Source organism: Malaclemys terrapin, chromosome 18 (assembly GCF_027887155.1).
Source record: "Malaclemys terrapin pileata isolate rMalTer1 chromosome 18, rMalTer1.hap1, whole genome shotgun sequence".
In the NCBI taxonomy this organism is placed as follows: Eukaryota; Metazoa; Chordata; order Testudines; family Emydidae; genus Malaclemys; species Malaclemys terrapin.
Window position 1 is genome coordinate 5,962,982 of NC_071522.1, and position 119,275 is coordinate 6,082,256.

Sequence of the window (119,275 nt, forward strand, 5' to 3'; positions counted from 1 at the left end):
GATCAGATGTCCAATGACTCACCACAGCACATTTTATACTAATTATTGAAATGCACCCAGAGACAGTTTATAGTAATAAAATGGCTTTATGTTCTGATATGTAAAATAAAATGTCCATGCTATGTAACAAAACATTTAAAAATTCCACACCACCTGTATCTAATGTGGTTTCATCTGTGGTATATATGTCTTTTGTCTAACCAATTCTTAGTTTTTACAGCAAGTGTGTAATTAAAAAAATCTTAAATAATGTCTTTCAAAAAAAAAACCCTTTCAACATTCATTTTTATTAAGTATTTCATTTGTAAAAAGCAAAGCTGAATTGGACAGGTGGCCTGCATTTGTGATATATATTTTTATATATATAAATAGCTATTCAGCATGCAAAAATTGTAGTGATTTCCCAAATCTGATTACAAAATCCACACATACTGTCTGTTGAATACGGTATATATGAATGTCCTGGCTAAAAATAACCTTCACTTCAGTGCCCTCAGGCTTGTCTAGCTTAAACATCTTCATCAATCTCTCCTCATTGGAATGGATTCAGCAAAGAGCAGAAGTGACTTCAATTTTTTTTATTTCTTTAGCCCTCCACCTATTCATTGATTGCTTGGCAAACAGGACCAAATTGCGTACTTAATTGAACCAAACTCCCACTATTATTTTTATGTATCCTTCTATTTGTTCTACAGTAACAGCTGGTGGTCCTGCATAGGACTGGAGACCTAATGTGGTGTATATACATAGAAAAAGATGCAATTCCTTCCCAATAAAACTATTCAGTTGAAATCAGTGGGAGTTTTGTTTAATAAAGAATGCAGAATTTCCCCCCTAAGTGTCCATGTCTCGTAATGGCTGGGTTTTTTGTTTGTTTGGATGAATGAATTCTTGCAGGCCTTTGATAATTGAAGGAGGTATCCTTCCATTTGTCACCTGGAAATAATTCCACAGTAAAAATATTAGCAACAAATATATTGGTCACAGCTTTTCACACCTCCACTGATACTTGAATTAAAATGTGTGTGTGTGGGGGGGGGGGAATTGGTTCACTGTCTCCACTGTCCTGAAAACAACTCCCTTCAGTTCAGTGCAAATAAAATTAGTTGTTTTTTTAATAGAATATTAGGGTTGGAAGGGACCTCAGGAGGTCATCTAGTCCAACCCCATCCTCAAAGCAGGACCAATCCCCAGATCCCTCAAGGATTGAACTCCCAACCCTGGGTTTAGCAGGCCAATGCTCAAACCACTGAGCTATCCCTCCCCACCTATTTAGAGGCTATTACACTGTGAAATAGTGGGAATGGTGGAAACCCCATTTCTAAAGCCATTTAAAACTAGACTGGACAAATCTCAAGCCATTATGGTGCAGTGTCTGGGAGAAACAGAACCAAGAAGCCGATGACATGGGTTCTGTTCCTAGTTCTCCAATTGGCTTCTTACGTATGCAGCCTCAGGGCAAGTCACTTCACTGAGATTCTGCTTCCCCAGCTATAAGTGGGCTAATAATGCTTATCCACTGCTGAGGATAGAAACAGTCCTAGATGAAAAGAGCTATGACGTGCAGACATTGGATTACAATTGATGGTTTTGTCTTTAATTGTTATAAGCCCCATAAACTAAGGGTAATAATTTCCCCAAAAATCTGCTGTTTTAAACAAAGGAAAAGGACCAGCCATGTCACATTTTAGTAATTCGGACGGTCCTTAGAGGGCTAGTAGGACTGAATTAATTTAGAAGAGATTGATGAATCCAGGCCATTGAGCCAAGAGTTACTTTGTACAGAATTGTCTATGTGTAAAGATACAAACGCCTCATACACACACACCCCCTTTGGAAATGTACATGTGTGTAGGTTTCACTGAAGTGCAAGTTACCCACAGGAATTAACACTGAAGTAACATTGTTCAGGAGCAGTAACACTAGCTGTTTTGTTACTTAGATAGTAGAATCATCCATCAGTCCAGTTTTCCACAGTCCCCATTCCTGAATGGTACGGTAATGAAGATTCCCTCGAGAGTGAAAAGCTTTGTGAGTACAGAAATTCGTTTGCTGTGTTTAAGTGCGGAGATGGGGGCTTCCTCTCGCAAACAGATGGGTGCACTCTTTCCCTCGGGAAGGATGAAGGAGGAACTCGCTCCCGAACCTGAGACTGGGACAGTTGATTGTAGACACTGAAGGGGCTATTACCTGGTGGTTGTGAGCTTTGACTTGTGATAGAGGGGAGTCTTGGCATCATGGTGGTGGTTGTAAAATGAGCAGGGAAAGGCTGATAAGGCACAGTTTCCATTGTCTGAACGCTGTAGCTGGTGTAAGGTGCAACAGAAGTCCACATATTGCAGCTCAAAGGGGGAGGGGGAGGAGGCGGCAAGTCATCGACTGTTGAGACACCTGCGATTTCAGCCCCAGAACCTGAGTACATACAAGCTTCCCTAGGTGTCACCTCACTGCAATAGGAAGGACTTAACATCTGCTGGTCATATGGAGGTGGCGAACGAAAATAATGATCTTCTCCTACAGCTGAGGAGGCTTCCAGATAGGAGCGTTTGCAGGGCAGGTCTAAATGCCGAGCACTTTCTGTAAACAAAGAAATAAGCATTTAGGGAAAGGTTTCCAGTGTAACACATTACATTGTCAAGCCCTCAAAAAGCTTATGGATTCACCTTAAAAGCATGTGAATCTTACAGTCATTTTACTAGGTTACTGGCATTGTTATTCCGGCGAATCCAGTTAAGCTACTTAATTTTGAAAAACAATATTTAATATTAAAAAGGCATTACACTGTTCATGTTAGTCTAATCCAATCGGCCTTAAAGCATTTTTCGGCTACGTTTATCAGCTTAAATAAGTGATCTGGGTTACTACTTTTACAGCCAGAGATTACTTTTCATTCATCCAGATAACTGAGGACCACGACGCTTTTGACAAATTCAAGAAGTCTTTTTAAATGTCTTATCGCAACCTTTCTTCCTGTCCTCACAAAAATGACTATACATTTACCAGGTATTCACGTCAAAGGCTGCAGAAATATTTCAAGATAAAGCCAAGGGAAAGTGCTCTGGTAAGGATTTCTGCTATGTGCTAGAGACGCTGTCTCTTTCAATTGACTTTGTATGTTGTTTACAGGCATTCTATCATTAGGAACTATTTACTGTAGGAGAAGCAGCAACTCTACCAGCTATTATTATAGTTTTGCATTGCAGTTCTTATTACCTGTGTCTTCACCAAGGCTGAGATTAATTAGCAGCAAAGGAGACATGGTAGTATAAGGATTTTTCTCACCAAAGCCCTTCCATTTAATTTAAAAACAAAAGAATCTGACATGATCTCATCTGATACTGGTCTGAAGGGAGCAGTTAAAAGCTGGTTACATTTAAAAACTGGCTCAGCGGGCAAAGAAAATGTCTACAGCTAGCTTCTGTAGTCAAAAATAGACAGACGTTAAACTTACTAAAGGCTTGATTCTGAAAAGTGCTGAGCATGTACAACTCCCCATAATCTCACTGGCAGTTGGAGGAGCTCAGCACATTTCAGGATCAGGCCTCAGTTGCATAAACTTTCTGATTACATAGACATATGTAACAGTTTGTAATTGAATGTATAATTTACCAACATAATCTCACTCCTTTAGACACACGCCATGATGCTCTGCTTTGCTTGTTTGCTCTAGTTTAGGGCCTAAGTCGGTCTTTTTTTGGGGGGGGGGCGCTATAGGGTAATAAGCACTACTCTCAATAGTGTTTGCAGGATCAGGACTTAGATCTAATCCCCAGCCCACCGGAATCCGCGGAAAGACTTGCACTGAGCTTTGCATCAGGCTCTTTAGGGTGGCAAATGAGACTAACCACTGTGGCACTATAGAAGTGATATATAATAATCACTTATGGCACTATCCTGTCACCTTTCTGATGACATGAATTTTATTCCATGAGTAGTACTGTATTTCTTTCAATGAGACTCTTCACCCGTACTACTCGGTGTGAGTCAAGGTGGTAGCTGAGTCCCTAGTGTGTCATAATAGTTGTTTCTAGATTCTCCTTTGGTGCACTTCACTGAACACGTTTAAAGTGCAGAGACAAATGGCAACTTTACGCACAGATTTAGAGTACAAATGAATTTGCTTGTCGGCTATATTTTGAGCTCAGATAATTTAGAACTTGAATTTCCTACATTTAAAATATTGTATCATGAATATTGACATCCAAAATATCACTTCCCTTAGCACCTTAGCATTGTTCTCAGGGCCTGATCCTACAAGGGCCTGTATACTCGGGCAAACCACTGAGCAATCATAACTTGCAATGAAGACAGCAGAGCACCTTGACAGATTGTACTCAAAATACTATCCAAATCAGAAGTTCCACCAGTGCTTTGCACAGCACAGCTCTCCTCGCCCTGGAGAGACAGGAAAAGGTGCCAAAGAATCTACTAGGGTGTTTTGTTTTGTATATGGAGGAAGATCTATAAAGGTCTGTTACCTCTTCTTTTCAGGCAGTGATAAAAGAGCCCTGAATCTCTCTGTGCTGTGAAGGTGTTGAGTGGTAGATCTTGAGTATCGGAAGCAGCAAACGGCATATGAGCACCATTCTCATACTGATAATGCTGAAGGGTCTGGTGATTCCCATGGAGTGGGTTGACATCTGTTTTTGTTGAAAGCTGGCCATGAGTGGAAACCAACCTCTGCCTCATGATGCTTTTGGAAATCACTGGATATTCTTTGCTGCAGGCGAGAAAAGTTATTTACTAGTTAGATAGCGGGCAGCCCTTGCAGGACAAAATACTACTACTTTAGCATTCCTATAGCACCTTGCAGCCAAGGATTTCAAGGCATTTTACTAAACAAAAATAAATTAACCAAGTTTCACAACCACTGTGTGGCAGTAGCTGAGTATTATAACTACTATCATAGCTTGAGCCACAGAGTGGTGCAAATTGGTGGCCGAGCCAGGCTTAGAACGCTGGAGCCCCTTGCTCCTACTCATTAGCCTACATTTGCTCTCCCAAAGCCCTGTTCCCATAGTGTATTGGATTGGAACAAAAACCCCACTGAGTGCATTTCATACATCCATACCCACACATTGCATCAGTGCCCTCTGATGGCAGAGGTTAGAACTAGATACTGTACTCTAAACAGCTGCCATCTCATTGCTCTTTTTATCCATACCTTTGTAGCCGTGCCACACGCAAATCGCTGTCATCGCTTCCCCTGAATCCCTTGGCAAATGGGTTGTTTTCAATTTTCAGCTGGGTTATCTTTAAAAGAATGAAACAAAACAGGAATCAGTCACTAGTGTCTCAGAACCACACGTAGGGTTGGGGGACTAGGTTTGTAGATCTGAAAAGATGCATGTAAAAAAGCATCATCCAGTGGCAGTCAGCGTCTACTTCCTGCACCGCTTCAGTCACCTAAAGATGCTACAGCGGAAGGGGCTGGATCAGTTGAAAATCAGAGAGGCCTGAGCTGCAAAGTTTGGGTCTAGAGCTGAACTTTCCCAAAAGGCCTTTTTTTATCTTATTTTCCAGGGTTGAAGGCAGGAGGTTTGGGCTTGAGATAAGGGCACAGTGAGGACTGACCGTTTTTATTCAGTGCTATCATTAGGGAAAATGTACCTTTTGTGGCCTAAAGTAAAGGTCTTCAGAACAGAGACCTGGGTGGATAGCCGCCACCTACCCCTTTTAAACCATCTTCCCTGACCCCAGGCAGTGTCTTCTAGCCCCTTCCCTTATGGCTGAGAAGAATTACTACTGCTTTATAGTCACTATTGCTCAGAAATACACTAGCCTTTCCAGAGACTAAGTCCACCACAGTGATCCAAACCCCTCCCCCTGAGATCAATTTCTATAACTTCATGAAAATTTTGCAAAAAAAAAAAAAAAAATCACACACACTAGGGGAAGTTATAGGGCCGTGGGTAAAGTTTCATTTAAAAATATTCATTAGTTTCACCCCTCAAAAAACACAAGTAAACAAGCCTCTTCTCTCATTCCCCCCTCTCCCTCCGCAAACACACACATGAAATTAAAACCGCACACAAAAGTCACAGGAAAGAGTGGTGGGTTGCAGGGTATTCTCTAAACTATGTTCTCTTTTAACAAATGATTTTTGTGGAGAATATGGGAAGGGTTTCAGAAGCTGGGAAATTTCGCATTAACACTCAGCTAAGTAGAAAAAGCAGAGCAGATCCACCAAATCCCCTTAAGACCTTAGTAATAACTTCAGTCTCTTTTATAAACTATATGTACACAGAAATCACTTCACCCACCCTATAATGCAGATATGCAGAAACATACCCTGCAATCTAACACGTGCACAGCACCACTACCCAACTGATTAGTGAAGAGGAGCTACAGGAAGATTTTATGGAGACAGACTATAGTTACCAAAGGTGATCACTCTTTCCCCCCTACCCTTGAGAATAGTGCTATGGAATCGTTAAGGCTCAGAAATGATCAGGACCTCAGTTTTATTTCTCAAGAAAAAGGGCATCTCCCATAGCACAATGCTGGGCCAAGCCCACCTCTGGGGAAAAGAACACAGAAATCCAAAGATGAAAGTCAAACGGGACCATTATGGTCATCTACACTGCTGTAACACAGGCCTTAAACTTTCACTTGGTAATTTCTTCAGTAAGCAGACTGTGGTTGTGCTAGAACATCTCTTTAAGACCGACAGCTGAGTGAAAGGCTTCAAGTGATTGCAATTCCACCAGCATTATTTTCCCATTGTTCTAATTGTGTTTCAATAGCTATGGAGTCACCTAATCTACGTCTTACAGCACCTGGCATTTTCCTTGGTGACCCCACGCAGGCTTACTTTCTAAACTCACACTTGATGATGAAACTCCAGGTGATACACCCAAGCAATTGCACCTTTAGATCTGGAGTCTTGTCACTGATGTTAGTTGTTTGTCTCAGCACCTCTGTGACTCACCGTAATCACTTGGACTTTTAGAAAAATACCACAATCCATAGAGTTCAACTTTTTCAGGCAGGAGCACTAAAAGTGCTACACAAGCTGTGTGGTTGTTTTCACATTTTTTTTTGCTCTGGTTGCTAAAACCATAACCACCAGCAAGTAGATTGAGGCTTTTCAGTTTACAAAGGCATGCTTCTGCCCCCTTGTAGTTCAACGGCAGCAAAGCCACAATTTTAACTTAATTAAAAATGAGCATAACCTGGATTTGCCAAAAATATTTGTGAAAACAGGGCTTTGATGAAAAAAAAATGGGCCAGACTTGGAGCTGTTAAACCCAGAATAACGCTATTGCCTTCCCGGGGTTTACACCATTGTAACTTAGGGGGGGGAAAGGAGGGGACACACACACACACACACAAAAAAAAAAAACACCACTCATGGCCTCAGAGCCCATCTCAACTGATTTGGGCTCACGCTGCAGAGCTAAAAATAGTAGTGTAGATTTTTGGACTTGGACTGGTTTCTGAGACATCGCAAGCGTGAATCACTTAACCTGCCCCTGGAGGTGGGTTTTTTTGAAAATTTTACCCATAGTCTGAGCAGAGAGGGTGTGACGTTGTGCAGTCTATATGGTTTTATAAAAAACTTGATAATAAGTCAATATAATGTAACTGAGATAGTTTTAGAGAAAATACGGTAATAAGTGAATGTAAGTAACTGGGATATGCCTCATGCAAAAGGTCTCTTGTAAGGTATCATTCCAAAGCTTATAATCTACTGAATGTGATCATCTGATTTGTATAAATGTACCACTCTTGTATCTAAAACTAGAAATATAAAATGTAACTCTGAGGGCCTATTGTAATTGGGTAAAGTGTGGACCATTAATGATGGTTTGGAATCTTGATGACTCCCATTGTCTGCAGATGGCTGTATTTACCTGTGAGTCTTCCTGTATATGTGTGTGCTGGCAAGTGAGTAATGAAGTCTTGCAGTGACATGTGATCATGTCACCTGAACTGGAATCCATCTTTAACTTGGTGCTTTTCCAGTGAGGGGGGGTGGAAACCCAGAGAGACAAAGAGTTCCCGCCTTATGAAAAGATATATAAAGGGGGGAAGAGAACAGGGAGGGAGAGGAGCCATCATGAAGAATCCCCTAGCTATCACCTGAGCTGCAACAAGAGCTGCACCAGGGGAAAGAATTGTGCCCAGGCCTGGAAGGTGTCCAGTCTGAGAAAAACTTACTGAAGCATCTCTGAGGGTGAGATTATCTGTATTCAGTTTGATTAGGCATAGATTTGCGCATTTTATTTTATTTTGCTTGTGACTTACTTTGTTCTGTCTGTTACTACTTTGAACCACTTAAATCCTACTGTCTGTATTTAATAAAATCACTTTCTATTTAGTAATTCACTCAGAGTATGTATTAATACCTGGGGGAGCAAACAACTGTGCATATCTCTCTATCAGTGTTATAGAGGGCGAACAATTTATGAGTTTGCCCTGCATAAACTTTATGCAGGGCAAAACGGATTTATCTGGGTTTAGACCCCGTTGGGAGTTGGGCATCTGAGTGCTAAAGACAAGCACGCTACTGCGAGCTGCTTTCAGGTAAACTTGCAGCTTTGGGACAAGTGATTCAGACCCTGGGTCTGTGTCTGGAGCCAGACGGGAGTGTCTGGCTCAGCAAGACAGGGTGCTGGAGTCCTGAGCTGGCAGGGAAAACAGAAGCAGGGGTAGTCTTTGCACATCGGGTGGCAGCTCCCAAGGGGGTTTCTGTGATCCAACCCGTCACAGAGGGGTTTACCCCAAAGTCATCTGGCAGTAACTTTCATGCCAATACCTTAAATATTTCCTCAAGGAACAATAAAACTCCTTATACAACACACGGCGAGCAGCTTTGTGGGTGCATGCATACATCCAGCACGTCATGCAAAGAAGGCTGCCTTGCATGGGAAAGAGCTTTTAATAACTTTCCTACTGATTTGAAGCAGCCCCTGGAGCACTGACACTCAAACCACTTTGGTTAATACCAACTTTAAGGGACTCTGAAGATGTGGGGGCAGCAAACATGTCAAAGTAGTTGTGGGGCGGGGGGGGGGGGAGGGGCCTGGGCCTGCTGCTGCTTAGTCAATGGCACAACTCCCAATGATTTCAGTAGGAGTAAGGTAGAGCTCACAATGTCATCTCCGAGTTTATTGCCCCATCCCAGGCCTCAGGAGCTCCTCTCTTGTGATTCACATGTAACAAGATACCAAGGAAATAAAAATATCTAAGAAATATTGACTGAATGCTAAACAACTGTGAATTACAAGGCAATAAAGCTTTCATCCGTGATGTCCTCACTTGCATTAGGGCTTGCAGTTCACACTTCCTAGTTGGTCTTTCTATATTTCCTCCTCTTCCCTGCCCCCACAAACAACACTTGAATCTTATCAGGGTTTTTCCCACAGTCTTTTCATTTTTCTGCTTCCCCTCATCTATGTTCTTGGATTCTCCGGCTGTCTCCTGAGTTTCCCCTCTGGTAATAAAGTTCAGTTGCCTCATCAAGTTTCCCCACAATCCTCTCAATCTCTGCATTTATTTACTCTCCCTGCCCCTGCTGTAATCTTCTCTCAATTCTCTTGCTTTTGTGCACCCTTTGTTTCTTCCTGCTGTTCACCCTGAAGCTCATAGTGGTAGCCTTCCAAGGTGACCTCTTCCAAGTCCCTCTTTAAAAGTAATTTCTTAAGCCACACCATTTTTGTGCCTGATCCTTCAGTTTTTGCCTTCTACTGGTGAACATTAGCAGCTCCTTGGGGAAGAGCCCCTGTTTACGGCTGTGTTTGTCAACCCCACCGTACATCTCTAATGTTACGACAACGATGGGCCACGGTGGTGGAATCTTCATGATGCGCTCAGGTGAAAGGCACCAACGTTTGGAAAGTAACTGTTGTCAAGGGTTGCTTTCTCTGATGCAGCATGCCTAGCCTCATCTCTTCCAGGCCCCTTCCCCTCCAAACACAGAGTAACAATTCTGTGCTCCTCCTCTGCTTCCCACCCACTGAAAACTGATCTTTAAAATAATTACCACCAAATTATTTTCTATCAGAATACTGACCCAGGAGCTCTGGAAGTGGGCATAAGGCATCTCTTCCCAAAGGGTGTGTACATTCATACCAACTTTATACAAGTCTAAGAAATACCATAGACAAACAGCCCTGCATTACTATGCTGTTATGGTAACACAAGAGCAACACTCAACCTCGTCTCCTCATGCATTTGATTGCAAATGAAAATATGAATAATTTCCATGCGGAGGGAGTGGTAATGTGCAAAGGTTATTGATAGTTTGAAGGGAGTATACACACATACTATGGCCCTGAACTCCAGTCACTCCTACAATGTATTCTGTCTCTGACATGGGGCAGAATCCAGATAGCCACCTTAGCAGGCAGGGGCGAGTGGGAGCTGGCTAAGGGTTTTCTGGCAAGTACCTGTACCATCCACCATTTGGCTCTTATTTCCAAAAATGCTGCTGTAATTAGCATCTGTACTTTCAATAACGCTTTAACAATATCCCTTACCCAACAGAATGAAAATTATAAAAGAGCTTCTCCCCCCTGTCATAATGGATCTGCTGGTATTTGTAATCAAAGAAGGGATGCGTCAATACGTGAACGTAGCCAACATTGGATGCCACTTTCAACAGCTGTCAGGAGCTGCTCTGTGCAGACTGTAAACTGAGCCTGGCGTTGATGTTGTTGGCTCCATGTTGGATGGAGTCCGTGCTCTCTTTTCCCCCCGCTTTGATTCACTAGTGGATTCTGTGGTAGCCTAACAATCATCTGAGGAACCACAAGAAGCTTAAGGCCTTGCCTGCCTCCCCACCCACAGACCAACATGAAGCCACGTAAGCCTTAATTTAATTTCTTTGATGCTGTAACATGCAGCCTGACTTGATTCTGCTGCAGTCACAACACATTTTTAAACAAGCCCCTTTTGGCAGCAGAAATAATAATTTCCATTGTGTTCCTGCTATTCTTTTTCTTCAAAGAAATTTGAGATGACTGTTAGGTAGAGATATATGAGAGCTCAAATATTAATGCTTTGGGGTTGAAATTTCTCCCCCACTTCAATGCAAAATCTTTGGCACGTAAGGTGAAACCCTAGCCCCACTGAAGTGGATACGAGAATTGCCACTGACTTCAACAGAACCAGGATTCCATCCTGCCTGCATCTACCCCAAAAGGGAAGTTTGGGGTAAATATACCCGGAAAGATCTACTGCCTAGACCGGTGTGCATGCAGGGTGGAGCTGGGGATTTTACCCAGTAGCATTATGCTCATTTCAACTTCATATTCAACTGTGAAATCAAGCTCTCGATTCTCTTTCAGAGAAGCTGCCGTTATTAATAAGTGCACCTCTGGCTGGCTGAAGGTTTCTTGAGCCAAGGAGTTTGGCAATTGGCTGAAATCTGGAAAACAGACCTTTTAAAGATGATGTGCAATTCCTGTGGTTCTGGGGGTTTCATTATCGATGCCAGAAAGGATGGTTTTCTAATGAAGAACTTATTATGTATTTAGCACTGTGAGATGATGATTTGCTCCAGGCCACACACTGAGTCCATGGCAGCGCGGAGATTAGATCACAGGAGTCACTGGCTCCTCGTCCTCTAGCTCATGTGCTCCACTAGCGGTGCAGCAGGTCTGCACTACCTCGGCTCTGGGGGTCATCAGGTTCAAATCCAGGCAGTGCGAGGGAGCCCTTTAGCCTTGGAGGTAGGCACATGGAGTTCCACTTGTTTTGCTCGGTCGTGACATTTCAGAGGTGACATTAACAAAGCTCGTCACATGGACGGTGAAGGTTAGATTTTCAAAAGAGCTCCGCTCCCATTTAGACACCAACATGAAGGGCTCAGCTCTCTGCAGCTGCGATAGTTCTCCATAGAACTGCTATAAGCGGAGTTCTTTTGAAAATCTGGCCCTAAAGATCCCTAACAGTAGTGGTTTGTCCTGGTAACTTTACCCCCAGCCACATCACCATGTTGTGTGCTGTACCTCTGTTAGCTACCAGCCTCCCCACAAGAAGTGGCTGCATGTCAGTTGTAGTGCAAGTATAAAGTTTATGAAGCACATAAGGCTTCTTCAGGATGAAAGGCGCTATTGACGTAAAATATTATGAGTAGCTAGTAAACGAGCTCTTCAGTGCCTTTCTGGTTAACCATGTTTGGGCTATTGGTCATTTTACATTTACAGGCACAAGTTTGTAACTAGGATCCATCTTAGCGTTCAGCTAAGGCTCTTTTGCCTGTTTTACTTTGACACACAGAGCCCTGTTTCCATTGTGATTCTTCGCCCTGCCTCAGTAACTGCACAGGATTCCGGCCTTCAAATGGCAAAATAAACCTGACTCCTACTCATATGAGGAAAAAAGAGTTAAACAGACCAAAGATGGGCAGGAATTTCACATGTGTTTGGGACAATCTACTTTTGTATGAGGAGTCTCGATCTTGACATACAGTGCAGATATTAAAGGCCTGCCTATGTCACTGAATGTAACAAAACTCAGTTAAGCCTAATACATCCCTAGAGGTAGACAAGTGGCCTCACCTCTATTTTACAGATAGGGAAATTATAGTATAGAAGCAGCAAATCACAAGCAGAGCTACGAATAGAACCTAAGAGCCCGAATTCCCCATCCCCTGCTCTTGCTCCTACATGCACGGGACTACTCCTGAGAGCCATGGGAAGCTGACCGGCTGCACTGTTGTCTATCCGGCCTGGGGATTACAATGCTCCTTAAGTCTCACAATCTGTTGCCTCCTCCCCCTTTCTTTTGTTGGCCTCGTTGGGAGAGGAGACGGCCTCAGATAACCACTCACGCATCTTCCCCTGTGTTCTTCCCCGATAAGCACCGCCTCCGCCCAAGTTACAAAAGCAACAAGCCCCATTAGATGCGCATTCCTGGCGCTGCAGGAAAACCTGTTTGAACTAACATGCTGGGAATGACAGGGTCTTTCGTGTAAGAATATGATCCCCCTGCTCTGGACATCTCTGGACAGCTTCAGCTTACACTGACATCTTCTCTAAGGGCTAAATAAGGGGGGAGGGAAGAGGAGGAGACAGAAGAAAAGAATGTGTATTAAGTAATTGGTCACATTCCTCTCTCTTTTCTCCAATCAGCTCACTTCTCTTCTCTTCCTATGTTGTTTAGCACCTTCCACCTCTCCCCGTTTCAGATGGGACCACACCAAATTTTGTCACTCCCCTCCTGCTCTAGCCCCTCCCAATCTATGATAATCCATTACGTGCAGCTGAACTGAGCCCTTAGAATTTTATATTCCCCCAAAAACAAAAACACGCACACACACAAACCCACCTTCCCTCATGTCCTAACCACAAGTCAGGCTCTGAGCTGCACTTTTATGGTCACATTCCTTGTACGTCTCACTAAATATATATACTGTAATTACTTTTCACTGTAGATTTATGAGCCAGCTTTACTAGTCATTATTAGATTTGCTTGCTGTTGTGAGTGACATTTGAGAGTTTATGGGCTCTCAGCTTCATTAGTTCTATACTAGTGGAGATTGCCAAGATATTTTTTGCACAGTACATTTTTCATGCATCTCCTTAGCTGCCTCTCCAGTCTTGCTAACCAATCGCTATGCTTGGACATTTCCTGCTGCACGATTGCATCATTAAACACTGTTCCTCAAAAGCACAGTGCCTATAACGGTAATCCTGTGCCTGTTCCTATCAGTTCATTTCAGTCATCAGTGCAGGGCTGCAAAAATTACACTCACCTAACAAAGCTAAAGGCCCTTTTGCTGCAAAGCACCATACCTTGTGATTCTGATAGGAGGTCACCGATATAAAGGATGTCTCTGGAAACACATGTGTGCAGAACGCTGTGTTCTTGGACCCAAAGGCGTTGTTTTCATCTGCTTTCACAATGTGCAGTCTCGGCTGGTATTTATGCATTGAATTAAGAATAATCTGAACAGCAAATAAAAACATGGCAAGTTTGTTAAAAGTAGTCAGAACCGTTCAAGTGGCGTCAATAATGCAATAAAATATTACTCAACAGCTCCAGCTGTGCGCTTTGATTTCCGAGAAAATCAAATATAACAGGTTGGTGTGCAGTCCCGAAACAGGCTTTAGGAATACATGACTGTACTTAACAACGTCCAGGACTGTGGCGTATCAGTGAAACTGCCTGTGGAGCTAAGGACCAGGGAAACATGGGGGCCACAGACCAGGACCGAGGTGTATTAACAGAGCTGTATGGGGAATCCCTGGCATGTCAAGGTTTGAGCTGTCTTGACAAACGTGCCTGGGGAAGCTAGCTCAGCAGCTTGCCTCAGCCCAGCGTTATCAGCCCTTCGCAAGCACTAGATTTACTCACGTTACAAATAAAGGTCTAGATTAGTGCCAAAACATCCCGCCTCTGTTTTCTCCTTTATTACCCCTCCCCTCCCCCCCCCACCCTTGCCTGTCTTCTTGGTGCAAGGCTTATTCCCCCTAACTATTCCTTCCCCCATTACATTCTCTATCATTGTCCCATGGGGCCCATTCATCTCTAATGGGAGAGAGAGTCCCCACCCCCACCCCGTCTTTTCAAAATCCGTATTCCTTGCCACAAACACTGGTGCCCAAAGCTGCCTGTGAATGGCAAGGATCTGGCCTGTTTGATATGGAGAGGCAAAAGATGCTGGTTCCACTCCCTTTGGAATCGGCTGGTTTGGTTAGCAAAACTTTCAGATTTTGTGCCCTTCAGTACTGACGCATGCAGGGAAAAAAAAAAAAAAAAACCCACCAGAAGCATATTCTGCATTTCAGACAAAGGAGCAGGTACCGTATGGGACTTTAAAGTCTCCTCATCTGGCTGCACATAACTCTGCCCACAGTAGCTGGCTGCATCATATACCATTTAAATGTAATTTTTATTGTTGACATTTTCCAGACAACCTTCCCTCTCCCCCTCGCAGAAGAATGAGGAATTTTTGGCATTTTATCAGCTTTGCATCGTTTCTCTTAACTGTTTTGCTGCTATGTTGCAGGGCTCAGAATGTGAGAGGGTCAGCTTCGTGTTTGGTTTGTAGGTTTTGCTGTCCCTTCAGGAATCAACCAGTGGAAGCACAAATCCCTAGAGAAGCATGGGCAGAGAGCTGAGGCGTTCCTGAAGAGGAGGTTTTCAGTTATTAGTCATCAGAGAGGAGCCCACGCTGCAAAATCCAGTTTAGATCTGAACTTTCCCCAAATCAAGAGTGTTCAGTTCAGTTCAAGCTTCATCATCCTCATTTTACAGCTCCATAGAGCCCAAGGCCCGAAGGGACCATTATGATTATCTAGTCCAACCTTCAGGCTAACACTGGCCATAGAACGACACTGAAACAATTCCTGTTTCTAACAGCACAAAGGGGCAAAGTGACTTGCCCATATCACACAGTGGGTCAGTGGCAGAACCAGAAATAGAACTTGAAACTGGGATTTTTCAAAGGGGGAAAAAACGAGGGACCCATTACATTTGGGGCTCCTTTGAAAAGCCAACCCTAAAGCTCCTCACTCCCACTCCAGTGCCTTATCCTCTAGGCCATGCTACCTCTCCTATAATGCATGTTTCAAGACCCTGCTTGAACCTAACTGGAACAGAGCCAAGGCAACAACTAAAGGCAGTATTACTCGGTTGTAGACCCTGATGGAGCATTCAGAGTTTGACCAGACAAGGATATTTTACAGAGACTCTGAAGGATATTGTTGTGACCATAAACACATCCAGAAGTTCATTTCGGAACTCAAACTCCATTATTGCTTAAGCTGCCCCACCTCACTTACGAGGTTTTGTATTTTTGTCCCTTGCTGCACCAATCTGAAAATTCACCACTGCTCAGAGACCTTACAGCGCACAGACCAGGAAAGGAAACAGCCCCAGATTTGCCAGATCAAAGGTGATCCCTTTACATGAAGTGTGATGAATATACATGAGAAATGCAGAGGGTGGAGGTTAACGTGATTTAGTCAGTGGCCATGGACATGAATGAGGAACAGCTTTCAGCAGAGAGCAGAAAAGCACAAAAATCCAACAGCACAGAAGGGAAATGTGCCATTTTCTTGATAATAACATTAAAAAAGCAGTTTTTCCCATGGCCAAAGGACAAATTACACCTGCAAAAACTGCCATTTGTGTTTGCCAAAAAGCTGAAGCTAAAAAGAAATGCCTTTTCATTCTCTTCTTTCTCTTGCTCTCTCTTTTTTTATTATGGTTCCACTGAAAAATACATTCACTCATAACTCTCGCTGTAAGCACATTTATTAAATACCATCTCCCATGTTATGCAGCAAGTTATCCTGTGTGATTACAGAGGTGCTTCACATTGAATTATAAGGTACTGGTAGAGAAGCAGGAGTTTAAGTGAATGATTGTCTCACCAGAATGTGAATTCAGTTAACCCTCCCCCTTGAAAGCAGACATATTTTAAACCAGTCTATTACATCTTTACCAGTCCCCAGTATCTACATGACGCTAGAATCCAACAAGAATTTACAAGGTGCTGAATGCTCAGTCAGTTGAGAGGTCTGATTTGGCCTTATGCCCCATATTCCTTTATAACACTCATGGTATCCATGCAGGGCCGGTGGAAGGAAGTTTTGCACCCTAGGTGAAACTTCCACCTTGCAGGCCCCCGCTCCCAGCCCTGTGGCAGCTCCCCCACCCCACCCGCCCTGAGGTACCCCCTCTCCCTCCCGGCAGCTCTCCCCTCCCTCAGGAGCTGTGCGGCAGCTCCCCAACCCAGCTCACCTCTGCTCCGCCTCCTCCCCAGCGTGCTGCCCCCGCTCTAATTCTCCTCCCCTCCCAGGTTTGCGGCGCCAAACAGCTGATTGGCACCACAAGCCTGGGAGGCGGGAGAAGTGGAGCAGCGACGGCGTGCTCAGGGAGGGGGCGTAGCAGAGGTGAGCTGGGGAGGGGAGCCCTGCGGCAGCTCCCCCTCACCGTGAGGCACCCCCCGCCATGGCAGCTCCCCACCCCCCCGGCAACTGTGCGGCAGCTCCCCACCCCAGCTCACCTCTACTCCGCCTCCTCCCCAAGCACGCCGCCCCCACTCTAATTCTCCTCCCCTCCCAGGCTTGCGGCGCCAAACAGCTGATTGGCGCTGCAAGCCTGGGAGGTGGGAGAAGTGGAGCAGCAGCTGCGCTCAGAGAGGGAGTCTGAGCCGCACGTGTCAGCGTGCCACCAGCAGCCCAGCCCAGGAACACTGTAAAAAAAAAAATTGGGGGCACCGCTTTTTGGCCCCCCCCAAATCTTGGCGCCCTAGGCAACCGACTAATTTGCCTTAATGGTAGCACTGGCCCTGTATTCATGTCAGTCAAATGTTTTAAAGCCTGAGATTTTGTTCTGACATGCCAAATTACCAACTGATACCTCTTGTGGTTACACGAAGACAACCATAAACAAGATATGACACAGTGAGGTAGAACAGTCAGCAGTTCCAATTAGAGAAGAAAAAAAAAAAAAGGAAAATCCATTATTACCCTTCTGACATTGCCAACATTTCCAGAGCCTCAGCCCCTTTTCTGAAGCTGTGCATGCGTGAGTTTTTGGATGCATCATTTTTTTCCTCGTCAAAAAGTTTTGCATGTACAAAAGCATGGAGCTGTGCATGCAGGTTGTATTTGCACACACAAATATTCCTTACTTATATTTGATTTAGGTTTTATGTGAACCACCCCCCAAAAAAACTTAAGCATGAAAAACTGTGCACGTGAAAATTTAGGGCCTGTCTCTATAAGCAGTTATCACGTGGCAAGCTGGGTGCAAATCTATCTTGCACTAGCCTGCTGTGCACCTACTGTCTGTGTGGACTCGGCTACGATGCCCTAAAAATACTGTAATGTGATTTGATCTGTTCCTGTTTCAAAGCGGGGTAGATCGAAGTGCACTACGGCACTTTTAGTGCATCGTAGCAGAGTCCACAAAGACCGCTGGTGCACAGCAGGCTAGTGCGAGATCGTTCATGATATGCTAGGATGGAAATCTAACTGTTTGTATGGACACTCCCTTAGGTACCTACAACTCAGACCGTGATATTAGCAGCTGATGTTGAAAATACAGTCTTGTGTCATTGTCTAAAAATGCTCAAAACAAATGTAAAAAAATGCTACTTCTATGACCAATATCAGTGGAAATACTAACCTAAAGAATAAGAAATAATTGAATTGATAAGATAGAGCATATGACATATTATGCAGGATGCATATCAGAAGCATTGATAGAGTCAGGACTTTTACAGGCGGAATCCTTGGGCAATTCACTTAAGAGCTCTGTACCTTAATTTTCCCAATAGGGGATGATAATACTGAAATGATCTTTTTATATTTTCCTTCTCTTAAGTAGGTTGTGAAATTAATGTTTGTAAAATATAAAACATTATAATGTAGATTTTTGAAAATTATCTTTGCAGATCATTACTCAGTATATCATTAACTGAAATATTAGTTCCCAACAACAACAGGAAAAGTGTGTTTACATTATTGTCTGGAATGGTTAAAAATACACTGGTGAGAGACAAATATTTATAAGTCTATATGAATAAAACATTAGTATAGCAAGTTGAAAAACAGCACTTCTTAACTTGCATTCCAACATGCTATGCTACTAACTGTAAAGGTCTCACTATACAAATATTGGATTTTACTCTTATCTCGATTAGATTGGTTGCTATCACTCTGAATTAAACGTGCAGTTGATCTTGTTGGCCATTTGTCCACGAGGAAGCACAATCCAGCTTCCATGGTATAGTCTCACCTAGAAGGTTCAGAGCTATGCTCTATTTATTGTACTATTATCTTATTTTTAAAAAATTCAAAATCAGGTTAACTAAAGTGAGATAACTAAAGCCATATTTGGATATCTGATATTAGCCTGATTATGTAGCCACAGTTCTCAGTGAGGTTAACGGGTGCCTCATTTGCTCAGCATCTGTGAAAAATCAAGTCATTTTTATTTAGGTGCCTAAAATCTAGAAGATTTTGGGTGGGATTTTCAAAGAGCTCTACGTAAGTGAATAGGTGCTTTTCTAGACCTATTAAGAGAGGGTCACTTAGGTGGATCTTGAAAATCCTACTTACAGTTGCCGAACTAGGCACTTAAATTCTAAACATTGAGCTGTCAATTCTTATAGATCATTTTAGTCACTAATATAATATACTGTCTATTTATATAGGGACTTGTTTGGTCCCCATCACTGCAACATCCATGGTTGCTTGGAAAACCAGTAAAAGGCAGATTGAGGCACAGTCTCAGATACACCATTCTTTCAGAAAACAAAATGGCTGACTCAGCATGCATATGCTGGGCCTTTAGTGAGACCAGGGTCAGGCCCTCTTATTAAGAGAGTTTTACAGGTACGTATATCACATTCATATCTTTTAATAAAGCATATAGGGTCAATTACCTCCCTGGTATAAGTCCATTGCCATGAGGGGTGAACATGGTATACAGTGACTTGTGTTCTTCTGAGAAATATTACTGTTGGCAACAGAAAAACTTTCCTGAATTGTGGAATCATGCTCAAAGTTGATCACAATCCCAATAACTTTTCTATCATTTGGGGAATATTTTACAGCCATTTTCTTCAAAGACAGTCATTTTTTACACACACACACACACACACACACACACACACACCCCTGTTGAGTCGCACTCCCTTTGTGCCAGTGCTTAAGCTGTGTGCTAAAGTGGACATTTTACACACACGTATCAAGAGTCATATCAATTTTATAGTCTCCCAGCCTAGCATTCCATGAGCCTTTCATGACAAAGCCTTATTTCGACTCCTAAAAACAATAGGAGCTTAAGCAATGTCTTTTTCCCCCCATCCCATTCACTGATCACATGGTTGGCAGCTGGAATTTAAACTTTAATGTGGCTCAATTAAATAATCCTTTTTCTTGTATTCTCTAATCAAAAGCAACAATTGGCAAAAAACAAATGGCATCATTTGCTCCATTCATTTTCTTTTCTCTAGGAAAACATTGCTTTGCGGCCTAACCCTGCAAGATGCTGAGTAGCATCAGCACCACGGCTTGAAGGTGTTTGGCACTTTGTAGGATTGGGCCCTTCGAGTGAGAGCTTAGGTATACACGGGGCCTGCTCACGGTAATGCAAACTCTCCCTCTACTCATTGTAACATGTATTAACTTTCACATGACATTTTGGGAGTTGATTTAACAGAGCTTGCTGTTTCTCCAAGGTATCATGTATCATGTGATGCAGGGGTTGTCATGGCAATTGCCCTTTTTATATTGAATAGTAAATAACTGCGTAAAAGCTGCATAATTTTATGGTTGGTCCCTCGGGATCATGCAATTAATGTCAAATCTTTCATTTTAATGTATTTTCTATTTCTTTCTTCCTTCTATTCTCTTTGAGTATTAGAACAAAGGAGGGACATGTTCTTCAATGGTTCTGTCCGTTAAGTTGGGCCTCAAACAGGTATGTAATAAAAATGACCCTTTTAATTTGTGCATAAAGAAAAACGGTGTCTAAACAAATCAGAGCACAAAGCATATAGGGACAAAATCAGAAAGCTAAGGCACAAACTGAGGTACACCTAGCAAGGGACATAAAAAGCAATAAAGACGAAGAGGTTCTTTAAATATATTAGGAGCAAGAAGATGATGAAGGAAAGTAAGTCCTCTATTTAGGTCGGAAGGAGAGCTAATAACTGATGACATCAAATGCCTACGTTGCTTCAGTCTTCACTAAAAAAAGATAGTGGAGACAGATACTCAGCACTATTAATATTAACCACAACGGGGAAGGAATGCACGCTAAAGTAGGGGAAGAACAGGTTAAAGAATATTTAGAGACGTTAGATGTAGTTAAGTTGGCAGGGACTGATGAAATTCATCCTGGGGTACCTCAGGAACCAGCTGAAACAATCTTGGAAGTGTTAGCAATGTTCTTTGAGAACTCATGAAGGATGGGTGTGGTCCCAGAGGACTGCAGAAGGGCAAACATAGTATCCATCTTTTAAAAGGGGAACAAAGAGGACCCTAGGAATTATGCACCACTCAGCCTCATTTTGATACCAGGAAAGATACTGGAACAAATTAACAATCAGTTTGTAACACCTAGAGGATTATGGGGCTATAAGGAATAGCCAGTATATATTTGTCAAGAAGATCTCATGCCGTACCAACCTAATTTTCTTCTTTGATAAAGTTTCGGGTCTAATGGACCTGGAGTGGAGAATACACTTATAAAATTTGCAGGTGACACCAAGCTGAGAGGGGTTGCAAACACTTTGGAGGACAGGATTAGAATTCAAAAAGACCTTGAGAAATTGGAGAATTGGTCTGAAATCAACAAGATGAAATTCAATAAAAATAAGTGCAAAGTACTTCATTTAGGAAGGGGAAAAAATCAAATGCACAAATACTAAATGGAGAATAACTGGCTAGGCAGTAGTACTGCTGAAAAGGATCTGGGGATTATAGCAGATCACAAATTGAATACGAGTCAACAATGATACAGTTGCAAAAAAGGCTAATATGATTCTGGGGTGTATTAGCAGGAGTGTTGTATGTAAGACACAGGAGGTCATTGTTCCACTCTACTTGGCACTGATGAGGCCTCAGCTGAAGTACTTTGTCCAATTGCATGCACCACACTTTAGGAAAGATGTGGACAAATTGGAGAGAGTCCAGAGGAGAGCAACAAAAAAATCTTGGGAAAAGATGACTGAGGGAGGACCTGATAACAGTCTTCAAATATGTTAAAGGCTGTTATAAAAAGGACTGTAATCAATTGTTCACCATGTCCACTGAAGGTAGGACAAGAAGTAATGGGCTTAATTTGCAACAAGGGAGATTTAGGTTAGTTATCAGGCAAAGCTTTCTAACTCTAAGGGTAGTTAAGCTCTGCAATAGTTTTTCAAGGGAGGTTGTGGAATCCCTGTCATTGGAGGTTTTTAAGAACAGGTGGGACAAATGCCCATCAGGGATGAGGTAGGTTTACTTGGTCCTGCCTTCTGCACAAGGGGCTGGACGGAATGACCTCTCGAGGTCCCTTTCAGCCCTACATTTCTATGAGTCTATGATTTTTGTGAAGGTTTTCGTTTCAGTGAATTGACTCTGACCTGAACCCTCATGCCCCAAACAACAGCACAGGGCATTGTTGCCAGTGCACATAAACCACACATTGCCACTCGAGGTTTTTATAGTCCATATTTAAGTGCTACAAAAAAAGCATCACCTGTTGCCTGCTTCACTTCTTAAACATGTGTGCCCCCAACAACCCTTTTTCTTTTGTTCAGATCTTTCAAAGGCCTCTTTGCTTCCCTGGCCTGCTGTAGACCTCACAGTTATTTTTAAGTGTCCCTGAAAGGTGAGTTGGGATAAAATATGCTCCAGCATAAAAAGCAAGTGTCTTATGGGCGCCATATGCTCAGAGAGTAGAGCCCTAATGCCAGGGCTAAATCATGAGTGTTCTGTCTATTCCACATGGCCCAAGCCCTGAATCCTTCCATGCTGTTTCCTTTCACACTAACACTGGAGCAAGCAGAAAAGATGGAGTCCGCCCCAAGTGATATATGTGACCTGACAATTTACAGAGCGAGAAACAGAAAGTGGAGAACCTTGGGAAAAGATTCAACAGGAAAGCAAACAAATTGTTCCTTCTAGAGGGCCAAAGCCAGAGGTCCTCATTCAGTCCTTATTCCATCTAACTTCCATTGCAGTCCATGGGAATTTTGACTGAGTAAAAACTGAGTAAAGGCCACAAGATGTGGCCTTGGTGGCAGCGTTTGTGGGGGGAGATGAGTCTTCAACAACGCAAATCTTTTTTTTTTTTTTCAGAATGGTAACAAACAGAGCAAATGCTGAGATCCATATGCAGGCAAAATTCCCATTAAAGAATATGACTAGAATTTGGCCTTATGTCACCAATAGGAGCAAAGGCACTATGCAAATCTTGACATCTTTCACTGATTGCTTATTTAGGCAAACTTCCCATTGAAGAGTGAATGAAGGCTTCAGGATCTGATTATATATTAAGAAAAAAACCTGAACTTCCTTAGATTGATTTAAAACAACAGTGTTACCACAAAAAACACCTAATACATCAAATATAAATTCTCATCCCAAGCCATATAGTTTAAACTCAACCAGGAATCACACCAGCCATTTCTTATCTATGTAAATAAATGTCACGTTATCATCTACTCATCCCGATCGGTCCCATACAATATAGCAGCACAAGGCTCAGTTCTTTTTCATAGGCACAAAGCAGACAATATAAAAGTTCAACTTGGCCTTTATAATTCAATATCTCTGCATCCCTGGGATCAGGTCAGTTTCAATACAAAAAATGAGACTCAAAATAAAATCCCTCACACAGATATTTCTACTGGCAGAACCAACCTAATAAGCAACCCAAAAGACTGAACTGGGCAGCCAAACACAGTGCTAGACAGAAATGTATTCACATCAGAAACAACAGATCATGGAAAAGTGAATCTAAGGGTACGTCTATACCCAGCCGCTAGTTCGGCGGCTGGCAATCGAACTTCTGGGTTCGACTTATCGCGTCTTGTCTGGACGCGATAAGTCGAACCCGGAAGTGCTCGCCATCGACTGCGGTACTCCAGCTCGGCGAGAGGAGTACCGCGGAGTCGACGGGGGAGCCTGCCTGCCGCTTGTGGACCAAGGTAAGATCGAACTAAGGTACTTCGAACTTCAGCTACGTTATTCACGTAGCTGAAGTTGCGTACCTTAGTTCGATTTGGGGGGTTAGTGTAGACCAAGCCTAACTGAAGTATAAACTACCAGAGAACAAGGACATCAGGTGAGTCTATTGCTAAGGATGTCAGGACACATTCAGCATTGGTGTAGGTGGGTACAACAAATATATGGAGCTGTGCCCTTTTATGCAAGCAGTGAACTTGGCCCAAAGTTTTCACAGTTTTATCACTAAGCCCAAAATAAATGCTGAATGATGCACGTGCAAAATTTCTCCAGAAAGGGGCATGTGAATGTTGTTGGTAAAATACGCACCTAAATTTACATATCAGGTCCCAGATAGGAAACATTTCCTGTCCCACAAGTCAACGTAGAACTGCAAAACTTAACTAACCATCTAACTTTATAAGATTCAGACTTTTAGAAGATGAATAGGCTGTTGACATGATTAAATGTGCTGAGTGCACCGGACAACGAGACAGAAAATGCAAAAATCAATTTAATAGATAAATGAGAGAGAAGCCCCAAAGGTAAGAAAAAGCAACGCCTTGCAGAAAGAGTCCAATAAAAACAGGTGGGGAGAAATTACAGACCTGATCAGAACCAAACAGCAAAGCAAGTTAAAGAGGTCCAAGAAGATGCAGATCAAGAAAACTGCAACTGATAGCTCATCTAAAATGTCCCATAACATCAAACTGCAGCAGTCCTCTTCTCACAAAACAAAATGCATTTAAAATAAGACAAAGACAAGGGAATTAAAGAGCAACAAACCACCAGCAAGGGAATGAACAACAGAGGTATGTACAAAGATCCTTGCAGTCAGAAGTCAGGTGAAAAAAAATACAGTAAAGAGACAAAATTCCAAACAGTGTTAAGAACAAATGCACCTCCGAAATGCTGAGCTTTCAAGGGGTTAAGATACATCTCCAATTATTATTTTTTATTTAAAAAACAACAAACAACTCTGTTGTGATGCATTTGTCCCCTTGCAGTTTTCAAATGTCACTACATGCCTATGAAAGAGAGTCTGCCATGGTACTGTTTGTTCAGAGCCGGTTTGAGGTTGGTGAAAAACTCTGAGACAGCCTGAACTATGCTGTGCCTTTGCAGCCAAGCTAACCTCAGTGTCTCTCTGTAGCAAAGCCTGTTTAATGTGGCAGTTCCCCCAGAACTGTCTGGTTTCAGTAGAAGTCTTATTATCACAACCACTTCTTAAAGGGCTCATCACTTTAGTTCCTGTGTGCTGAGAAGCACGGTCAGAAAACCCTCCACAATAAACCAGGATAATCACCTGAGTTCACACTGGCTTTTCCTGGAGATGGTTATTCCACTGAGATCAAGGGAAATTAACCCTTGGTAGGTCAAAAACCACCATGAAGAAATAGTTTAAAGGAGTAGGATGTCCCTTTAAGAATGTGAATATCTTAACTACGATTCTGCCCACTCCACCCCCATGTATCAAAAGGCTAATTGCACAGATTAAAATAATACTAATAATTGGTACATTGTGGTTGAATGAATACTCTCAGTGTCTTGTATGTAAACTGACCCTCACCCTAAGAAAAATGCTTAGCACTCCTCTGCAAAGTACTATCCAAACGTTAACACTTAGTCCTGCCAACACCCTGGAGGAGTACTATAGCATTACCATCCACCCATTTTACAGATGGTAAACTGAAGCTTGAGTTCAGGTGACCTTCCCAAGGCTTAGAGGAAGCCGGAGCTAGGATTAGAACTCAGGAGATCCAGGCTCCCAATGCTGTTATTGCCTCTCTCCATACATTAATAGCTTCAACGGAAGCCACTTTTAGAGGGTAGATCCAAGCCACACCTCTGCAGGTGTAAATGGACCTGCCTGCAGTGGAACTGGAGCAGTTCTATTTCCTGGACATGGGGATGATTTGGGGAGCCTACGCTTGGGTTGCACACAAGGTGAGCACTGCCGACTAGTTCAGCTGACATAGCTGTGCAGGGCAGTTATGGAGACATTACCACCTTCCTCCAGCCATTTCCATCACCCTGCCATAAAAGGATATGGGTGGAAATGGTGGCTCGGTAGCTGTTCAATAGCCTAGGAGAAGGATTGTTTTCCCCCTTGGGCCACATCCAAGGCCTGTTAAAGTAAATGAAGAGACTTGCATGGATTTCAGTGGCCTTTGGACTAGGGACCAGACTCAGTTTCACAGCCTGTATTCTGGGACTGGGCTTTGACTCGTGAGCTGGTATTATGTATTATTTGTACGTGGTAGCAGCTAGGATTCCCCAGTCACAGACCAGGACCCCTACTGTGTTAGGTGCTGTATAAACACAGACCAGACAGACAGTCCTGGGCCCAAAGAGCTCGCAATCGAAATATCATTGTGGACGGAGATGTGGGGAAACACCCAAATGGAATGAAAGTCAATGCCCTGCACATTTTAATTCTGGTTGGAGTGAATCCTCGGCTTAGACATAAACTGGTCTCTCAGGGAAAAAAATAATTCACTGTGGGCCTGATCCAAAACCTAGTGAAATCAATGAGAATGAGAACCTGTCAGAGAATTCCTTTGTAACAGTCTGTAAGCACTCTCTCACCCAGACCTGGACGAAGAGAACTCATAGACATTCTTCAAATCTTTAAAAGACAATGGAATTCCATTCATAAGGATCTAAACTAATAGAAATATTTGTTAGGTCTCCCTTAATGCTCTGTATTAACCTTCTGCAAGAATAATAATTATGTAGTCCTTTTTAATAAAGACATATTTTTGTAGAATTACCAGATTACAGATAATATTCCCTAAATGAATTAACAGATCGTGGTTAGTATTCTGAAGGAGTAATTCTAATTTTTCATCTGGAACCAGTAGCTGGATGGGTATTGTAGCCTGAATAAATCAGTAATTTTAGTAGATACCTTACTGTTGTGTCAGCGTTCTGACTCTCAAGTTTAGAAAATATTTTGTACTTTCAAAGAAAGTGTACGTTGCTACCAGTCATTTACATGGCATTAGGAAGGAAAGTCCCAAATCTGTCAAAATAATGAGCTTGTTAGATCACAAACCAGCCTCGGGACACACATAAATCAGAGGTTCTGTTGGGCTGATTATCTGTGCATATAAAGTTTTGAAATACATAAATAAAGGTCTCACTCTAGGAGGAGGGCTTTTACCTTTAAACATAAGTGGCTTAAAATGATTTCTTTAGGATCTGATCAACTCTATCGCTGAATATCACAGGCACTTGCTCACTTCTCATTAGGGTGACCATATGTCCCTTTTGAAAGGGACAGTCCCATTTTTGGGGCCTTTTTTCTTATATAGGTGTCTATTATCCCCCACCCCGTTTTTTCCACAGTTGCTATCTGGTCACCCTACTTCTCATAGACTCACAGACTTTAAGGTCAGAAGGGACCATCATGATCATCTAGTCTGACCTCCTGCACAATGCAGGCCCTGGAACCTGACCCACCCACCCCTATAATAGACCCCAAATCTCTGTCTGAGCTACCGAAGTCCTCTGAATCCATATTCAGCATGAGTATTTTTCAGTCGAAAAGCCTGATGTAAAACACAGGCCTTTCCTGATAAAAAATTGCTCCGACAGAAAAAAGGTGTAGCATTAAGGGCTTCCCTGCACTGGGGACTTGGGTACCAATACAGACTCCTAGTGTAGACACGTTGCACTGATGTACAAGGTCACTTGCACCGGTGCAGTTTAGCCTGTGCAAGTCACTTTTTGTACTTGTGCAGTGTGTATCAATACAAGGGGCTTCCACCGGTGCAGTTACATTGGTGTGGCTACACCAGCACAAAAGTCCCCGATACAGACAAGCTCCACAACTTGTGAATTGACTGAAGTATAAACTGAAGCACAGAGTGGGGAAGCAGTTCACCCAAGCAGTTCTGTTCCAAGAAATCTTGGAACAGAACGCAAGTCTCCAAACTCCTAGCCCTATGCCTCAGCCACAAGATCTTCCTTCCTACCTACACAGGTTCTTGACTAAATTAAAAAAAAAAAGTATGAATCTTCCTAATTGTTTACTCTAAACCAGCAAGGCTGAATCCACACGTCCTCAGTCACCTGCAATGAAGAGCTGCCGAGCAGCATATTTATTTGCCAACTGTTCGCCATCCAAAATAAACATTTGCAAATGCCCAAATGCAGCAAACTCCTTCCTCACCCATCTGCAAAGCTCCCAAACAAGTGCATCAGCAGCACCTTTTGACAAGCACCTCAACCCGAGACCTCCCCTGGTTGTTGAATAAATATTTCAGTGTCCAAAGAGGCAAAACACAGGTTGGAGGCTAATGGGAATAGTTAAAACATATTTAATTAACTCACTCTCTCCTTCCCCACAGACGTCTCGGGGCTCATCCACATGAGAGAGGCACACTGATTTAACTAAAGGTGCAATTTTAAATTGATTTGAACTGATGCAAACTCCTGTGCGGATACAGATTTCAGCTCAAACCAGGCTTCTTGTTTTTGGTTTAGATTAGGAGTCAGTTTAAACTAAACTGAAATAAAGCACTCAAAATTAAACAAGTCTCCCCACACAGGGGTTTTCATCAGTCTAAGTTAGATAGCGCAACTTTCTCATGCGGACAAGCCCTTAGAATGTGAATTCTTTCAGACAGGAACTGCCCCTTGTTATGCCTGGACAGCACCTAGTATACTGCGGCCGCTATTCATAATCCAAAGAATTGACAACAGCTGATAATTTACCGACTTGATTAGGAGTCTTCACCAAAAGACAGCAGTGAATGTTTTAGGGGGTCAGTTGTTCAGTCTGTTAATAGCTCATAGTCAGAATCTGACCATTTTCAGAGCATAGTCTAAGGGCCTGATCCCACAATCCCTTACTAACGCAAGTAATCGTCAGTCCTACCTCACTGAGTTCAGAGAGCGAGCTCAAGTCTGCAAAGCTTCAAAGTCTTTTTATTACAATGAATCAGTTTAACTAATTTACCTAATTAGGCCTCAGGCCTGCACACGCTTAGCTTTATGAACTCAGTGGGCCTACACCTGGATAAAGGTAAATATATGCATAAGTTATTTGCAAGATCAAGGCCTTAATCAGGTACTGAAGTGCAGAGAATCCGGGCCTGGATTTACTTACTAAGGCATTCAGTGAGGGGACTGTAAATGATTTGCCTACTCATTTAATTATTTTTAAAGAAGATACCAGATGTGTAACTGCCAAGGTAGAGCCATGTTCAAAGTAAATGAGCAGATATATACTGCACACTGAACCCCCAAAGATGGAAGTCTCCTAAACAATTATAAATGGAGGCTGGGGATGGGAGCAGGGCGGGAGCCTAACAATTTCTTTTGCTTCACAAGTGTCTGCGGTCAGCACTCCTAGACTGTGCTTGTAGGGATGCCAATTGTGGTTGGACGTATTCCTGGAGGTTTCATCACATGACATAATCTTTAATGAAAGATTAATCTGTAATTCCTGGAGTCTCCAGGACAATCCTGGAGGGTTGGCAATGCTGTGTGCTTGTGAGAGAAGTCCGTGAGCTAAGCCTGAAAAAAATCAACCCCCCAAAACTTCGCTGGGAAGTGAATAGACGGGGAGATGTAAGGACATTTTTTCAAATGATGCGTTTGCCAAAAAATGTGAATGCAGAAATGGAGTAGTTCAAAGCAGAGCTATTTTGCAGGAAGACGGCAGACGTCTGCAAGGAGGCTATGAGAGCTCTGCATGTCACAGCACGTTATAAAGGGATTACTTACACACACACACACACACACACACACACACACACACACACAAAAGCTGCAGATTAGGGCAGGGCACACTAGCCTTGTGACAGAGATTCTGCAGCAAACCGGGCCGTGCATTTAGGATCACTCACTTAACAGTTCAGTCTCCATGTGCGGAGATTGGGTGGGCTGGTATCAAACCCTGCGTTTACATACCGGGTTGGCACGAGCCGTTTCCCTTGAACTAACAGGGCCAGAGCGGGCTGCTGTTGAGGCCTCTTTCTGGGTCACTCTGTGCACCACAAAAGAAAGTGACTGCAGCGTGAGGAAACAGACCCGCAGTGGTTTTGAGGTTTTAGGAAAATCAAAGTCAAAAGAAAATGGCAGGCTCGCCTTAGGGAGCAGGAATAGAAGGCAAACAAGCAGCGTGGGTTTGATGACCTGTTTTTAGGGAGCATTACGAGATAGTTTGCGAATACTTTGAGAGCAAAGTCCTAGAAATTAAAAGCGATTATTATTAAGTTAGTAATATCTGCATAGCAGTAGTATCCCTTGACCCCAGTCAAAACTAGCACCTATGTTGTGCTAGGGACTGTACAAACACATACAAAGTCACTGCCTCTGGCCCAAAGAGCTTTTGTTCTAAAGGTTGGTCTATAACTGTACCAATTAATCTGGAATAAAGTAGGGTGTGAATTCAAAGTAGATTAACCTGATTAAGTTAATTTGGAATAAAGCACTTTTATTCTGGAATAAGAGCGCTCACACATGGAGTTAATCAGGAAGGGTTAAATCAGGAATCACTATTTTTCCTCCCTTGGTATCCTGCTGTCAATTGAATTGTCTCGTTAGACTGACCTCACACTTGGTAAGGCAACTCCCATCCTTTCATGTATTTATACCGGCTCCTGTATTTTCCACTCCATGCATCTGATGAAGTGGACTCTAGCCCACGAAAGCTTATGCCCAAATAAATTTGTTAGTCTCTAAGGTGCCACAAGAACTCCTCGTTGTTATTTCAGAATAGCTCCTGGTGTAGACAAGCCCTATGAAGTGTCAGTGAAGGTGTAATAGACGCAATGAAATATCCTGCATTGCTAGGAAAAGTCTGACTAGCCCAGTACATGGTCCTGCCTTCCTTCATATGCATATAAAAAAAATTAAAAATTTCTAAAGTACCTAAATCCTATTTTCAAAAGTGATTTAAGTTCTTAAGTGCCTAAGTCCCACTTGGATTTAGAGGCTTTTGAAAATGGGACCTAGGCACCTTTGAAAATTTTACTCCAGGCATTTTTCTTTAGCATACACTGTACTAAAATCGTAGATAAAAGGGCAGTCTTAGAGGACAGATTACATGAGGAGAGAGAGCCAAATCCTGATTGGTGTTGATCGTGATTATAGTCAATGGCACTACAACGACATACGCTAGCCGAGGATCTGACCCAGAGAATCTAAATAGAGTCCCCGTCATATTCTGAATGTGTTCTCGGAATGACAAACAAAATGTTTAATAAATGGGGAAAAAAGCAAAAAACTACCACTCAGTCTGTTAAATACAGTGTTAAAATTGCACAGTTAAAATTACAAAAAAGGGCCAGGAAAAGCAGATGCTGAATGTTCCAACAGTAACACTAGATATCCTGGGTTTTTTTATGACCGCATTGAATGTCCTGTAAGTTTTACAGTATACATTTTACAACATAAACAGTAATATATTAAGATGCACAGTTACCCGGGGGTTGGGAGAAAAAAATGGGATGTGTGCAAAGCAGTCAAGTTACTGCTGCCGCTGAGACCTTAATGTTGACATTTTCCGAAGATGAAAATTTTCGCCATGCAATCTTTAGCGTAGTTGCTTGCATTTAATTTCCATGGTGTTTTTTCCCTAAAGAAGAGAGTGTGGGGGGGGGTGTGGGGGAGGAAGCCTGCGCTTAATAATGTAAGCATTTAAATGGTTCTGATTAGTCTTTGAAGTTCACACACATTTCATTGGGGTCAGTAGGTTGGAGAAGGGGGTCAAGTTCCCAACTTTGCTTGACTGTTTTCTGTAAAGCTGGGTTATCAAGGCATCACATTGTGATGACTGGGAGCTTTGCAACATTGACATTTAGAAATGGGAAGATAGTTTAGAATTTGCATAAAGTCATCAAAGGCATCAAAAATTTTGGACAGACCCTCAAATGACCGGATCTGCACTATTTTGGGGACTTACAGCATTCTGCTTTCCCTATGTTATTGCAAAGTGGATTTGCTTATTCAGGGTTTTGTTTGTTTTAGAATTTTATTGTGTTTCTGTTGGACTTATACAATCTCCCTGTGCAGAGTGTCCCATCAGCAGCCCTTATTTCTGCTCAAGCCAGTCAGGGAGAATGTGCAAAATTTGATTTTGCAAAGAGCTTTGTTAGGTTCTGTTGAAGCCTTGTGTGCCATAGAACTGATCCAGATGCACGGTAGTCATTGGAAAGGCTGCTATTGACTTCATCGGGCTTTGGGAAAGACCCCCCAGATCAGTATGTTTAAAAATAATTTCTCTCTCCAAATGAGTTATAACTTTTGTATATTTCAGGACAAGAGCACTTGATTTTTGGGGTGGGGGCTGTCTGTTTGTTCTTTACTCACTATAGGATGCTCTGAAATGCAAAGCATTAGTATTAGCCTCTGCTCCCATTGACATTAATGGCAAAACCCTTATGGACTTAAATGGGATCAGAGTTCTGCCATGGGGCCAGGATTGAACCCTTCAGGGCAGATCCTTGTGTGATGTAGTTTGGACAATTAACACTGTGCATAGCTCATGATGGTGGAGCGATGGCATCTTACCCCAGCTGAAGATCTGACTATTAGCATATGGCTACATGCTTAGTTTGAGCAAGTCAGGCCCACTTCCCCTTCACTTTGCAATCCTATCAGCATCCCCCACACTGCCCCTCCCAACACCAGGGGTATTTCACGGAGCAGCCGGTAAAAATCATATGTTGTTATGCAAAGCCAATGCGCTGACCTGTGTTACTAAGTGCTTGAGACCACTAAAATTAGAAGAATTCTACAAATCCTAAACATCTAACCTTACTTTTTCTAGTCACTGTTGTTTATTTGTACATGTCCTTCAACTTGCAAAGTGAAAACTAGACTGGTCAGGATGCTGTATTTACTGACGCGGGCGCACACACAGCTGGCAGTCTGGAAAGGCCAGTGTTCTAAGCTATTAAACGTATTGTGGTGATAACGGTGAACTTCCCAGTCCTACATCTGCAATACACAGGAATTAAGAGTTTCCAAATAAAATACTCCATCTTTTATAGGAGTGCCCAAGCCAACTGGGAAAACAACAAGCTTATGTAACCTGTTTCTGAGTGCTCTGCATGCCCTGTGCATCAAAGGCTTTGGCTAAAACATCTGAAAACACTGACTTGAAATTTCCATAGAGAGAGTAGAAGCTGAATAGCACCACGCAGATGAATAACTGAACAAGTCACGCATGGCACTTCCAGAGGCCAATGCAACAGCACTAAAGCAGTTAGCGGGGAGTGCTGGATCTGGTATCGTTAAAACGTCTTCATTCTCAATTACATAACAGAAAAAAAGAAATGCTACTAATAATTATAAAAAAGTTAATTAATTAGAGGCCACTCCTAAGTGGAGCCCCAGAGCCAAGCCGGCTTGAAATCTGAGGAAGTTCAGACTCAGATGCAATAACGTTTCCAGAAACTTACGTGTCCGAACGGATCGAGGTGATTGTTAGTGAGCTTTAGCTTCTGAAACGACACCAGCTGCCGCATCCAGTGAGCTCCGGTGGCGGGCGAGTCCGGATGAACATATAACCGCCCAGGCATTGCGGGCTCCGCTTTCCCAGCCACCATCCTGTGAACAAGGCACTTATGGATTACATCTTCCTGGCCAATTAGTACTTCAGAACAATTCATTGCCTAACTGAACATGGTAACCATCTTACAAATCGTGAGCTACTATCTGTATTCTAAGATGGATTTGGCCCGGACAGATTGGCCTGGTGGAGAAACACAAGAAGTCTAGGATGATGCTGCTGCTTCATGGATCTGGGAAGGATGAAGCAAAAAGAGGGGCAAGGAACACAGGCCTCTTTTCTCGTTTTTGCAGTTCTCATTGCCTGGGCAGGGTTTTCCCTGGACACATAATATTGTATGAGTGAGTACATGGCAGCTGTATGAGAACTGGCTATGGGCAAGTCCTGTCTTTGCCACTCAGAGGTCCCTGAGCATGGGGGAAACCGTATGGCTCCACTGTGCAGAGGCAGGATCCAACATCACTCTGGGGGGACTCCCTTCAGCCTTGGGAGAAGGAAGGCATTTGGGGAAAGTGCAGGGGGCAAGCCCAGGGCTGGATCCAGGTAGCAGGGCTGCAAGAAGACCAGAGGCTACTGTAGCTCCTAAGGCTGCAATGCCAGGTTGGTAGAAGCTCTTGGGAAGTGACTCCTTCCCCACCAGCTCCTGTGGAAGCCCAGTTCTCAGGCTGCAGCTGGGACACGGATTTGTCCTCACATTCCCCCCGCCAGCCACCTTTGTTCACACGTCAAAAGCTTGGTTAGTTTTCATGGATTTAATGCTCTAATACAGCATGTGACAGTAACTCTCCCCTTACTGTGTATTGTTCTTATGCTATAAAACATCAGTAAAAGCAGTATTACCAAAAACAGCAGAGCCTTTCCAACAGCAGTAAAACATGGAAAGGGAAAACAGTTCTAGTGATTGGCCAAAGTTAAATTAAAAGAGTTAACATCATCTAGGACTTAATGGCTAAAGCAAAGAATTTGCCCTGGGTTGCGTAAGGTTCCCAGTGAATACGACTCCCATCCTACAAGGACTCCAGAAACAAGCATTAGCTCAAAAGACAATTAAAAAATGAGAACAATGCCCTAAAATGTGCGTGTAGATTACATTTGTATGGGATCTCACTCCCTTCAAAGTCAATGGGAGTTTTGCCATTGACTTAGAAACAACGTCGACAATTAGTGGAACAGATGAAGCTCCAGACAAAGAAAGCAGGAGGATTCTGGGAAAGGCACGGCATATTTTCAGCAAGGAGAGATTTTCAGGTGACAAGATGCATGAGACTCCCATGGGCAGGAAAGTAAATATTAAACCTGGCTTCATGCTGAGTGATCTTGCTGTCATTGAGAGAGGGCGAGAGGAGAGACAAAGGGGAAAAAATCTGGAGAATAAAGTGGGGGTGGGGTGGGGAGGAGAATAAAAATGGCTCCAGAACTGGGCTACATTGGACTGACCAATTCCACTTGTCCTCCCTCTTTCTGAGACCACAAAGAAGTCCCATATTTTAGCTATCCAACCTCTAGGGGCTGTGACTTTCAATCTGGGATAGGCCTCAATTCCTACGGGTCCCTACTACCACAAGAACTGCAAGATCCCTACCGCTCCTGTGTTTCCAAAATGGCAACAGGAAAGGAGAGTGGGCACTTCAAAAACTCTCTGGTGGTGCTGGGTTTATTATTAATTTTTTTATTTTAAAGCACATATATTTCATTTCCAACAGACACTGACATCTCGGGAGGGACAACAAGTATTTTTGCTCAAAGACGTAAATCCAAGATGGCCACCATCAACAGCTCTTCTGAGACTATATGCAGGTGAGGCCAAGAAAAGGCGCACCCGTTTGGATAAATGAGGAAGATTCATCTGGTCTGCCCACAGATCTTCACCTGGTGGCTTTGTGGCTCTTTCCCACAGAACAAATATAATTAGAGAAGAAATAGTCAACACTCAACCCACTGCAAATCTAAGGCCTCATAGATACATATTTTTTTAAGGCCAGAAGGGACAATTACATCGTCTAGTCTAAACTGTATATCACAGGCCATAGAATTTCATGCAGTTACCCCTGGATTGGCCCCAAACTTGTGTCTGACTAAAGCATGTCCTCTAGAAAGGCATCCAGGCTTAATTTGAAAACATCAAGTGATGGAGACTCCCCTATTTCCCTTAGTAGTTTGTTCGCTGGTTAATTGCCCGCGCTATTAAAAAAACTTGTAGTTTGTTTCTAATTTGAATTTGTCTGGCTTTAACTTCCAGCCATTGATTCTTGTTCTGCCTTTCATGGCTAGATTAAAGAGCACTTTGGTATCTGGTATTTTCTCCCCATGAAGGTCCTTATTGACCATCTCCTCAGTGCTTATTGCAAACAGTGGACACAGATATGAATACCTCTCTTTTGATAACCCAAGGAAAAAAAACCAAATAGTCTCTTACCATTTGTTGTCACAAAATTTGTATCGGTGATCATCAGCTGGGACAATGTCAATCAACAAGATGTACTTGGTCTTGGGGTTCATCCCGGTTACCTTAATTTTGTAGCTCGGAAACATCCTCCTTATGAAAAGCAAAGGGTTAATACATTAGCACATAACTTAACACATAGTACAAACTAACAGAACAGCAGAGAGGAGCCCCAAAAGGAGGTTCCACTGAAAGTCTAAAGTGAAATTCACCCAAAGACTATGTACCACTTAAGTGTCACTTAAGGCATTTGAATTACATTCATCCCTGTGGAGAGCTAACACAAGGTCTGTGCGCCACTTAAGTTCCCCTTCCGCATAACAGAGCAAAAGTGGGACTTACATGGGGTGCAGGCCTTGCATTGACCATTTTCAGAATTTAATCCCCAACGCATGCTCAGAGAAGTGAGCAGGCCCTTATTAATTGGTGCACTGGGCCTTGTACAGGCTCTCTGCCTGAAGGTGATTTTCACCCTAAAAATCTGGGGTACTAGCTGATTTGATTTTAAAAGCTACTCAAGTTCATCAGGGAATGACTCTGGTTGGCTTAGTGCCTTCCAGAGGGCACACAAAGCACGACTGCTGACAACGACTATGGGTCTGAAAGAGGCAAAGGAACTATCTAAGGATATGTCTATACTACCCGGCGGATAGCGATCGAGCCAGCTGGGATCAATTTATCGTGTCTCGTCTAGACATGATAAATGGACCCCCAAGCACCCTCCCGTCGACTCCTGTACTCTACCGGCACGAGAGGCACAGGCGGAGTCGACGGGGGAGTGGCAGCAGTCGACTCACCGCAGTGAAGACATCGTGGTGAGTAGATCCAAGTACATCGACTTCAGCTACTTTACACACACAGTTCCCCCGGCAGTGAATTTTTATCAGAAATTATGAACATCCAATCTTTAGACAGCGAGATTGTGTTTGTGCAGCACCTAGCACAGTGGGGGCATGTTCCACGACAGGGGCTCCTAGGTGCTAGGGTAATACAAATAATAAACAACAATACTATGGTGAAAAACCCTTACACGACATGGCAGGGGGAAAAAAGCGTTACTAATCGATATTGACCCAACATGGAGCCCTGCCTCAGAGACCCCTCAGAGAGTTTTCTCTCTCCAACGGAGGGGGCAGATTAAGGGTCAAAGTCTATGCTGATGTAAACAGACGCTGCTCGATTGACTTTCCTGTGCATTAATCGAATGCTGCAAATACTGGTTAAGAATGGAGTGTCTGACTCAAATTCTCTGCGAGGGTCAGTTGGCGCTGTGCTGTTGTAGCCAGTGGAGTTGTGCCAATTTACACAAGCAGAAAAATCTCACCCTAAGATGTTACATTACTGAGCAGTAGTTGCAGCGTGAAACCAAGCAACAGCTAGATGTGACAGGGAAATTAATTCATACAGTCACAGCGTAGGAGCTTGCAACCCTTGCTGGTGAGGGTAACTTTGATCCACGTGATTACTTCCATTGGTTTCCATGGGACTAAATACCAAGTAAGCAGTAAGGGGTTGCAGGACCATGCATCTTCAATCTTATGAGTAACTTTTCGGTTGGCTCCATATTACCAAGCCTCTCCTCATCCAATAAAAACAAGTTGCTTGCGCAAACTGGCTCATCACGGTCTTTAAGCAAGAAGATGGAACAATGCAATACATCAACATGCCGGGACGGCTCATTTGCACTAGCAAAAAAACTGGGCAGAGTGGATGAAAATGTCTATATCCTGAGGCAGCATCGTCACAACCAGTGTTAGCAACAACGGGCCAAATCCTGACGTCATTACTCTGTCAAAATACCTAGCAATTTAAATGAGAGTTTAGTCTGGATTAATAGCTTGGCCCAGCATAGAGAACCCTCCCCTACCCTCGGATAGACCCAGTATTTTAAATTCTCTTTTCTCCCCCTTTTCTCTTTTTAATGAGCAAGTTTCTTCAGGCCAATAAAAGGGATCGCTGTATTTGTGGCTAAGGAAAGTGCTAGGGACAGCTGAACAATCTGGGCCTGTGAGATGAGCGGTAGTTGCTGTCTGCGCCACCATTTTGTAAGTGCTCCGGGAGAAGGCAACAAAATGGGCCCTGTTAGGATTCATTTGAATTGACTCTTTTAACACCATGCATAAATTCCAGATATTTATTATGTATTTAGCTGGGACTAACCAGGGGTGGTTTACCAATGTCCATATTTGATTTTCATTCATAAACGGTGCACTCCTCTTAACCTTGTCCTCACACAGGTAAGCACCAGTATAAATACAGTAGGACATTTCAGGTTGTGAATACACAGCCCAATTCACACGGTAAAAAAATTACACAAGGAATCCAAACCGAAGGCCAAGATTTTTTTTTTTTTAAATTAGGTCTTAAAATTGCACTTAAAAATGAAATGAAAGAGAAAGTAGACTTTAAGAAGAAATTAGAAAATAGGATTTTGGATAGTTATTGAGATATACCAGTAAAGGATTCTATAGACATCGGGGTTGTTTTTTTAATAACCTGTAGCTTCTGAAGTTTCCCCCCCCCCAATCATTTCACATAGTGAACTACATCCAAGCTGCTAAAGTAGCCAGACTAATCTACTGTAAATGTTAAGTGCTTTTTTAATGGCATTTAAAATTAAGCTTCAGCATATGGAGTTCATATAGCGTAGACATGCTTGAGTTTATAATGTTCTTTAGTATAGCCCTCTAAAATAAATACAAAGAGGCGAAGTACTACTATAATATACACAGCTGAAATTCCTGAAGGATAACAAATGAGAACTCACATCTGATTGAAGGTGTTGCTTAACTTGCAAACCGTTCAGTATCTAGCAGTGGTAGCATTACACTTAGCAAGTCAACAGATTGAGAGACAGTGGCATCTGCCAACTCTCGGCATTTGTTTCCAGGAAAGCCTTGAGTATCAGTTTTTAATTCTGGCCCTGCATGGACATTTCATCATTATTATTAGCTGCTGCATTTTGGCATTAAAAAAAATATGCGACTAACATACTATCCAGGGACGTGTCACTTTAATTTTCTTAATGAAAACATATTTCTCAACCCCTTGGCAAAGTCTAGTTTAGTAAATATCTCTGTGCAATAGGCTACAAACATGGGTCATGTGTTTCTGGTGACGATGCACAACAAATTGGGGAGCTGGGCCCAAAAATGCAATCAGTGTTTTGATTCAAGAGTTAAAGAGAGAGTGTATTAGTGCTGTGTAGTGTTGCCCAGGCTCTTATCTGGATGGTCAAACAGAGAAAACGAAGGGGAAGCACATCTCCAGGGCTGTGTGTGGAGCACGCACTCTTACAGTGAGGCTATGTAGTCCACTAGCAAGTCCTGGTAAGCGTCCAAAAGTCTGCATGCATAGCCTGCCCTCAGGAGAATTTCTGTCCAGCGAGATTTGGCTGAGGGCTTGATCCTGCAAACAGTTTCTGCTGAACGCCGAGCTTATTACTGACCTGTAGCAAGTCTGGCTCTCTCGAGAGATTCTTTTTTGGAACTCTTTCATTTTGCCTGGGCCTGGAATCCCTCTCTGTACATTACTTTCAGTTCCTGTCCCATCTGAAACCAGGAGCTGCTCAACGGGTACATGGAGTACATAGATACACACATTGTGTGTACACACACACACACACACACACACACTCCTGATCACACTTTTCCCAACTGCTGAAAAAGGCTCAGGCTGGAGTTGGTTTGAGATCTGGATGAAGATCCAGACCGATTATTATTTTAACCCATACTGGCCCCCTCAGTCACGCTGTATTTCAAACTCAGGAAGTGCTTCATAGTTTGAAAATCATTTACAAACAGGAGCCCAATGTGGCAGTGCATATACAGGATCCTTGACTTCATTGGGAACTCTGCCTAGCTCAGACTGCAGATGAGATGCAGCACTTAATCCTCAAGAACACCTTCGTTGAAGGTGGAGGTAAAAGTAGTTCTATTCCTGCTTATTATGCTAGGTGCCCTAGCTCTGGGCCATGAACGCATTGTTGATGCACTGAAAATACCTCATTTACTACCCCCACAGATGACTACGAGGACCCCATTGTCACTTAAAAATCTACTGTCCCTTTTCCACGCAACCACCGAATGCCCCTCTGCACAATGTCCACGAAGACAACAAGGTGGGGCCAGCCATGAAGATGTGTCAGAGATCAGCCATGACAAATAGCATGTACCACCATGGAAACCACGGAGCCCAGGCAGGAAACATAGCAGAAAGTTAGTGCTGCTTTAAGCAGCTTTCCCCTGCCCGTGAACTCCCTGACCACCCTGGGAGGAGTCAGAGTCTAACCGTAGTCTGGGAAGCCTGTAGTGGGGCTACAGGAATGAAGTAGGAGACTCCTTTCATGCATCTAGCTCTCTAGGGATGGGTTCTGGCTTTCTCACGGGTCTCTCAGCCCTGCTCCCTTCCCACACTGCATCCCCTCCTGTCCGGTGGGTAGGCGAAGGAAGAGCAGTAGAGAAAGCCAATCCCCTACACCAAGACCTTGTGCTATAGGAGTCATGGGTTTCTTGGCCTAATTTGTTCCCCTTTATACTTTTTAAAGAAAGCAAAAACACACAATGTGTGTAACCCACTAGTCAATGTTTGCTATGCATCTCCCTTTGTTTAGGCTCCACAGAGGACACGGATCTGTTACAGCCCCTAACTACAAAACATGGCTTTTTAGCTCAAGCTATAAAGACTCATATGTTTAGCTCTGGATGTCCCCAGTTCAAGTTCTGCTGTGGCCGCCAGAATGACAGCCAACACAAAAGCACATACTGGCCTCTCCATCCCTCCAAAACTCCCCTGGTCTATGAATGGATTTTAAAGGCACATCCCTATTTTCTTCCCCAAATTTTGCAGTTTTGACAGATGTGCAGAAGCTCCTGCTTTGTAAGGACTGTTGCTCTCACTAGAGCTTAGTGGTGAAGAATTAAAGTTATTTTTATGTTTACATAACATGGGCACCCTCCATGGAAAAGATCAAGAAAGAGGAACGGTCATAATGTTCTTCCTTATCCCTGGGGGAGTCCAGCACCTTATGTTAAAATACTGTCTTTTTTATCTCAATTGCCATCAAGTCATCTGCAGATCGATGTTCTTTGGGGAGGCCTGCGGATAGCAAAAAATAGAATGTGCATTGCTTTGGGGAGTTGAATATGGGGGGGGGGCACAAAACCCACATGAAAAGGTTGGCAGGGCAATAGTACGGCCCCAGCTAAATTCTTCCCTGTGCCGTTCTACAGATGAAATGTAACAAAAACAGTCAGAGCAAGAAAAATAAGCAAGCAGCACAATTCTGTAGCCCTCGCAAGCTTCAGAGCTGACGTGCTAGTGAATTATGTGCTCTGATAATGAAGCAGCCTTTGCTTAGCTAGTTTGTGCTATGCACGTTTTATCTCTACATGATATTCACAAATTGTTTTCAAATGAGCTGTTAGAATAAGCGTCCTTTGTTTATTTATTTATTCTTTTACAGTCCAATTCCTTTTACTAGGCAGCAGTTACTGACGTGGAGCCAAAACTTCTGATGTTCATACAAACTTTAATTGGTGTTTAATTGTGTGGTTGGTTGGTTATGCAGCAGAATGATGAGAGAGAGACAGACAGACAGATTCATTCCTCTAAGGCAGGACGTTCCACCCTTTAAGGCAGCTGTACAAGTTTAAAAGTTTGGTGGTACAAAATTTTATACTTTGTCTTTATTGTCCAGGTATCTAAAAGGGTGTCATAAGGAGGAGGGAGAAAACTTGTTCACCTTAGCCTCTAAGGATAGAACAAGAAGCAATGGGCTTAAACTGCAGCAAGGGAGGTCCAGGTTGGACATTAGGAAAAAGTTCCTAACTGTCGGGGTGGTTAAACACTGGAATAAATTGCCTAGGGAGGTTGTGGAATCTCCATCTCTGGAGATATTTAAGAGTAGGTTAGATAAATGTCTATCAGGGATGGTCTAGACAGTATTTGGTCCTGCCATACGGGCAGGGGACTGGACTCGATGACCTCTCGAGGTCCCTTCCAGTCCTAGAATCTATGATCCCGGCATCTACTCAGCTGTGCGTGGCCTAACCCAAAAGGATACTTGTTTGGAAGATGGGGGTTTGGGGCAGTGCAAATTCCTTTTTGAGACTGGAAAGTACGGACGTTAAAAATGGGAGGTGCACCGTTGCAACACCCCAGCATCCAGTAGTATCTTATTGGCGAGGTAGAAAAGAGGAACCTTGCGTGCCAGTCGCAAAAGCCTAAAGCACCAGTATTGGTACAAGAACTAGTAGTTTGGAAACACTGATGTGAGGCTTGGCTGTCCTTTGCCTACTTGCTCCTGATGCTAGACATGTCAAGAAGCTGCATGTGTCTCTCTGCCAGGGACTCCAGATGATGGTTTGGTCTGGACCAGATCACAAAGCGGCTTCTATACCTCCCTCCATTCTTAATGACCTTTTTACCCACTAAGAGGCTTGATCTAGCCTTCCTTTTCAGGGCAGTGTGTGCCACCTCAGTGAAGCTGCTAATCTGCTCTTGAACAAAGATGTCCTACTTTTCTAACCCCCTGCGGTGGCATGGTGAACAGGAAGGTATAGTACACTTAGGGAGTGCCGTTACCTCTCACCCCCTTTGAGAAGATTGAATGGAAGCAAAAGACCTTAATCCTGCAGCTGAAGTCTAACCCTAACTGCGTGATGTTCTGGTAGCACCACATTCTTCTTTGCAGTTTTGGAAGGAACTAATTTATTCACCAAGGGCCTGATCCAAAGCCCACTGAAATTAATGGGAGTCTTACACCATTGACTCCACTGGGGTTTGGATTAGGCCCTACCAACATTAGAGGTTGGTTCACAAGACAGCCCAGTTGCCATTAAACATTTAAATCAGTCTTTGCATTTGGATAAAATGTTCAAAAGCACCTAAGTGATTTAGAGGCCTAAGTGCCATTTTCAAAAGGATTCTCACTAAGATTTAGGAGCCTAAAGTGCCAGATTTTCAAATGTATTTAAGCCAGATGGGTACCTAATGGGGTCTTCAAAAGCACCTATGCAGGAAAAGCACCCAACTCCCATTGATGGGAAAATCTGGCCCCACATGCCTTTTGAAAAATAGGACTTAGGCGCTTGTGAAAATTTTATACTTTGTCTTTATTGTCCAGAAGACAAACTAATGGTGAGTAGATACTTGAAGAACCAAATTCTTCTTTAAAACGATCTTTCCTTATTCTTCTATTCCCCCCCCCTTGTGACAAATATTTCTCATATCAACATAAAACATCTTTAAAAATGTTTTCCAGGGGTAAATTAATACAAATTTGGTCATGTCAACTATTTCTTTAAGCTTTTTTTTAATGGCATTTCCTTTTTGATAGATTCTTGCTTTCAGAAAATACTTTGAAGAGATCAAAGACTTTTTCAACAGGGTCCCATTTTCCCAGTGAATCCTAACCCTCCAGTCCCTTATTTCTCTTATCACCCACGCCACTCCGCTATGACGCTCTGTATACAAAGTAAGAGCAGTTAGCTTTGAAGTGCTGGATTAGCCCATGCCAGATCCTTGCCTCAGAATAACAAACAATACAGGTTCAACAGGAGTTCTCATCAGTAGTTCATTTTTCAGCCCCAAATTCACTGTCACTAACACAAGCAACATTGAACTCACAGTCTATGGACAGATAGGAGAGATTTATCTGGTGGCAGGACCATGACCCAAAGATGAGGGGGTCAGACAGTTAGGGAATTTTTCTAGTTTGGCAAAGGGAGGTTATATTTAAATTTTTCTGGCTAACATCTAAGTTTTAAATAAAACATTGTTTCTCACATGCTTGAGAACTTGGTTAACTATACAGTTGCTTTGATGATCTAGTATCATTTTCTCTTCTTGCCCCAAAGCAAATTAAAACCTAGACAAACTTCTTGCAAGAAGATGCTTTACCTCCAGTTTGATTTCCCCCCATGAAAGCTTAAACGCTTACAGCATTCCTTTAGAAAGGTCCAAACCATATCAGAGGATGAAGGAGCTAAAATTAGATTCAGTTTACTGAAGCATAAATAGCAAAGTACAAAGGTATCAAAGAAATTGCACAAGCATGAGGGAAGTTAACAACTCTGTGCTGGTTCCTAATGATTTTAACTGTTCTTCTGAAGAAAGCCAACTTTCTCCTTGGTAGAACTCCATTAGTGTTACACCCTCTGTAGGAGCCATTAGAAGGAGGGAAAATGGATCTGGTCCATAATGTTGACTACTCTGACTGCTTACAGTATTTGATTTAGTTCCTCAACATGGATTGGATCCAGCAGGACAGGATCTGAAGCTTCTGTGCCCTTCAAGGCAAACACGCAGTCCAGGTACTGGAGACCTGCCCTGCTAGGGATTATTAGCATGAGAACAACAAGGTGTCCGGTGGCACCTTAAAGACTAAGGGATTTATTCGGGCATAAGCTTTCGTGGGTAAAAAACCCACTTCTTCAGATGCATTCAGCCCCAAATTCGTTGTCACTAACACAAGCAACATTGAACTCACAGTCTATGGACAGAAGTGGGGTTTTTTACCCACGAAAGCTTATGCCCAAATAAATCTGTTAGTCTTTAAGGTGCCATCAGACTCCTTGTTGTTTTTGTGGATACAGACTAACACGGCTACCCCCGGATACTATTAGCATGAGAGTTATCTAAAAGTGAACTGAAAATGCTTTGGAAACACATTTAACTATTAATATCCCAAATCATTAACAGAAAATAAAGGGAGACTTTAAAAAAAAAAAATACTGTCCTTCACTTCCCTGACTTGTTCCAAGTTCAAGAAACTGTATGTTCCCTGCTGGAGTTGACGACATCTCTAGCAAGAGAGCCAAAAGCGAACGGATCCTGCTTTCTTTCCCACCGATTTCACTGGGAGCAAGATCTTACCTGCAAAGTGTATTCACAGAACCCTGAATTTACGGCTCGGTAGGTCAGACATTCTTTGAATTACTAATTTATTTCCAAGTTCTAAACGGATGGTTCCCATTCCATACCTGATCTGGTTTGCTTTTTCAAATGTAAAGCTTTGGGCTGAACTTTTCAAGACTGCCCGAAGTGATTCTGGGGACACAATTCCCTTTCGTTTTAATGGGAACCGGGCATCCATATCTCCTAGCTGAAAATCTTAACCTGGCAGGGCTTGTCTATACAAGACAAAATTTCACCAGCTTAATCTAAGGTGTGAATTTAAACCAATTTAGTTAAACTGGTGCAAACCCTTATGACCTTAAACCAGGGGAATTTCAATTTACCTTAAATTGATTGTGAACATGTTTAAGCTAAACTGAAATAAGCCATTCTTAAACCAAAATCTAAAAATCACAGAGGTTTGCAAAGTTTCCATGTATGCTGGGGTGAAAGTTGTTCTGTGCACTATGTTGTAAGAAGGTTCTTAGAGGAGCTTAAAACAACAGCCATCAATCCCCATGCAGTTTTTAAGAGATGTTACAGTAAAGATTGAGGCTGGCTCTGTATCCATTTATACACGGTGTTGTGCTCTGAACCCCACTCCATAGTTACAAACCCACTATCATCATCATCTGGATGTTCGTTACTGTAGAGAAATTGACATATTAATTTAGAGTCAGGTCTCCACAGGAAGGGGGTCAGCTGCTCTGTGGATTGGCATTCCCTGCTAATTAGCAATAAACCTGTCTTCACACTGCCTGTGGAGTGATGGCGTGCCCATTCACCTGGGTCATGGAATGGTACCGGGTAGGAACTGTAAAAATCGGCGCCTCAGAGGGATAAAAAGCCCTAAAATTAGAGGACAGACAGCTCTGGAAAAGGGTGAAAGGGGAGAAGAAATCCTGAAACCAATGGGACTACTCACATGAGTAAAGACTACTTGAATGAATGAGAGTTCGGAGGGTCAGGCCCACTGGAGAATTGAGACAGATTTGAACCACAAAGTTAGCTACAACTACAGGACTTGCCTAATTTGGGACAGAGCACGGGGACAGAAAAGAAAAGCAGCTTATAATGAAGTTGTACAATTTGCTTTGGGTATAAATTGCTCCATCATATTAAATTTGTGACTATTACATGCCTTAAATACAAACAAAAGCGGGCAAGTGCCCTTAGTGAGGAGTGTATTAATCTGCAGCACGCTTTAAAAATGTACCTACTGTGATACATACTGGAGAGCGAGTATATATATAAGGAAGAGGAACACGAACACACACACACAAACACACACACACACACACCTTTATTTTCAAGGCAACTATGGCTTGGGGATTATCTTTCTGTCGGGAAAAGTGCTTTTATCTTTCTGAAAAATTGTATTGTATGGATACATCTGAACATCTAAAGCTATCACCTGGCTTATTACACACACAATAATAGACCATAATGCTGCAAAAAAACCCACTCCACATCCCCTTTGACTTCCCTAGGTCTCCGTGCAAGTCCAGTGTTCCACTTAGGTGCTCCTCTTTGCAAGATCAGGACTGAAGTGAAAGTCATTGAAGGCAGTGGGGTTGTATGTATGTAAGGGCAGCATTTGACCCACCAGGTAGTCAAATATACTAATTTTACATTGAATAAAATGCAAATCTTGATTTTTTTTGCATAAAAAAAGGATAATGAATTTTACTTTAAATTCCTGCCATTTCTTTAAGACTAATCCTGCATTTGTGCACACCCAATGCCTGGGAATTGCAAGTGTGCAAGGAATGCAGGGCTGGCTTCTTAATTGTTGTGTTATGTTTAATGTGTTCCTTTAAAGACAATACAAATTAAGTAGAAGAACAAACCTTTTTTAAAAAAAAAGAGACATGACAAAGGTATTGATTTGCATACCCTGCATTGCAAACAGGACATGAAAAGTTGTGGCATTTTATATACAAAGAAGGCGAATGGTTTTGCACAAAGTTCAGGAAACTTTGCTAGCAAACTTTTTATCTTTTGATGATCCTTTTAATATAAAATAGTTTTTTTCCCCTCCCACAATGAAAGAGTCAAACATTAAAAAGATAGTGAGTACATTTTAAAGATGTTTCCACTTTATAAATCAAGCTTTCTTGGCAAGAACATCATTCCTATTTCAGTACTGAGCTTGCTGTGTTCTCCAAACGTCTCCTACAGATCAGTCCTAAGAGGGAGTAATAATCCCCCAAAGTAATTCTTAGTCCTAAATTCCTGGTAATTTATAGTTGACTTGGTCTGTGGAGTTCTACAGATTGACAACAAATGAAATAAACACACTCCTCTTGAGTTATTGGTGTCTGGATTATAATTAAAGAAAGCCTATTTTACACCAGCACCCTAGAACTAGATCTCCCATTATCTTATTATTTTACCCGCTTTTGAAATAACTAGTCATTAAAGTTACATTTGCAATTTAGAATTTAAAAAACAGACACTTTTTTCCTTCTCTTTTTTGCCTTTTGAAATTAAATAATTAGACAGTTAAGTGACCTGATCCTTAAGTTGAGTGCACATGGGTGCATCCCTGAGCCTGCTTAGAACCCCCTCTCTTTGCGCGCACACGCACACACACACACACACACACACAGTGTCTGTTGCAGGATCAGGACCATATTTTGTGTCTGCACTCAACTGTTTCTATATTATTTTCAGACAGAATGAGAGCCTGGTATGAGGCCCCTTGAAACAACAGAGTCTGTATCATCTTTTTAAAATTGGGTCATTGGGGGTGGGTGGGATTATTATTACTATGCATTTAAACAGTTTGGGTGAAATACGATTTTCAATAAGAATTGAACCAAAGTCTACTCTTGTGCTGCTGGATGGTTCTGTTTCTAGAAGGTTTTGCACACGGATCAGTTTTGAACGGTGCGTCTAAATCAGACTTATCGTCACGTGGCTTAATTTGGTTGTTTAGCTGTTGTAAGACTAGCTCTTTTATTAATTGTTACAGGTATTTTTATTTTCAGTGCTGGTGAGAACTGTTGGAGAAACAGGCCTAGAGGAGACTGACTGCCACTCTTACTGCAGAACAGGCACAAGAGCTGTTAGAGGAAGCTCACACACACACACACCCTGTCTCCCTTCTTACATGCCTCATCCTTGACATGGATCAATGGGCGCATTACACTTCGGTGTATTAGATAGATGTCAAGTAACGAGGCCCGTTCAGTCTTTGGCCTCACTGCTGAGAATTAAAGTTGCCGTTTGGGATGAAGTTGATTGTAACTCTCCACTCAGAACAGAAGTGAAACTACCCACTTATTTCATATGGCTTGTTAATGAATCACTACTGACTTAGGCCCTGATTCAGGCTGAGAGCTAAATTCTCTGCTGGCATAAATTGGCAGCTTTCCATTGACTCTGATGGAGCTGCACTGATTTTCACCTGCAGAGAATTTGGCCCTGGTCTTCTAGAAGCGAAAGGCTCCACATCCCCGGGACAATTACCAGAGCCACCCTGTCCCCTCTGAGCAGCTGTGAAGCATGAATATGATTTCACTGGGAGTTTTAAGCCCCCAAAGAATGCAGGACTGGGTCCTGGCCATATGGATTTGTTTAAACAATCTAAGTTAAGACTGACACGGAGATAACCTACACATTTGGGATGTTGAGTTTCTAGAATTTGGTCAAATTTCTCTCTCCGTTTACAGGCCCCGTATTTGCAGTCCTGATCCTTCAGCCATTTCTAATGTGAGTAGCAACCCCGTTGAAATTAATAGGAGTATGAATGTGAATAAAGGCTTCAAGATCCGGCCCCAAGACTTTATATAGCAAATTACAATCCCATGGGGGATCTTATCTCCATAAGGACTGCAGGATCGGGTCATAGAGCTGACCCACTGTACATGTGGCAGCTTCTTTAAAGTGATTTACAAACGCGGTTTCACCTCGTCTCTCTGGTGGGATAGGTTCCGTTACTCCAATGATAGAGTTGAGTGCGTCTGTCAACACTGCCAATAGAGACAGAGCAGCACTTTTTTTTTTTTTTTGGTGGGGGGAGCAGGGGAGATATGGGGAGGAGTGGGCAACCCTTTAAGTGCTTCAAGAGCAATAATGCAGAAAGGCTGCCTATAAGGAAGTATTCAGTGCACGTTTCCTTACAGGTTGAGAGCAGGACACCATTACCCCGCCGAGCTGCTCATATGCCACATTGTAGCAGAGTTCTGGAGTCTGGATCTCAGTCAGATTTAGCCCTACTGAACCCTGGACCTGATCTAGTATCCACTAAAGTCAAGAGAAAGCCTCTCATTGACTTCAGTGGGCTATGGGTCAGGGCTCATAGAACAAACATTACCACTAAAAGGCATTTTTTTCCAGGTGATTTCACACTATTTCCATTGCTCTTTTTTACACCTTTATGATTCTCCAATGTGCTGTCGTATTAAATCAGCAGTTGCCTAGAGAAGGGTGGTACTAAAGAAAATTAAAGGGGTTTTAAAAACATCTTTATGGTAATCCTTCACAAGAACCTGTTCCAATTGCCCAGATGTCAAGGGCAACCTTTCCATTGACTTCACGGGACATCGCACCTTAGTGGAACAGTTTGTTAGACTGGGGCCTTGCAGCCCATCACATGTCCACTGCTGTGAGATTCCATTATAACAACACAATGGGAACCACCTTCCTCCAATCCCACCAACTTCACTGAGAGTCGAGGGTGCTCAGCACAGCACTAGGCCCTCTCTCACATTATGAAGATGATGGTAGCTAAAATAAAACATAAATCAAGGTTACGGACACGTGAATAGCATTTAATGCAAAGGAATGGCGAGCAATCTAAAGCAGACCCATGCTCACTCACACCTGGCCAGTCCCCACACCCAGGGCTGTCGCTAGAGGGGTGCGGGACAGAAGTGACAGATTCGTCTCTTCTAGGACCGACCATGCTGGCCAATCGCACCAGCCCCCCAAAGCACGGGGCCTGGAGTGGTTGCCCCAATTCGCCCTAGCCAAGGGATGGCTCTGCCCGCACACACAAAATGGGAGCTTCAACCCTCCACTCAACAAAGGTTTGATACCAGCGTTTATAACGAGGTCTCAGTTTGCGAAGGTTTTATTACTTCCACAAGTGTACCAGAGAGCATTACTAGTCTATACACAGTAGGTAATCTCTCGCTCACGAAGGAATCACTGTCACCTATAGAACTGACATCACTATGGTCCTGATGGTCTTAGAAACACAAATAATCAAAGGAAATATTAGCATAGAGAATTAAAACTAAACTAGACTTATCAGGTGACCAGAGTATACCGTCCAAGACAATATACTTGCTTTTCTTATATTGCGTGCTCACTTCTGACCATATTCAGCAAAGTACCAACGTGGGTGCATAACTTTCAGTATGTGAGTAATCCTATAGAAGTCTTAAATCAAGACCTAGTTTCTTAAAATTCAATCATTTGCAGTAGGTCTCCCCCCACTTAGAAAGATTCCGCTAGGGGCAAATTGTGACATTTAATATAGAATAGAGACTTTAAGGATGTGAAATGCATTTTCACCAACCTGCCTGCTTTGGTTATTATCATTTCGGTGCCAGCTTCATGAAACTTCTTCCATAGTTCCTTCTCGTGGAGATAGACTTTGATGTTTTCTATTGTCTAAAAAGAATCAAAAACAACAAAAACAAAATCACCATCATCAAAAGTACTCTCAGTCTGTGATTTCTCCCCTCAGAGCAAAGCTGCCAGCTGATGTTCTTTGGACAAGAAAGGCAAAACCAGGACTGACTGCACTGGGAGCAGGAGCAGGGCCTAAAGATTCCACTGCCTTTTGCCAAAAAATGAGAGAAACAAACGGAATCAATTTTAATTGCAGAATGCTTCATATCCAGTGAGGATATTGCAGCCAAATAGATTTAAAAAACAACAACAAAGACCTCTGAGTACCGGCTCTAAGAGTTGTTGATATGATCAAATATAACTGTGTATCAGTAGGTAAATCTCCACCTTTTAAGATGAGGGACAGGTAAAAACAAAAGGAAAAAAAATCCAACCTTTTATCTGTCTGCTCGGATCAAGGTGAGAAAAATACTTGTCCTCAAAAAATAAAATTAAATGCAGAATGGTACTTTGCTCTAGGATGTTCTGGTAATGTAGCGGGGGGAAAGCAGCAGCAAAGGGTGGAGTTCTGTAGGAAAATGTTTACCTGTTAAGTGCATATTTTAAATTAGCTGATAAAAAGCCAGCAATTGCCAGGGTGGTAACTCACCCTTATATGAGCAGAATGCAGAACATTCAGGCCAAAAGGAATCAACTTTTTTCCCCGTTATTCAGAATAGACAGTTTTAAAATTAGGAGAAAGAGTTACATGGATTGTTCTCTACACCACCATCCCATCAGCCTAGCAAGTTATTTAATAGATTGTGATTTTTATAACAAGATTGATAATAAATGATTTGATGGGTATACATAATATATTATTCTCCTGCAGTGTCCTTGGCTTTCTCATTGTACACTATAGGCCTCGGTCCGATCCAGCAACTACTTACACAATTAACAATACTCAGGGTTTGTCTATACATGAAAACTAATCCAGAAGAAAGAAAAGTGTGAATGGAAAACAGTTTAACTATTCCAATTAACTCCATGTGTGGAATCCATTTCCAAAGTGGATTGAGAATTTGGAATAAGGGACTAACTCCACCTGTAGACACTCTTCTTCCAGAATAAAATCAGGAATTAGCTATTCTGGAATAACTCCCCATGGAGACAAACTCTCATATGATCGGTCCCATGTAAAAACACTTTGGATAATCCAGTTTTATCAGTGGTTAGATTATTTTTACATTACTCCTACATTGCTTCATTCAGTATTTCCTTGAAAGTAGAGATTACAGAACTACAGATAAAAAAAGTGCTTGTCATCTTTAAAGTGTTTTACAAATCAATTATCCAAGTAATGAACTGTAAAAGGAGATTCTAATACAACTAAAGATAAATGCATCCACCAGAAAAATAATAATCCATATATAATGTAAGAACAGAATAATTGTGTTGCTGAATTTCATTTTTCCAGTAGCATCTTTATATTCATTTTTATTTCAATTTTTTAAAGTTCAGTTTTTGGGAGAAAAACTGACTAAAAAAATCTAGCCCAACATGCTAAAACTTGCAGTTCAAACCAGCTGCAAACCAAATATTATAACTTATTTCTTTAGTTTGTTTTGCCATGGACTTCAGTGGAAGCAGGATCAGGCCCAGAATGCAAGAAAAAATTAAGGTAGGGTATGTGCTATTCAGGTTAGTCAAAGCCTTGTAAATAACAAGAAAAACTGAAAGCAAACCCACCAGGACTTGAAAAAGTTGTGTCATGTTCGGTTACAAATACTGGGACCAAGCCTGCTCCTAATGTAATCAATAGCAAAACTCCCACTGATTTCAGGTGGAGCACAAGTGACCCAGTAGATGAAAACCCTTATTTTATTAGATAGACACACACGCTCCTAGTGAACATAATTTCTCAGTAGAGAACTCCTGACCTGTTTATTCAGCTGCCTATATAAGAAGTTTAGAATAGGTGTGTAGGTACATATGTAAAACATAGACAAGATAGGGTTGGGTGTTTGTTCCCTTTTAAGGAAAGTGATGAACATGAGAACAGAGTTCATGGAAATCATTTGATAGCGAGGTTGAAGTAAGAGGAACTCAACACGAGATGCCTCCTCCTGCCCCCATTTAAGTCAATGGGAGCTTTTACCCCTTGATTTGAATGGGCACAGGATCAAACCCTAGATGTTCATATCCTTCCTTGAAATCCCATGGTTATTTGCTAACCCCATAAGCTTCAGTCGTTGGTGTGTGAAATCTAAAGGCGAGGAAACTAGGATGGAATCATCTGGGACCCACTCACTTTTTCAGCTCTAAGCAAACCCACGTCTGTACTTGGCTCGCGTGGTGAAGGAGACGCTGAGCATCTTGAGAGGTTTCTAGTACAAATAAGAATTTTCTATAACCTATCACTAATTGTCACCATTTCACGTTTCTTTTCACGGTTCTATTTTCCCTTTCCAACACCTGGCTGGAGATCAGAGATTGGAAGAAAAACAGAGGAAAATTGAGCTAAAAAGCCTCGAGGCATAATTACTATTACTTGATGCATTTATGATTACACAGTATAGGGTGGGTTTTTTTAAAATAGCTTAAACTACATCGTTTTACATTTCTGCTTCCTTTTTCCCCCCTCCTCACCCCCTTGACAGGTTATAATTCTGATATGGGAAAGTTGTCAACACTTTATAAAAAGCACACTAAATACCCCTAGCCAATCAGAAGGCATGATTGAATGCAATCTAATTTACAGTCAGACCTTTTTGGCATAAGGAGCTTAATTGTATTTAATTAATGTATAAAAATCTCAGGATGCATAACATTTTTGGGAGTGGGGTTACAAAATAAACGGTACAGGGGCACTCAATCTGGCATATGAAATCAGAGTGGTCAGAATTAGGTTTCTGTAGCAATGCAGATGAAGAAGGTCCCTGGGTCAAAAAGGTATGATCTAAATCTAGACAAAAATGAAAGACCGGCCAAAGGAAACCCGATTGCTGAGAACTCTGGATAAGCGGGATGGCTTGGATAAATTCTTGATCTGCGTCTGATGAAGCGGGCATTCACCCAGGAAAGCTTATGCTCCAATACATCTGTTAGTCTTAAAGGTGCCACAGGACCCTCTGTTGCTTTTTACAGATCCAGACTAACACGGCTACCCCTCTGATACACTTGATCTTGAATGTGGATTGCAAACAGCAACTGCCGTTTTGGGGTAGACTGTGCAAAGACAGACTCTTCGGAGTGGCAGACTTTAAACACGTCCTTCCAAAGAAAACCAGAGCAGGTGGGGAGCAAAACAAAAAACAAAATACCCCAAACTGGAGAAAAATTGAAACATTTTGAAATCCCGCCATCTGTAGCAGTGACAGTAAATTCTCTCTGTTATGGTTTCTTTCCCCTAAAGCGCTTGTGGGGTACACGGGTAAGAGCCCTGGAAGTTTAGAGCAAAGAATGTCATGAAAACTGAATCCCCGGGTGCAAGAAGATCTCGGGGGAGCAGGGAATGTATTGCCTTGGGGAGGATGAGCTACTTGGGATGCGGGTGCGAGCTGGAGAGGTTAGGGGGGTGGAAAGGGAGCCCGGCAAGCAGGGGAGGGATGCAATTCACAGTGGGGAGGGGCTGGGTGTTGTGTAAACGGGTGCGTACCTGCTCCGGATCCTGGCCCTGCGGACTGCTCAGCGGAGTGCTGCCGATTCCTGCCACTCCAAGAACCGGGGAGCCCGCGGTGGATTCGGCATGACCAGGTGCCTGGGCTGCTGGAAACCCTTCTTCCGTTTCAGACAGGCCCTTCTCCTGGAGCATTTCCTTTTCGACAGGGACACACGTGGTTAGTGCCAAGCCGGCTCGAATCCGAGACAAGCGAACGGGCTCCGTGTAAACGGCGCCGGTCCCATTTCCAACCCCGCTGTCTGAATGCGCAGGTTTGCTTCGGTTTAACATGAGCGGCTCTGCCTAGCCGGTCAGACCTGTCCTTTGACTCCCCCCAATACTGGGCCCTGGTGCGTCTGGGGAGCCCAGTCCTGTTTGCCAAATTGAAATCGGCCGCCTGGGTGTCAAGTCAAGGACAGAGCTAATTTGCAGCTGGAAAAATCACAAGTATCCGCCGCTGGCCCAGACTGGATCTTTGTCCCAGTCCCACAAACATCCCCATGGACCCGCTTGTGCCCAAAGCGGCAGGTCACTGCATTCTGGCCGGTTACTTTTGAGGGGGCATTTTCTAAACCTGCCCTTGTGTTTCCCAAGCAGGGGAAACGTCACGGTTCCCTTTAGCTCAGGTAGGACTTTAAGAAACAACCCCCTGCCTCCCCCCCCCCCCAACGCTGAACTCCGCTTTGATTCCCATTGCCACTGGAGCGGTGCCCTGGGTTTGAGCCCCATTTTGTTAATTCTTTTCCTGATCTGGTTTATAAGCAATCAGGGCCTGGGGTTTCCCAGGCTGCTACCAGCAGAACTCAGAAATCTTGACTGAATTATATTTCTACGCATGGGTGGGTGACCAAACATCAGCGCACTCAGACTTACTCTTCCAATTCGCTGTGGATTAAACGTTGGGATTAAAAAATCAGTTTAGCGGTTATGAAGAGGATCCCCCTATCCCCCACCTTGGAAATATGGCTAATGAATCGGTCCAGGCCCCGACTAGAGCCTACAATAGCAACTGCGCTGCCTTCTGCTTGTTCTGCTCTGATTGTTGACTAGGGGAAATGTCGGTCGGTTTTCCTTCGCTTTTTATTTTTAACTTTAAAAAGGGCAACACCTGGATATTAAAATGTTCAACTGATGGATCCAAAAAGCAAATGTTTCCCTTGTCTCAGTCCTATTGGTACGATTAGCAATGTTTTAGCTGCTGCTGGAAAGCTTTATATACAAAATAAAATAACTTATACAGTTCTCACATGTCCTCTAAACAAAACAGAGCCCCGAATAGTTGCATTCGCTTTTCTTCATCAAATAAAGTCGTTCCTGGTCAGTTACAGTAAATTTACTTTGTAGGAAAGTTGCCACTAAGTATCAAGGCTAAATCTTGGTCCCAATTAAGTACATGGGAACAGGACTTGATCCTTGATGTTTTCTCTCTGTCTCTTAACAAATTATAGATTGACAAAAGCTTTCACTTACATAGCTACAGTGAACATACTGCGTTTTTGTCTTTCAGTTCTCTTCTCGTTTCATATACTTCCCCCCCCCCAAAAAATCAATGTTATTGGATTTATGCAGCGATTTGTTACACGGAAATTATTTGCAATATCTGCCGGGGAATTCGCCTTCATTTTCAATTGATCTGGAAAACACCTAGAAGAGGGTTTGCTGGTTCGTTTTATTTTGCTCTGTGATCTGGGCAGGTTCTAGTCCTGAGAGCCTACTTCAGTGCAATATTACCCACTTATCTCCTGTCTCCAGTCAGTTTTTTAACCTCGGTAATAATGCTAAAACAAAAAGTTGCCCTGTGTAAACATTCTAAGTGCAAGCTCACTAAGATAAAAGGAGACCGCTCTTAAACTTGGACAGAGACTGGGAAAAGCCAATAAAGATAAGGCCTGACAGCTCCAGCGAGGCTGCTGCGCATCAACCCGGACTTTTACTGCACAAATGTACTTTTCATTTACAGTATTATACTAAGCACAGCAAGCAAACAGCGTGTTTAGACCCAGGTCTTGTCAATATCGCGCAGCAGGGCCATAAGCACCGATGTTTGCCTGAAATGGTACCTGATTTTTAAATGAATCCGGCGTGGTTCTTTTCGGGGAGTAACTTTAGCTCGTTGGGAGGAGTTGTTTAACTAGGAGAGGAGAATTTACTCGCAGTAGAAATCTTTAGAAGATTTCTGCTCCTTGCTTCTGCCAATCGGCTGTAGGATTCTCAAACCCCAATAACTCCAGCGGTCTGGTGAGTGAGTATTTTGAACAGGACGGTTTGATCCTATTGGGATTTGCAGTTACAGTTTCATGGAGAGCAGGGGTCCATGCAGCTTGGAACCGCATTTTAGATATTCACAAGTTTTTGTGGGTAATATTTCCGTAGACCCAAAGGGTATATTTAAAATGTACCTTGTGTAGCCTATAAATTCAGGTTAATATTACTATATTAGTAACTAAAATAGGCAATGCACAATTTATAGATCGGGCAATACTTGGAACAAGTCAGTTCTTTAAACTTAATGTCTGTAATTAAATACACAAGATGCGAGCTCGCATTTTAAATATGGTTTGGTCTCGACTTTAGAAAGCAATCCCGTTCCCTAAGCCAATCTAGCCCTTGCACTGATCATTGAAACTTTCCCCCAACTGAACGCTTTCCTATTTCCCATAGCTGTCTTGGGTCTCGGTTTTGCCCCGTGGGAAATAAATCTGACCCATTTATTTATTATTGCCAGTAACAGCATCAAGCTACTCTTCATCTGCTCTGTTTTATGCCTCACCAATCTGCAAACGTTTAAACACCGTCCCATGGATTTCAAGCGCGGAGACACAAACTCGTAACAAAAAGTAGGAATTCGCAACCTAGGGACACAGAAGCGGGAGGGATCCTACCAGGCAGGGAACAGCCTGCAGCATTTCTGCTACTCTCCAAATCACAGCCAGAGAGTCCATAACCCCCAATGCACTGAACTCCCTTCAAATATCAGGGGGGAGGAATTAAGGCACCCACAGCTTCATAAATAAATAGATCTCCCCTTTGCACAAAACCTAGGAATGGAAAGGAGGGGGGGGTGTATTCCTCGCGCGCCGAGGCATTTTAAATGTGGAACTTGTACGGATGACAGCGAAACGGCTGCTATTTTCGTAAGCAAGAAATCCTGCGATTTTTAACTGCGAAAATTAGCGCTTTGTCGATAACCTGTTTACAGCTTTTTGGAGCGCAAGGCAAGACTGGAAGCAGCGCTCTGTGAACCTGAGGATGCCGCTAAAGGAGAAGAGTTGTATCTAGACAATTGTGGGGAAGGGGAGAAAGCAGCCAGGCCAGGTTAAATCAATGCGCACTACAAACCCAAACGCGCATACCAGACAGTCCCGAATACCTAGTCACTTCTTGCCCGTCTGTCAAGAAGAAGCTCCCCACGGACATATACTACGAGGGGGAAGGACATTTCTCACCCCAGAACCAGCTTCTAAGCAGCTATTAACTCGATATGCGGGGATTTGTCTCCATGGAGTTGCGCTACGTTTGTATTAAAATAACACGCTCGTTTTTCTATTCCAGTGGGTCTGGGGCAGTTTCCCAATTCCAGCCTGACCCCCCCCCCCGGAGGCAAAAGTACCGGTCCCTCTGTCTCCATCCAACAAATCACCTGGGAATAGGTCAAAGCTCTCAACGCATCCGGAGCGCAGGCTAGCAACAAACCCCACTCCTGCGTCCCGACAGCCACAGCTCTGCCCCGCTTGTCTTACCGCAGGGGACTTGAACCTGCTTCGGGTACCCCCAGCACTGACTGAATGTACACCAGGCTGCAGATTGCGGGTCCTGCGTGCACACACAAACCCAGGCCGTGAGGCCAAACAGCGCTTTGTACCCGTGCCAGCGAGCCCCGTCCCCTGGCCAGGCCAGGAAAAAGCTCCCCGCGCTATTAAAACGCGTCTTCACTAGCAGCCGTAGGGTTGAGTGAGCGGCGCATCGCAAACCTCGGGGGAAACCGGCGATCATCAGACGCCTGCTGGTGCCGGGACTTTATTCCCCTCCACAACTCTAGTTCTCGGGGTAATTGTTTTTTCTTTTTTTTCCTGTGCAGAGCTGGTTAGAGGTAAAGAATCACCTGATTACTAGTCATTAGAATAGCGCACACGCCTCGTGTCAGCTCCAAGCAACACCAGACCTCAGTCCTCCCTTAGGGCCAGAAACTGCGCCTAAAACACTCCTCGAGGCTTTTCTCTTGTCAGTTATCAGTGAACACGTACAGCTAGAGATGGGGTTGGAGGAACAATTCGAAGTAACTGAGACCCCATCGCCCCAGGCGGCTCTATAGAAACCCGGCTCGCTGCTGCTGGCTTTTTTAATCACGCTGGCCAAGCCAACAACCGCCCCCCCCCCCAGCCCCCATTAACCTGTTCAGCAATTTTTATTCCTTTCCGCAGAGAAAAAAATCAACCCAGGGGCCGCCTCAGAAGGGCCCAACGAGCTCTGCTCGAGGCTTGAACTCATCTGTCGCCAGGGCCGAGATCTAACGGTAAAAGGGCCCCAGAAAGGCCGGTGCGCAGTGGGGAAAGCGGCGCAGAAACAAGGCTCCAAGGGGCCCTCGCCTCGCAGCGCAGAGCCCGAGCTCACGGGAGCCCCTCGGTGGGCAGGGGAGGGCCGCATCCGGCCGGACACGAAGGGATGCAAAGGGGAGCTCGGTGTTTAAAGGAGTCCCAAGAGAACAAGCCCTCCCCACCCTTCCCCGGGCTGGCCGAGGTGGTGTCGCGCAGTGCGGACCCGTCCGTGGTTTTAACAGGGTCCCGGTGCTGGGGCTGTCCTAGGATCGCTTACAAACAACCTGCGGCTAAGGCCCTTTCTCCCACCCCCACCCCAGGGCTTAGGCAAATCGCCTCTCGCCCTGCTGCACGGAAGGGCCTGGAGCAGCTGCCGGGGGCGGGGGATTTGAACACCTCCTGGGTGTCCGGCCCAGCTGGGATCTTTGCAGGGAGAGTCCGGGGCACTTACACTGATCGCCGGGGGGGCAGGAGCTCAGGCTGCCGCTGGGGGAGGGGGATCTTCACACTTCGCCTTAATTTGGCTGCTGCTGCCTTAAAAGCATCCAAAGGGGGGGGTGCATCCTGCAGCCCCCCCGGGGCTCGGTTCGGGCTCCGCTTCGGCTACTCAGGGGAGCTCGGGCTCGCTGGCTGCTGCCGGCGGCACCGTCCCCATTCCACGGATTCACTTGCCCTTGATCTTCTCGAAAAAAAGTGTTCCATCAAGATCCAGTTTGGGGCCTTTCGCCTCCCTCCCTCTCCCCCCCTCCCTCTCCCTTCCCCTGCGGCGCTGACGTTGCTGCTGTCAATCAGCCCTGAAGAGATCAATTCCAGCCTGTTCCTGCGGGGGAATATCCCAAACCACTGCCCCCACCCCCTGCCCCTGCCTCCCCCGCCCAGCAGCCACCTTCTGTCCAGGGCACCTCGGCACCCAGCCGGGACAGGGCCCCGGCCACCACTGCTCGGAGCCTGCTCCCCAGCTCGTGGGGATGGGGCTCCAGGCACGTCCTGGTTTAGATTAGTGCCTCTGGGAAACCCTGGAGCGGGATGCAAACAGCTCCGGGCACACGCTACAGGCGGCTGGGCCTTCGGCCCGCATGCACCGGGGCAGCAGGAACAGGACGAGTTTAAAGGCGGGGGGACGAGCTGAGGCTCTCACCCGCTTCCAGTCACAAATCCAGCAACCCCTAAAACATCCAGACCCGCTCCCCCCTTCCTACCAGCCTGCCCCCCCTCCATCCCTCACAAGAGTCAACAAGTGGCTCTGGGGCTTAAATCAAAGTATTTCCAGCTCGCTCCTGGACCAGTCTTGCACTTTTCTCTCTTATGAATGACCCCCCCCCCCGCCCGAATTCCAGTCTCACCCCAAACAGGCCCCGTTGCCTTGACCCTGAGCTCTAGTGCTAGGAAGAGACTCACATTTTCCAGGCATAGCAGGTACAGAGCGGGCTGGGCTGGGCGCTTCCTGCCACTCTCCAAAGATCCCTCACTTCCTCGCATTGTCCCGGGCAGCGAGCTCCCCTGCAAAGGGACTCTGGCTTCATGGCCTTTTAACGCGAGGCCAGCGGAAGCGTCCGCGTGATGAAACCAGGCAGAGCTGCGCCTGCCTCAGTGGGCAACTTTCTAAAGACACTCACCCGGCCCCCGAGCAGAGCCCAGGCTGAAATGGAGCCCAAATCCAGGGGGGCGCCTGGAGGGCTGGGGATGGGTGGCTGGCACATGATGGGGATGGGTTACACAGAAGGCTAGAAGAGGATTTTTAATTATTTAAAAAAAAACAAAACCCTTTAAACTAGGCCCGGCTGCAAAAAGTAAATCGACCCTTGGAATTTAATCGTCCCTGTCTCCGACTTGTTGCTCAAGGACTGGATTGATTTCCTAGACACTTACAAATAAAACCAAAACCAAATTCACGTCGGCATCCGCTCCCTGGACCGATGTGTCCCTTAGCATTAGTGCAGAGGTTTATTCCTCCTTTGCTCGGGGCTCCGCGTTAGCCCAACTATTTCCAGTGCACCATTCTGTGTTCCCCTAATTACTGGGGCTCGCTGGGAGGAGACTCGGGGTTTCCGCAGGAGGGCTGAACGCTGGTTTTCCCAGTCCCACGCAGGAATGGGAACCCCCGCTGGTGAAGAGCAGGAGAGCCCTCCCCATGTTGGAAAAACGTGAAATATGGGTGGTTAGAGAGTGGTGTGGGTTTATTTTAATATAATGGTCGACTGAGAGGGTTAGGAATCGATTCAATCTGGGATTAAAGGGTCAATCTGAAAATTACAGTGGTTAAGGGAGCCCTGTGATTTACTGCATGTGCTGGCAAACTCACAAAATTAATCTCCTCTCTCTCTCTCCTCCCCCCCCCCCCCTTTGCAATAAAACGGTGGTTTTATGCTCCTAACAAACACGGTTGCAGGTTGATGCGTAATATTTAAATATCCAAAATGGGCCTAGACAGGTTGTAATAAGCAACAGCAGACCTCGTGGGCTGCACTCAAAGTTTACAATCGTTTAATGGGGGCGACACTTGGGTACTTGAAACAAGAACGACAAACATGCCCAAAGAGGCATTTTTGATTTAAAAAAAAGGGCAAATGAAACGCAAATCTATAAATTTAGGGGCACAAAGGTTAACGCCAAAATTAAAAAAAAAATGGAAATATGGTTTGAGATTCAAGTCTGAACAATGACGGGGTTCTTTAGTGCCAAGGGCCATATATCAGGACACAAAGGAAACTATTCAGTTAGTGCCAAACGTCATTAAAACGGCCCGGCATCGAGACTGTAATAAATACAGATGGGGGAGGCGGTGGAATGCCCTCCGCGGACGGAGATTGTCCCGTTGCGAATGTTCGCAACTTCAAAGGATCCAGGGTGCGAGGAATGTTCGATTCCTGCCCTCGGGACACGGAGCAAGACCCGGGCATACGACTGACAGCTCTAGTTACCCGGCTGAGTTTAGCTCTAACGTCTGCAGGGACAAAAGGGTCTTTTCCCTTTAAACCCGACCCGTTTTTGCAGCGAGATTTACACTCCAGGTTCCTTCCTCACAACCCATTTTCTTCTCTCCCCCCCCCCCCCCCATCTCGTTTTAAATAATTTAAATAGCCAGAATTTCTTGCAGCCTGGATTGGGCTCTTCAATTAGTTCTTGGGATATTACTCCCAAGAAGTCGGCTACAAACCGCTACCACCCAAAGTACAGACAGCCCAGCTCCCGGGAGCTCCCAAAAGGTACAAAGAGTCCAATTCCCCTCTGCCTAAAAATTAAAATGTGGAGCCCTGACCTCTTAATTTATCCTCAAGCGATCAAAGTTTAGGAGCAATATTTAAGCAGAAGTCCTGTTTGAAAATCAATGCGAGCTCTGCCTACAAATCAATGGCACAGTAAAGCACCCAATATCCGCAATAGAGCATGAAAATTTGCGTATTTGAACTCTGAGTCAAATTTCTGAAGTCTACGGCCTGAAAAAAGGAGATATTAACACATTTAAAAAGTGGTAATTTAGACAAACTGATTTTTCATCGAAATTGGTATTTCTCCCTCTCAAACTCGCCAGAATGTGTTAATTCACATCATCTGAATTATATTATTTTTAAGAGGACATGGTCCACAGTTGTGCATTCGGCCCCGGATATCCCAGAAAGGAAGGGGAAGGATTTAGATGAGAAAAAGAAATTCACGGTGAATACATTCTCGTACAAAAATTCCTGTTCTAATTTTATCAGCTGAGCAGAATAATTTGGCAAACAAACAAGACAAAAACAAAAACAAAACAAAACCCCGCATGTCTATGAAGCGAAGGGAAAACTCCACGCGGGTTCTTCTAGACCATTACATCCACCCCCCATCCCTCTGCCTTTCGACCATTCATCTACCTTCTCAGCAGAGTTCATAAAAGAGAATAGATTATTAAAAAGGCAAAAATGCCTCAATCCAAGCCCCAAATCTTTGCCTTGCATGTGTGTGTGTGTGGTGGAGAGTTGGGCGGGGTGGGGGGGAAAGAAAAGGGGAAAATATAGATCTAGTGGCAAGTAACACAGCGGCTAGAGGAGCGATTATTTATTTTGAAAAAAATAATTCCCCCTCCTCCTTTCGTGTAAGGAGTGGAGTATATTCCAATTTTAGAAGGGGAGGGGGAGAAAAAACATCTTTGGGGCTTTATCCGAACGGCAGCTGGATTATAATATTAAACCCCACTCTGTTTAAAGAGTTTTCTAACGCCTTGTCTGTGACTGAAATCCCAGGCTGCGGGTTAATCGGGGACTTGCGATGTCCTCGAATTAAAACACATGCATCAGTCAAATCCCACACACCGGATTTCACTGTGCTGCTGGATAGTTAAAAAAAGTGCAAACATCACTATGAATTTTCTCTGGCAAATTACTTCTTAATTGTTTATTTTTATTTTCTGACAACTAACACCTCACCTAGCTTCCCCTCCCCGCCAAAAAAAAAACCACACCTAGAAAAGTTTGCTCTTTATTTTCCATCACAAATTAAATCCAACGGAGAAGAGAGAGAGTTCAGAAGAATAAATTCCTATATATTTATGGATGGCCACTTCGATTCTGGTTTGTTTTTTAGGTAGCTGAGGTTTACGGCTTAATTAAAATTAATCCGTCTTCTGAGTTTGTAAAACAAAACAAAACTGCACCCCCAAGTATTTATAAATTGACCGGTTAACGGAATACATATAACGTGCAATAGACATATGCATATTTACCCAGATACACAATACACATGAGCTATACACACAAAAACATGTGTTTATTATAACTATGTGCGCACAGGTAATATATATGTAAATATGTCTATATATCTGTTTGTGTCTATCTATATATAACATACACAAAACCCCACATCAGATCCTATTATACACAACTGTGAGATCCAAGTCTAGTCTTGTAGGTACAAGCAGAATGCACACAACAACTATGTAAATTCGTACTAAATTCGCCACAAACTCGATGCATTTATCATTTCAGGCTGTTCATATTGAATTATTTGGTTAAAAACACATACACCTCCACATCCTCTCAGTGGCTGTTCCTTCATCAATAAAGTAAATTGCTCAGGAATAAAGAATAAGAATTCTCTTACCAGTCGCGTTTGCTTGTCCTAGCTGGACTCCAAGTTCTCCTTTTTTTTCCTCCCCCCCCAAAAAATCTTAATTTGCAAAATGGACTCTATGGCTGAGTACTCAGGGTTTTAAAAAGACAGTGTCATAAAACTACTGATTCTTTATGGGGCAAGATTTTTATCAGGGTTTTCTTGAAAGTGAATTTAAACCCAAACTCACTCCCACCGTCACGTGGTGCAGAAATTGGGAACAGGAGCAGAATAAAAACTAAACTGGGGTCAACCTCTTAATGAACCATTTTCCCACTCCTAAAAAAAAAAAAAAAAAAAAAAAAAAAAAAATGGCCAGTGCAGGCCAATGTGATGTTAAACAAGGCAGAAGAAGCAGCTTTCCCATGTCTGGTAAGAATTCCCGGAAGACAATGCAGAAAACCAATAGGAATGGAAGATGGACCTTCTCTGCTTTATTACCTGTTAATATCAGAGAGAGAGAGGGCGAAATGCAGACGAGAATAAAGCTTAACTAGGAATCTGGGAGCGAACAGGTGATAGTTCTGCAGTTCAAGCGAAGGGGTTGGGGCATATTTGGGATCACAGAGACGGAAAAGCAAAAAAGCAAAACCCACAGAAACCCAGTTCCCTGAAGCAGAGCAAACACGTGGGCTGCTTTCTGTCATTTACACACGAACTTCACAATAATTACCCGCCACTTCGATCTCTCAATAGGGCAAGTTGCAGATATGTTGGGAAGAAAGAAGACTACCGATGTCAGTTTAAGGTGCCCCCTCCCGCCCAAAGAGTGTTGATTAACGTTTTGCTCCATTTTTTTTAATGAGTTGAATAAAGGATTTTGATTTTTAGATGAATCCTTTGGCAAGATTTGGTTCTAAAGTCTAGTTAGAGGAGGGGGGGCTGCGTGTTTTGTTGCTGGGGTCTCCCCGCGACTAAAGAACAAAGGACTAGTATTCAGAACCTGACCCGGCTAGAGTTTAAGGTTTGCTTTTGGGAGCGGTCCTGGGAATTGTTTTGCCAGCGATCAGACTTTTGTGGATAACGTTGGATTTTGGATGGGCCGAGAGGGGCTTTATTTTTTCCTGAGCTACTTCAGATGTGTGCGCGCCTACGAAAGGAGAACTGACTTCGCTTTGTTAACGCGGCCTGCTTTACTCGCGGCCGGTTAGGATTTTCTCTAGGGTGCTTGGTGTGCGCACAGCCGTGTGTGTACGTGTATTGCTTTTACACACACACACACACACACACACACACACACACGGGTTAGACAGCGGATGGCTGTTGTGTTTCAGCATTTTGCCTCCTTATAGCGTAGGAAGGTGCATGATTCGATTTACACAGAGAGACACGCGGCACGTCCCTTATGGGCCCAAACCATTTCGATAAACTGTATTCAAGCAGATGGAGGGAGGAGGGGTAAATAACCTGGCCCAGACCCATGGATTGGGCCTGGAAAGTTCTGGGATCCAGGAGGGCAAAACCCACCAGCCCCTCTACAGCTCTGCTTTGCTTTCACCACGAAGGGAGACTTCCCCAAACTTCCACTTGCACATTTTTGTCCCCTTTCCAGATCTCACACCTCCAGGGCTGAGTTTACCAGCTTCTCCCGCGGGCCAGGCCGGGCCGGGGTGAGACCCCTCTGGCGGAACGGGGCTAGGGCTGATGGCTGGAGACGCCGGACTCAACATCAAGGTGAATCGACTATCGCTTTTATTTTTTAACAAATAAAAGGATCCACCGAATTCTGGGCCCCGTTTTTGTTTTTTGCCAGCGCCGGAGAGACCCCAAGAGAACAGTTGACATTTTCTCTGCTCTCCAGACAGATCATTACAGGCATTTTTGAAAGAATCCGAATCAAACGGGAGGGGAGGGGGAGGGAGAAAACATCCAACCGACCCGTTTCTAGGAAAGGGAAAGCAAAGGACTCCGGCTTTAAGTCCAAAGGAACCAGCCCCGTCCACCTAACGCGATTTTTATACATTTGTCAACATACATTTGACTGCAAAACCATTTGTAAAATTCAGAGCAGATCTGGCAGCGCTCTGGTGCTCGCGGCCCAGCCTCATCGCTCGTCAATGTTCCCAAGGGGGGTAGGTAAGAAGCAACTTTTTGTCTTCCCTTCGCACCCCCCGTTCAATAATTAGCCACATCGCTAATTGAGGAAAAAAAGAAGGACTTGAATACGAACGGGGCTGTTTCCTGCCTGTGGCTCTCCTGTCCTGTGCCCATTTAAGTACCACTTTGCAAAGCTGCACTCGGCCAGAGAAGGACAGTACCGGCTTCTGCCCAGCTCTGGTTCCCACGGCTGCATCGAGTGGGGGTTTATTAAGGGGTCGTTTTATTTTTCGTGTTAGAGCCTGTTTTGTTATTGCATCTTCGCCGGGCATCTGCAAACCGATTGCAAAGCTGCTGCTAATGTTACAAATGATGGAAACGCCAACATTAAAATTAGGACTCCCCCCCTACACACACGAGGGAGCAAAAATTCAATGTGCCGTAAGCCTCCTCTTCTTGAGTCGGGAGACATCAGGGCTGTTACCCAGAAGAGACTAAATTCTGCAATCCGACCTTTTTAATTTTTCAATGCAATAGAATTCCTTCTGAATTTCTTTTATGGTCTGCTAAGGGCACCTCGAAGGCAGCAAGAAGATATACAATCATCTTGGAGCAATTAACATCATTTAGTATTAGGAAGGAATTGTCATGACGCTGAACTTTGCTGTACAGTGATTTTGTACGGTATAAATCTTGGCTTTACAATAAATCTGAGCGCGCTCCTTGGAGCACGTGTGAGAGGGTCTCTCCCGCCTGCAATTGACACGGACGATGAAAACACACTGACCCTTCGAATCGCCCTTGATTTAGAAAAATCTAATGACATCCGAGCAAAGATGCCCCAACATCTTCATTTAGATCCGCTAACTACCTCTCGGTCCGATCCCAATAAAATAAAATCATTTAAAAGAAGGGAGACACATTCGTCTCTAATTTCATGCTGGTTGATTGATGGTATTTTCTCTTCTATTTTAAGAGCATATTTATATTGTTGATTTTATTTTTATAGCAATACATGGCTACAAAATATCTTCCTATTGATTCATCGGATTGGAATTCCTCCTTTCTCGTTTGCTTTAGGCCCCGGCACGAGCAGACGGGCTTTAAGCAGTTAAAATAGGAGCCTAAGGACTTTTTTTTTTTCTTTAAGTATTTTTAAAAAGTGAAACCATGCATGCTATGTAAACACAGAAAGTGAGTGCGTACAAAAACTGTCAGCCCTCACCCCTTTGAACTTTCCCCTTCAGATTTCTAGGGAAGGATTTGGAAAATTAGCTGAAAATAATTCTTTGAGAGGCCTGCCAAAGAACTATTGTCGATATGAGGCTCAGAGTTATCGATACCACGTTGGTCAGTGATTTCCCTCCCCCCAGCCCCAAACCCTCTCTTGTAAAGACCGGTGGGGAAAAAAAAAAGATCAGAATGTGATCTTTAATTTTAGAGTCCCGTTTTGATCTTCGCTACACCCAATCCGGAGTAACTCCGGTTAAGGAGATGGGGTTCACAGCATCGTACCCGAGTTCAAGGATTTGAATCCAAATCTTTGGAATGGTCAATCCAGCATTTGAAAAGAAATTGACTTGTGCCGTCGAATGCTCTCAGCAGCAGGAAAGGGACTCTCTCATTGTAACTGAACTCGGTCTTATAGTTATTTCATTTGGTAAAAAGAAGTGACCCAAAAGAGATGACGGTTCTTTTTTTAAAAAAAAATGTTACAGTCATAGCCGGGATATTAATGAACTTCCCTGTGGGAATTTTATTTAGGCTTCAAATGGCTTGAAAATACATTTGATTCAATGATACCCAAGTTATAGATAGAAAGACTCGGTATTCCTTTAGAGGGTGGGGGGCCTCTTTCAAAGATTTCCCAGGACATTTTTGTAATTAAGAGGGATGGGAAATGGAACAAAAAAACCCCCCACTAATTTCACATTATGTAGTTTTGTTGACATTTTATATCACACAGACACACACATACATTTTACTGCTGCTCTATGGCTTAATGCAAACTTCATTCCGAAAACACAGAGTAGCTCTTTGAAATGACAAATCTAGTTAAGTACATAACGTATCCTGTGGGTACACTGTGTACCTGATTTGATCTTTGTACAATTATTCAGCCAATGGAAAAAGTGGTTGGAAGTTATTTTTAAAGCATGGTTCTGAATCGCAGGTTACAACAGCGCAAGGAATTGTTAAACACATTAAAATTTAATTGTTTTCAAACAAACACACACACACACACACACACCCACCCACCGCCCTATCATGTCTGAAGTGTCAGCAGAACCTTTGTATGTTTTTAGAAGGCTCCAGCAATTTACTCCGAGATTCTGAAACACCCTGACTGTCATCGCTCGTTAGATAAAGTGTTAGATACACAAAGCTAGCGCGGATCTTTCATTGCTCATCATCACGGAGTTAAAGGAGCAGAGAAGGTGGAGGGTAAGTCATTCTTCCAGGGACAGACATTCAAAATCACTCATCACTGTGCCTGATCTTCTTCATCTTTGGCCTCAAACACTGGTGATTAATAAAAACGCAGCGTTGCCTTTCTTTAATAGTTACATTTACACTTAGTCTTTGGGAATGGAAAAATAAATAGGATCAAGTGTGCCAGTTACCTGCTGTGAGGTTTTTAATATTTTTCAAGATGTGGCATTTAGCATTTGCGTTGAGAACTGTGACGCAGCTCTCCCCCCCCCCCGCTTCTTTCCCCCAAAGAAATCCTCTACAAATTCCCTCCAGATTATGGAACTACAAAGCACTAAATACAACAGAAATTCCTGCTTAAAGATCTCACTAGTTTCTGAAGCGGGATAGTCTCTCTCAATAGCTGCTCACCAAAGGTGCCCACACTGGATCAAATTCTGCCCTGGCTACACTCAGTGGCAAAACTCCCATTGTTCCTAGATTCTGAAGCCAGAAGGGACCACGGCTCATCCAGTCGGACCTCTGCAAACCAAACCACATGCCAGAGAACGTCTCTGAAACCACTGGGGGAGTTGACGGTACACACGGGTAAACAGAATTTACCCACTTATCCTTTGGGGAATATGGAGTTCAGGATAGGTTCGTTTATCCACTTCTTTCCCAGCCCCGAAATAATTCCGGTTTGAACTAGAGCAAGTCTTTTAGAAAACATCCAAACTTCATTGAAAAATAGTCAGTGAGGGAGAATCCACCACAACCTGGGGTCACCCTTGTCATCAGAAAGATCAGGATTTGCTCCCTTGTATAAACCAATGAAAATATTTGGGTAAAATCCTGCCATTTTCACTCAGACAAAACTCTCCAGGCTCCCCTCCCCTCACACCACGTACTCCCTTGACTTCCAATTTACACCACTGTACGTGAGAAGAGGATCAGGGTTTATTGCCTGGTCTCTAATCCCAACTGAAAACAACAGACCCGAGCCGCCACTGGTGTAAGTTAGCTTCATGGACCCTTAATGGAACTTCAATTTATGCCACCGAGATTCTGGCCCAGTGGGAGTCTGGAATGGTAAGAACTGAACGAAGGTTGCAGATTTTGGTTGGTAACAGAGATCCCAAGATAGACTGGTGGTACAGGATTATTCATTTATTCGGCTGGAATTACACCGGGTTTAAATTGAGATTCCAATACTAATAACTTGGTAACATGCTTAATTTATACCATACAAGGGCTTCCATACCTCGTTGTGCATAGCAGCTGGGGCATATTTCTTTACTCGTCTATTCCTCCGCTAGTTTTGCCAGCAATAGGTACCAGACATTTCCAGGCTGAAATGTAAAAAGAAACAAAAACAAATCAGAAAGAAATGACAACCGGAAGCATAAATAAATCATAGCCAATAAGCAGCTTTCTAATTTCTAGTGTGTATATAAAATATACACCCTACGGCTGTGACCCTGCAAACACTTATGTGAGTAACTTTATGCACAATGGAACTATTCACATACGTAAAAGTTTCACATGGGAGTAAATCTTTGCAGGATCGGAGCCTTCTTTGTACACAGCTAAGGGAATATTTAAATGAAGGATTTAGAGCGATTATATACTGACATGTTATTCCATGCAACAACTGCAGCCTCATAACAGTGTGTACTATAACAGGATAATCAAATTAACAAGGATGTTTCTAATTGCTATTGTGTTATTTTGAGGATATTTTATAATTTGATCCATACATATTAAATGTACATTCTCCAAGTACAATTATTTAGTTCCAAAGTTGGAGGGTGTTCATTTTTGTGGCTTAGCAAATATTTCTCATAAAAATGTGCATGAAAATTCACAGGTCTAGAGATTAAAATAATTTACATCAGAATTTATTTTCATTTTTGAAATTAACAATAGTTTCCCCTGACCACACTGAAGTTCTATTCTGATCCTCACTGAATTATTATATTTAATCACTCGTGAGAAAATATTTACATTAAATATTGTGAGTAAACTGGGTAGTTTCAAAATAAGAGAGCTCATGGGAGAATTTTGAAACAATTGATTTGGGAAGGAAAAGCCTAGCGGTCGTTACACTGGTGAATGTCAAATTTAGGTAGTCCTTTGTTAGAAATAGGTAATCGTAGGCCCGATTCATGAAGATATGCACCAGAAAAATCTTGTGGATCTGCCGGATATTTACAGTTACATTTTTACTGTGCATATAAACTGAAAACTATAGTTTATTGGGATGCAAGACTGGGCAGATAGAAATAGACAAACACAGGGGAACATCTTTTAGTAGCCTTAAAATTTAGTGCCCTTTAGGCACTTGATAATTTTCATGGGACTTATCCACACACACATTAACGACCACAGATTCACAACGCTCCTGAAATTAAATCAAAATGATGTTGCTGTCTAGAAATGTCACCCCAGATCCTGACATTGCTGCAACTCATGTTCAGCATCCTCTGGTGCGGCTACAGCTTAAGGCAGGTCAATGGGTCTCTCCTCTGGGCAGGGGAGGAATCATAGGTTGAGGTATGCTGTAGGCTCAAGCATTGTTGAGTTAGCAATTCCTGAATGGAGCAGCCCTTAAGGGATATACAGCTAGTGCAGGGACTTCCGGAGTCATTAAGAAAAAGCTTGACGCTCAAAAAGGTTGATTGCTGCACATGGAGGAAAGGGGGAGTGGATATAGCAAATCACTCAACTCCAGGGCAGTGGAGGGGCTTAGCGAAGCCATCATGTGACAGGAGGAAGACTCAGAAAACCTTTAGATTAATCTTCTCTCGGGTGTGGGGGATATGGGAAGACACAGGAATTGCATCCACCCCACAAGTGACAACAACTTGCAAGTCGCTCCTCAGCACGCATAATTTTTGCATTGGTTCCAGAAACAGCCCTTTGGAACACCGCTTCCACAATGCTGACATCTCACAAACTGGACCATTCCGGATCAGTAACTCGACTGGCCTGACAAGTTACAGGAGTCTCGCCAGTCTCCACTACAAAACAAAACGAGAAGCTTCCAAACCTTGTGCTGTTGACCCAGTTCAAGAAATCTGTTTCAAGCATTGGAGAACCAGAACCAAAAAGTTATTCTAAGCTTCACTGCCTGGAAGAAAATGCACATGTTACCATATGGTAACCTTAATACTTTAGCACAACAATGAGGTGCAGACCATGCAAGATAACAGGACTATGGGCCAGTTTATAACCTCACTTATTACTTTATTATTTGTGTTATAATAGCACCTAGAGGCCTCTGAGGCCCCATAGTGCTAGGCGCTGTACATACACAGAGTAAAAGACCGTCCCTGCCCTGAAGAATTTATAATCTAAATACACAAGACAGGCTATAGGGTGGGAGGGGAAACATGGACACAGTGAGATTAAGTGACTCGCCCAAGGTCACAGAGCAGATCGGTGGCAAAGGGCGGAAGAGACCCATAGTCAGAGTCCCAGTCCAGTGTCTTATTTTCTGGACTACGTTGCCTCAGTTCCACTGCCCAGCCCCAGGGGAGTTGCATTGTGTAACCCAGAGCAGAATTCAGCCCTGAATTTCAGCAAATGGCCTAAATTTAACGCTCTGACCAAACATGAAAGCCAGACAAGCTCTAGAGTCACTATTTTAGGTTAATCAAAAGTACAGTTAAAAAAACTCCCTGTTCTTGTATGCTCCAACGCCTTCAAGACCGACACTTCTGCATGTCCCAACATGCGCTTTGGTATCCCACCCTCGCTCGGGATCTTGCCATTCAAACAAGTGCCCAGCCTTGACACCTACTCAAAGAGAAACATCTCCCAAGTAGCCTCTTGCCAGTGACATGGGTTCTTTAATCTGCAGTTCGTGGGCTTTTCCCAGATTCTTTGCTCTCCAGCTTTGACCACTCTACAGAGAAATGGCCTTCTTCTCCCAACAGGTGAGCCAGCCAGAGACTCCAACTTATCCGTTTTGGCAGGACCAGTCTCCTTGCACGCCACAGGCTGGCAGAGCTGGTCTCAGTCTCACCCCAGAGAAAGACTGGAGGGTCTTACTACAACTTAGTGATGAGCAGCACACAGAAAAGAACAATATTGTCCTTTCTTCCGTTACCCTGGCATGTACTCCTGTCCCCTTTTTGCCAGCATTAGGATAGATTCTTCACTTCATTCTGGAGGTGCAAATAAGGGGGGAGGGTGGGAGAAAGACCGTGAACAAATAAGAAGCATCCTCCAGGAACACTGGATTTAAAACAATAGACGCTGCCCAGAATGGACACGTAACATCGTTATATGGAACATAAAGAGGAAAGCCCTGTCTGGGCGTTAGTTATTGCTCACAAATCTCCAACCACAAAATAAATATTTGATATCAAAACTTTCATAATGTGAGTCTTATAGACTCAAGGATAATCTAAAATGAGTTTGATTTTAAAAGGAAGGAGGGAAGAGAGAGGAACAGGTGCGGTTGGTGTAATGAAAACTGCTCTGGTTGCTGACCTCAGACATGCCTTCCTGGTCTTGAAGACAGAGAGGGAGGTACAAAGCCTCTTCCAGATACCAAGGGCTACAGAGGAGTTGGTCCTCACACCACCAGCGGCCAGCTACAGTGAAGGGACAGAAAAGAGGCCAGAGGTTGATGAATGGGAGGAATAGGCAGAGAAACAGAAATCCCTAGAGAGGTTTAGAAGCAAGGGCAATTGTGAAGGGACCCTGAAATGAATGGAGGTCCAAGAGAATTGTTTGAAGCGGGGGCAATGCCGTCGGGTTTCTTTGTCCATCCGACAAAGCAGGAAGCACTTTTTGGCACACACGGGAGCCATACAAAGGCGGATGGGGCAGTAGGTAAGATGTGAGGAGATAAGGGCATGGACGACAATACCTGCCTCAGGGCGTCTGAAAGGCAGTGCACTCTGCCAAGCCACCCTGCCAGTAATGTCTTCTGAAGTTAAAGATGGTCGAGCTAAAATCCCATCCGGGTTGCTTGAGCAAGTCATTGATACAAGTCACATTCGATATGGTGTTGATTTTCCAGACATCAGGACATCACTATTTCTTGGGTGTGTTTCCTGAGGACTTCATACTTCCTTCACTTCCCCTTTAGGATCTCTGTCTCTTGGCTAGCTCCTTGAGTCCCAGTACAATTCACTCCAGGACTCCATGTGGATGCTCACGGGCAGGAGTTGATATTGCCAGTTGTATTGCATGCTCTGTCAACAAGGCCTTTCCTGGTTCCACATCAGCAGGTTCTCAGGATGAAGCCTCCCCTCTCTCCCCCCTCCCACAAAAGCCAAGTACAAAGAGAGGCGAGGTGCAAATCCAGCCAGATGTAAGCAGTTTTCACCAGGGATGAAACAGGAGTCCAAAAGGAAACCAGCCTGGGTCTTGAGCTATACCAGAGCTGAAGCAAGGTTGGTGCTTTCACAGAGCTGGACCCTTATTTATACAGGTTCCAGCACTTTCCCCTTATGAATGGAATACCCCCAGCCTCCCAACCTGTCCCAGCAAAGTCAACAGTAATTTAAATTCCTTTTGATTTCACTGGTGCAGGACAGGGTCTTGAAAGAAGAGCTATTCTCCATCTAGAACGTCTTCCTCCCCAATCATAGCTGCTGTGGATCAGAGACCAGAGAGTGAATGCTAATTTTTGGGACCAAGTTTCCGATGATTGTCTCTCTTAGGAAAGAGAAGATGCAGGCGTTGCCACTCCAAATTCCTGTTTTACTCCAGCGGGAGCCTGGGATGCTTATCAAATGGTAGGATCAGACCCACAGGCTGGGAGTTTTCTCCTTGCCACAGAGGACTTTGTTTTGTGTTGGGATCCAAAACTCCCTGCAAGTAACAGGAGGGGAAGGAATGGGAAAAACAGAGGAAGGGGAGTGAGGTAAGTGCTGGAACAGAGGGTTCTTCCTCTCTCACACATGCACTTTGGTTTAACAAGAGAAGAAAAAGGTGGAGGAGATAAATGAAAGTGGTACCAGGAAAGCGGGGGGGGGGGGGAGGCAGAGATTTCCGTTCAGAATAGATACAAGCTCACTATTCCTTGGGCCAGAACTCTGCAGGGAATGGTTCTCTAACCTCCATTGAGATAAAGCATCAGCAGCCACAATGGCTTTTGTGCCTGGGACTGGAAACCAAATCAACCCCACAATGAGAAAAGCAGAAGGGATGGCTAGCAGAGCAGCCTTGCTAGCTGCCACTGACGACACAGGTACGGGTACAAACCAACAGGGTGACGTTTGTGGATGAGTGAGAGCGACTCATCAGACATAGACTACAGCAGGGGCGGCTGCTCTTGAGTAACGAACCCGTAGCGCCAGCTGTGGTATCAACAGCTGCATCATGAAATGTAACAGCAATGAGATGATGCTCCCACATTTCAGAGTGATGCGGCCAGGTTCCTTGCTACCCAGGACGCCCTCCTAGTGACTTTCCCCTGACTTCACTACGAGCAAGATGTGAAAATAAACACAGCATTACAGTTAAAGCAGATTCCCTTGTTTTGGAAAGTCTATTGCGCTGGTCTTTGTTAAAGCCATCAAACCGTTTATTGGGGATTTGCAGCCCTCAGACTAATCCCTAAAAGTTGGACCATAGCACTGGAAATGAACAGCCGTGGGATCTAGTCTTCATGTTGCCCCCGGCTCATGGGGCACCCGTGGACAAGTCACTTCACCCCTCTGTGCTTCAATTTCCCCGTCTGTGAAGTGGAAATAACGGTCACTGACCCAACATGAATATTATCGCCACCATCTATTTAGCACTGTGCAAAACTTACTTAAACTTTCTTCCTAGGACCCGAGGTCCTGATTTTTCTATCCTTGCACCAACAAACTCCCAGGGAAATCAATGGGCAATTGCAGCTTTAGGACCTTTCAGAGGAAAAAGGCAAAGCAGTAGTTGTTGCAGTAGGCTCAAATCTGGCTAACTAGGATGTGTACACTTGATACTTATTACTGCAGTTACCTTAAAGCCTGGGAAACTAAGGAAGTGCTGCACTGGCATGTTGGCAGCAAATCAAACAAAAGGACATTAATTAGGGCACATCAGGAATAGGAAATTCAATTAAATTAACATTGTCTATGGAGTCTTCCTTGGGCATTTTCAAAAGGGTTTAAGTTTACTGGGTAGAAGGAGAAACGAGGCAGCTGGTGCAGAGGAGAGATCTGTGAGAAGTTAAAAGAATTAGAGCTCTACAAGCTGTAGGTTACACATTCAGGGGCCTGCTCAGTTCATGCACGTTCCTTTCATTGCAGGCAAATTCGGTGCCCACGGAAGGGAAGGATTTAGGGGTTGGTTTGTCACCAGGCGGAGTTGGGGGCCAGTGCTGCAAACTTGCACTGACAGCTTTGCTGGCATATCCCCATCCCACATGGACAATCTGCCCTCTTCTGCCACGCCCAGGCAAGTCTCCGGACTGCCTCCATGTTGTAGAGCGCGTTGGGATAGAACGAACAGGAAGCTTTGGCCCCACCTCCCATCATCATGGTACCTCCGCCCCTCACAGACTTTTATAAACTTATCCTCACCCCTGTGAGGGAATGAAGCACCATTATCCCCATTTTACGGGCAGAGGAACTAAGTGACTAGTCCAGGTCATGCAGGAAAGCCATGACAAAGCAGGAATGGAAGCTAGGACTCTCAAACCCCAGGACAGCCCCCTAACACCAGATCAGGCTTCCTCTCCGTTCACTAAGGAGTAGGCCAAGGGACCCAAACCTCAAACAAATAAATGTATTTACTCGATTCCACTGTCCTTCTTACCACAGTTGGCAACTGCGCAAAGCTCTCTCTCCTCCCAGTCAGCTCTGGGAAGCAAGGACAAGGACTTGCGAGGAATTCTTGGGTATGCTGCCCTCATCTTTGCTGACTATTTCAAGAAGTGTCTGATTGCATTTCTCTGCAGAGGCTGCAGAAAGAGATTCTGACCTTGAGTGGGGACAGGCCCGGCTGCTGTGAGCACTAGAACAGATCAGCGTCAATGGAACCATCCAAACAATGAAGCTAAGTGAGTTAGATCAGGGACGTGTTTGGCCTTTAACCTATTGCCTTATACAACACAATGGAAGTATGTAGGTAAAATGTGTCCTGTGTATAGGGTTTTGTGCATCAGAAACATGGGCTTCCCCCAGCCATAGCCCCAGTCATCCTCAGACCATGCGGCTGAAACATCACTAGGATGCTCTGGTGCAGAACAAAAGCCGTGTGTTCTTGTCCTGGCCTGATCCTCAAACTCAGCCTGGTGCAGCCGAAGTGGTGCAGGGAGCAGGGTGTGCATATGTAAGGGCACGTGTCTGACACCTTTCCATCCCTCTCCCTGATCTTGGTGCTGTCCAGGGGCGGGGTTGGCCCTCAGGGCTGCTCTGAACTACATCCCAACAGCAATGGTCCCTCAGGGGCCACTTAGTCACACTCCCCAGCACTAAAGAAACCACAGGTTCCTGGTTTGCGTTGCTCCTGGAGGCAAAGCCGCTGGCAGGGTGCAGGATGGGGTGATAAGAGCCGGCCCACAATATCTTACAATCACAAAGCCAGGCATCCTCCAAGCTCCCAAATCACGGTACAAGTTCCATACCCAGCCATGACTTCATCCACCACTGTGGTGCGGCCTCCTCTGGGATGGAATTCAGCAAGTCTAACACTGCACAGCGACACCCCAGGATTGGCTGGGAACTTGAGCCTGCCACAGGCAGGCAGAAGGGAATTCCAACCCAAGGAGAAACTTGACTAGGATGGGTGGAGTTCACTTCCCGAGTCATTCAGAGTGTGCCTTGGGATCTTTAATGAATGCAAGGGGTCAGGGCCAGAACGCAGTACCTTGTCCTCCACCCTCCACTCCGCCCCCTTGAAACACTGCCCACGGTGTGAACCCTGCAAGGTCCTTACAGAAAATGAAGGCGTGAAAGAGCCGGAGGCGGCCTGCCCTGCTCCTCGGAGGCAGCAGTGAATGGGTCTTGCTTGTTGATGGGGTTGCTATGGTGCAAAGCGAACGCTTGGGTAATGAGCTTGCGGGGAGATAAAATGGGAAACAGGCCTACCCTGGGCAGGCTCTGCTCAGAAACACTCTCTTTTTGAGACCAAGGGCCATAAATTGTGTCCTGGAACCAGCAGCGCCTCTCTCCCGGCTAACTGCACGTTTCCCTTCAGTTCGAGTGTCCCGCGGATGAGTTATGAGGAGTCCGGCACTGGAACAGGGAGGTTTACTCAATTGAAACAACATGAAAAAAGGGCTGTCTTCCCCCCCTGCAAACACTGCACAAAGCTTTCACCAGCCAAGGGCTTTTCTCTCCTCTTGGTCCATTAGTGGTGGCCCAGCCTCAGCAGCCTTGTCTGCAGTTGTTACAGGGTTTGCTCTGTTTATCATTGCGCCGTGTACAACAGAACTCACCTTGACAAGTGTAGCTTGGGGCCCGTTTGCTTGTGGGGGCTCCTCTCGTCTCAGCCAAGGCCCCTTTATTTCTAACAAGTGTCAGTCATTGCATTCTATTCCGCAGCTATTTACCTGTGGCAAGCAGGCAGATGGCTTGACGACAGCTTCAGGAACACCCTGGAGCAGTTGTGGTGATTCTTTAGATCCACTGCTTCCCATTTCATTTCACACATCATGATTTCTAAACCTCAGCCTGCACCTTCTCAGCACGGCTTCCTACCTCCGCTCCTGCAGCCATGTGCATTATCCAACCAGACAGAGAGCAATGTATGGGCTAGGGGTCTGACCACAGGACCGCAAGGCAGGAACCGCTGAGCTCCTATCCCATCTCGGACACTGACTTCCCTCTGTGGCCTGGGGCAAGTTGTTTGACCTATCTGGGTCTCGGTTTCTCTATCTGCAAAAAGAGAACTACCAGCTATGTCCTCTCCCGCCCTGGCTTCAGGAGGTTACCCCTTAGAAAGCACTTTAAAGAGGTCAAGAGCTAGATAAGTGCCTTTTAGGTGGTGTTATCCGTAATCTTCTTCCACCCTATTTAACTGAATTTTATAGGTATACAAAAATTGTACTCCCATTAATCAGCTAATGTTACATAGACACACACTATCCTCTATTACCTGGGAGCAGAACTGTTCAGCTGCGTGTCATAGGACCTTTCCTCTTACTTGCTACGAGGGATTCTCCTGCTCAACTGGTTGGACCCTGGGACTTTAAAGCAGGAAGATACGAGTTCTTCCCCTGCGCTCACATGGAGTCTGTGACAGTTCTAGGCCCGGTCACGTCAGCGGCTGCGAGCCTGACAAAGCCACAAGCAGTGGAGAACTCCTTAGGCCTGTGCAATCTATTTAGCTGCAGAGGGTCCTGCTGTACGAGGGGCGGCACACACCCAGCTGGAGTGCTAGCCCCATTTCTCGGACTCCAGTACCATCCCTCCCCTAGCTCTCCTCTGGAAAGCTGCCCTTTGGCTCCATCCTGGATTTCTGTTCCAGATATGGGCGAAGGGCTGTGGGACCAAAACAGACAAGGGACCAGAGTTGCAGCTGCCAGAAGAGAGATGGGGGATCCCTCTCCCCCAGCCTTTTGCTGTGTTGTTGACATTTCTCACAAGAAAACTGCAGGAGAGCCCTGCATTGTCCCCCTGGGTTCCCCAAGCTTTTCTCATGTGGTTACCTCTCTGTTTGGGAAGGGAGGGTTTGAAAGCAGCTGCTTAAAGGGAGTGCTGCGGACCTGCAGATGCCGATGTCCCCAGTCTTGGATATTAGCAGGGAGCCAAGTGGCTACACATTACTTTACAAAGGGCCCTGTGGAATGTAGGACTGGGTGCTCCATCAAATTCACTCCAATGCTAACAGAGGGCATGGCGTGGTTTCCACCCTTAAACTCTGAACCCACTCACTTGTGCGTTTACGTCAAACCCTTCGAACGAGAGCATCAAGCACTTCCAGTACATTTTCGCTTTACTTCCCGGAATGCACCACATTGTTGTTCTACAGAATCCAGGCCCCCGGGTGATAAAAACAAGGAGTATGTTTTTCCAATTAAAACACCAAATGTGTTTTCCTGCCAGTATTTAGCCCAGCCTCATGTATGATGTCTACATTTTAACCCAGAAGAAGCCTCAGGAGGCACTGCAAAATAAATTAATATTCCGCACAGTGGAAAACAGACCCAGATAAATAACTGAATAGCAGAGATTATCTGTTTACTGTATGAAACCTCCACTGTTAGCTCACTCTTAAAAGCAGAGCCTCTAAAAATCAAAACCCAAACTTTTCAATTAGTGACACAGCACGAAGTCTCGTGCGCCAGGCAGAATTGATTTCAGAATGCAGGTGTTGGCCAGTTCTCCCTTGACCTCAGAGGTGGGATTTGGAAGAGAGTTTACATGTGAGATGTAAAAAACCCACCCCAACATGCAGCGTCTCCAAGAACGCGTCGTGTAGTGGGCAAGGTTTATAAAGCGGAGGAGGTGCGGCCTGCAGCACTTGCATTTACACTCTGAAGCAAGTTCTCCTCTTACAAAGAGCAACCCTATGGCCCCGGAGAGACTAAACAAGGATCGTCAGGTAACATGGTCATGGAACCATTGAGTAAAGACGTCAAGATCTGGATCCCAGAGTCCTTAGGCTTATTTGGCCCTTACTCAAATGAAGTCCCCCGTACAAACCCTGAAAGTTACTTGGCATTTCCCCAGAGCAGAGAATGGGGAAGGTGGCTCATTGACTACAAGGGGTGATTCGCTTCGTTAAGGACTGCAGAATGTAACTATATTAGCAGCCCGCATTTTACTGCCTGAAGCAGATGCCATGGTGTCTGTAGTTGCTGTCTTGCTCCCAGAGCAGGAGTGGCACAGACAGGAGCTACCATCACTCACTTTCCATCTGCCATTAGACCCTTTGCTCTTTTTATCGGATTGTATTTTTTTAAAGAACACAAAAATAAAAGCTGAGCAAATTACTTTAACTAATTACACAATTGGTTTTCCGCAAACACGTGTTCGGAACTGACTAGATCACAGCGTATAAGGCGAACCACCGATGACCCAAGCCTGCAAACCCCCATGCCCCTGATGGCTTTACATCCTGCAGATAGTCCCAGGTAAGTCGGTGAGACTGGTCATGTGAGTTAAGTTACTCACATATGGGACTGCGTGCAGAATTAGGCCTTGGGACTGGAACTAGACCGTGAAGATCCTTCTCTTAAGCGTGTGGCTCACCAGTGCGGACTCTTCCAAGAATTTTGTCAAGCAACGTATCCGGTTACCTGTAAATAGTTCATATTTCTTAGGCTTTAACATAAAATATGACTAACTCTAAGCGTTACAGGAGCAGTTTATGTCAAGAGACAAAACAAGGTATTTTCTGCATTTTCCCTTACAAAGGTGTCGTGTGTGAGTATTCACATGCTTGTATTAACTTGCATGTCTGCGGGTGTTCATAACATAGGAACATGTGCACATGGGTGAGCGTGAGATACGTATATACACACATTGGGTGTGCATGACAACGTATGCACATGGATGAGTGTTCTATACAAGCATGTGTAGGTTTGCAGGATATACACAGGTACAAGTTTACATGTTTGTGGGGGAGGGCTAGAAAAAAAATACAAGGAACCAGCATTAAAACTAAAAACTAGCACTAGTAAGCTGCTTAAGCGAGCACATGGATGCACCCTAATCAAGTACATTGGCAAAAATCTCTTTCCTATTGCCGAACACTTCAGAATAGGAAATGGAACAAGGCTTCATCTGCTAAGGGCCAGTCTACACACAGCGTTACAAGTTAAACCAGTGTAAAGCCATGTGTGGACACTCTTAATTCAATTTAAACCTGGCTTCCACATATTTAGGTCTAATTCACCCAGAAGTTTGCTCCAGCTTAACCATATAAAGTTTAGTTAAACCAGGGCAACTCGGTGTGCTAAGACGAACCCTAAAGTCCAGGTCCTGATCCCACCAAATTTAATGGCAAAACACTCATTGGATTCAGTAGGATCAGGCTTGGCCCTAGGATGACATTTCCTCAGAGTAGAAACAACCAGCATTACCTCTATAGGACCTTTGGCCTTTCCTAAGTCTCTTCAGAACTGTGCAACCTCTTCTGCTATTTGACCAAGAACTGGTCATTTAAATTAGATCAAGTGAGAGAGCCCAAACACTAAGTCCCCCACAAAGGCCAAAATGCCAAGAAACTGGCTGCTAATGTTGGGACACACTCGTAAGTCAAAGAAAAGCATCTTTTCTAGTAAAAGCAACATAAACAACAGTTAGACTAGGAAAGGACTTTATCTCAGAGGCAGCCTGTGTCCAAAGCCACCCCCACTGAAGTCAATGGTAAAACTCCTCGACTTCAATGGGAGCTGGATCAGTCTCAGAGGAGCACAGAGAGCACTGCAGCTGTCCCATAGGAACTTAGCAGGGCAGTTTCCCTTGTTCTTGGAACTGGCCGCACAATTCTGGGAGTTAAGCCAAAAAATAGTGACCCTTCCCATGTACCACTTTAGGGTCCCACAGGTAAAGAGGGTATTCAACCCAGGAGGAGGGAAGGAAGGAAATACCCATGGATGGTCACGTGAGATGTTGGAAAATGCCTCAAATCTCAGGAATCTTGATTAAATGATACACCGCTGCCTAGATATGTGCTGGAGCAGATCCCAAGTCTGGAATACCCGACATGGCTGCATGAGGTGGAAAGCATGGACTCACCGCACAGTTCAACTCATTATTGTCCAGCAGTCTCCGGGTTTGTGTTAGTCCCCTAGGCCCTTTTAATTTGTTTTCCATGATGTCAGATCTAGTCGGTCTTCTCCAAACAGCTGGTGTGTTGGAGACGATGCCAAAGCTGGGGAGCTGGTTCAGGGATACAGAAGGAGGCTGTGCATTTGTTTCCCGCGCCATGTGTATCTGGTGCTCGTGAAAGTGAGGGACTAATACAACCGGATAAAGCCAGCCCGGGTTGGGGGCAGATGCAGCTCCATGCAGGTGCTTCCCCACACAGCTCTGGTAACGCACCTCACTTTGACCTGGAATACCTCCTGTTATTCCCATTAGGGGCCTCTCCCAGCAGAGGCTGCTAATCATGATGAATTGTACCAGAACGAGCACTGGTTCTTTGACGTGCACAAACATCACCTATCAGGGCTAGCAAAAGACCACCTGACTCAGTCATATGAACCTAGAGAGAGATTGGAGACCAGGATTCTGCAGCATTAAATCTTGTTTTGTGGATACTAGATGACAGAAATCAATGTAATTTAAGGGGGGACAGGAAAGGATCCAAGGAAGGGGAGGGAGTTTGAACCTTCCTATGTTAATTGTGTCACGGTTCACATTTCTGACTCACCTGTCATATTTAGCACAATGAGCTCGTGTGCGCCGATCATTGGCTCATGAAAAATTGCCGGACTGACAAACTTGCACAGGGAGGCCTTCTATTAATCCACAGAACAAGTACCGCATCGGAAGCGGTGGCAGTGCCAGGTTCCCTCACACAGGCCTTCGTTCTGACCACGCAAGAGCTCAGTGGGTCAGAGATGACCCATTCAGTCTTTAGCCTCTCTGTGGAGGCTGCAAACCAGGAGACCAACTGCAATGCGAACAGCTGAACCCTTTTCACAGAAGCCACCAAACAGCTACCAAATGCTATCTGGTTTTGGTCATTGCTGACCTGGGCTAGATTCGTGCCAACAACTTAGATATCAAAGGCTCTAGATCAGGGGTGGGCAAACTTTTTGGCCCAAGGGCCATATTGGGGTTGCAAAACTGTATGGAGGGCCGGGTAGGGAAGGCTCTGCCTCCCCAAACAGCCTGGCCTCCACCCCCTATCCAACCCCTCCCACTTCCCACCCCCTGACTGCCCCCCTCAGATCCCCTGACCCATCCAACCCACCCTGCTCCTTGTCCCCTAGCTGCCTCCTCCCTGGGACCCCGCCCCCATCCAACCCCCCCTGCTCCCAATCCCCTGACTACTCTGACACCTATCCACACCCCCACCCCTTAACAGGACCCCCCAAGGACCCCACGCCAATCCAACCCCGTGTTCCCTATCCACACCCCTGCCCCCAACAGGCCCCCCTGGGACTCCCACGCTTATCCAACAACCCCCCCCGTCCTGACTGCCCCATAGAACCTCCGCCCCATCCAACTGCCCCCTGTTCCCTGTCCCCGACTGCCCCCCTGAGACCCTCCGCCCCTTATCCAACACCCTGGCCCCCTTACCGTGCCGCTCAGAGTGGCATGTCTGGAGCCAGACACGCCGCCGTGCTGCTCGGTAGGCGCACGCAACCCCACTGCCCAGAGCGCTGCCTGCACGGCGGCAGGGGAAGGACTGGGGGCTACGCTCCCCAGCCAGGAGCTCAGGGGCCAGGCAGGACAGTCCCGCGGGCCGGATGTGACCCGCGGGCCGTAGTTTGCCCACCTCTGCTCTAGATATCCCATTTCCAGCCAGTGCCATTTAGTGCCTAAGTAACTAATCTTCTCTTCTAATCTAACCAAAATTAAAGATTTTCAACCGCAGGAGGGATAATTTTGCACGGTAACTCGGTAACACAAACAAACAATGACTATGCTAGAATCTTTGTGCATTTTCCAAAATTTGAGCAAAACCAGGTGGAGCTGTGGGCTTTTGTTTTGGACTTTAAACAATCCTCTTGCAGAGTCTACGGCCCACGAACACCACTAGAAAGCTTGGAAAGGGATGCTACCCCGTTCATATATCCTCACACCTAGTACCAGCTCTTCCAACTCCATGCTGATACTGGGCAGGCAGAAGAGAGGCCTAACAAAACATTAAAAAGCCAAGAACCAAGTCTGGGGCACTACATATGTCCTGCTGTTCAAGAAAGCAGGCAATTGGGATAGACTGGACAGATTTAGCGATCATGGAGGCTGCTGTTAGACCTTACATCTCTGGACTATTCCCTGCCCCCTCCAAAGACTTTACATTATTTATGATGTTTCATTTAACCTCAGCCATGTCCTCCAAATAAAATTTATTTTGCAGCTGTCATTCAGGTTTACTCCAGCCCTAACCTCATAATCCTATTGATTCCCTCATTATTCTAGGAGGGCAGGATTTATTTCATGCCTTCTGCATGATGGAGAAGACTTTGCACATTAATCTAGGGCATGTTTAGAAATAGTCAATCTGGGTAATTCATTATTTTCTCATTTTTCTTCCAGTTGGGCTCTGCAAACCCTCCTAGTTTAGCTGGCCTGGCTTTTTACTGCACAAATTCATATTTTGGACACAGGAGCGTCTCATCAGCATCACATCTCCCCTTCCCGGCTGTTTACAAAGGGTTTACTATGGGGACTGCTACTACCGCTGCTAATTTCTTCCCTTGGGGCCTGACCCTTGGGTCCTCTAGACTTCTACAGGGAAGTCAATGAGAGTTTGCAGAAACTGCCTGTGGATTTGTACCCTGCATCTCATTTCAATGTCTTGAATAGACCTTCCTTAGCCAAGGCAGGCTGGAAGGAGTTCCCTTCAGCGGCTAGCTGCCTGTAGCACAGTCAGAAGTGTTGCTGCAGTCTGCTGGGGTGGGCAAACGTGAGAATGGACCTGAAAACTGCTCCCAGGCCTTGCAGACTGTACCACTGAACATTAAAACCTGGGGTCACCAAACACTCCGTTCAGAGTGAAGCAAAGTCAGATCACTGGCCTCAAACACGGCATGAATGTTCACGTAGGCAGGGCCAGTGCTACCATTAAGGAAAACTAAGCGGTTGCCTAGGGCGTCAAGATTTGGGGGTGCCAAAAAGCAGTGCCCCCAATTTTTATTATTTTTTTTAAACAGCGTTCCTGGGCTGGGCTGCCAGTGGCGCGCTGACATGTGCAACTCAGACACCCTCTCCCAGCGCATCGGCCGCTCCACTTCTCCCGCCTCCCAGGCTTGCGGCTGGAATCAGCTGTTTGGGGCCACAAGCCTGGGAGGGGAGGAGAATTAGAGCGGGGGCGGCGTGCTCGGGGAGGAGGTGGAGCAGAGGTGAGCTGGGGTGGGGAGCTGCCACACGGCTCCCAGGAGAGGGGGAGCTGCCACGGGGGGGCAGGGGGCACCTCAAGGCGGAGACCTGCTGCAGGGCGGGGGGCGCAAGGTGGAAGTTTCGCCTAGGGCACAAAAATTCCTTGCACCGGCCCTGCAAGTAGGACATTTTTTGCCTAGTCTGAAATATCAAATGTTTACATTTCCCATCCCCCATTCATACTGGGGTTTCCATTTATAAACGGTTAATAATACATGTTAGAAGCATGATGCAGACAGGAGTAGCGGTGCCATGGATGGCTATGAGCCTATAAGCACGCTATTGAGTTCTTGGACTCATTGAGTTACCATTTATTAAATCATCACTTATTAACCCTTTATAAGTGGAACCTTAATATGAAGTGTGAGCCAGTTTCCCATAAAATGCCTGTGCAATCAAGTCAAGTGTACAGTTAAGTTGAACTTTAAAAACCTTTCTTTCACTCACCCAGTATCCAGGCCAAAGCTGACTGTTTTTTAAACCTTTCCAATCTCACTTACTGACGTACTTTCTCACCTTACTCCCTTTGCTTGTCTAGCAATGGCTTGCTCTCCATCCCTCCACGTGCACTCACTACCCCTTGGCACAAGACCCTTCCCAGTTGCGGTACCTGTCATCTGAAAGAGTCCTGTGCGTGTCCCTCTGCTGCCGCAACCTGTTGCATTTCCAGCCAGGGCTTGTTGAAAAAATGTCCCTCAAGACAATTTTCAGTGGAAAATGGCGGGGGGGCGGGGGTGGTGGAATTTTGCTTAACCAATTTTCTTCCCTGAGTTCCGATTGAAGAACTGAAAAAAAATTCGGGTTAATTTTGTCAAGGCAATTTTTATTTTTTTTTGCTTCAATCAAAATTTTTCAGTGGGGAAAAACCAGATTGAATCCAATGCCTATTTTCCAGCTAGCTGTATTCCAGACATCAGCTGAAAATCTCTTCCCCCCCCCCCCCAGCCCTCTGTAGTGGGTTTCATTATTGAACTCTGCAATTTTTTTTTTTTTTTAAGCAGTAACTCTAAAGCCTTTTGGAATGTGGTGTGTAGGAAGGGCGTTATGCAGAATACAGGCCTGGTGTAGCTTATGCTGCAATTGATGGGAGTTTTGCCATTTGCAACAGAGGGGTAGGGCCCACAGGCTCGGTGGAGTAGGTGCGATTCATTAGACTGCACCCGCAATCTAAGGGAGGTGAAAGTAGCGTTCTAAAGAGGGAAGCTAAGGCTTGTGACAGACAGGCCCTGAAGGAAGGAATCTTAAATACAACTTAGCCTGGAGAGAAGGTTTAGGCTGCAACTCCATGTAGTATTATTTTGGAATGACCTTTTCCTTAATAAACCAGACCCCAGGAGAGGTGACTTTTTGACTGTACGAGCACGCGGTATTTTAATTGGGATCCCACCTGCTTACATCATTGGTTTCAACAGGAGCAGGATTGAGCCCGAAGATTGTATTGTTGTACCTGCTTTATAGCTCTCTAATCAAACAGCAGGGCGTGCTTATGAATACATTGCGATCAACCATTTTTAGTATTTAACATAGCCCATCAGCGTGCTCAGTCCTGTACAGTATATAGAAGACGACATGACCCCTGTCATAGGGGCTTAGAATTAAAAAATATATATATATAAAAAAATAGGTAGACAATATAATTCAGACACATCATAAATCCAGCTGAAGGCCCAGTCTCAAAACATTTCAGCTGTCCCCCACCCCCTTCCCCAAGTATATAATTGTCTTTGTTGTATCGATACAGAGAGGCTTTGTGGAAGGAACAGGTTTTAAGGGAAGATTAACGTAGTGAATTACACATGCAGTGAGGAAGAATTCTAACACAACTTGCAGGAGAAGGAGAAATGTCTCCTGCTTGAAACTTCTTTTCAGAGCAGAACTTTAATTATTTTATTATTAATTAAATAAAAGTAGTAAACACCAGCAGTGTCCTCAGTGCTGCCCAAGACACGGAAGGGGCAGGCAGCCTCTGCCCCACGACAAGTCAGAACTTTCTTCTAGCAAACAGGACAAGAATCTTATACAACTAGCTATTGCCCTGTATCCCAACAGGACTTTATTAACGAAGCATTACAGGTGGGTTCCGACAGCCATGTATTCCCGATTCCGTCTGTCATGGGAACGGGGAAACAACGGAAAAGCCACATCTTTATATAGGAAGAAATAGCTTTGCATCACAGAGCCAATAAAGAGGGCAGGAGGAGTGAGCAGAGAGAGCAATACATTACTTCATGTGAAGAAACAGGGGAAGGCACAGAACATGCACCCGGAGACAGACCTGGATCAAAGCTTTTGCAGCCAACCACTGCCAGACTTTGGGTCTAGACTAGCTCCTTTCTGTGCAGTGGGTCCAACCAAGCACCCCAGTTCTGGGCACGTTCTCCCCTTCCCCCCCACCCCGGAACTTCAGATCCAGATCCAAATGTGTGTCGTAAGCCCCCCTCAATATCAGGAAAGAGCTAGAATGCACTAAGGACATTGGACCCAATTCTTCTCGGACTCTACAATGCTGGGAACCGGTATAAGAATGTGGGAGACTCTGGGAGCTTGCCTAGGGGATGCAGGGATTCCTGGGAGGCGCTTGAGCACCAGATTCAATTAGCAAAGACAAGCATACAAGTTGCATAGAAGCCTTTCTGAGGGCAATGGTAATTAAGGCCTGGTCAGAAGGATTCTGTAGGAGTGGTCAGGCTTGGCGGAGAAAGTTCAGGCTGAAATTTGTATGATGTTGCTATTGTTCGAGCATAAAATCCATATTGCAATGAAGCCAAGAGTCTGGATTATGAGCTAAGGTAGGTATGCACTGTGTAAACAGATCCCCACATTTTAAGTAGGCTCCCCTGATACTCCACCCTGGAGAATTCACACAATCGTCATCTCTCCCATCCCCTCCATGTAAGAATTCCTACCCCAAAGGGGTTTACCATTTTAAACCTCCATCTTGCAATTGGACCCACTCAACTAGAGCCCTGGACTTGTTGATTTCAGTGGCAGTCTGGTCTGCTCACGGGAAGCTGATTGCTGGGTGAAGGGCTAAGGATGAAATTCTCCCCTGTGCAGACCAACCAAGAGGCCTCTGCCCCTCTTTAAATCCTACTTAAACCCTCAAAACAGGACTTCCAGTGGGACTGAAACCGGTGCCTGCGTGCTGTGCTGCTTTTCTACACAGAGGAGAATTTCACTTTCAATGCAAACACACAAAATAAAATCAGTGCAGAGTGGAGTAGGATCTAGATTCTGTATTAGCTATACGTCATCTGTAGACAGTAAATATCCCCTGGGATGTACACCCTGTGCTCATAACACTATGCAAATTAGGCACACTCAGCTGGTTAACGTTTAACACCACAACATTTGAACCTTCCCCTCTGCTTAAAAGCCAAATATTTACTGAGTCTCCCCACTGGCTTGAACTAGGAATCGATCATGGGAACTGCATGGCTATCATATGGAATACATTTAACGGAATCAAGATTTGATTAAATGCAATAAATATGATTGACTCAGTTACGTACACTCTGTGCAATTTATTTTTTCATTCTGAGAAGGGATGTTGCAGCGATCCAGTACATTAGCTGCGATTACCACAGTAAATTCTAATTTTAGAAAAACCCACCGCAGCCTTATGACTATTTTTACACTCATCTGACAGTTACTTGGGTTAGCCCTTGAAGGGCGTTACATCCTGCAGTCCGGGCTCGGGAAGCATATGGAGCCAGCAGAGGAGGGTTAGGGTCTTTTTCTGCAACCACTTGTAAAACCATCAGCTCTGGGAACGCTTGCCCGATTTGGAGATCTTTCAGCGGGACTCCTATTTTCACCCACAGTGCCCTTGCTTTCCTTGATGAGACACCAAGTATATAAAGGAAGAATAGTCAATTGATTAGGCTGCTAGACTAGGCCTACCACAGATGTTGGGATGCTTTAGACAAGTCACCTTGGGGTTTTTTTATGCCTCAGTTTCCTATTTGTAAAATAGGGATAATAGGACAGTCCTATTCCATGCAGGTGTTGCGAAGCACTCAAATACTATGGGAATAAGGCACCCAAGTAAGATAGATATGGGGAAGGCTTGACGGTCTGTTCCAATTTTACTTTTAAATTGCCAGACAAATTAGTTTTGTTGAAACCCTTTTCGGCTTTTTTTTTTTTTTAAATATTGACCTACAGCCATGGTAAAGTATGACTATGAATCGAGTACGGTATGCAGCACCTGTTATGAGAGGATCTCAGAGCACTTTATTGTGCTGGATGAGAGAGAGAAAAATGGAGCTACAGCGTGGTTAAGGAACCTGCCCAATAACACGTCTTGCAGTCAGTGGCAGAGTCAGGAAAATAATTCAGGCTTCCTGACTTCCCCTACTCCAATATTTGGATTCTACCGCCACCAGGAAAATCATACTCAGGTTTGATTTCGGCTTACCCTGCACACTTTCATTAAGACTGATTAAGAAGGGGGAAAGAACTGAGTTCAAGATAATTCAAACAATTGGACAAGCCACGATGTGGGGCAGAAGGAATGCTGGGAAAGTGGTGGTGTCACAAAAGGAGTGGGCTGTGGCAGAACAGATTATGAGAAGGGGCATTAGAAACATCCCTCTGTATAGCACATCACTTTCAAGCAGGATGAAACATACTAAACTAGAACACTGGTGCGGTCAGTGAGTTAAATCTTAAGGAAGGCTAGGTACTAGTCATGGGGGAAACCTCAGAAGGACCTGGAGTAAGGAGAACTGCAAATTGGAACCTGTTCACATCTTTAAACAAGCTGGTTCACTTAGTCCTAGCAGCTCCCAGTACACTGGGCAGGTTTACAAACTGCTGGTGAGAACACATAAGGACAACAAGAAGATTCCAGATATTGCTCCAAGAAAAAAAATAAAAAATAAAAAAGCTTAATTCTGTCTCTTCAATACCATAGAGGTTGAGGAGAATAACAAGTACCTCATGCCAAATTAAACCAAGGCCAAACCTGAGAGAATTTTTGGTCAGTGTCATACAAGATATTAGTATCATTGACTTTAACTGGAGTTATACTAGGGTGACCAGATGTCCCAATTTTATTAGGGACAGTCCCGATTTTGGGGTCTTTTTCTTATATAGGCTCCTATTACCCCCCACCCCATCTCAATTTTTCACACTTGCTGTCTGGTCACCCTAAATTATACAGATTAAAAACCTCTGTTCAGATTATTTCAGTGAAAGTAATCACTAGTGGTTAAAATGGGGATATTCACTTTTCAAGGCGAGTACATATAAATCATCCAAATGGACCCAGGACGCTTCTTTTGAACTTAAGTGATACCTTTGTCACACTTAATTCTCATGACTAAAGCTAATTACAATGCAACTTGCAGATCTGGCGTCCAGAGGACCTGTACAAGACCCAAGCATCACTTAAGATAGAAGTAGGGTTTAAGAGAGTTCACACAGACACAAATCCCTCTGCACAGGGGGAATTTCCCCCAGCATTCTCCAGTTTAGACACGTCTTTAAAGACATAGGACCAAGATAAGACATGCAATATGATCTGGAGTCAATTTCTATCGGGGACACACATTCTCCACAATTTCATGTTCTTTAGAAGCTTGTTTGCCAATAATTTACAAAATTAATAAAAGTAAAACTAGATCCATGCAAGACCTAAGTAAATATGGTTCTCATAGAACAGTCTCTTTTCAGCCTAGGTTACAGAGGTTAACAGTGGTTCAGACCCCACTGAAATACCCTCACTGATTCCAGTGGGCTTTGAAAGCGGTCCTGTGTGAGCACCATATACTATGGAGCAACTTCTTAGCATATTATAACCAGACTCTTTCTGTGGTTTGAAAGTCTATCAAAGACCGAACGCTACTTGCTCTCTGAATGGACACTGAAATTTGGATCAACAATACTGTAGATTTTAGCTTCCACATCTTTCTTCTTCACAAGAGAAAAATCAAATTTTTATATCATCAATAAATTGAAAAAAATGCTTTCAATGCATTTTCAGATCACTCTTGTGATCAGTATCTTGATTCCTATGTATGTTTTATAGGCAACTTCAATGACCATCAGATTTAGCTGTGTATTTCTCCATAAACAGTAAGTGCATTATCCACCAAAAGTGATCTTTGGTAACACAGGATCTCATTAAATATAATGCTGAAAATGCCACTGAAATACCCAAGTGAAAAGAATATATGGCTTCCAAGACATTGAAATTTCTGGCGTTTTACTTTGGAGTGGAGTATAAAATCGTTCTCCTTTTTAATATACATTTTAGAGAGATTTTGTAATACTGGGAGAGCCACATAGCTCTGTACAAACGTATTACATCATTATATGGCCCCACTTCTATCAAGAAGGCTTGTTTAAAATTCTCAATGCACGTTCTTTAAAAAGACATTGTATTGAATCTACATGCAGCATTGTGTCTATTAAGCGTTGTGGGATTACAGCTCGGGCTTTGGCAGATCGTTGGTAAAAAGCCACGGAGCTCTGAGCTGTTCCATGTCTCAGGTTTTATTTAGCCACAGAATTATAGGATTTTCTCTTGTGAGCATAGCACGGTGATGCATTTCCTTGCTGCTATTGTTAATATTCGGAATAAATGCAGTTTTGCATTGTTTTGTAGATTGGTCACCCAGATCGACCAGACTGGGATTTTAACAAAAATGGCTCTCAAAGGTTTTCTGTAAAATTTTATGTATATGTGACCAAAAATCTTGGGCTCTGTGAGCAGTCCCAGTGTCGCAGCCTATTCGCTCACAACTGCCCCAACCTTTATTGGCTAGTTCATTTTGTTCACAATTACATTGCTTTCCATTGGAATTCTAACCTAGACACGAGGGTCCTGTCTTCCACAGCACTATAACAGAGTCAAAAAGCTTAGGAGTGTCTGCTTATCTGGAGTTCGTTACACTGCTAAAGGGCCAGATTTGGACTGTAGGATACTTAGTGGTTTAGATCCCACTGATTGACTTCAATGGGATTTGGATCTGGACTGAAGCGTAAATACGATGTGCATTGTGTTTCTATACACACAGTAACATTTAGAATAGACATTTACCTCTCTTCCATTGTCTTGTGTGCATTGCTCAGCGCATAACTGTTAAAATGTAGTGGAGAAATTCTTCACACTATATTATCGTATATACATGTTTAACGGTGAAGTGAAATTTTATTATTTTAGTCCATTGTAAGACTCAGGGCTTGAGTCTGCAGTATTTACTTTGATAAAAGTCTGGTCAGATTCAATGGGAGTTTTGCCGGATGTAATTTATGTCATTCATTGGGCCTTATAATGTACAATATCATATCACTATTTTAGGTAGTGAAACACCATTCAGTTCAGCATCTGGTAATACACATGTTCAACTACAGCTCTCTTATTACCTGATGGCAGTACATTTTTTCTGATCCTTTTGTTTGCAAGGTGTTTCTTACCGTACCCAGCCCAAGAGCGAGACAGAAGAGGATGTTCGCGTTCCCTGCTTGAACATCTCTTGAAAGCAAGAGCTGGTCATCCCGCTTACAAACCCACTTCTTCCATGTCACCTATTTCATGCAACGGTATATATTAGGGATTCATCATCAAAATGTGCATTTACCTTAACCAACCAAGGACCCAATGCCGTAACCATTATCCTTCCCCAGCCCAGTCCCCACTCTTCCCATTGTTCGTTTCTATCGCTCATTGTCTCATCTCTAAAATTAAGCCCTGATCACGCAGCCGTAACATCAGTGAGACATAAGGGGCTGCACACACACAGGTTCCCTACAGGAGCAGGAACATGTCTACTTGAATAAAACTGCGAGATTGGGTTCTTAGACTGTAAATTGTTCAAGGCAGGGGCTGTGTCTTGCTCCTTGATGCTGTATAAATAAAATATTCGTTCCTGTCAAAGAGGACCCAACTCAAGATTATTAGTTTGCATAAAAGTCTATGGTCCAACAGTCCTCAACAAAAACTTGAGCCAGGATAATTGCATTACTTCACGAATACACAGAGCTAGAACAAAGCTGCATTGTTTAGACTGGGGGCTTTGCAGAAGAGAAACATGATTTGTTTCTCTATCCAAGAGTCCATACCTTACTGGCTTCGGGAGGCAAATGGTACAAATTCATCACCGCATCCAAATGGCCCAGGCTTAATGTTCCCTCTCGTGCAGACTTTAGAGTTGTCACAGGCAGAAGATATTTCACTCACCATGGCTATCTTTTATGAGCTGGACAGTTTGTCCTCATTAAAATCATGTACATCTTTTACAGTGGGACTCAATAATCAGGGTGATCAAAGGAAGGCATCCAAATTACTTGGCAAACAAGCCAGCGCAGCCTGAAATACCATATAGTTTTAAATCACAAACAGTTCTCAACTCTCTTGAAACCAGAGTTTAGAGCAGAATTTGGCAGAGTCCTCGGCTTCCTGGCCAGGAAGCGATCCCCAGAGGGAAATGCCTATTACTATTCATTCCAAAAAGAGGACATTGAAAGCTAATAGAATCTCAAACTTCAAAGTAACATGCAAACTTGATACAGAAGAATATAAGACATTGAGATGCTAACCTCCTACCCGGGGGTGGGGGGAAAAGAGCGGGGGAGGGAAATCGCATGTGTGTTTATTCACTGGGACTGGGGAGCTGCACCTAGCAAACCTTTCAAAACCTCTTGCAAAAAGTCCTCCAAGCAGTTACTTCTACAAATAGAAAAAAAAAGTGTAGAGAGAACACATTACATCACTCACGCAAGCAGCAGTCCGGATTTCAGAGTGTTTGGGGTGCTGATTGCATTTGGGACCTACAAAAACAATCACTTTTTTGGTTTTTTTTTTTTTTTTTTACATTCTTGAGAAAAAGCTTGTGTATGTTTTTAAAAATCTTCTCTCCCAGCCAAACCAGGTCACTGGAGATGGGTTGTATTACAGGCACACTGCTCTGAGCTCTCCCCCTCCTGGCTGATCCACAGAGCAGCACCAACATGGGTCTGCCTGCTGCTTACCCTCTCCTCTCCCGGCCTTCTCCGGAGTTAGGAAGTTTCCCTCTTTGTGTAATCTAGTGTCTGGAGCAGAGTGGTCACCCCCCTGTTTAATTTAAGGATGCAATGCAATGCAGCGAGGAAAAATGTCCTCAAATCCTAGAGTGCTAGTGGTTAAATCAAGCCCCTTGGCCAAAGCAGCAGTGAGCATCTGGGTGCTCTACAAGAAAGGAAGATACAGTCCCTGCCCAGAAGAGTTTACAATCTAAAACAGCTCAGCAAGGAGGGTAGCAAAAGCAGTAACAGTTGTGCTGACAGCTCTCTTCCCAGCACCGTGCTGCTCCTTCTGCTCTGACAGCACTGATGGTCACGCTGGAAAATTCAATACACAGAAGGGGGATTAGGTCAGTCCTGGCCCATGCTTGGTTAGTCGGGCAGGGGGAGAGAAATCGTCTAGGGCATAAGAGAAAGTTCAGTCCCGGCTTATCCTTCCTGACTGGGGCAGAAAGGGTTTCTACATTAGGCCTTGGAGAGCCTTTCCATGGCTGTGATTGGGAGGATCCAGCCCGTACCAGATACTGTGGTGGGATACACCCCTATTAAAGCGATGGGCACCTGGGAAGGATGATGAAGAGAAGAGGCTGCCTTCAGCTGGGGATTTTCTTGGGGAAGCAGGTATAAAATATACTGTTGGACTCAAAAGGCTTCCCCTTCCCCCAGGCCAGGCAATTGGGCTGGGTGCTGGGGAACACCACTGAGAATGGGGCGGTGGGTGGGAAACCTCCCCATTCCGGGCTAGACAGTTGATGTAGGCAGCCTCTGCCCACGGGTGGCTGTGGTAAGGAGGGGAAAGAGGAATTGCTGGTGAATCCATGGCTGTGCTGTGGATATGCTGGATGTAGGTACTGGAACCACCTAGCCTGCCCCTGCCAATCTCGGCTTCCGGACATGCAGGAGACACCCCCCCCACCCCAGCCCCCACCTCTCCAAAGCAGAGGAACACAGAACACATACAGTCCCCCACCAGCACAGGCTCCTGAAATCCAGTCCTCTCCTCCCCATCCACACAGGGATTGCACCAGCTCTGCTCCGGTCCATCACAGAGCAGGGTCCCCAGCGTGCCTCCAATACACGTTTCACCTCACTCATGAAAATGATACAAAGGGGGAAGGAAAAATAGTTTGGGGGTTAAAGCACAGGATGGGGAGCCCAGCGACCTAAGTTCAATTTCCAATTCTGCCACAAACTCCCTGTGTGACTCTACTCACTGTGGGCCCCAATTCCCCATCTGTGAAATGGGGATAATGCTTCCAAAGTACACGGACTAATGTTTGTCCTGAGCTTTTAGATCCTCAACTGGAAGGCATTCAAAGGCAAACTATTTTCCCCAGCCACACAAACTCTCTTGTTTAACAATGTAACAGAGTCCTTCCTCATCGAACAGATTTAATTTACAAGGGTTTCTTTCTAACTAAGCTGGACACATTCATATGAGAGAAGATAGTTTATAGAAATTATACATGTGGTGGCACTGGTTTACTTTGCCAGAAAACGGTTTGTTAAAATACATTATTTTACAGTGGAGTCCAATTACATCTGTTAACGGGAGGGCCTTGTTCAACGAATATGTTTTCTCTGCATCTCCATGGACTGTGCACACCAAAAATCATATCACCAGCCTATACACACACACACACACACACACACTCCTCCATCCACCCCTTCAATAAATAAATAAATAAAAAGTAAACACCATTTTCTGTTAGATGCTTTGCTGGATTAGAGAGGAAGGTTGGTTTTGTGATCAAGGTTCTGGATTGGGACTAGATTCAGTTTCCATTTTGCCACAGCCATCCTGTGTGACCTTGGGCAAGTCACTTAATCTCTATGATCATAGAATCATAGGGTTGGAAGGGACCGCAGAAGATCATCTAGTCCAACCCCCTGCTCAAAGTAGGGCCACTCCTCAACTAGATCCCTAAATGGCCCCCTCAAGGATTGAACTCACAATCCTGGGTTTAACAGGCCAATGCTCAAACCACTGAGCTATCCCTCCCCACAAAAATACAGGCATCACTGTGAGCAGGATTCAAACCGGCACAGGGAAACCCTATTAGATTTCAACTCCAACCCCTTAACCACTTGGCCTGTGCCCCAGTTCTTCATCTCCAGCTGCGGATAATAAGGTTTTTCTGTCTCTCACTCTGTCTTTTCTATTTAGATTGCAAACTCTTTGACATGTGTCCGTCCAGCGCCTTGCACAAGGGGGTTCTGAGCTCTGGTGGGGCCTCTGGGTGCGACTGTAATACAAATAATAATGGGATCCCACTGCTCTGGACCAAGAGATGTTTAAGGTACATTGGGTATAAAATGTTGGAAATAGAGATCAAGCCACAGACACACAGGGCCACATTCTACCACTATTCAAGCTACTTCAATGCGAGTTCACCACTAGCTGGAATGGGAGTTACTCCAGCAGGATCTGGCCCATTGCATACTCACCTTTATAAAGGTTAAAAGAGCTCTGCCCATTAACATGCCCCAAGTTTGACCTGAGAGAAGTGAGCTTAACCAATCAGGGGTGGGACTTTCCTCATATTTATACGGATTGGTGTAACACCTGAAATCTGTGGATTTCCTCCCAATTCCTACTGGTGTAAGTGAAAAGAGAATCAGGCCCAAGATCTCAAGTCTTTAAGGGACAACGTTTTACCTAGGTAAGTTTCCCCATTGACTTCACTGCATTTTGTCCTAGCAATGACCCACACCACAGAGTTGGCCCCACTTCATTAGAAAGATGCGCTCGAAAGCACAGTATTTTAAAGTCATTCCTCCTTCCCTTACCTGACAGGAGAGAAAGGGGCTCTGTTTCCCCTGCTGCAGTGGATGTCATCACCAACACCTCAAGCAGTTTAAGGACTGCAACTCTCCGCTCTGCTGCAGGTGTTAGTGACAGCATCAACTCTTGCAGGAGAGAAACAGAACCTAAAACCCGGGTCTTGGCAGGTAAAAGCTTTACAGTTAATCTTTAAGAGGGTTCGAACATGGATGGGGAATACTCTCCAGCGTCTATCTGTCTATCTCATGTGCTTAATCCATCACCTCGCTGCTGAGGAAATCATCAAGTCCAGTAGCCACATTTCCTACCCCTGTTCCCAAAGGTATTGTTTAAAAAAAAAAACAACTACCACCACCTTGTGCTCCCCCTACAGGTTGCACAGCAGCCTAGCACTTAATCTGCTTGCAGACTTGTCCCTAGTTGCGCTTTAGTGTAATTGACATAAAAGAGCCCTGGCTGGAAATATTGAAAATGCAGGAGGAGGTGGAGAGAAAACACACCAGTACCCGACAAATATAAAAACAGATTAAATTATCAGTGGGAAATTATTCTACAAATAACACATGAAACTACCTTGTGAGCCAAGATAGAGGACGATATCAATTGGAAGCCTGTGTACAAAGAGAACTAACAGCAGTAAACAGCAATAATAGGATGCAAGAAATGATACGTACATTAATTAATTCAGAACCCATTTATTATGTGCTGGGGTTTGTAAAATTCCGATGATAAAGATATTTACAGCCCACTGAAAGGGGAAAAAGAAGGGAAGGGGCACATGCCCTGGAAACGATCTAGGCAAAATCTACCAAAGCAGAATGATATTGTCTAGTTAACTTGAAATTGTAAGGGAAAGGTAGTTAAAACCTGCAGAGCAGACGACGCAGCTCGGATTTCCAAGTCTATGGAAACATTCCAAGCCATACCTTCAAAATTAGAAATGTTAGGCAACGTTCCTTTTCCAATGAAGTATCAGGTTTTCCTTGAAGAGAGCTTTTTCCATCTCCAGGTGCATCTTATCATTGACTAATAAGCACTCTTACCATTAATTTCTGAAGCAAGAGTTCTTGAAATAATTGCAATCACATTTGTGCATTAAACAAAATAAACTCATGAACAGAGTCCAAGTGCCAAACTCCAGGCTCTGGACAAATATATGTTCAGTTTCTAAGCCTTCCCTCACTTTTCATTGGGAAAATTTGATCTTCGATACTAATGCTTTGTATGCGTCACCTGGGGACCAATCCAACGAGGGGACCAGGACTCTCAACCCCTATTGACTTCTGGGGCTTAAATCCCATCAGTTTTGGTCCTACAGATTTCAATGACCAGGAGGGCATTTGTCTACCATGATCAGGCCTTTGGAGTGGGAAGTTATTTCCAGGGCACTTTGGTTGTAAGTGGGCCTAGGCGTCTGGTACTCCTCATGTGGACCAGATCGTTAACATCCTGATCCAAAACCCACTGAAGTCACTGTCAATATAACTCACTCTTGCCTCCAGTCTAGAAGGCTCAAATCCTTGGGGTCACACTACAAAAGCAATGCTTGGGGAATGGCTGTCCTCTGGAAGGCATGTTAGACTAAAGTCACTTGTGTATATCCCATTGTAAGGCAAAGACCCCATGGCATTTTACATAAAGACTATGGGACAACCCTAGTATCCTGGACAATATTCCCCCTCTCAATAGAAATGGTTCTAGAATCCACTGCTGAAGTGGGAGCTGTTCTGTGTGGTTGCAGAGTCATTGCACTACTGATATTTTTCATTAGTTAGTAACCTCGCATGATGTGTCCTGGTGATCTGTATTTCTGACAGGCACAGGCATTGCTGCCTGGTCCTGCATAATACTTTTGGGATTGGTCTAGAGTTTTCATCTTGGTTGACTCGATTGGTAGCAAACATGAGTTAACTGGCATCTTCAGATGTGCTAGCCTGGACAGCCCACAGACATTTGCTCCTGGCAACTTTCTGAAGTTCTACCATGGGAGCTAACAAAACCCAAATAATTGTATATTTAAAAACCACTGACTGGGTGGGGTCAAAAATGTGAGCTATCTGGATTTCATGACTACTCCAATCAACGTCACAGAGGTTAGGTCAGTGCCAGTGCCACAGAAAAGAGTTAGGGAAAAAATACCCATCTGGTAAAGACAACCCCCAACATACTGTGACATCAGTCACACGTACCCGATAGACTGCCTCCATGATTAAAGAGAGCTGGGTTATTCAGAGGTCCTTTCAACTGTGCCACCTCCTATTCCGACACTTTGTCCCCAGTGAGGCCAACGCTCCACCAGAGTTGCTATTCCCAAGAGAACGTTTGGAAACCTGAGATAATTTCTGGAGGAAAGACTGGACAGGAAGGTGAGCCTTCAGGACCGGATTCAGTTTCACTGGGAACTTCCTGGCTCTGCTTAGACACAAGACGACCCTTCCTGTCTGCTCACTCTCCCTTCAGTGCCGCTTGGGGAAGTTCCTGCTTTGATGCTGGAATGGCTTTTGAAGCCCAAGCGAGATGAAAAGAAGCTGGAAACACATCTAACGGGTGACTGAGGGCCAAGCCTGCTTATGCTGGGCTCCTTCACCAGAGCCAGATTCCCAGGGAACCCGCTTTCTCACTCTCTCCTTCATACACTATTCCTCTGCAGCTTACGTCTTGGCTCTTGATAAACTGTGACAAGCTGTCGGTGGAGATGTACAACCAAGGTCCTGAGCACTTTGTGTCATGAATGATCCATGGTGTTTCCCTCCCATGCCCAAGATGTGAGGATGTTAACCCAAGTGGCCTGGCCAAATTCCACCTCGGGGAATTACACTCTGCCTACCTAAAAATCTCCATTGTAATTGAAAATGGATAGGCGATTCTTCTCCACGACATTCCTAAACAGTCATGGGCAGCGTTCCACCACAGAAGTGGCTGCACTTCAACGATGAGGGAAACCATTCCTTTGAGGGCTATGGATTGAGAATATTAACGTCCATCTGGACAATAACACTATCTGGCAGCCGTCACTATGCCTGGCACAGTACAGAAGTGGAAAGAACTGAAGAATATGAACTTCCCATAGAAGCAGCTGTGGCTGACATTGGGAGATCCAGGGCCAAGGATTAAACTCAGCAGCATCTTGTGGTCTTAATCTCAGCAACCACGCAAGGTTTACAGCAGATGTTCCCCAAGTCATCCTAAATCAGCCTACAGTTTGCACAACATGAGAATCTCAGTACCGGGTTAAGTGGCCTGCCTGCAGCCTGCAAACAAATTGCCTGATCTACCCAGTCTTTTTTCAAACAGGAGAAGGATCACCTTCAGCAAGGATGGCAACCGCCATTTCTTTCTTTCCCCACAACTCAGCCTTTTGTGTTGATCTTCCCAAACCAATTTCCTCCCCAGGAAAACAACAAGAGAAAGAACGAATCGCCTATGGCAGATGTCAGGTCACTTCACGCACTACTGGAGAGCGCTCAGATACTATGGGGATGAGGGCAGAATAAGAACCTATACAGAATGCCTCCATGGCTGTAAGTGGGTGTAGCTCAACTGACTTCAACAGAGCAAGGATCATTTATACCAGCTCGGGACCTGGCCCCCACAGTGTGAGAGTTGAACCTCTTGCTGGGTATCTATTTTTTTATTACAGTGGATTTCTGTCTTTCTTCCTGTTGAGCATAAAGGAGCAACTCAGACAGAATTTGTGGATTCGCTGAGAAGGCTGCAGTGACAGAGGTTCAATATTTGTCCTCCAACAATACAAAATTATGTTAGGAGAGATTTCATTACCAACGACGAAGAATGTATGGGTCCCCTTCATCATGTCTCCACCTCTATTTGGAGGTGCTTATTTTACCAGAGGCAGAGTCCAGGAGAAACACACTCACCTAATGAGATTTGTACTAATTCACGTTATCACTCATAAGAACCACTCTGCACTAAGCCTATTAAAGCCCCTAAAGCTTGTCAGTGCTATCTGCTGCTGCCTTCTGAGCAGGGTGAAGCTGCGGAAGTACAGACCAGCTCAGGGAAGCCCTGCCACATATTTTACCCAGGAGAAAATCATGTACGGTGATAAAAGACATGGTCCTTCGATGAGCACCTTGCATGGAAGATCTAACACTCTACTAGCAATTGTGGCCCTGTCAAGTTTATACAGGGGTCATTTCACTCCTCCCGGACAAAGTTCTGGAAAGTGCTTTGAGGTCCACAGATGAAGAGAGCGGTCTATGGCACGTACAAGTTAATTCTGTGCTGTATGAACGAGGGCAGTACGTGTTGGCAGCCAGCTACCACAGTCAACAGCAAGGATAAAAATAGGAACCCTCAGCACCCCCCCCCAAAAAAAAATCACAAGTTCCGAACACTGAGCCAAACAGTAACTCTGTGATCGGTTCTCCTCCCCTGGGGTAGCATTAGAGGGAGATAGTCACACACACTAAGCTAGGTGTGGTGACGACGCAGGAAAGGAAACAGAACGCCAGGTCTGTGGTAGCCGAAAAGCCCCTCTCCCTCCAGGAACTTTTCCTGGGGCTTTTATTCTTTACACTTCCCTGCTTACAACGCTTCTCATTGGTACAACGCTTCTCATTGGTACAAATCTTGCGCATAGAAAAGCTAGGCAGTGTACATGCACATAAGATAACGAACCCATCTCTTGAGCGCGTGAACACCAGCTGCGAGGGTACAATCAAATCAGCCAAATAAGTTTCCCAAACACAAACGCTGGATTGAAGGTCACTCCTGCCTCGTAGCCATGGGAGCAGTTTGCCGCGCCTGTGGGCTGGCGATTCGGGAGCTATGCGTCCCTACAGCTAGGTAGTGTATTTTCATTGCACCTAGCGCAATGGGGGCCTGATCATTGATGGGGGCCATTAGGTACTATTATAAATAAATAAATAAAATTCTATGCTCTGCTAGGTAAGCTCATCCGAATATCTAAAGTCCACAGGAGATCAATGTCTCATCTGGGGATAAGGGGGCATTATGTAATGAACCACTGCTGAAAACATACAGCTTCTATAGTAGTCAATAGGATCTCCAGCACCATAAAGGTACTTCCACAGTTCAAGTAGCAGGAGGGTAGGGCAGATGAAGATCCAACGTCCAAATCCCCTACTGACAACATGTGGTGTGTGTACATATGCAGTTCGTTACACGGGGAGATTACGTTTTGCAGGAATTGGTTACTATTTACATTTTTTTCCCCCACTCTGAAATACAGAGACATTGACACACTGGGGACCATGCAGGCAGAATCTATTACTCTTCCATTGTGGCAGCAGTGGGCCTAGAGTTCAGAATTGTGCCTCAATTTTTCCCCTGCAGCCTTGATGTGTGTGTGAGTGTGTGTGTGAGTGTGTGTGTGAGTGTGTGTGTGAGTGTGTGTGTGAGTGTGTGTGTGTGTGAGTGAGAGAGAGTTAAGTATCAGGGGATAGCCATGTTAGTCTGTACCCACAAAAACAAGGAGTCCTGTGGCACCTTAAAGACTAACAGATTTATTTGGGCATAAGCTTTCGTGCGTAAAAAAAACCCTCACTTCTTCAGATTTATCTGAAGTGATTTTTTTTTTTAACCAACGAAAGCTTATGAAAAAGTGGGTTTTTTACCCACAAAAGCTTATGCCCAAATGAATCGGTTAGTCTTTAAGGTGCCACCGGACTCCTTGTTGTTTTTGTATTTTTTAAAGCACTCAGAAATCCTTCCAAAATCTCCTCAACAAGCTACCAGAAAAGAGAAAGGTTACCCAAGTAATCAGCACTTGGTGCCAAGGAGTCTGCATCAAATTCAACTCAGAACTCTCTCTCTCTTTCCAGGAGAAACAGACATAAATATGGGTCTCTAATCTTGAAAGTGCTTGCTGATAATCTGCGCCAGTTTGCAGATAGCGCACTCCTAGGCTCCAGAGGAGCTCCTTGGAGGGTTGGGGGTGGGGAGGGGAGGGGAGGGGAGTGGTAGGGCTAGGAAGAGAAAAGCTCCTTCCCAGCCCCTCTTCCCCCCCCCCCCCCCCCCCCCCCCCGAGAGCTCATACCACCTCCATGTAAAGTCAGTAAGTAATTTACAATACAGCATTTCTTCTACCTTTTAGGACTACGGTTTAGGGCCCGATCCTGCTCCAATAGAAGCTGATGGGAGCTCTCCCTTTACTTCAGTAGGAACAGGATAGGATCTTAGCTGGCAATTACAAACAGTCCTTTTCATCTTCAAAGAGCTTTACAATTCTCATAACACCCCTCGAAGGTATGTGAGTAAATATTCTCGTTTCACAGATGGGGAAACTGAGGGAGAAGAGTAACGTGGCTCCCCCGAGGGTATACCACAAGTCAGTGACAAAACGGGGGTTAGATCATCACATGCAGTCTTTTCTCTCAGACCTCTAGACACAGTCTAGATATTTCCTTGACAATCATCGGATTGTATAGAGTGATCACTAATAAGCACACTGAAGAAGTCTGCGCATAGGATCGATGCCTGGAAAAGTTGATGCCTGATCCACCTCGACACCTGAGCAAGGTCCCCTACCGCCCTGCTTCATTTGATCCATTCTTCCTCACAAGGGAGGTTTAAGAGCCATCAATCAATAGACCAGATTCTGCTCTCTCCTGGTGACGTTGATGGAGCTGGGTGGATACTACAGGACATAACCCTGACCTAGCTCATGTAATAGGCTTCAGATGATAAAGTGCGAAGATTAAGCTATTTGTGACCCAGAGTAGCTTTAGAATGCTACAAAGAACTGGTTCATATTCAGCAATTGTTATCGTTCATATTCAGCGTACATTACATGGGAAGGCGTCCTATGGCCCACGTGAAACAAGCCGATGTACAGATCAGCCATCAGCAACAACAGGCATCTACACCACAGAGTTCACCATCCCCATGGACTCTCATTGAGCCATTGCTGGTATTCTCTGCAACGGTGCCAGGGCCTGAATAAAAGTGGCACACTACTGACCCCAATCCATTCAGAACAAGGCTGCAGCATAAGGAGGTGGCAAGGTGGGAATCCCAAACCAATACCACTGAAAACCCAAACACCGAGAACTAGCATCTCCAGGACCGTACAAACCTAACGCAGTGCGGGGCAATGTAAACACATGGATTTTGTTTGGGGCGGGGCAAACCATTGGCAATTCGGTACCACCTATATCCATTCTCAATACATTTCCCTTGATTTAAGGATTCAAAGCAGGTTGTTTCCATTTCAACGGTTTGCAGAATGCTTCACCGAACGTAGAACATGCTTTATTTACAGACCAGCTTCTCATGACCTCCCAGCTACAGTCCAAATTCAGATGGAGGTGGTTTTGGGTAGGTAAGAGGCTGTGCTCAGGCATTCCTAAAGCTTACACAATACATACACATGTCTAACCTGTCTTTTAAAACCCTGGGAGTATTCGTTCATAGAGTCCACCCCCCAGAACAAAGGGCAGGATTGTTCCTAATGCAGGTGTATGGAGGTTTTGTCCAGTCTAGTCTAGTTTCAAAACATCCCAAGTGGTGAAGCTTCCACCACTTCTCTTAGGGACAATTACAGAGACTAAGGCATATCACGGGCAGGATGGCTTTCCGGGCATTTGACCTCTCAGTCACATTCTACTGCTCCTGGCTGTACAGCCTTTTGTACCCCGTTAAATAATTCCTCCCCCTCCTTGGTGTTTGCATCCTGGAGATACCCACTGGCTTATTGTGCTCCACATCCCTTCCCTCTGAATCACCGCTTATCCAAGCTCTACGTACAAACGTCTCTAGTCTTTCACTCTCTTCTAGTGAGTCAGGACTCTTCATTCTCCTCATCTCTGTGCTCCCCCATAGTTCTGGTAACATGGATTCCAGAACTAAATGCAACATTTGCAAGTTGGGGTTGCCCTCAGGCCATCAGACAAAATGGCAATGAACACTGGAAATGGGGGGGCTGCAAACTGGTATTTGGGCAGATGCGGAAATAAATTGACAATTTCAGATGTGTCCCTCCTTAGGGTCATTAAAAAATACAAGCATAGGAGAGCTACTTCACTGGGATTATCAGAATTATTCCCATGTGGCAGAACAAGGAACATCCATTCCCTTCATCCTGATTGAGAAGAGCAAGGTCTCTGAAAGTAGGAGGTTGTTAAGCTTAGAGGGCCTTGAGTGAGACTATTATTTCTCAGAGTCACTTTGAGAGCAGCCCCTCTATTTTCTTTCCACTCTCTCCCCTTCCACATAGAAAGGTCTCCAAAATGCACATGATACCAGCAGCAATTTTCCATATTCCCCCTGCAACAGCACCTGTAACCTTCAGTTCACTCTGGCCAACCCTTGCATAGCAGCAGAGCTGGGGTCCGGCCTGTCACCTTAGAGACCTCTCTGCAGTTTCACATTGGACTTCCCACCAGGGCTTGAACTGGGCCAGCTCTCAATGCCTTGCTGAACTGGACTTTTTGGGGGGCAGAGGGGCTGCAGGCATTGAGATTTTGCTCTTGAGCCACAGGGACGGGCCATTTGATGTTGTCAGCTGGGGTCACCCAAAACAGTGTCTGAGGAGAGGGCAGGGGGGCACTGCCTCCCTCCAACAGGACCCCAGTCACAGCTTGCAGCCCCTTTGAGAGAGTGGTGGGGTCCATTTGCTGCTGCCAGTCGTTGTTGCTAAGCAACACAGCACTAACCATTTTCTTCTGAGGGGAACCCCAACAGCGCCAGTGCCCCAGTAGCACAAGAAAACCAAAGCCAGAAGCCCACTGAGAAAGAGCCAAGCCCAGCCAGCATCTCTCCCCTATGGGCAAACAGTGGTTTGCAAGCAGAGCTCCGGAGGGTACCACTGTTTCCTCAGCCATCCCAAATTCATGCCCCGCTTTAGATATTATGTGAATAGATCCCCAGGAGGGGACGGACCACTCAGCAGTTTGCAGAATTGCCAATCCCAAACATTCAACAGTTTTCCCTCTGTTGATACTCACCCCTTCTTATCAGCCGTTGGGAATGGGCCACATCCACCCTGACTGAATTGGCCTGGTTAGCACTGACCTCCCTCCCCCCCAACTTGGTAAGGCAACTCCCATCTTTTCATGGGCTGTATATTTATACCTGCCTACTGTATTTTTTAATTGTGTAAGGGAGTGGGAAGTGGGCTCTAGCCCATGAAAGCTTATGCCCAAATAAATGTGTTAGTCTCTAAGGTGCCACAAGAACTCCTCGTTTTTCCTAGTAGAGATGCATCCATAATGCAAAAAGTACCATGACAATTGTCATTCCTTTGCTGTAGCTCAGAAGGAATAAGAGGGGTGAGTAGGCCAGAAAGACTAAACTACCCTCTGCTGCTTAGAGGTGGCCATTCAGATCACAAAAGGAGCACAGCAAGTGTCCCTGTTCTGTACCTGACTTGTAGCAAAGGCCATGGGCAGTTTGGTTGATCTGGCATATTTTCAAGTGGTAAATCATGGCAAAAATAAGATTATTCTAGTGATCTTTCATGCATGTTGGATTTCTGTACAACTCATCCTCCTTCCCAGGCAAATGGGAAGAGTAACTTACATACATCCACACACCTTGTAAACCCACCTAGGTCTGTTACTAACTATCTGCTTCACTGCATTGGGATCCCGTGTACTGCAGATAGAAAGGTTCTTTTCCAAAATATTTAGGCCACCATGTGCACGCACATTTGGCTACTAACTGGGAGGCATGTTTCTCTACCAGAATATAAAGGAGAAAACACAAATTTGCAAGAAATGTGCCTACACGTGCTCCATCTAGTGGTCGCATTTCCTAAATCTAACAGACGCTTTTGACTGCTCATTTAACTTCTACTCAATGGGACCAAATCCTGCCGTAAGCCTCATCCGAGAAACCTTGTTGAAATCAGCGGAATTCCTCAGGTGTAATTCAAGGCAGAATGCGACTCAAACACTTCCAGTCTGTAGAAGTTTATTTTTATAAATAAAAGGTACCTGGAAGGTTGAGAGGAGGGAATCCATATTTAACTGAACAGTGTTTTAAAAATCTAGTGGGTCTTCCTCTTTGCCCTCTAAAGTTTGACATTCACACTAGAGAGAAAGAAAAATGGACTACCAGGCAATTCAGAAGGGGCAATACCAGATAAGCCAGACAGGACACTGCAATAGGGTAGAGGACCCTTGCTTAAAATATTGTTTTCCAAATGGTCGGTTGCAGGAAGGTTGTAGACGGGTCACAGACGGCTGGGGGTAGAGTGTGAGCCCACCCCTGCACTCATCCTGCAGTGATAGTTCCCTATATCACAGGGTGGGCCCATCTCCTCACTTTGGGCATTACGACCCAGTACACAGAGTCACAGCACCGCTCAGATTTGGCCTGATTGCCCCTCCAGATAGGCAAAAATAGAAAAACAGTGGCAATGCTATGATTCACTACCCAGCATAGAGGAAGACTTACAGAAATTAGATGGGCATTAGACAGTCACATGGTCAGAGTTTTGGAAAGCCAGGGGATTCTAGAGTTAGTCCCCAATCTCTGAAAGTTTCCCAATGGCATATAGCGTGGCCTTCGGTTAGCCAGTACCACTGAGCTACTTTGGCACCATTGTGGTGGGTGAATTCTAGAAACGTGAACATTCCTGAGTGTGGAGTGTAAGCATGAAACAAGGACGATCAGTTTTGCTCTGGTGGATGGATCTCAATGAATCTCGTTTTTTGTTAGCAAGAAAATTAGTCGAGGAGCCCAAACCTGGGAAGAAGCGAGAGAGACGAGGAACTGGAGGATGGAGAAAACGTCTTCAGAAAATTCTGTTACAAATGTAGTTAAACAGAGTTTAGAATAGTTAAAAACCCAGAGTCAGAAAGCCACAGACCCTGCCTCTGCATCCTGGGAAGAAACAGTAGGGACAATGAGGGGTGTCGTTCAGAATGGGATTCCAGCCTTAGCTCTAAATGCTGCTCACCTCTTACTTTTGACTTATGAAATAATTGTTTATTTCCCATCTGAAGCCATTACATAGTTTGATCATGTGCTACATGTTGGATTGTGATGAGTTTGTTGGGTCTCAGTCCAACAAATCAAGCAGCTCATCACATTCCATGTGAAAGGTGGGAACTTTTCAGTGGCCCACCCAATTCCACGTGCACCTCTATAGCGCTGTCAGGGTTATCTAAAGTAGGTCTCAAGTGTGGTATTCCAACCCATCACGGCATCATAATTAGCTACCTACACCACCAACTTTAATCTTATTCACTGAATAAAACCACTTGGGTTTGGATACATAGGGATATTTACCTTGGCTGGACTGTATTACATACACGAATGGTCTCTCATTATTCCTAAAGTATCTCATAGTGCATTTAAAGTGACTCTCCTGTTCCTGAAGGGTGCTGAGTTGATAGCAATGGAAACTAAACTCCCTATTGATCCATAGAAAAGCTACAGCGAGGACAATGGCATTGTCCTTGCTGCCCCCTAGCTACCAAGTCCCTCCCTGAACTGGAGGGACCATATCCAAGGTCCGTGTTCCTGAGACACGCAGTTTAACTCTCTGCTGAGCCTGCCAACCAGAGGGCCTGGTTGGGAAGGCGGGTTTTTGATATGCAGACACCCTTCCTACAGGAACTGGACTGAGACCCAACAAACTCATTTCACAAAGCCACCCCCCCCCCGTACTCAGATGACAGAAATGTCTTTTTTTTTTTTTTTTTTTTTTTTTTAAGCAAAAGGTAAAACCACACACACTCAGTAATGCTTTAAAAAACTAAACATTATATAACATGCCAGTCTGAGACCAGGAAGGAAAGCTAAGGTTTTTAACTCAAGGTCTAGATCATTTAATAAAATAATCGGGTTCTAAAATGATCTACAATCCAACATGTAGCAGGCCTATTTCCTTATCTCTCTGTTTCTTCACACATCATTAACAAATATTTGGTCTTGAGACAATATTTCAGTTTTGGGTTGATGTGATCGTTGTCATAAGGTGCAGTTCTTGGCTATAGCAGGACAAAACATGATGGCTGAGCAATCTGTGTATTAATCATAGCGAAATTGTACCACCAAAAATATTAGCCTTGGGCTGAGTCAGAGACAATGCAGCATTGCAGGCACTTGATTCCACTGTTAACTTGTTCAGGGTGGAGTAAACCTGAGATTAAATCATGTAATTAGATCAGTACAATAAAAGTAGGAGAGGTCTGGCCCCTGAGTGTAGGGACCAGTTTGAATGTCGGGCAGCAGGCGGATAGAGAAAATAGATATGTATATACAGGAGGGGTTTTAGGCCAAACTCTGAAAAACAGAGCCTCAAATCAGCTCCTAACGAAAAGTGGGCGGATGTTGAAAAATGCCCTTCTCCCAACAGCTCCCCTTGAATCAGCAGAGTGCAGGGACCTTTGAGAAATGTGCCTGCTTATTTGGGAGCCTACATCAGGATTTAGGAACAGAGTTGCAGATTATTGTTTTAATCTCGGCTTGTGTGTGTGTATTGGTGTGGGAGGGTGACCGGGTAGGGTGTATGTGTAGAGATGGGGGGGTGACTATTTATAGAAGGAAGTCCAGTGTGTTGGTTGCATTTCTCTCTTTACAACGTGTTCACATAACCGGGCTCTTCACTGGGATACAAAATAGATCAGTTCTCAAGCATCCTTCTGGCTTCCCTAGTTTGGCATTTACCCTTAGTAAAGATGTTGAATAATCTGCTTTAGGATTTCAGGGCCAGGGCTCGTTACATGTAATTAAACAATTCCAAGGAAGCCAAGTGTTAAACCTATTGATTGGTAACAGCTGTAAGAAGGCGCACACGTGTCCTCGTGTACGTTCAGTGAACTGCAGATGTGCGTGTGCAGACAGCGAGCAGTACATTGCAGGTGTTCCAAAAGACAGTTCGGACTTTGACGTCGGGCGACATCTGGTGGGGAAAACGTGGAATTGTTTTCCCCAGAAAATTTCTTCTTGCGCTATACGTAGCATCTGCAGAGGTACACGGGTCCGAAACCCCCCCACGGCTCTAAACACGCTTAATGACAACAAGGTTCCCTGCGCAGATTTCACTTCAAATGGTACCTGTCGCTGTCAAACCAGGATGAGTCATTTGCTGTTACTGCGAGTGGTTAAAACCATATGGTCAAAGGGGCTAAATATTCCAGCCCGAGATTGTGTGTGTGTAAAATTCGGCTTCGTATACCAGGGAGGGCTGCAAAACCGGTTTCTTCCCGGTCAACCCAGAGCGCATTCCGTTTCCACAGGGAGGATTGCTAGGAAGAAAGCGGCTTGGTGTGGATTAGGTGGTGTCTGAACAGTACACGTTTAAAAGCAGAGTTTAAGGGAGGGCGGAGAAAGGAATCTAGTTTCCGCAAGTGTCTTTCTTATGAAAGGAGGGTAGATCCCGGGTTTTAGGCTCTAAAGGCTAGATCTTAATGTCAAGACTCAGAGGGGTAGCCGTGTTAGTCTGAATCTGTAAAAAGCAACAGAGGGTCCTGTGGCACCTTTGAGACTAACAGAAGTATTGGGAGCATAAGCTTTCGTGGGTAAGAACCTCACTTCTGACTTGCATCTGAAGAAGTGAGGTTCTTACCCACGAAAGCTTATGCTCCCAATACTTCTGTTAGTCTTAAAGGTGCCACAGGACCCTCTGTTGCTAATGTCAAGACTGTTATCGACTCCTTTTCTGAATCAGAATCAGCCTGTCCCCTTTGGAGCTGTGCCCCGGTTCTTGTTTCACGTAAGGGAAAAATGCACTAACAACCTTTGCAGTTTCAAATTAGAAGCTTAGAGTTCATCTTGACAGACGTCAGTCAGCCGTTTGCTGTTTAACGTTTTTGTTTGTTTTTGTTTTTGTTTTTTTTTAAAAAACCCCTCTTGGGGCATATTCGCTAATCATGTTGGAACATGAAGTCTTCATTTTCTAAACAACATGTCCCAGCAGCGTCTCTCCCTGGGAAAGTTCATAGGGATTCCTGTTTAATTTGGAGATATACAGTATATATAAGTTGAGACTTAGAAAGATACAGATCTCATTCACTGCCACACCAGCATTTATAAATCATTTAAATAAACGGAGAGACTCCCCTTTCCCCTCAAACATCCTGTTCTTAGAGCAAATGTTGCTTTTTGCTAATAATAAGCTTTAAGTTTAAGTAAACAGTGTTCTCCCCCCCCAAAAAACCCAAGTCATTAGCACAAGATCAAAGCATAGATTCAAGCTACCTCCACTGTATCCCAGATCCTACTTACAAACTGGGAACCTAAACCTAAATTTTGTCTCACAGTAAATTCAGCCACTTACACTGGGGACTGGAATCCTCTTCTGTCTGCAAACAGACTTCGTTGTGTTACTCAAAGATCCGGACACCGGCTATATGGGCTACCGGCCTGTACAGGATTACCGTTGTTTTCATGCCCCGTGGTTTAGATGCTAAAAGCCTGTGTCCAGAGGATTAAACGCCCATGGACTACTGCTGGAGATTTGGGTACTGAACGGTTGTGAAAGCCAGAGGTGCTTCGAGTCTCCAAACAGTGGCTATTGCTAACGAAAAGCAAACGGGGTTAGGATCTGCGGGTGTCTCATCTGCCTGGAGCACGAGGCAAGAACAGGTCAGGATTGAAGCATTGTCTCGGCTGTGCTGCAGACAGATTTCAGTTCACTCCTGCTTGCTAGCCGGCACTGAAAGCTGAGCAGTATAGCTTATAAGTTTTTCCTTATAAAACGGCTGTACAGCTCAATATTGACCAGTGCGAGACTTTGTTATGCGTTGATCTGTTTGGGGCACCCTTTGAGGCCTTGTCACTGAGAACCCCCCCACACACACACACCCCCCCCCCCAATCAGCCAATTTAGTGATTACCAGCGGGGTTCTGAAGGCAACAGAGTTTCCCTACAGCAGGGAATAAACCAAAGTGCACAACACCACACACACCTTCCAGCCTATGCAGCCTTCCCCAAGCCCCTTCCACAGAGAAACGGAGACAAAAGTGACCGCCACACAAAATCTCCGTGGCCCAACAAAAACATCCTGTGCCGAGTCAATGTCTGAACATGGCAAAAACCATTTTCCCTGGGTTTTCAGCCACAACTAGTGCAAGTCGGACAAGAGACAGTAACTATTCCTATGGACACACAGTGGCAAAGGTGGGTGACGAGCAGGACAGGGGGAATCACTGTGGAATTTACCAACAGGCAACTGACAGAATCTGGTTCATTGCAATTGACTAAATCCCATTTCGATGTACACTCCCCCACACACAAACACACCCCATCAGTTTTAATCGGTCTTGCAAAAACCCCTGTCCCCTTTTGCTCTGCAGAGGCTGTGTCACTGGGGAGCAATATCTGCCCCTTTTATTGACTTGGGCAAGGCCAGCTCGCTCTTTAACTGCCCTAAATTTATGTAACCTTTTGTCAATCCCCTTTCTGGGCTGACGTCTGAGTTAGCAGCTCTGCCTTAGATTAATCTCTCGTCAATTGAAATTGCCATTATTGTCCTGATAACGACCATTATTTTTTAAAAAGGAGACCAAAGACATCTTAAAGCGTCTCGACCTAATGACCTTGTCCCTGGATTAGTAATTGGGGAACAAAAGGGGAAGGAGAATCTGCTTTAGCCAGAAGAGGCCATGGTAGAAACAAGTGCTGGGGTCGGGGGCACTCTGGATCCCTGATGTTGTAATAAAAGAAACAGCCCAGCAAAGCGTTTCAATCCAGATAACCTGCACGCCGATGTAAATAGCTTTCAAGATAAACTGGATTCAAGGAGAGAATTATTGTTGTTGGGGTTTGATAGTATTGCTGCCACACCGGAACCCCCCAGAGAAATAAAAATCAAGGGGAGATCCCTTATACACCAGCACCCCATGAGCTTGCAAACAGGAGGAAGGAGAATTCTGAATGGTAGGTACCTCTAGTGCCAGGCATGATTTGGAATTAAGGCAATCTCTGAACTAGCTGGACTGCAGAGGTTATTATTGATCAATTTCACTCCCTAGCTACTGAAACAGTGTCATCTTCTGGGCTGCACTTTGTTCTAGCATCCTGTAAAAACAAATATGGATCCCAATCTCTCTTTCTCCATTTCTCTTTACCTCGATCCTACAGAATTTACTTGTAATGCCACTCTCGTGAAGCACAATGGATGTGAAATGGTGCCGAAGGATTCCACAAAGGGAAAGAAAACGGACCTATCTTTAACCAAGGACACTATTTAATACGTGTGTTACTGGTGTTCTTCAGTTTACACATATCCCATTCCGCATTCGCTAGGATGTTTATTTGACCTGTATTCGTGTCAGCAAATGCATGTGCAAGAAGATATCTCCTGTGAAGTGCAAACTGTCACAGATCCAAAATGTAGATACAATGACGAGCATCCAAAAACCTTGTGTGTACATCTGCATCCTCAATTTATAGAGGCACATGAGTGCAACACATACTGCGTGAGTACTACATATAGCCCCTATATGCTGAAAACTTCTGATTCACTCCCGTGTGTGCGTGTGTATTTGCACAGCGCCACACACGGATTTGTATTGACACCGGTATTTATGAGCACAGACAGACAGATTCACATATTGCACATAAATACCGGAGTCAATAAAAATCTGTGTGTGCGGATGTGCAAATACACACACACACTGGAGTGAATCAGAAGTTTGCCCGGCACATACTTGAACACACGGGGGGCGTTTCACATATACTGAATTGATCACACCGCTTTCTGTACACATATTTGCATTACACGTACATACAGTCCAGATCCCACTGATCCCATTTTAATGCCTACGCAGGTAGGCGTCTGTCTATCTAGAGGGGTGTGTCTAGCTCTCTACAAAGCAAGGAGTTACCTATATAACATCTAAATGACCGGGGTGCCATCAGCCTACCTGTGTGTGTCATATAGGGCTGGATAGCAGGGGCTGATGGCACACCTGTATATGTACCCTATAATCTAGGGGACCTCATCCCAAAGAGACCCCGTCCGAGGGGGCTGTACCCAGAGGTTTGCCTGGACCAGCAGGCCCGGCTCCCACTCGCCCCTGAAGGGTTAAAGTCAGTTGACTTGGCCTTTTATCTGCTGTCTCCCCGGAACAGCTCTTCTTGTCTATTGATCAGCGATTGATCGCTGCAGACAAAGGGCTCTTCTCTCCCGGCGTGTGAGCCCCGGCGGCCCGCCTCGCTAATTGGGAGAGCGCCGGGGCTGGGACAATGGCCGGGCGGCTCAAGGAGGCTGGTGCGAGGAGGGCCCGGGAGAGAGGCTTCCTAATTGGGGGCTGCCGCTGGAGCGATCGCCCCGCGCTGCCTTTGTCCCCGGCCCGGGGAGGCGGTGTGCCCGGCAGGCAGGCGTCAGGCGCCAGCCCCAGGACAAAGAGCTGTCTGCTGCCAGCTCCCACCCTGCCGGCTTCCCAGCCGGCCTTAACCCCTTCGCCCGCGGCGGCGACCAGTAATGAGACTCGGTCCGCTAGGACCCGCTGCAGGGGGGCAGGCAGCCCCCTGCACTCGCCTCGTGCTCCGCCCAGAGCCAGCGGTGAGGGGCTTGGTCCCCTCAGAGCGGGAGGAGGGGGTGGGAAGCAATTGGCCCCTCAACAGGTTTGTGATCAGCGCTTCCTGGCAGCCAAACCCCCTTTCCTATCCCGCCCCCGCTTCCCATAGGCTTTACACGGAAGTTTATTCTCCAGGGCTAAAAATACAGCCAAGCCCAGGGTGGCCACGGAATCGCCGCGATGCTAACAGTATGCCGGTGAATTTGCCCAGATAACGTGCCCGGCTCATGCATCCAGAGCAGAGAGCGCTGCAGGACGCTGCTTAGTTAACCCACCCAGCACCCCTGCGAGGCAGGCGGGGGGAGTATCAACAGCAGCTTGCCAAAAAACCTCCCACAAATCATGGCCACAACGGCAAAGTAACTTGGCCAAGGCCATGCCGTGAGTCAGTGACAGAGGCAGAATTAGAACTCAGTACCACCTGACTCCCACTCCTTCTTCCAGACCCTTGCTGCCTTCTGCATAATTTTCTAGTGGGTAGTTGTACCAGAGGAGTTATTATATTGACTCCATGGCTTACTGTTCAAAATTCCAGCGTTTTGCTTGTTGCCATGGGCTATATATAAGTCATGTTCTAGTTACTATTGGGGTGAGTGTGTCAATTTGATTTCTGGTATGATACTCAAGGTGAAAAGCCTTTAAAATCCACTTCCCATAAGCATTTGCAGTAATAAAACTTGATTGCATAAGTGTTGGTGGAAAGGGAATAGAGAAAGGAGTGTGAACCGAGTGCCTCAACTTTGTTCTAACATTCACAAAAAGGTATTTTTGCAGCTTTTACCCTGTTGTGAATAAAAACTAAACAGCTTAAAAAAAATGAAATTGGGTTTTCAAACAGGTATGGGCAGATCTGTGCCATCTTTCACATCGAGGCAGGATTGCTAATTTTCTGTTAGAAGAGACCCTGAGCAGCAAAGTCTGGCTCACTCTCTCTCCTCTCCCGTCCCACAATAACATATTCAGTGGCAACAAAGCCACACTTTTGATTCTATTATTTTATTAAGAGGACCTCTGGCAACACTACATATTATGGCCTGTCTAAAACCAGTTTACAGTCTCTTATGTATGCCTGCCCCCTTTATTCTAATATCACATATAAATGCCGTCTTATGTCACTAAAGTTATAATGCTCGTCAACTCCATTTACTAACCACCCCAGTCACACAACATTGTCCTCTCCCCACATGGCCCCTCCCTGTGTTGGCATCTGCTCCTCAGGTTTTTGCCAGAATATAGGCCCTGAGTCTACCAACCCGCATGTGTAACTTTACTCACCTGATGAATAGCTCTATTGAGTTCAATAGGCCAGGAACAGAGTTGCATATGCCTCTGCATAAGCATTTGCAATGTCAAACCGCTCTGATTATGGGGCTCTACATGGACGCAGGAGGATGCCCCCGAGGATTAGACTGCAAGGCCTTCAGGGCAGAATTCTATTTACAGCTCTCTAGTAGAGCACTGGGCACATCTTGTCCACCACTTTCAAGAGGAATCAGTAATTTTAGGTGCCTCACTTGAGACACATGAAATGAGCTTGATTTTCAGCAAATGCTAAGCAGTCACCCTCTAGGGTGGGGTGGGGGGAGAAAAAAATCTGCCCTTTAAAAATGTTCAAGTTGAACACCCAACAAAATTGATGCAGCATCCAAAGTTTTGCCATGGGTATTGAGATGTGCAGAATTACATGCATCTCCAGTGTCACTTCATACCAAGATTATACCACAGGGTGTGTCAGACCAGAGTAATTTAATGTATCCATTTATATCAAAAAAGGCAGTATGTGCCTAACGGTTACTTATGTTGTTAGTTAAGTCACTTAAATATAGGATTTATCGATGGCTTCAATTTCTGTCTGGCTGCGAGGGAGGCAGATCTGTTCTTGCTGGAACGCTTTGCACTGCCACAAATGAAAAATCCACATGCCCCTTTGGTAAGCAGGGAGAGTCAGGCTGCTCTGGGAGGTCACGCTTTCCATCCCTGTATGTTTGACTTCTGTGGGAGTTTTGGCTAAGTACTGGACTACTGCGCCCTTACATACCTGGGGCCAGGGTCTGTCTTCAGCTCCACCAGTGTGAAAGGACAGATCCTCCTTTCATTGTGGTCAGTGGGAGCCCCCATTCTGCAATGACATGGGCCTATACAGAGCCCACTGATTTCAGTGGGGCTTTGCCAGCACTACTTTTCTTGAGGCCTTTCACAGTCATGTCTATCAGGCAGTGAAGGAGCAGAGTTCCCTTTAGCTTGGCTCCAGTGGAATGGTTTATTACAAGGAAAGTGTAAAAGGATGCTCTAGTCCTTTCCTAGCTGAAGGATATAGAGGAACTTCCTGATATACACAGCCAGTCTAGAAATAGTCTTTGCCTAGCCCCGGAGCTTTATACCCCAACATCTCAACAACAACAACTCACTGCAAGAAGGAAGCAAACATTTAAACATTTACCAACCATAGCCTCAGAATAGGTCGGATGGCTCTATTCTTGAATCCGGGGATGTGAATAGAAGAGATTTCCCTATAGATATTTATTTTAAACCTAACTTCCTTGTCTCTCCCTCAAGCCAGCCCTTCTCTAATTAAACAAACGTAAACATTGCTTTCTTGCTAGGTATTTGTGAAGTGTTTTTCTTTATAGTATATTCCTTATACTTCCTAAAAAAAACAGACTCAAGATATTACCCATCCTGAAATATATTTATTCAGAAATGATTCTGAGAGCCTGTTTCAGTAATTTTATTCCCTCCCCACATGAAAGTAGTTTCCAAACTGGGGGAGCCATTACTTAGTTTTCAATATTATCCCCATTAGATTTATCTTAACACCATTGCACCAGTAACGTCACCATTCTATTATCTTACACCCCAAATAATCATACACATCCAGCTTCACTGATTTAAATATTTTAATCAGTTAAGCCATTTATATTTGTTTTAAATGAGAACTTTGGATTATCCCAAATTTAAACAGTTAACAAATAGGACAATACGCCAGTGTTGGCCAGCAGGTTATGTTGACAGTTAATTTGATTATACTATTTTAAGAAAGATGGGAAAATATTTTAACTAGTTAAATTGAAATAAATGGGGGAAAAACTACTTTTAAGGAAAAAGCACCAACTATATAAATGAAACAAATTTAACTAACAATTACCTAGAAACTCGTCCAGTTTCCAAGCAGAAAGTTCACCCTTGTGAAAGGCTGACCTCAGGCGTGTTTGTTAACTCATTTCGCCAGCAGAGGGCCCCCTACACACAACACCGCTCTGAGAGTGACCCAGTAAACTTCGAAGTTTTTCCTAACACAAACAATTTAGCTAATAAATCTTCCAAAGAATGAGAAAAGGGTAATTGGTGAAGAAAAGGGTTGTTTATGTCATCCTTTATTGCTTTACCATAAAGCCGGGAAGTTCTCCTCAAACCAGAGAGAAATTAGGGCCTCCCGACCTCTTTGGAAATATAAGGACTTGGGTCAGTTTAAACAGATTTCATAGGGGGAACCATGCTTCTGGAGGATGAAAGGGGGTGGGGGGGCCGCCTAATACCTGAGGGAGACTAGATCCTTGACCGAAAGAGAGAGGGAAATTATTTGAAAGCCAATCGTGAACTCTCCAACGATCCCATATAAAACTTCAGCAATTAACAGAAAGGAGAAAACGACTGGGCTTGTAGGCCCCGTTACCTGGGAAGCAGTTGGAAAGCCAGTTGGAAACTTCGCCCTGGTTTTTTCAGTGTCTTGCCAAACAAGGAGAACTCCAGACAGCACTAGCTGTTTTCAAGCGGCAACCATGACTAACCAACGGCCTCTCTCTAGTCCTTTTGTCCTTCACACCTGTTAGCAAACTCGCTAAAATTAGCCTATTAAAACAAGACAAAGTGTAAGAGTATTATTTAGGGGGGGGGGGGCGCTACCCCTCTCTCTTCCTGCCTAAAACAGTCATCGCAACCCACGTTAAAACAATTGTAACGAGGTATCTTTTGACCTAGAAATGCTAATTGGATAGATGATTAATAGAACGCAGCTTGTCAGCAGCTGTTGGAAATGTTCTGTAACAGAACGCGCTGGGTTTGCTGCGTGGGTGAGAATTCATGTTCTGAACGTTTTAGCGGCCCAACTCTGCAAATGTTCACTTGATTCACCTGAGGAGGTTCTTTGGCGTTCCTTGCTCAGGTGAACAGACATTCGCTACTCAGGTGATTAAATGCCAGCAAAGCCTGCTGCTTTACGGGGGCCCCGATTGCAAGAATAGCAGAGATGTCCTTGATTATGCGCGGTGTACGACTTTTCCCTAGGAGCCTTGGTTTAATGCAGACTCTCGCAAAATATCCCCATTTTTACGTTGTTCTCAACACATGGTAGCCACAGATTTCGCAACAGGAACATTTAGGTAATGAAAGCTGGCCCAAGGAACTTATTTTGGGGGTGGCAGGGGAATTCCAACAAACCACTGACAGATAAGACACAAAAATCCAATGTCATCAAGCCAAATTAAAACAAAAGGCTTCCTTTCCGCCGAGATGGGAAACATTTGCAAATAAACAAGGCAACTTAGCCAAAATGGTTTTCAAAGAGCAACAGTTTACATTGGTAATAAAGGGGGGGGGGGGGAATCTGATGTTATGTTGTGTGTGTGCTTTAAGCTAAAAAAAAAAGGGTAGCAAAATGTTGCAACACTGTCGCTGGAAACTGTATCTGCTGCTGTCGCTTTAAATCAAACTGTTTCTTTTCGTTTATATCTCAATAATACAAAACGGATGTTTATATGCATTGAAGCATTTTAATCTTTCCTGATCAAAATTAAATGCAGGCTCGCAGGATTTAGAACAGACTTTCTACACATCCTCTAATTGAAAATAATAACGAACATATATAAAAAAAATAGGCCTAACCTAATAAAGTCTCCACGTTTCAGATTCAAAGTCTTCGGATGGTAATTGAACTCACTCAAGTCTTCTCCGGGAGCTGTTGGATCCACGAATCTGGGGCGAGTACAGTATGTTAATATGCATGCCAGGGGTTTCAGATGTTAGGACTTAAATGCAATGTCCTTCAGCACAGACCTGCAGAGAATCGAGGGCTACACAAAATCCACACTTTTACCCAGCTAGTTCGGTTCCTCCTCCTGGGTTAATCATTTACTCTTTTACAAAAAATCTAAAGTCAAAGGTGCAGGGAATGAGGGTGATATAGAATCAACCCCCCCGTCCCCCCGCAATCCTTTGTGTTAATTAAAGCAAAATAAAGCCGCAACCAGTTATGCAGGTGCTTAAGTGTTTAGC

The 119,275-nt window shown here is 44.5% G+C and overlaps 1 protein-coding gene across 4 annotated transcripts; it reads right to left on the bottom strand.

Moving 5' to 3' along the window:
* Positions 1-268: 268 nt before the first annotated feature.
* On the bottom strand, positions 269-69,073 carry TBX4 (T-box transcription factor 4). 4 transcript variants are annotated; one of them, XM_054008807.1, is made up of 10 exons: positions 59,657-59,731; positions 58,710-58,937; positions 53,721-53,879; positions 50,028-50,122; positions 35,573-35,692; positions 33,047-33,194; positions 13,746-13,898; positions 5,165-5,253; positions 4,479-4,720; positions 269-2,577 (listed from the first exon to the last, which is right to left on the bottom strand). In XM_054008807.1, the coding sequence occupies exons 3-10, from the start codon at positions 53,874-53,876 to the stop codon at positions 1,952-1,954; spliced, it is 1,629 nt and encodes a 542-aa protein (XP_053864782.1). In that variant the 5' UTR covers positions 53,877-53,879; positions 58,710-58,937; positions 59,657-59,731; the 3' UTR covers positions 269-1,951. The 4 variants fall into 4 exon arrangements, with proteins under 4 accessions (XP_053864782.1, XP_053864781.1, XP_053864783.1 ...); XM_054008806.1 differs by lacking the exons at positions 58,710-58,937; positions 59,657-59,731 and adding an exon at positions 69,057-69,073; XM_054008808.1 differs by lacking the exons at positions 58,710-58,937; positions 59,657-59,731 and adding an exon at positions 63,335-63,480.
* Positions 69,074-119,275: the final 50,202 nt, after the last annotated feature.

Bases quoted from the DNA above. Each gene is read 5' to 3' on its own strand.
- TBX4 (XM_054008805.1), bottom strand. From the start codon at position 59,737: ATGCGAGGAAGTGAGGGATCTTTGGAGAGTGGCAGGAAGCGCCCAGCC. The intron at 13,899-33,046 runs GTAAGTTTCTGG...TTTGCTGTTCAG, and splicing joins ACCTCGATCCGTTCGGACAC to ATTATTCTTAATTCAATGCA. The intron at 4,721-5,164 runs GTATGGATAAAA...TCTCGCCTGCAG, and splicing joins CGTGTGGCACGGCTACAAAG to CAAAGAATATCCAGTGATTT.